The sequence below is a fragment of the Xyrauchen texanus genome, chromosome 11 (genome assembly GCF_025860055.1).
Source record: "Xyrauchen texanus isolate HMW12.3.18 chromosome 11, RBS_HiC_50CHRs, whole genome shotgun sequence".
Lineage (NCBI taxonomy): Eukaryota > Metazoa > Chordata > Actinopteri > Cypriniformes > Catostomidae > Xyrauchen > Xyrauchen texanus.
The window spans coordinates 31,323,805-31,428,783 of record NC_068286.1 but is presented as its reverse complement, the minus strand read 5'-3'; the positions used below and the strand labels follow the sequence as shown (position 1 = coordinate 31,428,783).

Here is a 104,979-nt window from a genome sequence, read left to right as displayed (position 1 = left end):
ATAAAAAGGAATTAATTAGTTGTTAAAATAATAACCTATTCAGAAATGGGTGAAAAGTGTAGGAAAAAATATAAAATCAAAAAGAAATGCATGTCAGTGTGATGATTGACATTTTATTGATTTGTCCAATTACGAGAGGTATATGTTTAAGTCCCGCCCCACCACGTTAGTTGCTGTATGGGGAAAGCCATTTTGTTTCTCTGCGTGACTGAGAGGAGCAGCAGCATAACTTTGTGTAAAAGTTAATATCGTCAGAGAGAATTGGATAAGAGACATTTATATGATTTATTTTCTTTGGATTTGGTGAGTACACATTTTGGAATGTGTAAACTTTCATAAATGTGATTAATTGTGTATTGATGTGTTAAATTGAGTGTGTGAAAACATATTTTCTTTGTCAGTATGAAATACTGATAAGATCCGATGTTTAACGAGCAAAAAGTGATGTAATGGTTTAAATGTGTATATGAGTTTGCGATGTTCATATTTTGTTTTGATCATATTGAACGAGTGATTTTATGACGTTTAAGTTGCATAATGTTATCTAAGCTGTTGAATTTCGATGGATATGTAGCTGTTATATGCTGAACAGGATAACAAGAGTTACTATTTACTGTGTGTTAAACTAAAAGCTGTGAATTTAATGTGCTGAAACTAAATGCTGCCTGTTACACACGCAGGTCAGGTTTTTGTCCTACGCTGAAACAGCATTCATTTCAGCGTTATGATCTAAGATGGCGAGCCTTCCCAGCGAGATGAACGATGATTGATGCCTGATTTAAGTTGAACCAATACCTGTGGAAATGGGTAGGAAAGTTCTGATTGCCTGCCTGTTAGTTTTTTTCCTAAACGGGACTGAGCTTTATTTTGTAAAGACTGCTTCCAGTGTTTTGTTTCCTGCGCAAACAGATATTCTTTGGAACTGCAGAATCATATTTTTTTCGATTCTGAGGAACTTTGAACTGAATCTGTGAATCAAGTCTTTTGAATCAAATTCTTCCAAACGAGTTTGAAGTGAACTTTTCAAACTCAACCTTTTGAACTGAACAGCTCAAACGATTCTTTTGAACTGACTATGTGAATTGTTTCTTCTGAACAGTTTTATTCATTTTGTACTTTTCTTTATGTTTTTAATGTGATTTAGTGAACCGTCCAAAAATACAATTGTGAAAATTTATCAATGTTATGGGGTTGTATTTTATATTGAAGGTGTAGTATTCTAGGAATCTTTATAGCCTAGAGGGTGTACCCAACTGATTGAACAAACAGCAGAGTCAGGTAAAATTGTTCATTTATTGTGAATTTAAGTGAATCCCTATAACTGTGGGTTGATATTGAACAAAAAGAACTGACAATTTGTTTATTTTAATTTTTTTCCCTTTTGAATATCAACGATTACTCAAATCATTCATTTAAATATAAAGATTTACTTTATTATTTAACAGTGCTGTCTTTATTACACCTTCATAGTCGAACCTACTGGCCTATGGTTAATATTAGTGACAAGTGCAATATTATTGACATGTGCGCTACATAAATAGTGGCGAGCCAGCCAGGAGGTGTAATTAATAGCTTTATTTATACTTTACATCCAAAAAGAAGAATCGACAAAAGAGACATTCAAATCAGTTTATTAGTGTAGCAAGTAAATTGACTTTGAAAACATGGAACTAGTACAGAAGGAAAATGTCAAAATTTTAAACGCTCTTCTAGTTAGTGGGCCAATTAACATTCTTGAGGATGAAGAGGTCCTTGATCTTTTAAAACGTCATGGTTCCATCGCAAGAGTCCTTCCCATTAATGATCCTGAGTCCAAGTATCATGACCACACCATTGTAGAGTACAACTTTGGATCAGCTATAGAATCAATAAGTCCCTTGCTACCCCTTAGCTACACAGATAAAGATGACCCAAGTTTAACTTACCAGATGAGAGCCATGAGCAGTGTCTACTCTTGTGAGGAGAGTCTTGGTGCCACAACCTCTTACTTATCCACCCTGAAAACCATTGCTAAGCAAAGTGGAAAATCCTTCAACGCTCTGCTACGAGAAGAACTCTCGCAGATCTCAAGCTCCTTAATTCCAGATGAGGTGGATGCAGATGAACCTGCGCTTGATGAGCCCAGTTCCATTAAAGAGCAAAATGCATCCAAGAGGATTGTCCAGAGTCCTTGTTCCATTCTCAATGAGCCAACACTTGATCAGGATGACTTACCAAGGTCTGAAAAACGGTTGTCAGGCACCATGAGTCACATTCAGCTCAATCCTGCTGAGGTGCAGAAAGTTATTGTTGAGCATATAGTTAAGAGCGAAGTCGCTGCAGCAATTCCATCTAATGTTGTAGTTAGGCTCCGCCCTTTCTCAGGAAGAATTCCACAGCCCAATAATGAATCTGATTATGACACTTGGCGTTGTAATGTTGAATTACTCTTTGATGACCCTTCTGTGTCTGATTTACAAAGAGTAAGGAGAATTATGGAGAGTCTCTTACCTCCTGCCACTGATATTGTCAAGTCTCTAGGGCCTCGTGCTTCTCCCAGAGCTTACCTTAATGTACTTGATGCAGCTTATGGTGCAATCAATGATGGTGATGAGTTGTTCTCAAAATTCATGAACACTTTTCAGAATGATGGAGAGAAAGCATCTAGCTATCTCCAAAGGCTTCAAGTTGCTCTGAGCAAGGCAGTCAGGGGAGGTGGAATGAAATCATCTGAGGCCAACCATCATCTTCTGCGGCAGTTTTGCAGAGGCTGCTGGGATGACATCCTTATCTCTGAGCTTCGTCTCGAAACTAGTAGAGATGACCCAATTGATTTCCAAGACTTACTGAGTTCTCTTAGAACCAGAGAAGACAAGAGTGCACAGAAATGGTTGCGCATGAGAAGCCACATCAGTGCTTCTAAGCAGAAACCACAGCAATCACTTAGATCTGCTCATGCTTATAGCCAAGATACTGTCATTTTAAGCAAATCCCCTCATGAGTCAGAGTTGTTATCTGAGACCGCTGAACTGAAGAAGCAAATTGCGGAGCTAAAGGAACAGTTAACTTCACTGACCCTCCCAAAGTCCAGAAAGACTGTCAAACCCAAGCATAAGACATCACTTTCCCCCACCGCTCCTGAGTTTATTGCTAAACAACCGTTTAAGTCGACCGGTGATCCTGTCACAAAATGCAGGCCGCGCCCTGGTTACTGCTTCAGATGTGGTGAAGATGGCCACATATCTGTAACCTGCGAAAATTCTCTGAACCCCAGGCTAGTTGAAAAGAAAAGAAACAAACTGATAGAGAGAACAGTCATGCTGGTGCCGCTTTAAACGGCTAACAGTTCCAGTTGCGGGACAAACTGGAACTAGTGAACCTAAAGGTAGTCCCCCCAGAATAAGCCCCCACCACAAATCTCTCTCACGTCACAAATTCCGTATTCAGCGTCTGGTCGGATCCAAGTGTACAGCGCAAGTCAAAATCTCAGGGACTGAATGTCATTGCTTACTTGACACAGGGTCGCAGGTGACCACAGTTCCTTGGTCCTTTTACCAAGCTTGCTTGATTAATCATCCCATCAAGCCCCTGAATCTTCTGCTTGAGGTCAGTGGAGCAAATGGTCAGCCAGTTCCATACAAAGGATATGTCGAAATTCCAATAACTTTTCCAGAAGACATGGTTGGATCTGAGGTTGAAATTTCCACACTGGCACTAGTCGTTCCTGACTTTAAACCAGAAAAACAATCTCAAGTCTTAATCGGGATGAATACGCTTGATTCTTTGTATGCTGAATGTTCTAACTTGAATATCCTTGAACACCATTCTCCACGATACGGGTACAGTGCTGTGCTCAAAACTCTGCAATTACGGCATAAACAGAATGCCAATGGATGCCTTGGATTGGTGAGACTACAAAGCAAGGAGCCCGTAGTGATTCCAGCACAGCAGACAGTTGCTCTCTGTGGAAAAGCAAATGTGAATTGCTTATCCACTAAAGAATATGTTCTGCTGGAGCCCCCATCAAACTCCTCCCTCCCTGGAGGTGTTCTTCTTCCAAGAGGTGTAGTTCAAGTGCCATCGTTTCCAACGCAAAAGTTGACTGTCCAGCTACGAAATGAGTCGCATCGGGATGTAGTACTGCAGCCAAATGCTGTAGTTGCTGAAGTGCATGCCTTCGAGAGTATCATCCCACAAGAACGCGAGGTGGGATCTGTACCTGCTGGTCAGAGCTGCTCTGAAGGAGCAATTACTTTTGACTTTGGCGACTCGCCGTTGCCCAAAGAGTGGAGGGATAGGGTCAGTAAGAAGCTCAGTGATATGTCTGATGTGTTTGCGCAACATGACCTTGATTTTGGTCGAACATCCAAAGTCAAGCATCACATCAAGCTTTCTGACGAAACTCCATTTAAACAAAGAGCCCGTCCTATCCACCCTCATGATCTGGCTGCTGTCAGACGGCACTTGCAAGAGTTAAAAGAGTCAGGAGTGATCAGGGAATCTGAGTCTCCGTTTGTGTCCCCAATCGTAGTCGTACGAAAGAAGAATGGTGATGTGAGACTATGTGTGGATTACAGGAAGCTAAATTCACAAACTGTGAAAGATTCCTATGCTTTGCCTAACCTCGAAGAGTCTTTTTCGGCCTTAACGGGTTCTCGATGGTTCTCAGTTCTAGACTTGAAGTCTTGTTATTACCAGATAGAAATGGAGGAGTCTGACAAGTACAAAACCGCTTTCTCTTGTCCCTTAGGATTTTGGGAATTCAATCGGATGCCTCAAGGAATTACTAATGCACCAAGTACATTCCAACGCTTAATGGAAAAGTGCATGGAGGATCTACATCTCACTGAAGTCTTGGTGTTCCTTGATGATTTAATAGTGTTTTCACAGACCCCTGAGGAGCACGAAGAACGGCTTCTAAAAGTACTTAGAAGATTAAGAGAGTATGGGTTGAAATTATCTGCAGAAAAATGCAAGTTCTTCCAAACTTCAGTCCGGTACCTAGGCCATATCATATCGGAGACAGGAGTCAGGACGGATCCTGAGAAGATAAGTGCTCTTAAGACCTGGCCAAAACCAAAGAACCTAAAAGAGCTAAGATCATTCTTGGGATTTTCGGGATACTATCGACGGTTCATCCGCGATTATTCCAAGATAGTGAAACCCTTAAATGACTTAACTGCTGGTTATGCCCCACTGAATCGTAAGACCATGAACAGTGGGTTGAAAGGAAGTTATTTTAACCCAAAAGAGTCATTTGGGAGCCGATGGACAACTGCATGTGATAAAGCATTCGACACCATTATCTCCAAACTTACCAGTGCTCCTGTGCTTGGTTTTGCAGACCCGACCTTACCGTACATCCTCCACACAGACGCAAGCACCATAGGTCTCGGCGCCGCGTTATATCAGGAGCAAGATGGAGAAAAAAAGGCCATAGCTTTCGCCAGTAGAGGTCTTTCTAGAAGTGAGTCTTGATACCCCGCCCATAAGTTGGAGTTTCTTGCCTTAAAGTGGGCAGTGACCGAGAAATTCTCCGACTACTTGTATGGCAATCACTTCTCTGTCATAACTGACAGTAATCCTCTCACTTACATTCTAACTTCCGCGAAGCTTGATGCCATAAGTTATCGTTGGCTATCAGCATTAGCCACATTCTCTTTCGATCTGACCTATAGGGCAGGAAAGCAAAACCAAGATGCTGATGGGTTATCAAGACGTCCCCATGGTGAGCTGATCAATGACATGGTATCACAAAAGGAACTGGAACGGATTCAGCAATTCGCCGACAAGCATTTGGGTGGAGATAAATGTGTTGTCATGAACTGTGCTGTTGTACAAGCTGTATGGGACAAGCATCTGGTTCAGCAAGGATGTGGCACTTCTGTTGCTCTAGTTGAGTCTTTGGCAATGGAACAGGAGGTTATTCCTTGTTGTTTTGCTCAAGATCTGACTGAAAATGAGTCTGCAGTACCAGGTTTAACAGGTATAGACCTGCAACGTGAACAAATGGAAGATGCTGTCCTGAACCAAGTCATCAGCCACTTAGAAGAAGGCCAGATGCCATGCCGGACGGTGAGGTATGAATGTCCAGACATTTCCTTGTTGTTGAGGGAGTGGAACTGCTTAGAATTGAGGGATGGAGTTCTGTACAGACGATGACAGTTGGGCGATCAAACAACTTACCAGTTAGTGTTACCTGTTAAGTTCCGTGCAATGGTGCTGGAGAGCCTGCACGATCAGATGGGCCACATGGGATTAGATCGCACCCTCAACCTTGTCCGTTCTCGTTTTTATTGGCCAAAGATGAGTGCTGATGTTGAGAGGAAGATTAAGACCTGTGAATGGTGCGTGAAGCGGAAAGCTTTGCCAGAGAAATCTGCCCCCTTGGTCAACATCCAGGTTACACGGGCCCTTGCAACACATTCTCACCCCGACTCGTCACGTACGGACGCTTCGGGCAGTTTCGTCGCATATTGAAGCGCCGGGTACACCTTTGGCGTCATTTTTCGACGCGCAGGGCAGTCCCATAGACTTCCATGCATCTCCGCGAACCGGAACGTGCAGCGTTCAAATGTCACGTCTCGGGTAAGCTCACGCCGCGAACGGGTGGACAGTCGAGACCGCGATCAATAACAATCAAAAGGAACAGGCTGCAATGGCCCTCCAACTGTTTTGTGACGTTTAAAACCCCGGACACGTCACGTTCTACATATCTCCGAACCGGAGCGCGCAGCGTTGAAATGTCACGTCTCGGGTAAGCTCACGCCGCGAAAGGGTCGAAAGTCGAGACCGCGATCAATAAAAATCAAAAGGAATACGCCGCAATGGCCCTCCAACCGGTTTTTTATGTTTCCAAACCGGACGCGTCGTAAAACGACGCCAAAGGTACACCCGGCGCGTCAATAAGCAACGCCAAGGGGTCCTGCCCGAGCGTCCGTATGTGACGAGTTGGGGTGTGAGAATGTGTTGGCCCTTGAGTTGCTCTGTATAGACTTTCTTTCCATTGAGCCAGACCGAAGTAATGTCCAGAATGTACTTGTCATGACGGATCATTACACCAAGTATGCCGTTGCCATACCCACAAACAACCAGAAAGCCAGGACTGTGGCTAAGTGCCTCTGGGATGGATTCATTGTCCACTATGGTTTCCCGGAGAGGATACTAAGCGATCAAGGAGCCGACTTTGAATCTAAACTTATCAAAGAGCTTTGCGAGATGGCAAAAATTCACAAAGTACGGACAACTCCCTATCATCCTCGCGGTAAGCCCATAGAGCGCTTCAAAAGGACGCTTCTAAACATGTTGGGTACCTTGAAGGAGCCGGATAAGTTGCGTTGGCACGACTTTGTGAAACCGTTAGTGCATGCCTACAATTGCACAAAAAATGAGACCACTGGATTCACGCCTTATGAGCTCATGTTTGGGAGGCAACCTAGACTACCGGTGGATTTAGCCTTTGGGCTACCTGTAGAAAAACCTGTTCATGAGTCGCATTCCAAATATGTCCAAAGTCTCAAAGCACGACTTGAGGAAAGTTACCGAATTGCCACTCAAAATGCTTCAAAATCTGCAATGAGGAATAAGGACAGATTTGACAAACGAGTGAAAGAGTCAACTCTTGAAGTGGGAGATAAAGTCCTAGTGAGAAACGTCCGAATCAGGGGAAAACACAAACTCGCAGACAAATGGGAGCCTACTATCCATATAGTAGCGGAACGGGTAGGAGACCTGCCGGTTTATAAGGTTCATCAACATGATAAGGATGTTCCACTGCGAGTATTGCACAGGGATCTATTATTACCTTGTGGTTTCCTTGCTTCCCTGGAGGAAAGCGTTCCAGCGTTCCAAAACGTCTCCAAGCCTAAGACACGAAGCCAAAGACAGAGAGAACTGTTAAATGAGGAACAATCGGATTCAGAGGATGAAATTTGCATATTCAGTAGAATTCCTACTGGAGAAACAAAGATTACCTATGCATATGACACCACCAAGTCGAAAGTGGCTGATGGAAAAGAAAAAGACTTACCTCAGGAACCAGACTTACCTCATGAAACCGAATTACCTCAGACTGTGAACAGTCCAGCTAACATTCTTCCACTGGATGAAAGTTTAGGAGAGGTGACCGAGATGTATAGACCTACAGATCTTGAAGTACAAGAAACTGTATGGGCTGAAATATGTGCCACCAGAAACTGAATTTGAACCATTTATATTTGAATTTGAATGGCTAAACTTGAATAATTGCATTGAAAAACTGAATTTGAATCACATCATTTGAAATTTTATTGTTTAATTAAAATTGAATTTATTCAAAAACTGAATCTGAATTGTATCATTTGAAATTGAATTTATTTGTTTGGAACTGAAGTCCAATAAAATTTGATCCTCACTGAAAATTAAACTCTTTATATATCTTCACATTCACTTCTCACAATTCAGATTCAGTTCTCAAATTCAATTTCAAGTTACTGAGACAGACATCCGGGTAGTTGGAGGATGAAGGAAGAGCAATCGAGCGCAGATCGATAGATAGCGTTCATTGGCGACAGGACTCCTCTTGGGCCAATCAGCACCAATGTTTTGGAGCACAGTACGTTACCCGCCATGAAACTATGGAATTACGATTGTGTCAATAATAATGAATGTAACTTTATAAAACTGAACGTAACTTTTTCAGAAACTATCAAAAATATTCCATTACAAAAGAAGAAAAACACAATTAAAATGAAAAAAATGAACTCAGTCGCACGAATTTAACAGGCTCTTCAAATATGCTTCATTTTTTGTTAATGTTTTTCAAAGATTCGTTTCGCAAATCGTGGATTCTGAATACATTGCCACAGATTTCGCTTACGCTTCAGTTTTTCGTTTGCTGTTTTGAGACAAACCTCTCGTGGGGGTGGGCTTAACAGTGATCTACTCTGATTGGATAGTGAGCTTTTGATGGACAGGCTCTCTGACCCGGATGTACAGACGTCACTCAGTGGCGCGCATATTGGAAAGCTCTCGCGGTGATTTGTAGTTATGCAATACGTCAGTGCTTTGTTGTATTACTTACTAACAATATGTAAATAATATTTGACCTATAATTATATAATTTAATATTATATGAGACCTTCGATCGTCTAATAATCGCTCTTCGATCAGTCTGTAAAGATGAGCTCTCAGGAGAGACACGGAGCGGCATCATCTTCCTCCTCTTGTCCTTCAAGGCAGCTTGAAGTAAGTTCGTGTTACTGAAGTAACCAATAACATCGATAAAAGTTTTATTCATGTAACGTTACAGTGTGCAACAGTTCTGGCTTTATTTTGCAAATTTATTGTTGTATTGTAAATGCATGCTAAATAAAATGTTGCTGTTTTGTCATGACTGCAAAACTGAAACCTGGCCATATCTTGGTCCACTATTTGACTCTGCCCCGACTGCTGAACGGACTGCTGCTGACCCTGCCTTGTGCTGGTATTCCTGAGCGACTGGTTAAGAATTTCAAGGTTGTTATGTACAGATGCAGCATCTGCACCAAGATTTCTGCCTTGCTGTAGAATAAAGACCAGTTTGATATCTGCACTGTCTACATTGACACGTCCTTGAATATAATAACTGTGCAAAAGAGCAAACAATCAAACTACATAACATCATGACATGACATCAGTGCATTGCAAACTTGTGAATGACAATAAAAAATTATTAAAAAATATATAAAAATATGATATTTTATATGTGTTTATCAAAACATTGTGAATAAATATAATAAAATATATGCAATATTCCACCACTGTGTTGAAATTTAGAGTGTTTTCTGTAAAATTAGAAAATGTTATCGATGTTATTGGTTACTTCAGTAACACGAACTTACTTCAAGCTGCCTTGAAGGACAAGAGGAGGAGGAGTGGAGCATTTGTTTAATAAGCAAGGTCTTTTATTCAGATATTCAGAATTTCTTTCTGAATACCAAATACCAGTAACCCCAAAAGAATTTGCTACAGTAATGGGTGCTATTCCCTCTGGTTTATGTATGCTTTTTAAAAACTGTAATTACTTCACCCCAGTATCTACTGCATCCTTTCCTAAACCTTGTGATACTTCTGTTGGTCAAATCTCGAGTCGAAAGCTAAAAACTATAAGATCTTTATTTCTTAAGGATTTGATTTCTGTTCCACCTGTTATTTCCTTTTGGAATAATTTGTTTGGTAACCTTAATTGGAAAAAATCTGGTCTTTACAGCAGAAATTCATTCTCAAAAATAAAGTGAAAGAAATTTCCTTTAAGTTGATACACAGGTTCTATCCTGTTAAGAAATTTATACAAAGATTTAAATCTGACATTGAGCTAACATGCTCTTTTTGTGTGAATTCTGATGAAACAGTGGTTCATTTATTTTGGTCGTGTCATTACACTCAGAAGCTCTGGAATGAAATTGATGTTTTTATCAAGTGCAAGATTTTGCCAGGCTTCTCAATACATATGAGAAACATTATATTTGGGTATTTTGATTCAGACCCCACAAACGAAAATGTCTGTTTTGTTATTAATTTAATTATTTTCTTAAGCAAATTCTATATTCACAAATGCAAATTTTTAAACTGTAAACCTATCTTCTCTGTCTTCTTAAAAGAAATAGAAAATTATCTAAATTTGATTTCAGTATCTACTAATAAGAAAGCCATAAGGACTGTTAGAATCTGCACTGCATTTGATCTCTTCATGTGAACATTTTTGTGTGATGTAATGCCCTACCTCTTCTTTTATTGTTATATACATTATTATTATTATCTTTTTTTAATTATTATTATTTTTTCTATTTATTTTTGTCTTCTTTATTGTTTTGGTTGATATTATGTGATGTACGTATGCTTTCTCTTTTGTATGTTCCTGTTCTTTGCATTAAAAAACATATATATATATATATATATATATATTTTTTAAATAAATAAGAGGAAGATGATGCCGCTCCATGTCTCTCCTGAAAGCTCATCTTTACAGACTGATCGAAGACGATTATTAGACGATCGAAGGTCTCATATAATATTAAATTATATAATTATAGGTCAAATATTATTTACATATTGTTAGTAAGTAATACAACAAAGCACGACGTATTGCATAACTACAAATCACTGCGAGAGCTTTCCAATATGCGCGCCACTGAGTGACGTCTGTACATCCGGGTCAGAGAGCACCTGTCCATCAAAAGCTCACTATCCAATCAGAATAGATCACTGTTAAGCCCACCCCCACGAGAGGTTTGTCTCAAAACAGCAAACGAAAAACTGCGAAGCGTAAGCGAAATCTGTGGCAATGTATTCAGAATCCACGATTTGCGAAAACGAATCTTTGAAAAACATTAACAAAAATGAAGCATATTTGAAAAGCCTGTTAAATTCGTGCGACTGAGTTCATTTTTTTCATTTTAATTGTGTTTTTCTTCTTTTGTAATGGAATATTTTTGATAGTTTCTGAAAAAGTTACGTTCAGTTTTATAAAGTTACATTCATTATTATTGACACAATCGTAATTCCATAGTTTCATGGCGGGTAACGTACTGTGCTCCAAAACATCGGTGCTGATTGGCCCAAGAGGAGTCCTGTGCGCCAATGAACGCTATCTATCGATCTGCGCTCGATTGCTCTTCCTTCATCCTCCAACTACCCGGATGTCTGTCTCAGTAACTTGAAATTGAATTTGAGAACTGAATCTGAATTGTGAGAAGTGAATGTGAAGATATATAGAGAGTTTAATTTTCAGTGAGGATCAAATTTTATTGGACTTCAGTTCCAAACGAATAAATTCAATTTCAAATGATACAATTCAGATTCAGTTTTTGAATAAATTCAATTTTAATTAAACAATACAATTTCAAATGATGTGATTCAAATTCAGTTTTTCAATGCAATTATTCAAGTTTAGCCATTCAAATTCAAATATAAATGGTTCAAATTCAGTTTCTGGTGGCACATATTTCAGCCCATAAAACTGTAACAACAGGTTTTGAAATTGATACTTGATACTTACCATCATCTGATCCAACTGGTGATGAGCAGGGAAAGAATATGTCCATGGATGCTCAGGATCTGCAAGAAGAAACAGAACAAGTTAATGCATATGCAAGATCAAGTGCAGATCAATATTTAAGATGTTCAAACAGGGTCCCAAAACCTCCAAAGAAATTCCATTACCCACAGTTGGGCAATCCCCTTACCTCAGTAGTCCAAAACTTGTTCCAGTCATTGAGTGAGGCAGTGGTTAATTCAATGAGTCTTGCTGATTTATCTACAACTGACTTGGTGCTGCCCAAGAGTACTGAAGGGTCAAGTAAAGGACAAAACGCAAAGAGACTTCCTTGCCTTTAAGAGGGGAGAATGTAACCCTGTATAATTTGAAGAATTAATTATAAAAAGGAATTAATTAGTTGTTAAAATAATAACCTATTCAGAAATGGGTGAAAAGTGTAGGAAAAAATATAAAATCAAAAAGAAATGCATGTCAGTGTGATGATTGACATTTTATTGATTTGTCCAATTACGAGAGGTATATGTTTAAGTCCCGCCCCACCACGTTAGTTGCTGTATGGGGAAAGCCATTTTGTTTCTCTTTGTGACTGAGACGAGCAGCAGCATAACTTTGTGTAAAAGTTAATGTCGTCAGAGAGAATTGGATAAGAGACATTTATATGATTTATTTTCTTTGGATTTAGTGAGTACACATTTTGGAATGTGTAAACTTTCATAAATGTGATTAATTGTGTACTGATGTGTTAAACTGAGTGTGTGAAAACGTATTTTCTTTGTCAGTATGAAATACTGATAAGATCCGATGTTTAACGAGCAAAAAGTGATGTAATGGTTTAAATGTGTATATGAGTTTGCGATGTTCATATTTTGTTTTGATCATATTGAACGAGTGATTTTATGATGTTTAAGTTGCATAATGTTATCTAAGCTGTCGAATTTCAATGGATATGTAGCTGTTATATGCTGAACAGGATAACAAGAGTTACTATTTACTGTGTGTTAAACTAAAAGCTGTGAATTTAATGTGCTGAAACTAAATGCTGCCTGTTACACATGCAGGTCAGGTTCATTTCAGCGTTATGATCTAAGATGGCGAGCCTTCCCAGCGAGATGAACGATGATTGATGCCTGATTTAAGTTGAACCAACACCTGTGGAATTGGGTAGGAAAGTTCTGATTGCCTGCCTGTTAGTTTTTTTCCTAAACGGGACTGAGCTTTATTTTGTAAAGACTGCTTCCAGTGTTTTGTTTCCTGCGCAAACAGATATTCTTTGGAACTGCAGAATCATATTTTTTTCGATTCTGAGGAACTTTGAACTGAATCTGTGAATCAAGTCTTTTGAATCAAATTCTTCCAAACGAGTTTGAAGTGAACTTTTCAAACTCAACCTTTTGAACTGAACAGCTCAAACGATTCTTTTGAACTGACTATGTGAATTATTTCTTCTGAACAGTTTTTTTCATTTTGTTCTTTTCTTTATGTTTTGAATGTGATTTAGTGAACCGTCCAAAAATACAACTGTGAACATTTATCAATGTTATGGGGTTGTATTTTATATTGAAGGTGTAGTATTCTAGGAATCTTTATAGCCTAGAGGGTGCACCCAACTGATTGAACAAACAGCAGAGTCAGGTGAAATTGTTTATTTATTGTGAATTTAAGTGAATCCCTATAACTGTGGGTTGATATTGAACAAAAAGAACTGACAATTTGTTTATTTTATTTTTTTATCCCTTTTGAATATCAACGATTACTCCAATCATTCATTTAAATATAAAGATTTACTTTATTATTTAACAGTGTTGTCTTTATTACACCTCCATAGTCGAACCTACTGACCTATGGTTAATATTAGTGACAAGTGCAATATTATTGACACGTGTGCTACATAAATAGTGGCGAGCCAGCCAGGAGGTGTAATTAATAGCTTTATTTATACTTTACATCCAAAAAGAAGAATCGACAAAAGAGACATTCAAATCAGTTTATTAGTGTAGCAAGTAAATTGACTTTGAAAACATGGAACTAGTACAGAAGGAAAATGTCAAAATTTTAAACGCTCTTCTAGTTAGTGGGCCAATTAACATTCTTGAGGATGAAGAGGTCCTTGATCTTTGTAACATTCTTGAGGATGAAGAGGTCCTTGATCTTTTAAAACGTCATGGTTCCATCGCAAGAGTCCTTCCCATTAACGATCCTGAGTCCAAGTATCATGACCACACCATTGTAGAGCTCTTGCAGGTGAAAATGTTTCTCAAATGTGTCCACAAATATGTTCTCCGTGTCCAGACGGAACCTCATGGCCCATAAGATCACAGTGTCTTCAGAGAAAAGGTGCATGAAGGTGTCCATGTGTTCACTGAGGTAAGGATGTGCATACACAACATCCCCTGCCATGATGTAATCCTACTGACAGGATGCAGGGGGGTAACGTTCCTCCAGCTGTTTCCCCCAGCTGAGCTCAGTCACATGGGGCTCATGGCGACAGCACCCCCTGGTGTTACGGTTCACGTTGTGTCTCAGGTTAATCAGAACATCTGGCAGGTATGTGAATGTCACCTTTGCACCTGTAGATGGAGAGGAGTACCAACAGTACCATAACTGTTAGCAGTTTGAACACTACAATGATGGAAATAACATGATATTCTTAGACGTTCCTTTAAGTACTATATAAATTTGGTTGTTTGGAAGTCACTTTGATGGTAATACCATGAGATTGTTTGATGGCATAAGCTTTCTGTACATCACCAGTGAAACTACTGATAATTAAACATGAATATTTCATGGATTACTCATGTAATTATGGTATTCAACTAGTGATTCAATGAGTATTACAATCATATACACTCTCACTGTACCATGGTACCATCATAGTACTTTTTTGTATGAGTTTTACTAAGACAGCATTTTTTGAACTCAGTGTGAATGCAACCAATGTTGGGATTAATCTGTTTAAAGAGTAATTACTGTAATCTATTTACATTTTTTGTAATTCGTGCAATCAGATTACAGTTTCTGACTTTCAATTAAAGCAATTACTTTTAAGTACATTACTTGGGTTACACATTTCTAAAATAGCATTATGTATAATACGTTTAAAATATGTAGGCTCTTCATAGGTTCATATGTTTGTGATTCTGTGACAGCTGATGAGTGTGCGAAACTGAACATGGAGGAAACATAGATATTATTTTTAATTCGTTGAGCAGAAAAAAGTTTCATGCTTTAGAAAGTAACTGAAAAGTATTAGTAGCCTAATGTTTGACATTATTGATGATGCAATAAGTGAAGTAATCTGATTACTATTCCAGAGAAATAATTTGTAGTGGATTACTTTTGAGAATCTTGCCCAACACTGAACAACACAAGGGCAACAAGAACACTATAACACTCTTCAATCATGAACAATGAGCACCTTAATAGAGCAATGTTTTGACAATTTTCAATAGACATCTGTGTGGAGGCACCGTGAGGGTGGCTTTAATATACTATGGATTATGAAACTGCAGTAATACACTAACTAAAAGGAGTAATTTACACAAAGTAAGATGAGTGAAAATTACTAGTCTGTAACCTAACAAGTATGGTGAGCTGCAAGTGTTGCGGCTCACAATACTTGATGATGGTGTGCTCTTTCTCTCAATGACAGCTGGACGGAACACAATAGAATGCATGGATTTTGAGACACATTTTTTGTAGGCCAATAATAGGGTTATGTTCAATTAAATGAAAATAAACAAACAATATATACAATTTTAAATGCACTTTTTGTATTGTCTAACTGCGTTACTTGTCTGTTGCCACATAAATGTAGTATATGAACATTGATATGAAATATGAAAACTGAATTGAATTGTGTGAATGACATTATTTGTTATATATGCTTTTTTACTCTCCCATTTTTCTCCGCAATTTGGAATGCCCAATTCCCACTACTTAGTAGGTCCTCATGGTGGCGCGGTTACTCAATTCAATCCGGGTGGCAGAGGACAAGTCTCAGTTGCCTCTGCTTCTGAGACTGTCAATCCGCGCATCTTATCACATGGCTCGTTGTGCATGACACCATGGAGATTCCCAGCATGTGGAGGCTCATGCTACTCTCCGAGATCCACGCACAATTTACCACGCCCCCCTTTGAGAGTGAGAACACTAATCGCAACCACAAGGAGGCATACCTGTCAACACTCCCGTTTTTCCCGGAAGTCTCCCGTATTTAACTCGCACCCCCTCCAGTTTTGTTATTTCTCCCAGGAAACTCCTATAATGTAACGTACACTCAGGCTGGTTGGGATCCATAAGCGGTTTTATTGAAGAATGCAGACTCAGATTAATACAGGCTAGGTTCAATGGCCAAGCAAACAGGGATATCACAGGTAGGCAGTATCGTGGTCAGACAGGCAGAAGATCAGGGCAGGCAGCAGACAGCAAACAGTACAAGAAGGGAAGGCGGCAAACAGACGTAAACGAAGGTACAAGGCAAGGTCAATACACAGTAGGTCAGTAATCATAGAGGTAAGCGCTCAGTAATGTAGCCAGGGCAAACAAGACTTTGCAATGAATGAACAAGCAGACGTGGTTTAAATAGAGTGACAGTGATCTGAAACAGCTGTGGTGTAATCGGGCCAGGTATGCGGGCTTATGGGAAATGTAGTCTAAAAGTCAATACTCGGGTGAGTCAGATCTCCAATGGCCGATTGAGAAGGCGCCTTCACCGGCGTTCGTGACAAATACTTTGTATGACCCAAACCTGGTTATATGAATAATCACATCAATATATTATTCCAAGGTTCTCCAGTTGCCAGATCTTGTAGGAAATGCATCCTACTCACACAATCGACACATCATACAAAAACAAAATACAGGCTACATGTAAATTTAACAACAGCTGAACGGAATAATTTAATTTCATATCTCGAAGCCAAATTGACAATGCCCACGCATTTTGCAGTGTGTCGCGCTGATTTTAATATCGGACACGACGTTACTCTACCCGGATTTTGGTACCCAAACGTTGACAGGTATGCAAGGAGGTTACCCCATGTTACTTTACCCTCCCAAGTAACCAGGCCAATTTGGTTTCTTAGGAGACCTGGCTGGAGTCACTCTGGATTCGAACTCGCGACTCCAGGTGATTGGCAGCATCAATACTCGCTGAGCTACCCAGGTCCCCCCGTTATATATTCTGAATCTTTTTAATTATTATATAATCTAAATTACCGAAGACTGAAAGTGTACAATAACAGGGCAGTCACTTAGATTAAGAAAGTAGTATTGAACTGGTCACACGATCTTAACATGGCTGCCCCCATGAAGGGAACATCTCCATTAAGATTTAAACGGCTTTTATCAGGCTAATGATATGACCTGGATTCCTCATATCATGCGAGTGCTCATGATTTGATTATATATATATATATATATATATATATATATATATATATATATATATATATATATATATATATATATATATATATATATATATATATTATTATTATTTATATATTATTATTTATATATTTCAAAATGATTATCTAATTCTTTAGGAGTAAAACATTTTTAATGAGAAAAACATTCCTGAGTGCACCTTCAAATTAAATACTAATTTAAATTTACTCTTCTCTAAGCCCTGCCTTTAAAGTGATTCTGACCAACTTCTGCAGAGATCTGTAAGATTTTTAGAAGAATATCTCAGCTCTGCTGGTCATCACAATGCAGGTGAATGGGGACCAGAACTTAAGGTCCAAAAATGACAAAGGAGGCATAAAAGTAATCCATACGACTCCATATCTTCTGAATTGATATGATAGGTTTGGGTGAAAAACAGATAAATATTTAAGTCCATTTTTACTATCAATCTCCACATTTGACCACCCCCAACCGGTAGGCTGAATGTGGAAGAGAAAGTCAAAGTTTAGATTAACAGATAAAAAAGGAATTAAATATTGATCGGTTTATAATCAATTCCAATCATATCACTTCAGAAGTTATGGATTTAAACACTGGGTCTTATGGCTGACTTTTATACTCCTTTTGGACCTTCAAAATTCTGGTCACCATTCAAATGAATTGTATGGACCTACAGAGCTGTAATGTTTTTTCATTTATGTTTTGCAAAAGAAAGTCAGTCGTTTACATCTGGGATGGCATGAGCATGAGTAAATGATGAGAATTTTCTGTAACGAGTAATTGCTGAGATGAAGCTGGATCTAAGTGCAGGTTTTTAATGACGACGACGAAAATAAACATGAACTCAGGAAACAATAAACATGTACTGAACTCATGTAGCACAAACAAGAACTGACAAAGAGGGATTAAAACTAGAGGGTATTTATACAAGCAGGAGTAAATGAGGGAATGGAGAACAGGTAAGGATGATGGGGAACAGATGGCTGTGATGAGGTCAGTGCATCATGGGAAATGCAGTTCATGGAGAGGGCAGAACACAAAAAATATATCCAAAATAAAAGTGGACTATCCCTTTACTAGATGATGTTCACTGCATGCAGTATACTGTGCAGTATGCATTAGTATTCAAATGTAAACACAGGGCATCATTCATAAAACAGAAGCCACATTTATTTCTGTGTACTACTGATCAGAAGGTCAGGGGTTCAAGCCCCAACACCACCAAGACACCACTGTTGGGCCCTTGAGCAAGGCCCTTGAACCTATCTGCTCCAGGGGCGCCGTATCATGGCTGACCCTGCACTCTGACCCCAGCTTAGCTTAGCTTAGCTTAGCTGGGATATGTGAAAAATAAATAATTTCACCATGTATATGCAAAAAATGTATGTATAATGTGTGACAATTGATCAATTAAATTAAATTAAATTAAATTGTTCATAAAACCATTCTTACCTAAACTGTATTGAAATGAATGCAAAAATGTATGAAAGAATTGTTTTGAATGATTAAAACAAATTCGTATTCGATTTCATAAATCAGGTCCAAAAATTACAAATAACCTGGCCGATTTTAAAAATCAGAAATCTACATTCTGCAATATATAAACTCAGCAAAAAGAAACGTCCTCTCACTTTCAACATGAATTTATTTTCTTTTTTAAGATTCAACAACTAAGACATAAACTGAACAAGTTTCAAATATCTAACTAACAGAAATGGAATAATGTGTCAAAAGTATCAGTCAGTATCTGGTGTGGCCACCAGCTGCATTAAGTACTGCAGTGCATCTCCTCCTCATGGACTGCACCAGATTTGCCAGTTCTTGCTGTGAGATGTTACCCCACTCTTCCACCAAGGCAAGTTCCAAGACATTTCTGGGGGGAATGGCCCTAGCCCTCACCCTCCGATCCAACAGGTCCAAGACGTGCTCAATGGGATTAAAATCCGGGCTCTTCTCTGGCCATGGTAGAACACTGACATACCTGTCTTGCGGGAAATCACGCACAGAACAAGCAGTATGGCTGGTGGCATTGTCATGCTGGAAGGTCATGTCAGGATGAACCTGCAGGAAGGGTACCACATGAGGGTGGAGGATGTCTTCCCTATAGTGTCAACAAGCTCAGTCTGATGATGCTGTGACACACCTCCCCAGACCATGACGGACCACCAAAATCACCTCCAAATTGATCCCATTTCAGAGTACAGGCCTCGGTGTAATGTTCATTCCTTCGAAGATAAACGTGAGTCTGACCATCACCCCTGGTGAGACAAAACCACAACTCGTCAGTGAAGAGCACTTTTTGCCAGTCCAGTCTAGTCCAGCAAAGGTGGGTTTGTCCCCATAGGCGACATTGTTGGTGGTGATGTCTGGTAAGGACCTGCCTTACAACAGGCCTACAAGCCCTCATTCCAGCCTCTCTTAGCCTATTGCAGACAGTCTGAGCACTGATGGAGGGATTGTGCGTTCCTGGTGTAAATCGGGCAGTTCTTATTGCCATCCTGTACCTGTCCTGTAATAGCAGCAAATGACAGCTGAGTGGAAACAATGCCCGAACGAAAGTGCAAATTTACAGAAGATTTGCACAAAAAATTCCCATGCTTTAGTCCAGGTCGAGATCCGTGGGAAGCAGAATGTATACCATGTAAAGCAAGCACTTATGTGTCAGTTGCTAATAAAGTTGCAAGTAATTTAGAAGCACACATTAGCTCTGTCAAGCATAAAAGGTCAGCAAAAGGTGAAAGTTCATCAGGTAAATGAACAGACTACTTTTTGTGACCAGGTAAAATTGTTATGGCATCAAATATTTTATTTTAGTACATGGACATTTTAAAGAATGTTGGACATTTTTATTTATTTAAATATATTTACAGTCAGGTCCATAAATATTGGGACATCGACACAATTCTAATCTTTTTGGCTCTATACACCCCCACAATGGATTTGAAATGAAACGAACAAGATGTGCAGACTGCAGACTTTCAGCTTTAATTTGAGGGTATTTACATCCAAATCAGGTGAACGGTGTAGGAATTACAACAGTTTGTATATGTGCCTCCCACTTTTTAAGGGACCAAAAGTAATGGGACAGATTAACAATCATAAATCAAACTTTCCCTTTTTAATACTTGGTGGCAAATCCTTTTCAGTCAATTACAGCCTGAAGTCTGGAACGCATAGACATCACCAGACGCTGGGTTTCATCCCTGGTGATGCTCTGCCAGGCCTCTACTGCAACTGTCTTCAGTTCCTGCTTGTTCTTGGGGCATTTTCCCTTCAGTTTTGTCTTCAGCAAGTGAAATGCATGCTCAATCGGATTCAGGTCAGGTGATTGACTTGGCCATTGCATAACATTCCACTTCTTTCCCATAAAAAACTCTTTGGTTGCTTTTGCAGTATGCTTCGGGTCATTGTCCATCTGTACTGTGAAGCGCCAGCCAATGAGTTCTGAAGCATTTGGCTGAATATGAGCAGAAAATATTGCCCGAAACACTTCAGAATTCATCCTGCTGCTTTTGTCAGCAGTCACATCATCAATAAATACAAGAGAACCAGTTCCATTGGCAGCCATACATGCCCACGCCATGACACTACCACCACCATCCTTCACTGATGAGGTGGTATGCTTTGGATCATGAGCAGTTCCTTTCCTTCTCCATACTCTTCTCTTCACATCACTCTGGTACAAGTTGATCTTTGTCTCATCTGTCCATAGGATGTTGTTCCAGAACTGTGAAGGCTTTTTTAGATGTTGTTTGGCAAACTCTAATCTGGCCTTCCTGTTTTTGAGGCTCACCAATGGCTTACATCTTGTGGTGAGCCCTCTGTATTCACTCTGGTGAAGTCTTCTCTTGATTGTTGACTGACACACATACATCTACCTCCTGGAGAGTGTTCTTGATCTGGCCAACTGTTGTGAAGGGGAAAGAATTTTCTTCACCAGAGAAAGAATTCTTCAGTCATCCACCACAGTTGTTTTCCGTGGTCTTCCGGGACTTTTGGTGTTGCTGAGCTCACCGGTGCGTTCTTTCTTTTTAAGAATGTTCCAAACAGTTGATTTGGCCACACCTAATGTTTTTGCTATCTCTCTGATGGGTTTGTTTTGATTTTTCAGCCTAATGATGGCTTGCTTCACTGATAGTTACAGCTCTTTGGATCTCATATTGAGAGTTGACAGCAACAGATTCCAAATGCAAATAGCACACCTGAAATGAACTCTGGACCTTTTATCTGCTCCTTGTAAATGGGATAATGAGGGAATAACACACATCTGGCCATGGAACAGCTGAGCAGCCAGTTGTCCCATTACTTTTGGTACCTTAACAAGTGGGAGGCACATATACAAACTGTTGTAATGCCTACACAGTTCACCTGATTTGGATGTAAATACCCTCAAATTAAAGCTGAAAGTCTGCAGGTAAAGCACATCTTGCTCGTTTCATTCTAAATCCATTGTGGTGGTGTATAGAGCCAAAAAGATTAGAATTGTGTCGATGTCCCAATATTTATGGACCTGACTGTATGTCTTTTTCACTGTATTAAAGTTTACATTCATAGTAACACTGTTTTGAACCCTATTATTCACAGCCATGGTCACTCTAATACCAACCTCACACGTCACACCCATAACAACCGGTGGCAGTGTGGTCGGACACGTAATGCCTCCCCTGGAAGAACATCCTTTTATATTAGAAACATTAAATCATTTTGGTTTTGGACAGAAATTCACAAATTTATTTAGCCTACTTTACAATGATTTTAACAGCTGTGTATATCTGGAGCACGGCACATGTTCACGATTCACAGTAAAGAGGGGCATTAAACAAGGCTGCAACAGTTCTCCTTTATTATTTATAATGGTCGCTGAACTACTCTATTATGATTAGAATTAATAAATCTGATGGCTTTCACATTATGGGAAAATACATAAGTTAGTTTGCGGACAATATGACTTTATTTCTAAAAGGCAAATTTCCACAGCGTTAGATTTAATAAGTCAATTCTCAAAAGCATCAGGTGTTAGATTGAACATTAATAAATGTGAAATTCTTGCTTTGCATGACCAACCAGCTCGCTTAATTGATAACATACAGGTTCAAATAGAAGTAAAATATTTGGGCATCACAGTGACCAGAAATAAAGAAGTGAAAAAGAAAACATTCTTAGAAATATTGATAAATGTAAAGTAATATTGAATTCCTGGCTACAAAGAGATATAACAATTGTCGGCAGGGTTTTACTATCCAAGATGGAGAGTATATCAAGAGCTGTTTACCCTGCCTTTTCATTTGAAATTTCAGACAGCATGATCAAATTGTTAAACAAGATACATTTCTACTTTATTTGGAAGGATAAATGCCATTACATCAGAAAAGCTGACATGATTAAGAGTACTGAAGAGGGGGGCATGAATGTCATAGATTTTTCTGTGATGAATGGTGTACTAAAACTGAAGTGGCTGAATTCCTTTGTTTGTCTCAAAGACACCTTTTGGTTTAGCATCCCAAATGCAATTTTTCCTAAATATTGGTGGAATTTATTTTCTATTGATTTATACAAACTACCAGTAAAATTATCTGATTTCCATCAGCAGGTTCTTCTGTACTGGAACCTAATGTTTAAACATCATTTTACACCACATAATACACCCCTGTGGAACAACAGGTATATTCTGAGTTATATAAATTCCTTGTTTTATGGAAAAAGGAATATGGGCAGTAACACATTTGACAGATAATTTTGGTAATTTGTGGTACTACGGAGATTTTTGTGATACATTTAATTTCCAGTGCCCATTCCAGCACCCCTGAAAACAATGATTCAACAGCTTGTAACGTAAACACTCTACCAGAAATGAGACCACATTGTACTGAAGGTATTAATTTAAATAGCAAACAGTTTACTATTAAATTTATTAGAAATGTGTTGTCCAAACACTATTCCCTAGTCAACTGAAAATAAAATATGTGCTTCAAGATTTCAGTGATGAAAAGGCAAAAGAAAAAAGAAGCAGTATTTATCTTACCCAATTTTTCCTAAGGCCAAAGAAGTGATATTTAAAATCTTGAATGACATTTATCCATCCAATTGCTTTTTACAAGAGATATTTAATTAGGAGAACAATTCATGTGGATTTTGTGAGAAAGAAATCGAAACAGATAGAACATATTTTCTTTCATTGCAAATTTGTACACAAATTTTGGCTTTCATTTCAAAGTTGGATTCAATCTAAGCTATATCGCTACATCCTTTGAATGTGATCTCAGTTAAAGTTGGAGTGTTTTTGAATGATAAGACCCTAGGATTTTTTGTAAATAACTTGATGGTTTTAGGTAAACACTTTATCCACAGATGTAAATATTTAAAGATTAAACCCCATTTCAACGGATGGAAGAATGATCTGAAGCTATTTGCAAAATCTCTTCAATGGATGACAGACAGAAATGCCCTGAAACGTTTTTCTGCCTTAAACTGGTTTATGTTACTAGAATAAAATAAGTCTTTCCTTTTTTTATTTATTTTTTTATAAAAACGTTGTATCAACACGAAAAACAAATGAATGATCGTTCAAATATGCCATAAATGTTTGTATTTGAAAAAAAAAAATAATTCCCTCCACTGGAAACATGAACCGAACACATCCGTTCCGTCCTCTTCAGCTGTTTCCGTTTTCAACATGGACACAGCTCGAGTGAGGCGGTGAGGTACGTGGCCAAATTCACCATCAAATATCATTAGTTTGCATTTAGTGACTTGTTTAATGTTTTCTTGATTTTTCTATTTCGTTTTATGTCTCTGTTTAACATAACATCACTCGACTACTATTGACCGATTGTTTTAATTAAGCAAACCGGCCACAAATTAACCAGATAAACAATCTACTCAGATAAACAAAGAGGAAAGGTCAACAAATGTGTTTATCATCTCTTGTTTATGTTGTGAAGAAATAATCTTAATATTTCTATGAGACATTCACTGTAGACGCTTATTCGCTTCACGGGTAAGTTGTCTAGTTTCGTTTTTAAACATTGTAAACAGCTAACTGGATATCAACGTGTATTACTGCATACTAGTTTGACCTGTTACATAAAAATGGATTAATTCATGATTTACTGTATACATACACGTCTCGCTAATTCTGATTATTTTTTAGAATAATATTGTGAATTAATGTAAACAAAGGTCAGTCTTTAATGGCATATTAGGCATAAAATATAAATCTGATTTGGCTAGACACAACATATCTGATTTTTTTTTATTTTTATTAACATGGATCTCTAAATTATTGTTATTATTTTGTACTAGTAGTTCCCTCATGAAACTATCAAATCCAAAATGAAAGTCTGATCTGGTTAGCTGTTTACACTAAATAACACTAATGTACATGTAATAGTTTTTGAAAATCATAGGTGTGCTTCAAAGTTTGAGACCAAGTCGAAGTGCTCGATTCATTTGACTGAGAAAAATACATACATTTGTAAAAAAAAAAATGTTGGCATATGTTTGGTTAAAACTTTTTTCCCCTTATAGGATATAAAGGAAGTGTGTAGACTGGGAGAGATTCAAAGGCAGACTGCTTGTAACATAACAATCCTCTGCAGTCATGTCTGTTGATGCCGCCATGAAAGGTAAAAAATATGCTGTTTACATTCCTGCTATTTAAACATCACCTAGTCTAAACAGCACCTGAGCTTCACAGGTATGCAAATGCAGCTTCACTCTCAGCTAGCTCTAAAGCAGATATCCGCTGTTTCAGGTTTAGCCGTTGTGGCAGTCCGCGGCCCCGGCGATGGCATGGAGACGGACAAACCGGTGATGGCCCCTGAGATCTCTGCAGAGTCCCCGCTCTTGAAGATCGCCACTCCAAAGCTCAGTCCTAGGGCTGCTGTCACATCACAGCAGTCACCGGGGGTTTTACACCTGGGGAAGGTGAGCAGAGATGCATGCATAGAGGTGGAGGCTGTGAGGATCATGGTTCCCCGGTCCGCTATCACCCGCAGCGCACGTACAGGGCTCCACACTGAGGGTAAGGGTGATGAGAAAGGGTCACCTCAGCATGGGGATGAGCGCCCACCTTCACCCTCTCCTGAACCCCTGGATTACAGGAATGTGCTGGAGAAATTGCAGAACTCGGAACGGCGTCTGCTGCAAGATAAAGAGGGACTCTCAAACCAGCTGCGCGTGCAGACAGAGGTGAGATACTCACGCAATCAATGCTTTATTAAACAGCATGTTGATCATCAGTGAAAAACTACACTGCGGAGGAGAGATTATTTTGTCAAACGGATTGGTGATTAGTAGTGTAATTAACTGCTGTTCCAGGCAACCAAAGTTTTATATAGCTGTGCTAGATTCAAGTATCTCATACACTATACACTATTAAATTATCAGTTACATTCAAATCTGTTTCTATTTTGATTTCTAAAGAACAATTTTCTTTTCTTATAAAATGTATAGTTCTCTTAAATCTGATTGGATGAGCCACATTTAAGGCTGTTATAAAATAGTCTATTTGACTGCGACCGCATATCATTTTGACACTAAATTAATTTGTCAAGTCTTGACTCTTCTATAAAATCCCATACAGTTAGTCTAAATAACTATTACATTGGCGGAAGCATTTTTTATTGTGATTATTTGCCATAGTGAAGGTTGGTATCAGGGTTTCCATGTTCACTGAAAGTCTTTAAATATCAGGGAATTTTACATGTGTGATTTCTTATCAAGGAAATTTTCATACATTTGTATAGTGACTTTTTTTAAGTAATGGTCAGTGTAGGGACGCAGATGGTTTTTAGAAGTCTGGTTTTGATGCGTGCTTTTGCCAATCCATTTATTGTCCATTTGGCATTGCAAACAACAAAACAAAGCAAAAAAATATATTCCAAAAGTTAGACTTTCCAATAACAAACAAAATATTTGTTCCCAATTTGGAATACCTAATTCCCAATGCGCTCTAAGTCCTCATGGTGGCACCTCAAAGTTGCCTCCACGTCTGAGACGTCAATCTGTGCATCTTATCACATGGCTTGTTGAGCGCGTTACTGCGGAGACATAGCACGTGTGGAGGCCCACCCTATTCTTCACGGCATCCACGCACAACTCGCCTCACACCCCACCGAGAACCACACATTATAGCGACCACAAGGAAGTTACCCCACCCCACTCAGCATTCCTTGGATTCAATCTCGTGACTCCAGGGGTGGTATTCAGTGTCAATACTTGCTGAGCTACCCAGGCCCCCAGTAATGCTCAACTTTAAAATATTTAGTAATATCTAAAATATGTGTCTTTCACTGTTCATTCGTCTCCTGTGTGTTTTGTGTGTGTGCATGTAGGTCAACAGAGAGCTGAAGAAGCTGCTGGTGGCATCAGTTGGTGATGATCTCCAGTATCACTTTGAGCGACTCGCACGAGAAAAAAACCAGCTGATCCTGGAAAACGAGGCTCTAGGACGAAACCTTGCGCACACCGCCGAGCAGCTGGAGCGCATGAGCATTCAGTGTGATGTCTGGAGGAGCAAATTCCTCGCCAGCAGGTGAGACACACGTTATGAGAAACATCTGCTGTGTTCACATGTTTTATTCTATTTTTTTTTTAATCTTTCATCTTTTCATGTTAATGATTTTTGTATCTGCCTGGAACTGAGAGGATTATGCATTTCATTACTTAATTGTTAATACAATTAAGTTAAAAAAAATATATATATATAAAAAAATACTGTACCCAAGACTCTCAGTGGAAATTTCTTTCTTTTTTTTTTGTATACTTCTTGGGTTTTGATAAGTAAAATCAGTCATTCATTATATGTAATTGTGTATTCAAGGCTCAACATTTAGATTTTTTTTATGCTGGCCTGGTAGTTTCCATTTTAAATTGCCCTGCCAACGTTTTACTGACCCCACTACAAACAATTTACATGTTATTATTTTAAATGTTCATTTTCAGATTTATCGCAATCTTCATTTGAACAGTCAAGATATGTACTGTCACATGTACATAAGTATTCACAGCCTTTGCCATGACACTCCAAAATTGAGCTCATGTGCATCCTGTTTCCACTGATCATCCTTGATGTTTCTACAACTTGATTGGAGTTCACCTGTGGTAAATTCATTTAATTGGACATGATTTGGTAAGGCACACACCTGTCTATATAAGGTCCCACAGTTAACAGCGCGTGTCAGAGCACAAATCAAGTCATGAAGTCCAAGGAATTGTCTGTAGACCTCCGAGACAGGATTGTATCGAGGCAGAGGGGAAGGGTTCAGAAAAATGTCTGCAGCATTGAAGGTCCCAATGAGCACAGTGGCCTCCATCTGTAAATGGAAGAAGTTTGGAACCACCAGGACTCTGAGCGATTGGGGGAGAAGGACCTTAGTCAGGGAGGTGACCAAGAATCCGATGGTCACTCTGACAGAGCTCCAGCGTTTCTCTGTGGAGACAGGAGAACCTTCCAGAGAACAACCATCTCTGCAGCACTGTATGGTAGAGTGGCCAGACGGAAGCCACTCCTCAGTAAAAGGCACATGACAGCCCTCCTGGAGTTTGCCAAAAGGCACCTGAAGGACTCTCAGACCATGAGAAACAAAATGTTCTGGTCTGATGAAACAAAGATTGAACTCTTTGGCCTGAATGGCAAGCATCATGTCTGGAGGAAACCAGGCACTGCTCATCACCTGGCCAATACCATCCCTACAGTGAAGCATGGTGGTGGCAGCATCATGCTGTGGGGATGTTTTTCAGCGGCAGGAACTGAGAGACTAGTCAGCATCGAGGGAAAGATGAATGCAGCAATGTACAGAGACATCCTGCACCAGAGCGCTCTGGACCTCAGACTGGGGTGAAGATTCAGCTTCCAACAGGACAACAACCCTAAGCACACAGCCAAGATAACAAAGGAGTGGCTACTGGACAACTCTGTGAATGTCCTTGAGTAGCCCAGCCAGAGCCCAGACTTGAACCCGATTGAACATCTCTGGAGAGATCTGAAAATAGCTGTGCACAGACGCTCCCCATCCAACCTGATGGAGCTTGAGAGGTCCTGCAAAGAAGAATGGGAGAAACTGCCCAAACATATATGTGCCAATCTTGTAGCATCATACACAAAAAGACTTGAGGCTGTAATTGGTGCCAAAGGTGCTTCAACGAAGTATTGATCAAAGGCTGTGAATACTTATGTACATGTGATTTTTTTTTTTTTTTTTTATATAAATTTGCAAAGATTTCAAACAAACTTCTTTCACGTTGGCATTATGAGGTATTGTTTGTAGAATTTTGAGGAAAATAATAAATTTAATCCATTTTGGAATAAGGCTGTAACATAACAAAATGTGGAAAAAGTGAATCGCTGTGAATACTTTACGGATGCACTGTATATTTTCATTAAATATTACGTTTTCTTTAGAAAAACTACCTTTGCTGGAAAGTGATGGGACACAATGCAAACATTACTGATTTGTTTGTCATTTTCAAGCCATTTTACTCATGCTTCCAAGATTATCACAAGTCACATTCCCACAATATTAACAAAACCTAGCCAGCAACATCATATTACCTTGGTGAAAAGTGTAAATCAGCAGAATACATCACAGAAATGCCAATGTTTACATTTCTATGGCATAACAACACATTTACACAGTGAATGTATGATTTAGTGAAAAAGCTGGACTTCCGTCAACTGGCCCAAACCAGCCTTATTGTCGAACCCTCATATTATACATATACAGTACTTGATGTTGTCCTGTAGGGTGATGGCAGAGGAACTGACCAATGCTAGAGCAGCTCTACATCGTCAGACCAGAGACGCTCAATGTGCCATTCAAGATCTACTGAGAGAGAGAGATGAGTTCTCCAGAGATATGATGCACACACACAGGTAACACGCACTGACAAAGAGAAATTATATGAACAAAGCTGTATTTTTTACATTTTTTGTGGAAAATGTTTTTTCTGATCATGTATTGATGGATAAAGCTGTGATTGTTCTCTGTTCTGCAGGTCTCTGGAGCAGCTTCTGGTCTCGTTGCAGTGGGGCCGACAGCAGACGTATTATCCCAGTGCACAGCCGCTTAGCACTGGAGAACTCGCGGCAGCCAATCACAAACTCGCTGATGCCATCAACTCCCATCTTTTGGGCAATGTGAGCGGCACTAGTGTAAAGAAAACACAGAATTCAGAACTCTGCAACACACCAGCTGAGAAGATGGCAGAGAAGGTACCAGACTAAGAGCATTCTGTAATGAGCTCCATCATATTTCCTTTGGAACCGTGATATTTGTATTGGATCCAAAATTTACACCGACCAAAAATTGCCATTGGCGAGTAAATAAAACGCTTTATTTGGAACTGTAACGTTATACATGGATTAAATTTAATTGCAAGTATGATTAAGTGACATAAGTGAATCAAATCACGATTTAAGTCAAAGCGACTTACAGTGCATTCAAGCTGTATAAATTTATACATCAGTATGTGTGTTCCCTGGAAAATCAATGGCGCAAATATACAGTATTTTTAGCAAACTCGAAGAAAGAACAAATGTGAGTTTGTAGTGGAGGTTGCTCAAATCTTTCAAGCTTCTTTCTAGCGCTGAGTGAAGAACAAAGTGAATCAGAGCTTATACAAATCATCTACCAAAGAAAATGTCTTCCACTACTAGCATGTATTCAAATAGATTTTACATGATTAGAACATGATTTTAGTGTGACAATATCACTTAGTAATGTTTACATTCTGTGCAAAGTTTTTCAAAAGCTAATTTTACTACCTAAAAATAAAATGAAACGTCCCTTTTTCAGGACACTGTATTTTAAAGATAATTTTGTAAAAATCCAAATTACTTGACAGATCTTTATTGTAATGGGTTTAAACAATATTTTCCATGCTTGTTCAATGAACCATAAACATTTAAGGAACTTGCACCTGTGGAACGGCCGTTCAGACACAAACAGGTTACAGACGGTAGGCAATTAAGGTCACAGTTATAAAATCTTTGAACACTAAAGAGACCTTTCTACTGACTATAAAAAACACCAAAAGAAAGATGCCCAGGGTCCCTGCGCATCTGCGTGAACGTGCCTTAGGCGTGATGCATGGGGCCTGAGGACTGCAGATGTGGCCAGGGCAATAAATTGCAATGTCCATACTGTGAGACGCCTAAGACATCGCTACAGGGAGACAGGAAGGACAGCTGATCATGCTCGTAGTGGCAGATCACGTGTAATATCACCTGCACAGGATCGGTGCATCTGACTATCACACCTACGGGACAGGTACAAGATGGCAACAACAACTGCCTGAGTTACACCAGGAATTCACAATCCCTCCATCAGTGCTCAGACTGTCCGCAATGGGCTGAGAGAGGCTGGACTGAGGCCTGTTTATTTTTTTGTTGAGTTTAGTTACTGTGACAACATAACAATGTAAAACCTAAAACTACTGTAAAAATTACGATTTAAACAACTTTACAGCTCAAATGATGAGAATGTGTTTTAACAGAAGAATTGATGCAAGGACGAGTTGAAATAATTTGTGCTTCTCAAAATTATGCCACAAATGCTGTTGTTTAAGCTTAACTTGTATTGAACCCTGAATATTCCTTTTGACCACCAAAACTAAAATATGAGGAAAATCACAATAGTTTTTAGTTCTATAGATGGTTCCACTGAAGTCCTCTGGTGTGTGTTGACAGGTTAGTGAAGATTAATTGAAAGCCTTCATGATTCTTCATAATTTCTCTTCAGGTCCTCAGGAGTCTGGACCCTATATCCTGCTCTGAAAAGGAAGGTGACGCATCCACATCTGACCCGGTACCTTCTCCGTTCTTGCCCAATAAGAAAAGCATTGGCCGATTTCACCCGTACACCCGCTATGAGAACATCACCTTCAACTGCTGTGAACGCTGTAATGGAGAACTCATTGTGCTATAGATCAGATGTACTGCGGGTCAAATTATATTATAAATGGTCAGAACAACTCATAGATCAACATTATATTCTGTTTGACTGACACTCAAAGTTCATATTTTTACTTTTACATTCAGTCTGAGAATTTCTAAACTAAAGCATTTGTTTGTTTTATAGTTACTGATCAAAGGTATGATGGAAAATGGATTTTACAATATGCTCCATAATATTAGAGTACTGAAACCATTATCATTCAGTATTATTTGTTGCATTCTGAGTACTATCTGCTAATTATCTTTTCATTAGATCAAATCTTATGAACCACATGATGTCTTAGTTTTATGACCTATTTTCACCATAATACCAAAGAAAACACCCAGTAACACCTCATTCACACACCCGGTGCACCTGTGGAGCTTTGAATGACAAGAGATAATGTTTTATAAGTTACTGTCTCTTCAACTCATTTGATCCATTTACATGAATAATTTGCTCACCCTCATGGCATCCCAGATGTTTACAACTTTCTTTCCTCTGTAGAACACAAATTAAGATATTTAGAAGAATATTTCAGCTCTGCTAATCCATACAATGCAAGTGAATGGTGGCCAGAAATTTGAAGGTCTAAGATTCACATAAAGGCAGCATAAAAGTAATCCATATGTCTCTAGTGGTTAAGTCCTTGTCTTCTGAAGTGTTATAATAGGTGAGCGTGAGAAACAAATAAATATTTAAGTCATTTTTAACTGTAATTCTCCTCCCTGCCCAGTAGGTTGTGATATGCATGAATATAGTTGCTTCTGAAGACATGGATTTAACCACTGGAGTCGTATGGATTACTTTTATGTTGCCTTTATGTACTTTCTGGAGCTTCAAAGTTTTGGACACGTCCACTTGCATTGTATGGATCAACAGAGCTGAAACATTCTTCTAAAAATCTTAATTTGTCTTCTGCAGAAGAAAGTTGTAAACATCCGGGATGCCATGAGGGTGAGTAAATGAGAATGACAAGTGTTATAAATGGATGGCAACTCTTTTTATTAATGACACTGAAAAAAATATTTGAGAATTTTAGATCAGAGCAATTTAGCTGGAAAGATTTAGTTACCCCAAAATTAAATTTCTGTCATTTTCTCACCCTAATTTAGTTCCAAACCAGACTTCCTTTTTTTTCATGAAACACTAAAGGAGATGTTTAGCAGAATGTTCAAGTTGCTCTTTGCAATACAATGAAAGCAGACCATGTCTAGAGATTGCCAAGCTCATAAAAGGACATAATTTAAGTATCATTAAAGTAGTCCATATGATTTGTCTGTGGGGTTGACCTAAATTTGAGTCATTAAACACTGAAAGCCTTACTCTTGTTTGGAAAAAAGCAGCGTGAACATTCTGCTGAACATTTCCTTTTGTGTTCCACAGTAGCAATTACAGTCATACGAGTTTAAAACGACATGAATTGTAAGTGCTGTTGAATTACCTTGTGACTGCTGATTCAGTCTTGTAGAATTTAAAGCATGTAGATTTAATATTGGAAAGATGCGGAGACTGTTTATCTTCATATATCTGTTATGCTTATTGCTTTTGTTTTGTACAAATTTGACTTATGAGCTTGTTTATCTGACTATGCCATAGGAAGTATTTATTTTGTATTGTTTGGAAGCATTGTTTCGGGTTAATTATTCTCACTCATTGAGTGAACATGGATGATGCAGTGAATTCAATTGCACAGTGTTGTGGATGTGTGTATGTTCGCAGTTGCCCTGTAGTTGCAGTTTAACATGTTTGATACTTCAAGCATCTCATCAGCTGAACTTTTTCTTTCTGTATTTTATGAGGCAATAATTTTGTTTTTGTTTTTTTTTTCTGCAAATTAAAGTGTAAAATCTTTTTTTAAAGCATTAGTAATATTTTCTCTAAAATATTCTTTTCAAATGACCAAAATAAATTTTCCAGAGTCAAACGGATTTGTTTTTCATGTATTTTCCCTCTCATACTAATTAAATAAGATAATTAATAAATGTTGTCTGTCTAATTGTCAGAGCAAAGAATGAATGTTATACATCTGGTGATTCTGTTAGATGAAAAGCAAATGAAGGACCTGCTAGTTAGGGCCCAAGCACAAAGTGCGTAGGACCCTATTGTTTTCGTTAGGATTATTATTATTATTAGGGCCCAAGCACAAAGTGCGTAGGACCCTATTGTTTTCGTTAGGATTATTATTATTATTATTATTATTTTTTTTTTACGACTTACGGGGCACTTTTGGGGCTCTTAACATGCTCAAAAACTCTTGAAACTTTGCACACGGGTCAGAACCTGCGGTCATTAGGGCCGGGCTGAAGCTGGTACCCGGGCGTGGCAGGGGGGCTCGACAGCGCCCCCTGGAACAGGGTCCGAAAACTTGGTCTATAACTCAAACACGCTTGCATGTAATAATATGAAACTGGGTACACATATAGATCTCATCGTTTCATATATCCTTCATACTTTTACTTTTTACCCCAGACCAACAGGAAACCGTCTATTTAGGGTTGTTTGAAAAACGCACGCAATGGAATTTGGAATACTCCTCCCAGAGAATTCCACCAATCGCCACCAAACTCGGTCAGCATGAAGTCAAGACATTGAGCATGAAAAATTGCCGGCAGATTTTTGATATCTCTAACGGTTTGGCCGTGGCGAGGAAACGAAATGATGGCGAGAAACGAGAAACAGTCAGAGTGTTATAACTTCTGCATACATTAATAGATCTCGATGAAACTTCAGCGGTGTGTTCGCTGTAAGAGGCCGATCGCATGGATGTGACTATTGTGAGTCAAAGTTATAGCGCCACCAACTGGCAGAAGGAAGTGTGTCACTTTCAAAATGCTTTGAAATCACCCCCTTATGTCTCAATTGAACAAACAGTTGATAAAGAAATCGGGTATCAATATACTGAATTATGAATTATTGCAGTGATCAACTTTAATGTCCGGTTAAGATGAAAATAAACTATTGCTCTGTCTAAGCCATTATCTTTCTGAAACACGTCACAAAAACTTACAGAAACTGATAACACAAACATGATGTTGGAAATATACACTTATCAGAATAGTTATATTAAACTTTAGTCTATTTCAGTTAAAGCCATTTCAGTTATAAAGCTGTCTCATGTAATTTCTCCTTTAATTCTATAATATAACCACTAGGTGGAGTTCTAAGCCTATTTTCTGTATTCTCGTTGTTTTAACGTATGAAGAACACTTGTACATGTTGTTGAGAACGCAGTAAAGTGTGACGCATATTTCGTTCTGTGAGTTTTATGAGTACTCCGAGTCTTTATTAAAACCAACACATGAAACATATGTCTAAAGAAAGTAGGGATGGGCTGATCGATCCGAACGTATCAAAACGTCCGAGAATGATGATCAAATTTCAAAATGCTTTGAAATCACACTCTTATTTTTATTGTAAACCTGTGATAAAACATATATGCTTGTGTTTTACATTTTTAAGAAAACAAAAAAAATGGCAGCAAACAACCACTTTTATAATTATTGTTTTGCGATCTTTGCGATTGATTTTCTTTCTGATTAATTTTCTGATAAATCTACCATTTGTTGTTGAAATGACGTAGTTCCAACGGGAGTGCGAAATGGAGGGCGGGTCCACCTTCTTCATGTAGCCAATCAGATGAGCTAATCGCTAACTCTCGATTTACTCTTATCTGATTGGTTTAAAAACACGCCAGTCACCAGAACACATCTTTAACATAATTTGGCTCAGACCCGTTCTCGTTGCTGCAATGGTACTTTTAATAATGCACACATGCATATTAAATAATAAATAAATAAAAGAACAAATGAATAAATAAATGAATAAATAAACCATGATTACTTAAGGTTACAAATACACACACACACACACACACACACACACACTCCATCATTGCAATCTTGACATCGCAGCCTGTTCATTATATCCGCAATAAAATATAATAATAAAATAGTAAACCTAACATATAAAAATTACCCTGTTTAAATTAGGGCTGGGCGATAAAACGATCTCGATATGGCATCGCGATAATATTTATTTAGACTACGATGATAAACTTTTGACATGTTTACTCGATATGGATAGACCTAACAGCCTATTACAAAGCAGAAATAAACGGACAACAGCCAGTCAGAACGCAGATTTTGGCTTGTGCGTCTAAGTACACGCCCATTTGCTAGCAGAGCACTGTTTGAGCTACCGGCAGTGAAGAAAGTGAGTGTAAAGAAAAAATGAGTGGAAACGACGAACTCGAACTATCTTCCAAAGCTGAGGAAATTGTTGACAAAAAAGGTAACAAGACGTCAATTATATGGAAGTGGTTTGGATATCTGAAAAGCGACGACGCGCAAATAAAGACGGTCTGCGAAATATGCCGTCGGTCGGTGATAACCAAGACGGGAAACACAAATAAAACCTTTTCGGTCACCTGAAAAGGTACCATCCCAGCGACCACACCGAGAGTATGAAAATGCGGGCCCATGTTAATGTTACTCCGTCCAAAAGTTTTGCAGACTAGTCTTTCTGGCAAAAACCTATAATACTACCTAAAAGGTGTAGCATAGTGACTGGTTTACAATGTTTACATTTTGCACTTTTTACTCAGATTGCTACCTCTAAAACATTTGAGATATTTAAAACCAGTACACAATTAATATTTTATTTATCTGACAGTTAAGTACTTAAATCTGCCAGGGACTTTGTGGTTCACTTGTTTACATTTGTTGTCTTGGTTGTACCTCTGCAAACATTTTGAAATGTTTGCTGCCCTGCCAAAGAAATTTGATGTGATAGTACTGTAGTCACAGCTTTTAGTTTGATATTTTATAATCAGTTACAAGGCAAGCTAACTTGCATTGTTTTGTCAAGGCAGATAAAGCATGTTTGCTAAAAGTAAAATGTTAACATTTAGATTTAAAGTTTATCAATATTCTTTTATAACAAAATATATTCTCAACCAATCCATGTTTGCACAGTTAAATGTTTGCATTGTTATTTATTTATGTTAATAAACTATATAGTTCAACTATTGAACCTTCTGGTTTCTTCAGGCATCATTATCAGTATACTTTTCAATCGGGCAGCATTATTAAATTATATATCGTAACAAATATCGATATCGATCAATATGGAAAAAATATCGTGATAATATATTTTGCCATATCGCCCAGCCCTAGTTTAAATAGTCAGTAGTACAATTCAGTATCATTCACAGTAAGCACCGCTCCACTGTGATGTTTCCAAGCATATTTTTGCGCATGTAAAGCGGATGATTTTCTACGTCGGTATTGGAGCGTGAGTAAAGTACAAAGCCTATAATAAAGAATAGTTTAGCATCCAAATACATCGCAAATGTAAAAACATTTTGATTGTAAAGAGAGCGTTTTTTTATTCGTGTTCTGTTCTGAATATCATTCAATTTCAAGGATTTGTTGTGGAATGTTTTGAGAGTATCATCAAATAAGAATAATTCTCTCGTTTTAGTGATTCCCTAGTTATTTTTTTTATAATTCTAATCCGGTAAGGCAAGTAATATTCTCTGTGTCTTTATATAAATAAACCAAAACAAAAAAGTTTGAGAACCGCTGCTTTATGGCACGCTTTTGGATTGTGGTCAGCACAGAAAACAGCGCACGATTCTTAAATGGTTTGAAAGTTATATTGAAATGCTTACAAAGGAATGGATAAGAGGAATCGACATTTTTATTTAAAAACAAGTCATCTGAAACCTGACATCAAGTAAGGTGAGGAACAACAAATTTCACACACTTGGAAAATGCTTTTTATTTGAATGAGTGAATGTGGCTCTTAAAAGAGCCATTGTTGCTGCCCTTAAAAGGACATTTGTTGCTTCATCTTCTGAGTTCCACCTGCAGAGCTTCTCGGAGGTTGCTCGGCAGAAGCTGGTTTCCCTCTGGTCTCAGGTGGACTCCGTCTCTGCACAGATGGAACAAGCCGATGTTTCTGTGGTGAATGCAGCGCATCTGCCTCTCTGCCAAGAAGCCAGACATGGCGCCGTTGATCCACCGCCGGCTTCGTTCAATGCCATAGCCAGTCCTGCCAGTCTGTCCTCTCCAATTTAGACGGGTAAAATGCCAGAAAACAACCAGCCTGGTTCTGGGAAACATTTGTAAGACTTCGGTCAGGTCACTCTTTATTTCCCGAAGAAAATCGAGGCGGTTGCGGCCCACCCGACACAAACTGTTCCCTCCCAGGTGAATAATGAGAATATCTGGAGCTGTAGCTTTGGCCCTGAGAGAGCGCAGAGCTGGAAACAGCTGCTCCCAGAGTCTGCCTCCTCTGCCGTCCCAGGTGATCTCACACTGAAGACCGAGGTTTCCGTCCAGGCGCTGCTCACAGAAGCGAGTATGCAGTGTGCGGATGATGGAACTGCCGACGATCCAAACACGTGAAGCCATCTCAAAGACGAGTGAGGGAATGTGATTTACAACCGGTATTTATGAGTGTTGCACGTTTGGTTCCTAAAGGTGTTACAGGCCCCACCCATTTCCAGATTCAATAATCGGCTCGTTCTTACATAGTACAGCACGTTCGCACATGCGCAGTCTTCAAAAACGGTGCTTTATTTATTTATGTACCGTACAAAAACGGTACATAAATAACATTTGTTTGTGTTCTAAACAAAAGACACAGGTTGTACTGAATGTCAGCTTGTTTATTTGGCTCAAGATAAGGATTTATTAAGTCCACATGTCATGCAAACAAGAAATGCTTCTAACTAGGTCGAGAGCTGTCGTTGCGAATGTTCGTTGGAGCTCTACAGCACACATCTTCTTCTCGACAGTCAAAGCGAGGTTACGTTATTGCCCATCGTGCACAGCAACCCTAAAGGCATGGGGGTGGCGGTGCCACCGGCTTGGGCCCGTCATCGCTGCTCTCAGCTTTAATTTAAAATAGCAGCTGATTTGAACACAAAGAGCTGAATCTATAGTGTTCTTGAAATTTTGTGTTTGAACACTGAGTGAATCTCACAAAAACAGTCAAGAACATTTTCAGGTCACATTTTACTCAAAAATCAGAAGAAAGAAATAAGAATAATATTTTGCATTAAAAAAAAAAATCCTCTTCCAAGACCTTTTGAGTTTTTTTTGCATTGTGACATTATTTTTAAGACAAACACGTCTCTTCCCCCAAAATTATAATTACTGCAGCATAAATATTCATTTTTTTTGTATTAGATTTATGCTGATTTGTAAATCAATTAAATATTGTGTCCAGACAGGAAGATTTTCATCACTGTATTAAGAATTATTTTTGATTTGATTTTATATTACAATATTGAGGGGAGGGAGGGGGGTTGTTTAATTGTCATGAAAATAGTGTAACTATGCAAAAAAAAAAAAAAATCCCTTATTATCCTTAATTCAAAATATAGTTTATTTTTGTGCAGAATAAATTATTTTAATTACCATAGGTTGGGGTTTTCATGTATTATAACTATCGTTTCACTACATATAACATGGTTAAATATAGTTACTATTGAAAAACCACAGTAAATTCAGGGTTCCTACTCTTTCTTACAATTCATTTCCATACCCAAACATTTAGCTTTTCATTCTGAAAGTGACATCAAAATCACATAATCGCAAGTTTGTAAAAAAAAAAAAGCCACACCATGGTTTTATAAAAGTTGTAAACATTTCATTTTAAATTTAATGCATATGAACAAATTGCATGAATCCTAAAATGGGCGGGGATTAGCAGCACATTGTCGTCTCTCATTTTTCAGATATTCTAAATAAGATATATTTTGAACTTTGATATATGTGTTTTTAATCCAGTGTAACATAACACCCCGATTAAATGTTTTAGGTCAGAGCATAATAAATACAATTACATAAACTGTAAACAAAACGTCCATGATTTTTTCCATGACTTTGAAAGATTTAATTAATTTCCAAGACATTTCCAGGCCTGGAAATCACAATTTGAAAATTTCCGTGGAAACCCTGTAAATGTATTGTGAGGGAATGCAAAACTATTTCATAAAATCATTTCCTCCTGTCCTCTACAGACTCTACTGTTTTTACATACACTGGCATCTGTACACATTATTTATTTACACTGAACACAATACATTAACAATAATTGTTAAGAAAATCAATGATGTAAATCACAGAACTATTTGTCCTCCCACCAGTTCCTATGGTCTCTGCCTATTCTCTGTCTGTCTGATTTGATTTTCAAGGCAGTCTGTACACTGCTGGGCAAACGGACCTCACCAGGAAAAGCAGATTCCTGACTACTATAATGACTTTTTGGAGTTCTGCGTTTACTCACAAATATTCTGTCTCTTTCCCTCTTCCAGTTTTCCTCTCGGTCCATAAGCATTCTTGATTTGTTTTCGGTTCCATTGTCTCTCTGCTGGTGGAAGCTGCTGTGTTTCCACTTAGGTAGAAACTCGAGTGCTTTCTGCCAACTTCCGGTCTCTTTAACCATGGACAATATGCGGATCATCTGGTCTAGTGTAAGATTCTTCACACCCGAGTCCCAGTCCAGGTATTCGTCAAGAGGAAGGCGGGCCGTGGTGAGCCTGAGGCATTTCGCATTGGCCAATGAAACGCCTGAATGTATGAAGCGGTCCACCATCGCACCCACTACATACACTTTACTGTGATCAAACTTATGCAGGACGTTTGGTGAATCAGCCGTTAGGTAGACAAGGCTTTCAAGAGGAAACACGTCGGCGAGCGGTGGTCGGGATCAGCAGACGTTCCCAAGTCTCAGTCCCATAGCGTTTGAGGAGCTCAAGGAAATATGCCCCATTATGCTGCAGGTTACAGAAGTGCAGGTGAAATTGGTCAACGGAACGTCGGTTCCAGCCCTCGGTCTGCAGCAACTGCGAAACGGTGTTTTCGATCTCTCACTGCGACATGTGCTGCTCATAGCTCATGTCATATACCAGTGGTTGACCGTTGTGCCGCCCGCCAGTTCAGGAGCTTATCCATGGAACGACTCCGGAACTTCAACATGAAAGTGTTCTTCAGAGAATCTCCTTCATCTCTATCTGATTCCATGTCTGCTTCCAGATTCCACTCAGATTTCTTCTTTTCCTGCTTCTCCATCTTGGAAATCAATAAAAAAAATTGTGTCCTTCCTTGATGGCCAGACTTTGCAGTCAATCCGGAGAGAACTTCCAGCTGTTCATCCATGATGTTCTTTGGAACAATCTTCCCCGCTTGATGCCACATCTCAACCAGCTCACGATTGGCCTCCAGTAGAGATGGCTCCACTTCAGGGTTTGGAGTCAAATTCTCCTCACCTTTCCTCTCTGCATGCATGGCTTGAGATTTCATCACCACATTTTCCAAATGTCCAAGTCAAGATTTTCAGCAGAAATGCTTTCAGCTCCATCTTTTCTGGTTCTCCAACTGGTGCTGATGGGTCTGCCAATGAGGTTCAGTAACTTTAATTTGACATGATGCCTTTTGTATACAGTCTGTACTGGAGCGGAGGTGCTTTTCCATTGCACGGCCAGTGAACACAACCTTTGAAACCTCATGAATGACCTCTTTTGGAATTTAAGCCAAAAAACATAATATAGGTGTGTACCATAGTATCAGTACATCATGTCAAACGTCCCGGTTGCCTGAGGAAAAAAGCAGAAGTGTCTTTTAGATACTATATAATTATAATATATGGGAGACTGGGGTTAGTTGTCAAACTTAGACCGTTATTGTCCAGGATAAACGATAATGGCCAAATATTGGTCTATCACAAGGGAAAGATAACACTTCTGTTAATAGGCCAAGTGAACATGGTTATCGATCAATGCGACAATTGCAAAACGGCCAAATATCGGCCGATATATTGGTATATCTCAAGGGAAAGTAAACACTTATGTTACTCGGCCAAGCAAAGCGGTTATCATGGAATTGGAATCATGTTGCTGTTTTTCATTTTCAATCTTTGAATGGTATGGCTTGAATGTTTTTTTAATTTATTTTTTTTACAATTTTTATGTACTATTTGTTGTTTAAAATGTTTGTGTTTTTTATGTGAAATTGTTGGTGCAGCCATCCTGACCAGGACTCCCTGGAAGAAGAGATCTCCTATCTCAGTGGGACCTTCCTGGTTAAATAAATCGCAAAATGATATATTGATCTATAACAAAGGAAAGTTAGTACTTCTGTTAATCAGCCAAGCAAACATGGTTTTCGGCTGATGCGATAATCGCAAAATGGCCAAATATTGGCCAATATATCAGTCTATAACAAGGGAAAGTTAACACTTCTGTTAATTAGCCAAGCGAACACTGTTATTGACTGATGCAATAATTGAAAAATGGCCAAATATCAGCCAATAAATCAGCATGGTCGATATATCGTTCTATCACAATCGTTGAAAGATATCGGTGGCACAAGAGAAAGTTAATATTTCTGTTAATAGGCCAAGCGATCACAGTTGTTGGCCAATGCTAATAATTGCAAAACAGCCAAACATGGGCCGATTAATCGGCCTGGGCAGCATTTCCCAAAGGCATCGTAAGCCTAAGTAGATGGTAGAGACCATTGAAACCAATGGCTTCTACGATGTGCTTTTGGGAAACGCAGTACATACATGAGTCTAACAGTAATACATTTTATAAAATCACAACATGCCTCGACCTTATATTTATAAAACAAGTTACTCTTAGTTACTGCACAGAACACAAAACATTTCAGTAAAAATTATTCATTATATTGTCAACTTTGTATGCCAGTGTGCTTTAATTGAGTTTACAAAAATAAAATTATATTGGAATGTTTGTTTAAAGGACAAAAAAAAGATCCAATTCTAACTTAGAGTTTTGAAATAGATATTTGAAAGCAACATAATACACACTAGCAAAAATTAGCATTTATGATTCAAACCCGTCTAGTTACTGAGATGTGATAACTAGTCTTACCTATAACTAGATAAACATGAAGATAAATTATAAAATGAATCAATATACCATCAAATGTATTTCTGTATGTCCACTCAGAAGGACACACGCTGCATGCTGTCATGTGGATTGCCGGTGTGCAACAACAAACATGTACTATATGGAAATCTACTCGCCATCATTAGTGAAATACAATTAGATATTTAAGTCATACTTATTATCAGTAGTGTAAAATAAATTGAAAAATATATATATTATAATTATACAACAATGTGCATACATTATGAATTTCAATTGATGACATTTTGCTCATGTAAACATATATTGATATAGCAGTTTCATTTTTCATCTTTTAATAGCTATTATATAAAATTATTATATTATATCAGAGCACAACTTTTATGTTAGTGATTATATTATAGATAATAAAATATTGCTGGTGATTGTCAGAGGGATTTTTGAAGAAAATAAATTGTTCTTTAAGATTTATGTGCCATTTTATCAGAATCAGAATCAGCTTTATTGCCAAGTATGCTTACACATACAAGGAATTTGTCTTGGTGACAGGAGCTTCCAGTCTACAACAATACAAACAATACCAAAAACAGCAGCAAGACATAGGTAATTAAAAACAAAAAAGAACACAAAATAAATAATTATACATACGTACATACACTCACCTTCATGCATACCCACATACACACACGTAGTGCAAATCTAATACAATCTGTATATAAAGAACAAAAAACAGTATATTATGTACAGAGCAATGTAAGTAATGGCAGAAGTGGATATGTTGGATAATATAAATTAAAATTAAACGGTGTATTGCACATCATTATTGCTCAATGGGGCAATTTAATTGTTCATTAGATGGATGGCCTGAGGGAAAAAACTGTTCCTGTGTCTGACGGTTCTGGTGTTCAGAGCTCTGAAGCGCAGGCCAGAAGGCAACAGTTCAAAAAGGTAATGGGCAGGGTGAGTGGTGAGGGGGGGCGGGGCAGGGGGCAACCAATAATCCTCTCAGCAGACCGAACTGTCCTTTGTAGTCTTCTGATGTCTGATTTCGTAGCTGCACCAAACCAGACAGTTACTGAAGTGCAGAGGACAGACTCAATGACTGCTGAGTAGAACTGTTTCAGCAGCACTGGTGGCAGGTTGAACTTCCTCAGCTGGCGAAGGAAGTACAACCTCTGCTGGGCCTTTTTCACAATGGAGTCGATGTGTATCTCCCACTTCAGGTCCTGTGAGATGGTAGTGCCCAGGAACCTGAATGACTCCACTGCTGCCACAGTGCTGTTTAGAATGGTGAGGGGGACAATGATGGGGTGTTCCTCCTAAAGTCCACAATCATCTCCACCGTTTTGAGCGTGTTCAGCTCCAGGTTGTTTTGACTGCACCAGAAAGCCAGCCGTTCAACCTCCTTTCTATATGCAGACTCATCATCATCTCGGATGAGGCCGATGACAGTGGTGTCGTCTGCAAACTTCAGGAGCTTGACAGAGGGGTCCTTGGTGGTGCAGTCATTGGTGTACAGGGAGAAGAGTAGTGGGGAGAGCACACATCCCTGGAGGGCACCAGTGGTGATGGTACAGGTGGTGGAAGTTAATTTTCCCTGCCTCACAAGCTGCTGCCTGTCCGTCAGAAAGCTGGTAATCCACTGACAGGTAGAGGTGGGAACAGGGAGTTGGTTTAACTTTGTCCGGAGTATCTGGTATGATTGTGTTGAAAGCCGAGCTGAAGTCCACAAAAAGGATCCTTACGTATGTCCCCCGGTCTGTCCAGATGTAGCAGGACGTGATGCAAACCCATGTTGACTGCATCATCCACAGACCTGTTTGCTCGATAAGCAGGGGGTCCAGAAAGGGTCCAGTGATGTACTTCAGGTGGGCCAACACCAGTCTCTCATATGACTTCATGACCACAGATGTCAGGGCGACAGGTCTGTAGTCATTAAGTCCTGTGATTTTAGGTTTCTTAGGGACGGGGATAATAACGGAGCGTTTGAAGCAGCATGGGACTTCACACTGCTCCAGTGATCTATTGAAGATCTGAGTGAAGATGTGGGCCAGTTGGTTAGCACAGGAACGAAGGCACGCTGGTGAGATGCCATCTGGGCCTGGAGCCTTCCTTGACCTTTGCTTCCGAAAGACACGGCACACATCGTCCTCACAGATCTTGAGTGCAGGTAGTGTAGCAGGAGGGGGTAGGAGGAGGGTTGCAGGAGGTGTTAATGGTTGTGTTAAATGAAGGTCTGAGTGCATGTGGGGTGTGAAATTGGGCCTTTCAAATCTGCAATATAACACATTCAGGTCGTCAGCCATTCGTTGGTCCACCACAGGGTTGGGGGTAGGAGTCCTGTAATTAGTAAGTTGTTTCAGGCCACTCCACACTGATGCAAGGTCGTTAGCTGAAAATTTGTTTTTCAGCTTCTCAGAGTAGCTTCTTTTAGCCACTCTGATTTCCCTATTCAGTGTGTTCCTGGCCTGATTATACAAGACTCTATCCCCAACCCTGTAAGCCTCCTCTTTGGCATGACGAAGCTGTCTGAGTTTTCCTGTGAACCATGGTTTATCATTGTTGAATGATAAAAATGTCCTAGTAGGGATGCACATATCCTCACAGAAACTGATGTATGATGTAACAGTATCTGTGAGCTCATCCAGGTCTGTAGCTGCAGCTTCAAAAACACTCCAATCAGCGCAGTCAAAGCAGGCTTGTAGTTCCAGCTCTGCTTCATTAGTCCATCTCCTTACAGTCCTTACAACTTTATGTGCAACTATGTACATTTACATCCAGAAAATGTACAATGAGATATTTTGCTAAACAAACAAACATTTGACAAAAGGCCTCTGGCAATTATCAACCACACATTTGACCACACAGTATGAAAAGTAAAGAATTCTCTTAACATGCATGTGTGTATGTTATTTGGCAGCTGTCGAAGACCGCTCATGATCTGAGTAACATGGCAAGTATTTATCTTGTGGACGTGGATTCATCACTGGTTTATACGTGATACTTTGACATCAGTTTAATTCCATCAACAGTGTTCTTCTTCAATGGACAGCACATGAAAGTTGATTATGGGTGTGTATTGAGACATATGGCTCTTTTTTTTTATTTACTTATCCATTGAAATCACATGATGGAATTATCAATTTCCCCTCCTTCTATCGATACTATAGGGGTTTAACACTTTTCTAAATATCATTCTATCAAAAATAGACAGAAACATGCACAAACAGGATGTAAAAGGTACAAACCACAGATGTGGTTAAACTGTTAAGAAACATTTCCTCAAACTAGAAAGAACTTCTGCAACTAATGTTTCCAAAGACGGCGTAACCACACAAGTGTTTCACTTTTTACAAAAGATAAGCATGCCTCTAATTTAAAATTTCACAGATTTTTTATATTTTATATTAACCCTGAGATTTCCTTGTTTTTCAGTATTTCACAATCATCTGTGAGCCCTAGTTGTCTCTTTTGAGTTTTCAACTCTTTTAGATAATGGTCACACATCTTGTCTTTAATTGACTTTTCCTCTATATCATTCAACATCAGCTGCTTGAGGGAAATTGTGATTATCAGTCCTTTCATTTTTTGATTTATTTCAACACATTCAGATCTCCAGATCACACCAAGTTTGTGGCAACTTTCAAAACCAAACAGGATTTCATGGATCTAATTGAGATGATCTATTGTGCTGCCATGAGCTAATTGTTCAAAGCTAATTGTTCAAAGCCCTATCGAATATAATCTGCTGTACCACAGCATCTAGCGCTGGATGAGATTTCACCGAAAGTGAACTTTTATACGGTTTTCTGTTGCAGTAAAACTGATGAAATGGATGTAGAGTTTCCATTGGAAACCAGTTTTATATACACAATCAGCCACAGCATTAAATCCACCTACATAATTTTGTGTACGTTCCGCACGTGGCGCCAAAACAGCACCAACCCACATCTCAGAATAGCATTCTGAGATTATATTCTTCTTACCACAATTGTAAAGAGAGGTTATCCGAGTTACCATAGACTTGAATCAGTCTGCCCATTCTCTGTTGACCTCTCACATCGACAAGTCATTCCCATAGAACTGCCACTCACTGGATGTTTTTTGTTTTTGGCACCATTCTGAGTAAATTCTAGAGACTGTGGTGTGTGAAAATCCCAGGAGATCAGAAATTACAGAAATACTCAAACCAGCCTGTCTGTTCTGTGGATGGAAGTGCCTTGTTGATGAGAGAGGTCAACAGAGAACGGCCAGACTGGTTTGAATGTATAAAGTCTACGGTAACTCAGATAATGCTCTGTACAATTGTGGTGAGAAGAATATCATCTTAGAATGCTATTCTGAGATGTGGATTGGTGCCATTTTGGTAGCAAGAGGGGGTCCAACACAATTTTAGGCAGGTGGTTTTAATATTGTGGATGATCTGTGTATTTACTATGCCATACTTGTAATATGTGAAGTTTTTTGTATGATGTTTTATAGAAATAAAAATAAATGTTCATTTTGGTTTTATATTGCACTTAACAAGTCTGTTTAATTACACTGAAGATAATTTAAAGTCATTACGCAACTGCATTCACACTGTAAGTAAATAGTTTCTTAATTAATATTTTTGTCTTGTTTTCGAGTAATAATATCTACAGTAAATATTCGTAAAAGAAGATACATTTACTTGAAAAGCAAAATGGCATAAAATCTTAAGAAAAATACCTTAAATTAAGTTTGTTTCTGAACCTAATGATAAATAGTTTTTTCTTCTTTTTATGCTTATTTAGATTTCTTTGAAAACAAGACAAAATATCTAATGTGATTTTGCTCGTCAAGTATATTTATCTTGTTTTAAGAATGTTTCGATATTTTACTGGAAAACCAGACAAAACTACTAAAACATTTTTTTTCTTTTTTGGAGTGATTCAAGTGTTGGGTTTAATAAAATAACTTAATTGATTGCTTTATTGAAAATTAATCACATAATTATTTACTTTTAAGTTACTTTCTTAAACAATATTCTGCTCAACTAGTTCAAAGTAGTGTCTGCATTTCCTCAAACAAGCCATACACGGGTTTCTCACTTACAATGATTAGTTACTTGGCGCAAACACTTTAGCTGTCAAAAAGACATACATATTAACATAATTAATGTTTTAAATGTGTTTAACATGAATTAATATATATATATATATATATATATATATATATATATATATATATATATATATATATATATATATATATATATATATATATATAAATCTGAAGCTTTGGCTCTGAAAGCATACTGCCCAGTAATGGCTTTCCAGCTGGGCACGATTCAGGATAGCATTAAGTATTTGAGAATTTTATTCCCAGCTAATTTAATTGATTGATTGATTTAATTGAGTTAATTTTGGCCCTTTAATAAAAAGTTTTTCGAGAGATGAGGGTAGATGGGGTTCATTACGTTTATCTGTGACTGGGAAGGTTAATGTTATTAAAATAAAATATATTCCAAAATTCAACTACCTGCTACAATCTCTCCCTATATATTTCCCCCTCTCACAATTCAAGCAATTTGAGTCCTTTATTTGGAATAGTAAGATTACATTCCTCAGATTACATTCCAGTAAATTACATAGGCCAATTGACAAAGGTGGACTAGGCCTACCCAAGATTTTGTTTTATTAGTATCTTTCAGGGCTCAGACATTTGGCTTATTGGTCGCTTCCATCTGAGAGAGCCCCTCTCTGGTTTTAAATTGAACAGGAAGTTCTTGCCCCTATTTCGCCATTGCAAAGCCTTTCTATCAAACTAACAGAAATTAAGTTACAACCCTTTATCTTGCATTTGCACTCTGTTTTGACAAAAGTGTCCAGAGTGTTTAATTCAGACATTACTTATATGTTGCTTCGAGCATATGGCTGAACCTAAAATTATGTCTTAATAAGTCCCCTTTCTGCTGGACAGAATGGATTGTGAGGGAGGTCATGAGAGTGGAATACTGAGGTCCTTTGAAAATATGTTTCATCATTTTGGGATTACCAGGTCTAACTTTTTTAGGTATTTACAGCTGCGCCACCTGCTCTGTAATATTTTTGGGAGTAGCATACACCCCCCTAAAACGGATACTTTGGGAGTGGTGATTACTGCTTTTGGAAAAGGTAATGAGGCATCAGCGTATTACTCCCTACTAATTCAGAGTCTGGGGGATGGAGTTTCAACTTCTCTCAAGAGATTTTGGGAGGAAGATTTAGACTTGGTATTGGAGGAGGGATTGTGGGCTAAGATTCTAAAAAAGTCTACATCTAGAGATGCAAGGGTGCAACTTATGCAATTTAAGATTTTATATCGATTCTATTGGCCCCCCTCTAGATTGTATAGGCTTGGTCTTAAAGATACACCCACTTGATGCTGATGTCATTCAGAAGATGGGGACACAAGTTGGTGGTGTATTAAGGTCCAAGAATTTTGGTTGAGGGTTCAGTTTTATGTGTGACGTATTGGCAGAGGCGGAGCCAGAGGGGTGTCCGGGGTGGCACTGGACACCCCAGCCATCTGATTGGCCACCCCAGGTGCCACCCCAACTTTTTATTCGCTACCGGCAGTTGCTGATGCTGATTGACATCTCATTTAGCCTCTCGTAAAAAGAAGAGTTGTTTTTTTTTTTTTTAAACGTTCGCCGCAGCGCGCGCAGTTTTCAAACGGACAACGAGTCGAAGACGAGAGAATATAGTTTCAAGATACAGAATAATATGAAAAGGTCATATTTGAAGTAAGTTAAGGTTTAACATCATGTTTGTTTGCTGAATTAATTTTATGAGACGCTGTGTGAGTTCAATAGGTTACAGATTAATAAGATTAGAGAAACCCTTTCGCAATTTAGCATAACAATCCTTACGATTACATCTGCACTAGTAATACCTGCATATATCGTGCAGTATGTAAGTTACAGTACACATGTTTAGCTAATGTGGGGAAGTAGGATACAGCTTCAGCGAGTAAACATTTAGCAGTTTGAAATCGATTAGCTAGTTCAGTTACTTCAGTTAAGAGGAGGGCTAGCAATGATCAAACTGGTAACTTAGACTGGTAGTTGATTTTAATGTACAGTTATGAAAATGAGGATTTGTAATTAAGATAAAAATGTTGGTAATTGGATGATTAGATGTAACCATAGGCTGTCATATTTTTGCACCGGATCAATTAAACATGAAAAGAAAGGGAGAGATATATTTTTAAAGAAGCACAAACAGGCAGATCAGGTACAAACAGACCCCAGCCCTTGCATCACCACTGACCCCAGAGCAGCTCCCTAGCTGAGGCTAGTCAGAGTCAGTCCGGTCAGACTTCAGGACCACCAACAGGTCAGAGCATCTACCAGACACAGGCAGTCAGTCACATGCCAAGTTCAGGAATTTACGTTGAGATGATTTTGTCAGATTAAAAGGATAGTTCACCCAAAAATAATATAATAATCATTTACTCACCCTCATGCCATTCCAAACCTGTATGACCTTCTTCTGCAGAACACAAAAGATATTTTGAAGCATGTTGGTAACCAAATAGTTTTGGGTTCCCGTCGACTTCCATTGTATTTTTTTTTCTATACTATGGAAGTGATTGGGAACCAAAACTGTTTGGTTACCAGCATCTTTTATGTTCTGCAGAAGAATGTCAGTCATACAGGTTTGGACGTTTAAAATGTTGGTTCATGTGTTGTTGATGGCTGTGGCATTTATACTGTGATTATACACTAATTGTTCTTGTGTTATAAAAAGATGTATCAAGGGATGACACAGAGACGTCTTGTTCTGAGAAAGACAGTAAGCCAGAGCTGCCAGGAGATGTTCAACACTTATAAACACAACAGTGTGACCAAATTCCTCTCTGTGAGTACTGTGTGAAATTCTTTTATGTATTTTTTTGTAAATGTGAGGTTTTTTGTAACTAAACTCAGCATTTAATGTAACAGACACATGTTACTGTATCTTGTCTCCTTGGTACTTAAGGCTTTATTTTCTGAAAATATTTAGGATGTTCAACACTTGTAGAAACAAACAGAGTGACCCAATACTTTCCTCAGTGTGAGTACTGTGTGAGTGTGTGTGTGTTATTACTATCAATACCAGAAAAACAGCTTGTAAATCATACATACCACATTTTTTTTACATTTATATATTTAAGTGATGGATAGGTTTAGGGGGTAGAAAATACAGTTTGTACAGTTTAAAAATCATTATGGAAATTCCCCATAAAACATGGAAAACCAACATTGTGCGCGCGTGTGTGCGGACCCCCGAAAGTAGCAGTGGCCACCCCCTGGCCACTCCAAATATAAAACTCTAGTTCCGCCACTGCGTATTGGTGTTATGTATACCTTGTCTTGTTTCACTGTTGCCCTTTTGTTTGCCATTTTTGTCACTTTTGCATTCCTTAGTTTTCACTTTTGTCCCTTGTGTAGCTCCATAGTCTCTTTGTTAGCTTTCGTGTTCACCGTTCATTGTTTGCACCTGCCCTCGTTAATTTGTCATTTTGCTTCTGTTTATCACCTTGTTATCTTGTTTGAGTTCTGTTTTGTTCATTGGCCCCTTTTTCCCTTGCTCATGTATTTATACCCCGGTTCTTTGTTCAGTCCTTGTCTATCGTTGTTTGTTGTTAGCCTGGTATGTGTTCCCTGCCTGAGTTCTCTGTTTTGTTGCCTGAGTTCTCTGTTTGGTTTCATCGTGTTTAGTTTTCAGTTTTATGTTTTATTTCCCCATTGAGGGTTGTTCCTTTGTGTTTACTTGCTCGTTTATTTAATAAAGTCTAACTGCATTTGGATCTGCATCTCCTCATCTGCCTCGCTGCTCAAGCGTTACAATTGGGCACTCATATTTTATTTTGCCCCAGACTCTGTATTTTTGGCAATGGGGCAGTCATTAATATAGGGGATAAATACATTAAAAAAATTAGGTCCTAGGCAGTGTTATTATCATTTACATTTATGCATTTGGCAGACGCTTTTATCCAAAGCAACTTACAGAGCCCTTCTTACAGGGACAATCCCCCTGGAGCAACCTGGAGTTAAGTGCCTTACTCAAGGAGACAATGGTGGTGGCTGTGGGGATCGAACCAGCGTCCTTCTGATTACCAGTTTACCAGTTATGTTGTTTAGACCACTACACCACCACTCCAATCGGCAGACAGATCATTCTTAGGGGATATAAGTCAGTTGGAGCACCCTTGTTTCAAGAGTGGCTCGCAGAGATGGGCAGGATAGTAGCATTTGTAGGAATGTCACATAGAAGGCTAGGTAACATGGGTTTAATAAAAACAAAAATGGGGCCACTATTTAGCCTTTTTAGAAGGTTCTCGGGGAGGGGCAGTGGAGGGAGATTTGTAGTTTTAAATGTATGTTTTTTTTTTTTTTGATTAACATTTTTACATCTCAAAAAGATATAAAATTATCTAACTATAGTTTTGGAAAGTCTAAATCTACTTTGTGCAAGACTCAAGTAATTTTTCCAACAATTGTTTACAGGCAGATAGTTTCACTTTTAATTGACTATTTCACAATTACAGTGGGTCAGAACTTAACATACACTAAGTTAACTGTGCCTTTAAGAAGCTTGGACAATTCCAGAAAATTATGTCAAGCTTTTAGACAATTAGCCAGTTAGCTTTTGATAGGAGGTGTACCTGTGGATGCATTTTAATGCCTACCTTCAAATTCAGTGCCTCTTTGCTTGACATCATGGGAAAATCAAAAGAAATCAGCCAAGACCTCAGAATTTGTTTTTTGGACCTTCACAAGTCAGGTTCATTCTTGGGAGCAATTTCAAATGCCAGAAGGTACCACATTCATCTGTACAAACAATAGTACGCAAGTATAAACACTATGGGAACATGCAGCCATCATACCGCTCAGGAAAGAGACGCAATCTGTCTCCTAGAAATGAGCGTAGTTTGATGCGAAAAGTCCTAATCAATCCCAGAACAACAACAAAGGACCTTGTGAAGGTGCTGGAGGAAACAGGTAGACAAGTATCTATATCTACAGTAAAATTAGTCCTCTATCGACATAACCTGAAAGGCTGCCCAGCATGGAAGAATCCACAGCTCCAAAAACACCATAAAAAAGCCAGACTACAGTTTGCAAGTGTACATGGGGTCTTACTTTTACAAAGATCTTACTTTTTGGAGAAATGTTCTCTGGTCTGATGAAACAAAAATGTTAATGTTAGGCCATTATGACCATAGTTTATGTTTGAAGGAAAAAGGGTGAGGCTTGCAAGCCTAAGAACACCATCCCAACCGAGAAGCATGGGAGTGGCAGCATCATGCTGTGGGGGTGCTTTGCTGCAGGAGGGACTGGTGCACATCACAAAATAGATGGCATTGTCACGAACACAGAGAGCGCATCCCCCTCCAGCCATCGGAGATCAGATTCTCCGGAGTAATGACCTTATAGACTACATTTCCCATAAGCCCACATACCTAGGTCTGATTACTCTACAGCTGTTCCCTGTTTGCCACGCTCTATTTAAACCACTCAGTTCATTCATTCATTGCGAAGTCTTGTTTGCTCCGGCTACATTTCCAAGCGTTCCCCTGTTTAGTCTCTCAGTCTTTCGTGTACCTACCTTGCTCTGTTTACTGTTTATCATTGTTTGCTGCCTGCCCCGAACTCCTGCCTGCTCTGACTCTGACTTTGATTGCCTCTCATCTATCTGTTTGCCTGCTACCTGACCATTGCCTGTACGACTTTGAATATTCTATTAAACACTTCTGATGGATCCCAACTTACCTGAGTCTTCATTACAGGCATCATGAGGAAGGAAAATTATGTGGACATATTGAAGCAACATCTTAAGACATCATCCATGAATTTTATGCTTGGTCGCAAATGGGTCTTCCAAATGGACAATGACACCAAGCATACCTCCAAAGTTGTGGCAAAATGGCTTAAGGACACCAAAGTCAAGGTATTGGAGTGGCCATCACAAAGTCTAAAATTCCATCATTTGTCAGTTCAGGTCTCAGAACTCAGAAAAGAACTCGGAGCTCCGACTTCCGAGACAAATGGAACGCACGACTAGAATTCTGAGTTTCCCACTTCAACTTCCAACTTCGCTGGGTCATTCATATTTCCAAGTCAACTTGAAGGGCACATTAGTTTACTCGCTACAGGAATATAATTTCAAGTTGTGTTCTGGAACATGTAACCAGCAACTCCCCACCACCGTAGCCAAGGAGGTTGTTTACCAGCTCAAACTAAAATGTTTGGATGGATTTATATTTGGGTGAATATTACTTGTATAACACTTTTGATCAGTCATATGTATAATAATAAAACAAAGTTTTACAAATTGACAAAGAAATGATTCTGATATATATATATATATATATATATATATATATATATATATATATATATATATATATATATATATATATATATATTTTCTTTTTAAGTTTTTGTTTTCAAACGAATATATAGATAATTCCTTAATTTTTGAAAGACACTCCTATTCCTCCATAAAATACACATCTAAATAAAAAATATTTTTTATAAAAAATACATAAAAAGAATGTCAACATCGTTTGTTTTTAATCTCTCAAACATGGAACTCATGATTCGCGCTGCATTTTTCTCGGCGGAATTTGAACGAGACACCGGATGTTAATCAAACATGGCAGCGACCTTGCGTAATGTGTAAGAGACAAATAGCGACCTATATGAATGAAAATTCTGGGCAAATAATTACTTATTAAACTTATATTTTCATTATATTAAAAAAATGTTATCAATGCTAAAGAACGTATTTTTGGCGTTTTCCCGGACATCAAGCCAGCCAGGTAGTGCCAAGACATTTCGTTCATTTTACATATAATTTCCTATAATTTATATTAGTACCACAAATGTAAAGGTATTTTGGTATTGCCATGTTTGTGTTTGGACATGAAAATGGCAATGCCATGCGTTACGGTAATGATATAGTAGTACCATGTTTCCCCCACATGTACCATGGTAAGTGTAACGTTTGCTTGGCTATTATTATTGACACCTGGCTGTTCTAAGGGACTGCAGCATCACTGATCATCAGATATAATTCATCAGTCTATCTGGATTCTAATCCTGTTTTAATTATTTTAGAGTATTTGGAGTGTCATAACTTGTAAATTTGGCCATTTATTATATTTTGCTCATGAAACCTGTGTTTCCCAGTTACATTAGTATGCATTTACAAAGATCACTTCTTATACCCCAGATGTCCTGCAAAGAAACTTGAAAGTTTTGTCAGCAGGATTGAGGACTTATGAAGTGCCACCAGACTTCAGTGGTAATTATATTATATACTATATCATCAGTATTTAACCATTATTATTTACTCACTCTCATACTATCCCAGATGCGTATGACCTTTATCTGTAAAACACAAATGAAGATTTTTAGAAGAATATCTTAGCTCTGTTGATCCATACAATGCAAGTGAATGGTGAACAGAACTTGAAAGCTCAAAAGTGCAAAGCAGCATAAAAGTAAAAATATTTAAGTCAGGTTTTTTTACTATAAATCTTCACTTTCAAATTCTTCTTTTGTTTTTGACGATTCAGATTTGACCTGTAGTATTTTATTAAAATTTTAATTATTTTCAGATGGCAAATGTTTAAAAGAAAGTACCAGTGTGGGAGTATTTTACTCAAGTGTCGCCAGGAAAAGCACAGTGCAATTGTAGTTAATGCAACCAAAATGTGGAGTCATCTCAAGCAAAACCATCCAGTAGTTCAGTTTTGATGTATATATATATATTTTTTGCTTTAATATTTATTAATATAGTTCTTTATATTTAATATTTAAAATTTGAGCAGATTGAGAAGTAAGTCTGATCTAAGTTTGGAGAAGTAATAAAAATAAACCTTGTGTAATTTGTCAGCTTTACGCTAAGCTAAAATGCTATTTCTAGCCATTTTACATGCACATGTTACCAGGCAGGATCCTAATTTGTATCAAGACGTTGGATTATAATTTCTTTTTTTTCTAGTATGACCTTTGCTATTAGAGCAAAAATCAAATTCTTGATGATAATTTTTGTATTGTTTTCATGTAAAAATATCTAAAAATCCTTAAAACAAGATCAATTAGATTTCTTTTGTTTTAGAAACAATACTGCTTAAGATATTTAGGTTTTAACATAAGAGTCTTACTGTACTGGCAGTTTTTATAGTCAAAACAAGTGAAAAAAATCTAGAAGTAATCCAAAGTATTTAGAATGTTACTGACCTTGAGTAATCTAACGGAATGCATTACAAATTACTTTTTACAACATGTAATCTGTAGTGGAATACTTTTCAAAAGTAACCCTCCCAACCTTGTTTGCTTTTTGGAGCATCAAAGTTCTTACCACCATTCACTTGCACTGTTCTTTTAAAAATCTTAATTTGTGTTGTGTAGAATAAATAGTCAAACACATCTGGGATGGTATGAGTGTGAGTAAACACTGAGACAATTTAAATTTTTTGGTGAATGATTTCTTTAAACTTATTTACTGTTGTCAAGGGCTGCCATGTTAAGAGTATTCTCATTTGTAATGTTTACTCTTACTAATTATGTGTTTTCTCTTTCATGCAGATGTGGTTTTACCTGACAGGCCTAAACTGAAATTCCTCAATAAGGTCCCGAACTTCAAAAAAGCTAAGAAAGAGATGAAGAGGTTGCGTGACATTCAGGGACCAGCCAAAGCGGCAAACACCTTTAACAAGGGACAGTATGGTATTGTGGTCAGTGTTACAAATCTTTCTTCTGAGAGCCAATGGGAACATTTGCAGTTACATACAGTGGCCTCAAAAAGTATTACGACACTGAAGCCACAGTCTAGACACTAGTCTAAATGTCATTGCATTAGATACTGACGTGATATTAAGTTTATTTTATTTGGAAGATTGCACAAGCACACTTTTCAAGCCAGACATTTGGCAAAAAAGAAGTTTGTCAGGTTTAAAACGATAGCAATTAAGTCTATTGTTGGAAATAAAGACAAAGGTTTTGCCGGGTTGTGTTGCCAAATAAAGTCTATTTGCTATTTTAAAAAACAAACAAGCAAGCCCTTTGATATGGCCCAGATCAAATGTATGTTTCAATAAGAACTACATGAAATAAACTGCACTCTTCAAACCATTTCATGGGGTCTTTTTCAACAGTTGTCTTGTGTTTATTGACCTTTAGGCTCTGGGTGGCGGTTACCTGCACTGGGGTCACATGGAGATGATGCGGCTCACTATTAACCGGCGCATGGACCCGCAGCACAACGTTCGCTCGCTGGCGCATTAATGCACCTTACAAGCCGATCACACGTAAAGGACTCGGTCAGCGCATGGGTGGGGGCAAAGGTGCCATCGACCACTATGTGACTCCGGTGAAATGTGGTCGGCTGATAGTAGAGGTCGGAGGTCACGTTGAGCTTGGTGAGGTTGAGGCAGTGCTGACTGAGGTTGCCAAGAAGCTCCCCTTTCCTGCCAAGGTTTGTTCTGAGATACTTTAGTTTAACTTGCATAACTAACTTCTCGTTTTTGCTTTTTCATTATCATCTTTACCTCAGAACATATGAGGCAGTAACTTAAATGCGGAAAGTGTTGCGTAACGTTTACTTTTATGCTGTATGTATGCCAAAGTTCTATACGTGAAGTTTGTCTTCTGCAGGATTTTCTTGTTGTTTTGAAAAGTAATCTGTTAAACATGGAAGTAATTTATTTTCTGTATTGTCTTAAAAGTTAGTTTTGCAAGGTACATACAAAGTTACAACAACATTGAATTTCATAAAATCATCAGGTTCCATATTTTACCCCCAAACCAAAAGAAAAAAAGGAAGTCACGTTTTGCTTAAAGAAAATGAAGCCTTTTTAAGGACCTGCATTTTAAACTGTTATATACACTGTGTATATACAGTGTGTGTGTGTTTAAAATAGTTTTTAGATATTTTAAATAAATTATTTATATAATTGTATCTTGTTATTCTCATTCTTAATGGTGACTGTCATCAATGTAATACAGTAATTTAGTGTTTAACAATAACAAATACTGTAATATCATGATTTTTTTTTTTTTACATCAGCAAAGATTAAAAGACTTTACAACTGTCATACAATTTCCTCTTTTTGCATCACAGTGATGTGAAAATGAGAATTATTTAATCATGAAAATAATCTCTTTTCAAAAACTCATAATGACCCTAAAAACAGGCTCAATTTTTCTTATGCAAAATATCGTTTCTCATTTCTTATGCTTTTGGGGTGAAATATGAAGTTTCAAGACATGCCCTAATCTAGTTTAGAGAGGTTTACTCTCAAATATCTGTGGGCAGATTTAAAGCATAACAGGTAAAATCCTTTCCTACATAGAGCATCGATACGTTTAAGGGGGGTTTCACACTGAGCATGTTTGCTATTGTCCGATTCTAAGTGCGAATGTTCCTGGTAGCGTTGGTCTATTTCCACACTCACTTGATTCTATCAAAACCCGGTCCATTTGTGTTCATCTACGTCATCATAAATATGTATGGTGAACACAACGCGACTCTTCATACTTAGTTTTTTTTGTTATATTGGTGCCATTATGCACAGCAGAGTGAATGAAAACTGCATATATGTGCACTTAATGGCGTAACACACCAGATGTCCAGGGGAAGGCAGCTTGCTGCTGCTTGCAAACACCATTTTTTGAGGAGACAGCGGATTGCAAGGAATCCATTTGCATCTTTGTTTACACTGCACGCTTATTCACGCTCGTGTCCAAGGTGAAGTTATCGCCACTGCCATCTCCTATTATAACCTATATTTATAACCTATAATAGTATTTAAATATATAGTATTTATAAGGTGTATACATAGATTGATAGACAGACAGTATTTATAATGTTGATTGTACTTGTATGTCATTGTGGTGTCATACATTTTTTGGGACTTTCAGGAATGTGTGGATCCTTGTGTGTTGTCGAAACTAATGATGACATCATCGGCTAAAACGCATGCGCAGGTTACTTTACTTCCTGAACGAGTGCGCGTCTGAGTTGCTTTCACATTCACGTGAATCGCGCTACTACAATTCCATTGCAACCGAACTCAGACCACCTCCTACAGGTAGTCTCTGGTTCTGTACTGCGGTGCACACCCCGGTCTGCATAACAGTTTTAACATTACCAATTTTTCATGCAAACCGTGCTCTGTTTCAAACTAAACTGCCAGTGTGAAACCATGGGTAAACCATGATAGAAAACCAAAATTAGAATTGTTTGCAGAGGTTATGAGATGGATAACAATATATGAAATGGTCAGATAGATACTGTGGCAATTAACCACTCAATATGTAATTCACCTATTTGCTGTTTGCCATATTGGGGACCATTTTTGATTTGATCTGGATAATGACTTCAATTTCAGTCTTTTCCTCACTTAAGTTATCGTATGACAAAGGAATAGTTCACCCAAAAATGAAATATTCTGTCATAATTTACTCACTCTCAATTTGCTCCAAACCTGTATGAATTTCTTTCTACTGTAGAGCACAAAAGATTATATTTTGAAGAATGCCCAAAACAACATTGAACCCTACTGACTTTCATTGTATGGACAAAATAAACACGGAGACATTTTTACAAATATCTTACTTTGTTTTTAAGAGAAGAAAGAAATGTAAACCGGTTTGGAGCGACATGAGGGTGAGTAAATGGTGACAGAATGTTAATTTTTGGGTGAACGGTTCCTTTTATCAAGACTTTCGTACAAAATATTTTTACAGTCTTGTAGTCTTGACAGTACCACAGACACGGTAACATTGATATATTTACAAATACTAACAGTAATGTGCTATTACACATCCTGTAGGTTGTGAGCAGAGAGAGTTTGGCAGCATTGCAGCAGGAACAAGCCGAGAGAGAATCCAACAATCAAAACCCCTGGACCTTTCAGAGAATCGCCCAATCCAACATGCTTGGCATTCGCAAAGTCCTTAGTCCATTTGACCTACACAAACACGGACGATACACTGGGAAATTTTTCAACCCTGAGAGAGTGTAGATTTCTTTCAGAGATAACATCGCAGAACTTTATCTTGTAATGTCAAAGCGTAGCTGATGACAAACTCACTGGTGAGCTCTGAGACGGATGTGGTGAACTAATATTCAGAATGTTTATTATATGTGTGAGATTGATATCGCTTGCTTTTTGTGGTCATAACATGTTCTGGTAAGGGGTTTGCAGCCTTGATAATGGAGGTGTTAAACAGAGAGTTTACACACAAATGAAAATTCTCTTGTGATTTACTCATGCTATCCCAGATGTGTATCTTCTTCTGCAGAACACAAAGATTTTTAGAAGAACATCTCAGCTCTGTAGGGCCATATATTGCAAGTGAATGGTGACCAAAACTTTGAAGCTTTAAACAGCACGTAAAGGCTGCTTGACATTGCAGTCTCTAGACACAATCACAATTTCAAGCTCAATTACACTTCTTAGTGCTTGAGGCATGCACAGAGCACTAAATGGTGCTAGTAAGTGTAATCGAGCTTGATATCGTGATAGATAAGGAGACTGCTGATATCTGGATATATAGTGAAAAGGAGTTATATTTTGGTCTGTTCTCAACCACACCAATCATATCACTTCTGAAGACATGGATTAAACCACTGGAGTTTTATGGATTACTTTTATGCTGCCTTTAAGAGCTTTTTGGAGCTTCAAAGTTTTGGCCAGCATTCACTTGCATAGTGAGGAACTACATAGCTGAAATATCTACAACTCTGTGTTCTGCAGAAGAAAGTCTGTCATACACATCTGGGATTGCATTAGGATGAGTAAATGAGGGAATTTTCATATTTGGGTGAACTATTCCTTTAATGTCCTAATATTTTAACAGCAGGGCAGAAATTATAAATGCGATTTGTATATTTTCTGTTGCCATTGTTGCATTCAATTATCAAATTTCAAAATTCCCATGTATTTCATAAGAAGAATAAACCTTTTGCTTTTGAGTTCTTTGTCTTGTGCACATGGGCATTTATTTTATTTTTTTACAATATCTCACAATGCAATGTGCTTGACTAAACCTTCAATATCTTGTGTGATGAATGAATCAATAGTAGTCACTGTTATTTTTAACATCTTATGTCCATTTCATCGTATTGCTAAAGTCTTAAGATCTTTTTAGACAAATTTGAATTTAAAAAAAGGCGTGTGTGCTCACAAAATATACACAAAATACTATTTGCTGTATGTATGCCAAAGTTCTACGTGAAGTTTGTCTTCTGCAGGATTTTCTTGTTGTTTTGAAAAGTAATCTGTTAAACATGCAAGTAATTTATTTTCTGTATTGTCTTAAAAGGTAGTTTTGCAAGGTACTTACAAAGTTACAACAACATTGAATTTCATAAAATCATCAGGTTCCATATTTTACCCCCAAACCAAAAGAAAAAAAAGAAGTCACGTTTTGCTTAAAGAAAATGAAGCCTTTTTAAGGACCTGCATTATAAACTGTTATATACACTGTGTATATACAGTGTGTGTGTGTTTAAAATAGTTTTTAGATATTTTAAATAAATTATTTATATAATTTTATCTTGTTATTCTCATTCTTAATGGTGACTGTCATCAATGTAATACAGTAATTTAGTGTTTAACAATAACAAATACTGTAATATGATTATTTTTTTTTTTTTACATCAGCAAAGATTAAAAGACAGTGTGTTACAACTGTCATACAATTTTCTCTTTTTGCATCACAGTGATGTGAAAATGAGAATTATTTAATCATGAAAATAATCTCTTTTCAAAAACTCATAATGACCCTAAAAACAGGCTCAATTTTCCTTCTGCAAAATATCGTTTCTCATTTCTTATGTTTTTGGGGAGAAATATGAAGTTTCAAGACATGCCCTAATCTAGTTTAGAGAGGTTTACTCTCAAATATCTGTGGGCAGATTTAAAGCATAACAGGTAAAATCCTTTCCTACATAGAGCATCGATACGTTTAAGGGGGGTTTCACACTGAGCATGTTTGCTATTGTCCGATTTCAAGTGCGAATGTTCCTGGTAGCGTTGGTCTATTTCCACACTCACTTGAATCTATCGAAGCCCGGTCCATTTGTGTTCATCTTACGTCATCACAAACATGTATGGTGAACACAACGCGACTCTTCATACTTAGTTTTTTTGTTATATTGGTGCCATTATGCACAGCAGAGTGCATACACACAAAATACTTTTATATTTACAATTGATACGTAATTTGATCACATGACAAGATCACGTGACAAAATATAGCATACTATAATTTTTTGGAAATGCCTACTGTTTCGAATAGTTGGCAGTATACGGTGCATATTGTGCAGCATGCGTTCAAAGTAGTCTAGTATTCAAACATCTCCTCTTGACTCATTTGATAAGACTGACAATTAATTTGTTTTACAACTGAAATAAAAATAATAACTGGACGGCACTTGTAGCATTCTATGCAGTACGCAAGTGCTACCTCAATAACTGCTATGTGCATAGAACATTATCTCATAGTATGTTATGTTTACATTTTTAGAAACTGTCATCTTTTTGCACTACTGAGTACTGGTCGGCGCTGCACTGTCTATTGTCCTGTTCATTGTCAGTAATTTGTTGTACTGTCCTGTACTTTTTGCACATGTTTGCACGTGCACTTTATATAGGTATATATAGGTAGTTTATACAGGTATTTTATTTCGTTGTGTAGTCTCATGTGGTCCTATGTTGGTCCTTTGTTGTTTTTATGTAGCACCATGGTCCTGGAGGAACGTTGTCTCGTTTTGCTGTGTACTGTACTAACTGTATATGGTTGAAACGACAATAAAAACCACTTGACTTGACTTGACTTTTGTGTTCCATTCCCTTCTCAATATGGCGGTCACAAAGATGACGTTTCTTTCATAGCGCATGCGTAGAGCAGTTCCGCTTTGATTCGTGTGGCGCGAATCGGGTGAGTGTTGAATACGGACGTTTAAATACATTTGTGGTACATAGCTGATAAAATGAAAACTATTTAGTCATTTTGTCGTTCGTTTGCACTGCACTTATGCTGTTAAACTGTCGTATGTGTACTACAGTATTTACATGGTATCCATAGGTATTTTAAAGAATATCGTATTATAAATATGCATGCCACAAAACATGGTATTATCATGATGCCAAGATTCTTAAAAGGATTACTTTTAATGGAATGTTCCTTGTTCAATACAATTTAACCTCAGTTGACAACATTTGAGGCATAATATTGATTACAACAACAATTATTTTGTACTTGCCCCTCCTTTTCTTAAAAAAATAATACATAAGTAATATCAGTGTTATATTTTGGCACTTACAATGGAAGTTAATGGTGCCAATTGGTAATGTTAAACTGTTAAAAGTAAAAACTGTTAAAAACTCACTGTTTCAAAAGTATAACCACCAGACATAAATTTCCATGTTAACATGATTTTAGTGTGATACAATCACATGCTAAACTTTTCTGTGTAAAGTTAGATCCAATTTTGGTATGACCATGTAACGCTGTAAACCCTAAAACGACTGTAAAAACAATGTTTTAAACAGCTTTACAGCTCAAATAATAGACTAAGTTCAGCAGAACAATTAATGAAAATGCTTATATAAAATTATAAGCTTCACATTTTTGCCTTTAAAACCTTCAAAATTGGCCCCATTCACTTCCATTGTAAGTGCCTCACTGCAACCTTGATTTTTGCTTTGTTTAAATAAAAGGAGGTACGAGTCAATTTTTGTGGTAATCAATATTGTTCCACAAATGCTGTCGATTGAGCTTAACTTGTATTTAGCCTACAATATTACCAGGGTACATGTTCAAAATCACCTGGCATCTTTATGGTACCAAGGAACTTTCGAGAACACCATGGCGCTATATTACAATGTCCAAAAAAATTATTATCATGGCATCATGTAAAAAATAAATAAATTATGGTATTAAACATGGCAAACCAATGGTACTTAAGCGTAACTTAGGCTATTTGATTTTGACGCAATCTTGTCTTTGTTAAAAACGAGTTTTTAAATGTTAGGTTGAAATTGCCTCAGTGTATGTAATCTCAGTTTATGTATATTATGTATAACCTACAGCTTTGGCACATTGATCATCATTATGAAACCAGCTCGGGGGTCAGGAAGGAGCTCCACACGGGGCCCCAGAGGCGCTGCAGAGAGGAAGACTGATAAGAGATCTCAAGTGAGTTACACCTGCTCTAACCTGAACAAAACTACTTTTTATTGACAATTTTTTTGTCCGTACTATTGATAATCATATCCAATCAATAACATATATGACTTAACAGTAAGGATAGCCCAGGGGCCAATGTGGGAGAGTTTGGGGCCAGTTGATGGGGCTGTTACTTGCCCTATGGGGCCAGTACTGCGTTTTCACTACATTTTACGTTTGTTGATAATGTACGTGTTTTTGTGCTTTGCTAACTTAAATAATCAAAAAATATTTAGTGGTTGTTACTAATTGTGCTTATTTAAATATGTTACCGAGGTAAAACTGTTTAGCTGGCTGACATGGATGAGCTTTTGTGTAAACAGTGAAAATGATTTGTGAAAATTCTAAGCACATCAAAAATGTTCTGTAAATGTCATTTTTTTTTCTAGCAAAAGTGTATTTGCAGGGACTTTACTAGCAAATACAGGTGAAATGCTTGCCCTCATGATTTAGATTAATTAACATATTTTTAAAGAAAATGTAATTAATTAGCAGTATTATTTTTACACATATCAAAATGTTCCTAAATTAGCAGCAGGGAACTTAACACTGCTCCAGTGATTTGTTATAGATCTGTGTGAAGATGGGGGCCAGTTGGTCCACGCAGACTTTCATACAGGCAGTTGAAACACCATCTGGGCCTTAAGCTTTTCTACTCGTTTGTTTCCGAAAGACCCGGAACACATCCTCCTCACAGATCATAAGTGCAGATTGAGTAGGAGGTGGGGGTTCCAGGAGGTGTTGGTGTGTGTGTTGTAAAAAGGTAGGCAAACTGCTAAAAATAGATAGATTTGCCCCTTGAAGGTCCCTGAATGCCCTTTGCATGGTTCTGTCTTTTCTGACCACTGAAGTAAAGCAATTATTGTTAATAATTTGCACTTTACAAATTCATCCAATTATTAATTTTATCTTAATCCAATTTTAAATTGACCTGTAATTTAGATTAATGCTCTAATTACTTTCTGATCATTCTTTTATATTAATCATTTAAGTTATTTATTATTCTGAATCCTCTTCTATTCATTTTCCTCTTGGTCAGTTTCTAATGAAATTCAAACTGATAGTCTTTAAGTGGCTTCCTCCTACATTAAAGCTTCAGTTATGATATAAATTATTCTTAAAATGGTATTCTCCTGCTTGGTTCCTCCAGAGCGGTTTTTCCTATTTTAAAGACCCAGTATTGATAGAAATGATTTCAGAGGAATACAGAATAAATCAAAAAGTAACAACTTATTTGCCAGGTAGGATTTAAAACATAAGTTACAGAAACAAGTCAAAAAACATACCTGGCAGTTGAGAAAACTACATGTAATTGCAAAGCATGGGAAATCTGAATGCATATTTCTATTATTAAAGTTACACACATTGTTGTGTGGGTTCATCTGACTACAGAGAACCATGAACAATGTGTCACATCTTCTTAACCATAAACAAAGGGAATTTTGGGAGTGGTTAGATTTGGAAGTCCTGGGATCACACCTCATTAACATACAGGCAGAATTACCTCCAGAATTATACAGCATTTGGCAAAGACCTTATAACTTTGTTCCCATTAGTTTTATCAACATGGGAAAGGGACCATTATACCAGTCGCACTGAGACATTTTAAATGTTACATGCAGATCTTTAGGTGAGTTTGAAGTGATTCTGAGCTGAAGGAGGAGTAGAGGGGGGAGAATGGGACAGATGTGGAAGGACAACAATGAGGTGTGAATTTGCAATCTTCGCTCAGTGGGGTGTGGTGCCTCAGGAATAGATGCTAATTGTGAGAAAGTTCATATGTTGATTTTCTCAAAGATCATACGTTTGCTCTTTGCCTCCCTGGGGAGTATTGTCCTTTGAATGCAAACACATTGGCACCCCGCCTTACAGTGTGAAGTGAAGATCAGAGCGATGGATGGGTGTGAGACTGGGCTTTTCAAACCTGCAGTAAAACACATTCAGTTCATCAGCCATTAGTTGACTCTCTACAGAGTGAGGGGGAGGTGTCTTATACTTGGTGATGCTTTTCAGGCCTTTCCACACAGATGCAGGATCGTTGGCTGAAAACTGTTTTTTTTTTTTTTTTTTTCCCCCAGCTTTTCAGAGTAGCTTTTTTTTAGCCTCTCTGATTTCCTTAGTATCTTTCTGTATTTTATCCCCACTTAAGCATCCTTTTTGGCATGACGGAGCTGTCTTGAGTTTTCCTGTGAACCATGGTTTATCGTTATTGAATGATACATTTTTTTGCCTAAATTATCAGTGGTAAATCTTAGATAATTGATGTTTGACATTATTTCAAATGAAATATGTAATGTAAGAGTTTACATCTATGTGTGTTTTAGAAGTCTAAGACCAGTGTTGAAGGCTCACATCCGGAACAGTCTAAGAAAAACAGTGGTAAGTTGAGAAATATTTGGAGATGTCTGTACTTGTTGGGTATGTTGAGTTTCTTCTGAAAATGAATGGGAAGTTGATTTGTCAAACTTTCTTGTTAAAGGAAGTTTTCCCAATACATAAATGGGCTACTGAGAAAAGGTTTGTTTCCTTTTTTCCTTAATGCAGTGACTCTAAACCTTTTTTTGATGACCTCCCCCCTACTTCATTCCCTTACCCCAGCCAGTGACAATATGAAAGCGGAGACTTTCAAGAAATACAAAAAACATATTAGTTTTATTTGCTTATTTTGCTCGATGCAGCTTCGATGCATTGCGTAATTTTAAAGTTTTGCTAATAAATTCAGCTGGCTTGCGCGTCATGAATGTGAGAACAAACCTTGTATTTCTTACATTTTAGCAGATGGAGGGCTATATCTGGGGCCTATAAAATGAAAATACGAAGACAGAAACTAATAATAAACATTGTATTGTTATTATATTTCAAATGAGAAAAGACCAATAATATTAAATATTTTGTCCCACTGAAATGCCCATTGTACAATGCAGTATTGATTTTGAATTGGATACAAACCTACATTTACTGGTGTCAACAACAGTAAGGTTATCTATAAAAAGTAAAAAAGTTAAAACCTAATTTATGCAACTAAATTATTCTAACAGTGTGACTGAGTTGGAACTCCTTTCATCAGTTTCTTATTGATTCAAATGAGTCATCTCTTGGAATTTTTGAAGGCAAACAAAATCAATTATATTTCTTAAGCCGGGTGCACACTGTACGATTTATAATAGTCCTTTAAGATTGTTGCTTGTCAGACTGTACGAACGCATAGATATCGCCATGGCACATTGAGCGACATTATGTCAGACTGTATGATGCTCATCAGCTGACTGTGGTCCCGATCAGTGAACGTGACTCGCGTTACGGGAGTGTAGCGGAATAGAAGCGAAACAGCAAAATGTGCCCACAACAGAGGAACATTTTTTTTCTCTCTCTGAAAGTCGGGACATCAGCGTTTTCATTGCTCCAATACCACTCCACCACGAGCATAGGCTAACATTTACAAGAAAGATGGATTTTGTCAAATAGGCTTATAATAAGACTGATCACAAATACAGAAAATTACAGATGTTGAGAATGATCGTGAATGCGGGAGGTAGCCTACAGTAATAATGAGCTACCACAAGCAAATATTTATTGTAGAAATACAAATTACAAACTTCTTCGTGCACATTGGAGATAACAAAAAAGGTAGGTTATAGTATGTCTTTCTCCTCTTTTAGATTATTAAACTTTAGGCCACGGAACATTTTGAAAATTCATAAAGGCTGATAATATATCACGCTTGCAAATTCCCTATGGATGATGCACAAACATGGCATAGATTTCTATCATTTTATCCAACTGTATTTGCTGATTTGGATTAAAACTTCCAATAAATACTTACCAGTATATATTGTTAAATCTTTTTAATTTATTTATAAATAAAATTGGGGTGGTTTGAATCTTAACTAAAGAAGTTTACAGACATTTAAAGTAAATTTAGTTATTAAATAGTAATTAAAATAACGTTGTAATGAAAATGCATGATAAATGTAAAGGAAAAAAAATGATTGAAAATTCAATAAGTTATTTATTTTCATTTTGTAGCCTAAGCTCTGTATTTATTTAATTTGGAGAATAAATCTTTCATATTGCTGACGTGTTACACTTTTCTACAAGTATTTTCTGCTTATTTATTTATAAAAAAAAAATTATAACATGAAAAGAAGAAAAAACATTGAAAGTGCTTGAGTAGATTGAATACTGGGCACAAATGTTGCGATAGTGCAAACACGGGGCAGGTTTCTGAGAGAGGAGCGGAATATCTCATCTGACTATCGTAATAGCAGTCACACTATACGGCTACGATGCTAAATTTCAGACGCTGCCCAAACTTCGTCGGAGGCTGTAGATCATCGCAAAGGCTATTAATCGGCCGTCTGTGAACATGTCACACTGAATGTTGTAAGATTGCCGATTTTGCCCTGCAACTAGAGAAATCCTATAGGATTCCTGAAATTTGTCTCAGACGGCAGAATCGTGGCCAAAATCATTCATTGTGCACCCGCCTTTACACTCAAAATAAAATATTTTAGACTGTTGTTTTTTTAAGATTTACGCATTTCTATTTAATCTTTTTTTTTTTGTATTTTGCATTTGCCTGTATGAAAATGTTTTTTCAGTGAACATTTGTAGTTTTAACAGTGGTATTTGTAACAATACCATAGTAAGCATATGGAAGTCTGGATCTTACCGATGTAACATGATTTCTATAAAACAAATTATTTTCGTAATTACAAACAGTATCAGTGTTTAGGCCTACTCTAAACACATGTAAAAACAATACATGCAAAATATAAATATTTGAAAGTTGTAACAAAAATAAACGCCCCCCATTTGTAACCTAACGCCCTCTCTACTAATTTGCTCTCAGCACCCCTGGCATCCTTTGAACACCCACATGGGGGCAGTACCACCCCCATTGAGAACGCCTGCCTTAAAGGGGTCATGACATGAGAAACCAAATTTGCCTTGATCTTTTGGTATATAAGAGGTCTTTGTATCATTAAAACGTCCTGCAAGTTTAATATTTTAAGACGTCCTCCCCATTCTAAACGAATCATTTATTTAATCAAGCTCAAAATACAGCTCGTTCTGGATTCATGGTTAGAAGTGACGTGTCGGTTAGAAGTGACGTAACAGCGTTTGCATATGACCGCCTCCAGCACAAGATAACTACGATTTAAGCGCAAGACAACTACGCTCATTTCAGTATCGCCGTGCGCCTCACAAGTGTTCAGTCGATGGACAGCGAGCTCTGACAGAGACTACTTGTGCACAGGAAAATTACGATGCCACACAGATGTGCTGTTCCTGGCTGTGGTCAAACAAAACCTCTGAATAAGCTGCCGAAAGATCCAGACGTCAGGGAAAAATGGATGCAGTTTATTTTTTGCGGACGTTCCAGTCACGGCAGTGTTAACTTAAGCGTTTGTTCTGTACATTTTAAGGATGACTGTTTTGAGAACAAATCTCAATATGATGCTGGCTTTGCCAGAAAACTGTTGCTCAAAGATAAGTCCGTGCCGACTATTCTGGGAACAACGACGACGCAAACTGTAAGTAATCTATTTTAAACTTTAAACTACTTTTTAAAGCGCAATTTCATTCATTATGAATAATCACAGTGTTTTTACTTAGTTTACTTGCATATTGTTCTGGCTGGGGCGTCAATAATTGATACATAGGCACTGACGTTAGCCAATCATAACAGTGGGCGTTAACACTGAAGTCTTAAATGGAAAACGCCCCCAAAACAGACTGTTTGAATCAGAGGATGAGAAACAGGGTGGGAAAAGGTCATAAATCACTAGATTTTAAAAGTTTTTCTTAAAAAAAAATATATTAATACTATAATTGCACCCAAGGGAACATAATAATACAATAAAAAAAACCATGTCATGACCCCTTTAACCTGTTGATACGCACCCCCTTTTTGAGCACAAACCATGAAAATGACATACCTGAACTTAAATGGTTGTATTTACTGGACTCTTTGGAGCATGGACTCAGTTGTAGTATCTTTTGAAAGAAGACACTTTGGGCTTTATTAATTACAATATTGTTATTTTTTTAAAGTTAGAGAAGCTGAAGTTTATAGTAATGGAAATATTTTGTGCTGAACAAGTTTTTATAATAAAAAAACAACAATAAAATGCCAAAACAACCCAGAAATACAATGTTCTCAAAGCCACAAGTCTAAAGAAGTGACGTTCTGTGACTAAAGAGAGAAGTTGATCTAACAAGAAATGACGTTCCTGCAAAAAAGTTTCTCTGAAAATCGCTGCTGGTATACAGAGTAAAATTAAGGCTCTGCCTTTCAAGACGACACAAAATCTGACTGCACTGCTGAGCTATTATGAATAAAACTACGCCACATTTTTTAAAATAGACTTTGGAGACAAGCTCATTTTGTTTATGAGACTCTAATATATAAGATAATATACAGTTTTACAGCATGCTGCTCAGATTGCATAGTTTGTTGAAGAACGATGACGAAGGGTAATTATTTCAGGCGAGATCTCATGTAAACAATGGAGAATATATCAATATTTCTCAGATTTATCACTTTTATGGACAAAGTGCTATTGGATGTTTTTCAATGAACACTTGTCATGGACAATTGACCCAAGTGTGGTGAACTGGATTCATCTGGCGATCGTGTTTTCATAACAAATGTATGAATTCCAGTTTTGATATTACATGTTTTCATTTGTACTCCTGGCACAAATAACTAAATTGCTGTTTCTTGAGCATTGCTATCGTGAAACAGATCGGATATCAACTTAGACCTTTGAAAATATGTATAATTTGTTAACATTCATTACATTTATAGACTGTAAATTATATATTAAATGTAAGCAGAGTGACGTCACCACCGCATGTGGGGAAATGCGTATTAACAGGTTAATGGAATCGTTCCCACTAAAATAAAAAATAAGTAATAAAAAGTATGACATTCCTTCTTTTGTGGAATACATAAGGAGATGTTTAGCAGAATGTTCACACAGTTTTTTTCCCACACAATAGAATATAGCATACAGAAAGCACAAAAGCGGGGCCACTGCTGAATAACGTAACGTGCAAGTAATGTCAGCCAGTGGAGATTCTGGTGCCCCCCAGGGGGTTGGTGCCCTGCGCAGACTGCGTAATATGCATATAAAGCGGCGGTACTGCACATAAGTGACCACCAGGGAATGTCAAGTTCTAAAGAGTACCATTTTGTGCACTTTTTTTCCAAGTCTTCTTAAGTCAAATGAAAGCTTTGGGGGAACAGACTGAAATTTAAGTCATTATTCACTGAAAAATGTCCCCTTGGCAGTAGGGTTGAAAAACGAGCAAAAAAACCCCAAAACAACGCTTCTATTGTTGGTGTTGCACTGGTCCGCCGTGGACTCAAGCTTCATAATAACAGCCAAAGACCTCTGCCTAAGGGGCTGTTCACACCAAACACCTTTTTGCGTCATCCGCACACTTTTTCAATTGTTTTTCTATGTAAACATGCGCTAGATGAATGTCTTTGACTGCTGTGCCGTGTTTCTTGTGCAGAAACGCTGCACTTTTTCAACCTTCAACCTTAAAAGTGCTTCTCGAGACAAATGTGTTCCATTAAATTGTGTTATTTGGGGATTAAGATCACAAATCTAAGTCATCGTCAGTGCTTAGCATGCATCCAAAATTTGAATGCACTGTTTTAGCATTCGAATGTGCATTTTTATGTTAAATTTCAACCTTACTCGGAAGTAGCTCTCAAACCTAATTTGTGTGTGTGCAAATTTAATTTGTGCATCAGGTTTGACATCAATGACACCAAATGCCATTGGCTCTCACGTGTCTTGTTGTCGAATCTGAATATTTGCGAAAATAATTTGAGAGCTATGGGGGAGGGGAAGATTTTCAGTGAACAATTACTTTTTTGAAATTTTCTTTTTCATTTTCTTAGTTACTTTTACTGCTAGCTACACTACCAGTTGAAAATTTCAATACACATGACGGAATTAGCTTTTCATTATCTTAAGGACCTTTTGGTCTAAAACATTATGCTTAAATGCTTGACATTAGCTTTGTAGTCAAAGTTAAATTGTATCTATGGATGAAAGCTAATAATGTAATTTTGTTTAAAAAGCATCTCAGGATGAAGTTGCCTGAGAGAATCATTAGAACAAAACAAACAAACTCAAATAGAAAATAGTTTTGACATTTTCTTGATCGCTACATCATTCACATACATGCATTTGTGTGATTTCATGGTTTTGATGACTTTACTATTGTTCTAAAATGTGGAAAATAGTTATAATAAAGAATGAGTGTATGTTCAATAGTGTTATTCCATTAACGTGCTTGATTACAGCCGAATATACAATAAAACCCTGTTGGAACTATTTTTGTCTTTATTCCCCTCCACACACCTTCTTTTCTGATGCAACCTCAGTGATGGCTGGAAAAATTAAAAATCAGAGTAAGTGGAAGCCAATGACCAAGTCTTCCATACTGACCCTCGACAACATGCTTGACTTGTCAATTCTGTAAGTAATACAGTGTAATGTAATAATTATATTTGTGTACTGTGAGAAAATGGATTGTATCATTGTCTAAATTTGTACTGTTATTTCACGGTCTCATCTCAGGTCTGTTTTAACATTGAGACGCAAAGATAAAGAAGAATCGCAAAAGCATCTCAACCTCCTTAAAGATCAGTAAGAGACACTTCCAGAAATACTACTCTTCGTTTACCAAAAATACAATTCTTTTGAACCATTTACTGTTTGGCAATGTGTTTTCTTAGGTTTCTGGCAAAGTGTGCACAGCTCTCCGTTCCTCCAAGGAAACATGGAGACATTTTACAGGTGTCCAATCAGTTTAAAGCTGAGAGTAAGAAGGCTGAGCAAGGCAAGAAGACACTTAAGTCTCTAGAGGTATATGATGAGCAAAGAATGATTCTCTTCCAGAACCTTGTGAGTTTTGTCTGCTGTCTACACAGTCTGTCCACATCTGCACTAACCCATATCATTTTGAAAAGTCGTTAATTTGCTACATTTATGCCTCTCACCCACACTGGAATGGCATTTTCCTCCACCTCGAAAACACTCTCCATTACTGCATACTTTTGTAAACAATGACATTAGTAAACTGAAAACAGCTAGTGTGGATTTGTCCTAAGGCAGACAATTGATTCCAGTAGTAATGCTAAGCTAACAGGGTACTCCAATAACTATAAAAATACAAAGCATACACAAATTTTTAATTACACAACCATTTTTTATCAAGACTTCAGCATATTTTAAATCAGCATTTCTCTTGAGTTACCCGCAATCTTGGATTTATCTTTGAGCACATTGCAACTCAATCTTTTATTCTCTCTACATACCTAAAACGAGGTATCTTACAAGGCAGCTTAATTATGCTATCTACCTTTTGGAATAGCCTTCATTTTGTGAGCACACCTGTGATGTCTAGGTAGGCATCTCTTTAGGTTTTGGAACAGAGTGTGTGAATCAGTATGATTGTTTATTAATGAAATAACCAGTTGATCACCTTTTTGTGTGTACTGGCAATGTGTTTAGGAGAACTTGGCCCCTATGGTGAGCTCTCTTGAGGAGATGGAAGGGAAGATGGACAGTTTGGAAGAAAAATGCAGGATGATGAGGAGCAAACTAGAAGAGAACGAGGAGAATGCACCGGAGGTTCTAGAACATTAACACTTTCACATCTCAGTGATTTACTAGCACTCAATTGGTTTCAATTGAACTGTGACTGACGTCTTGTACCTGTCATTGTGATATTTAACTATGTTTCAGTTTCTTCAGCTGTCAGAGCAGACTGTCCTGCGGCTCCCTGCTTTACCATCTCGCCCAGCCAATGAGCCGACACTACAGGTACATCACAGTTCACTTCAAAATGACCCCTATGAACCGCAATCACAATTAGATTCCAGTGTTTCCTATTAATTACAGTTGAAGTCAGAAGTTTGCATACTCCTTATCCAAATACATTTAAACTCAGTTTTTCACAATTCCTGACATTTAATCGTAGAAAAAATTCCCTGTCTTAGGTCAGTTAGGATCACTATTTTAAGAATGTGAAATGTCAGAATAATAGTAGAGATAATGATTTATTTCAGCTTTTTTTTCTTTCATTACATTCCCAGTGGGCCAGAAGTTTACATACACTTTGGTAGTATTTGGTAGTATTTGGTAGTATTGCATTAAAATTGTTTAACTTGGGTCAAACATTTTGGGTAGCCTTCCACAATCTTCTCACAATAAGTTGCTGGAACTTTGGCCCATTTCTCCAGACAGAACTGGTGTAACTGGGTCAGGTTTGTAGGCCTCCATTTGGAAGACCCATTTGCGACTGATCAAGACATCAGCCAGGAAGTTAAAGCGATGTTGCTTCAATATATCCTCATAATTTTCGTTCCTCATGATGTCATCTATTTTGTGAAGTGCACCAGTACCTCCTGCAGCAAAGCACTCCCACAACATGATGCTGCCACTCCCATGCTTCACGGTTGGGATGGTGTTCTTCAGCTTGCAAGCCTCACCCTTTTCCCTCCAAACATAATGATGGCCATTATGGCCAAACAGTAAAAGTTTTGTTTCATCAGACCAGAGGACATTTCTCCAAAAAGTAAGATCTTTGTCCCCATGTGCACTTTTTATGGCAGTTTTGGAGCCGCATTTCAGGTTATTTCAATATAGGCGCGTGTAACAACCCTCACGGGAAAGAGGACAGGAAACGAGGCTTCAACAAAAAGGTAAGGCTTTAATTGCCATCTCTCTCACAACAGTCTACCAAAAATAAAATACAACACAACACAAGTACACTAGGTTGGCTTGTCGGGTTCTCTCGACTGGAGGCTCTGTGTCTGCTTTTATGCCGCTCTCCTCGTGCTCACTGGAATTAGAGACAGGTGTTAGGCATAAATTAGCTCAGGTGTACCGCTTTCCTCTCCCGGACGGGCGCTTGACCACGCCCCCACTGCCACAGCGCGTTTTACTGTGGATATATGTCATTATCCACCTGTTTTCCCCAGCATCTTCACAAGGTCCTTTGCCATTGTTGTAGCAAATCTCTAGGAGACAGAATGCGTCTCCTTCCTGAGCGGTATAATGGCTGCATGGTCCCATGGTGTTTATATTTGCGTACTATTGTTTGTACAGATGAACATGGTACCTTCAGGCATTTGGAAATTGCTCCCAAGGATGAACCTGACTTGTGAAGGTCCACAATTGTTGTCCAGTTCTTTATTAAGCAACCTGCTATAGCTCAATAAACTCCCCACTGGAAGGGTTTCAGGACAAGTACGGCGGATACAACTCGTGTCACTTTATGAGCTTTTATTGCGCACATACACAATACTCATCCACAAACAAGGTAGCCAGAATGCTACAGCAATGCTGGCCTGTCAGTTGGACATTTGTGACGTTAGTTAGATTAGTTAGGTTAGGTTGTAAACCTGCAATGAAACACAAACATCAGAATTAACTAATAAAATTACACAATCATGTGATATTAATTTTTTGACATGAATTACTAGCAGTGCTATTTTATAGTCTCTCACCGGCAAGGCATACCAGTCCTGAACATCAACTAAATGAAAATGAATTATAAAGGCGGGATGCCTGCTCACTGTAACTAATCAAGCTGTAATGATTACCCTGTCTTGTCTTCGTGCTTTTATTTTGAAGTTCAGTTTAGTCCTTGTTTCACTTGTGTTCATTTGTGTTCCCTTATTTAACTCCTTAGTCCACCCTGTCTTGTTTCACGTTGCCCTCTTGTTTTCCATTCTCTCTCTTTTAGTTGTCACTTTAGTCCTGTATTTGACTCCACAACCCTTGTTAGCGTTCGCGTTCACTGTCCATTGTTCACACCTGCCCTTGTTAATTTGCGTTAATCACCTTGTCATCTTGTTTGAGTTCAGTTCTTTCATTGGCCACCTTCCCCATGTCTGTGTATTTATACCCCGTGTCTTTGTTCAGTGTTTGTCGATCGTTGTTGATGTTTACGTGGTGTGATATCCTCCCTTCAATGCCCTCGTTGTTTGTTTCGCCTTTAGTTCTTTCTTTAATGTTTCATTTCCCCATCGTGGGTCTTTGCTTTGTGTTTTGCCCTGCCAGTTTCATTCAATAAAGCATACGCTGCATTTGGATCCCATTTCCTCGTCTGCCTCATTTCATCAATCATTACAGAACGATCGACCCACACAATGGATCCAGCAGTTTTCCGGGCGAATTACGAACTACTCTGCCTAAAGCAAGGGGATCGTCCGATAGAAGACCACATCCACGACTTTCTCGTCCTGGCAAGCGTCTCAGACTTCCCTGATTCCTCCCTTGTGGTCTTCTTCCGAGGCAACCTGCGTGACGAGCTAAAGGAGCAGTTGCCACCGCCAACGCGTGACTGGACGCTCTCGCGTTCGTAGAGGAGACCCTACAGGCCTGCGGCTCCTCTCTAACCGTGGACATCGTTGAGGAGAACCCCGTAGCGCCTCCCACAGTGTTGACCCCCATCCGCCCGTGGTTCGCCCCTTCACGCCTGTCAGCGAGCCAGCGCGACCCTCTTCGTCTGCCCGGAGGAGGAGGAGAAGACGGGTCTCCGCCTCTCGGTCCACGCATGTCACGGCAAGCGTCTATGAGCCAGTGCCGCAAGCCTCAAACGTCTATGAGCCAGTGCCGCAAGCCTCAAACGTCTATGAGCCAGTGCCGCGAGCCCCAAACGTCTATGAGCCAGTGCCGCGAGCCTCAAACGTCCCTGAGCCAGCGCCTGTAGCCTCGACCGTCCCTGAGCCAGCGCCTGTAGCCTCGACCGTCCCTGAGCCAGCGCCTGTAGCCTCGACCGTCCCTGAGCCAGCGCCTGTAGCCTCGACCGTCCCTGAGCCAGCGCCTGTAGCCTCGACCGTCCCTGAGCCAGCGCCTGTAGCCTCGACCGTCCCTGAGCCAGCGCCTGTAGCCTCGACCGTCCCTGAGCCAGCGCCTGTAGCCTCGACCGTCCCTGAGCCAGCGCCTGTAGCCTCGACCGTCCCTGAGCCAGCGCCTGTAGCCTCGACCGTCCCTGAGCCAGAGCCAGTAGCCATGACCGTCCAAGAGCCAGAGCCAGTGCCTATGGCCGTGACCGTCCAAGAGCCAGCGCATCTCGAGCCCCCTAGGGCTCCACCCCCCAAGTCTCTCAAGTCTCTCGAGCCTTCCAGGGCTCCTCCTCCCGAGCTTTCCAGAGCTCCGCCTTCCGAGCCTCCCGAGCTTCCCAGAGCTCCGCCTTCCGAGCCTCCCGAGCTTCCCAGAGCTCCGCATTCCGAGCCTCTCGAGCCTTCCAGGGCTCCGCCTCTCAAGCCTCTCGAGCCTTCCAGGGCTCCGCCCCTCAAGCCTCTCGAGCCTACCAGGGCTCCGCCCCTCAAGCCTCTCGAGCCTTCTAGGGCTCCGCCCCTCAAGCCTCTCGAGCCTTCCAGGGCTCCGCCTCTCGAGCCTCCCAGGGCTCCGCCTCTCAAGCCTCTCGAGCCTCCCAGGGCTCCGCCCCTCAAGCCTCTCGAGCCTCCCAGGGCTCCGCCCCTCAAGCCTCTCGAGCCTTCCAGGGCTCCGCCCCCCAAGCCTCTCGAGCCTTCCAGGGCTCCGCCCCCCAAGCCTCTCGAGCCTTTCAGGGCTCCGCCCCTCAAGCCTCTCGAGCCTTCCAGGGCTCCGCCCCTCCAGCCTCTCGAGCCTTCCAGGGCTCCGCCCCTCCAGCCTCTCGAGCCTTCCAGGGCTCCGCCTCTCGAGCCTTCCAGGGCTCCGCCTCTCGAGCCTTCCAGGGCTCCGCCTCTCGAGCCTTCCAGGGCTCCGCCCCTCGAGCCTCTCGAGCCTTCCAGGGCTCCGCCTCTCGAGCCTCTCGAGCCTTCCAGGGCTCCGCCCCTCGAGCCTTCCCGGGCTCCGCCCCTCAAGCCTCTCGAGCCTTCCCGGGCTCCGCCCCTCAAGCCTCTCGAGCCTTCCCGGGCTCCGCCCCTCAAGCCTCTCGAGCCTTCCAGGGCTCCGCCCCCTCAGCCTCTCGAGCCTTCCAGGACTCCGCCTCTCAGGCCTCTCGAGCCTTCTAGGGCTCCGCCCCCCAAGCCTCTCGAGCCTTTCAGGGCTCCGCCCCTCAAGCCTCTCGAGCCTTCCAGGGCTCCGCCCCTTCAGCCTCTCGAGCCTTCCAGGGCTCCGTCTCTCAGGCCTCTCGAGCCTCTCGAGCCTTCTAGGGCCCCGCCCCTCAAGCCTCTCAAGCCTTTCAGGGCTCCGCCCCTCAAGCCTCTGAAGCCTTTCAGGGCTCCGCCCCTCAAGCCTCTCGAGCCTACCAGGGCTCCGCGCCTCGAGCCTCTCGAACCTTCCAGGGCTCCGCCCCTCAAGTCTCTCGAGCCTCCCAGGGCTCCACCCTACAAGCCTCTCGAGCCATCCATGGCTCTGCCTACCGAGCCTCCTCCAGAGCCACCTACGGCTCTGCCTCCGGAGCCTCCTGCGGCTCCACCTTCTGCGCCTTCCTCAGCCCCGCCTCCTGAGCCTCCCTCTGCGCCGCCTCCCGAGCCTCCTGCGGCTCCGCCTCCCGGGCCTTCCTTGGCTCCGTCTCCTGTGTCTTCCTCAGCTCCGTCCCCGGAGCCTCCCAGGCCTCCGCCTCAAGAACTGCCTACGGCGCCACACCCCTCAGCTCCGCCTCCGGAGCTTTCCATGGCACCGCCTCCCAAGCCTTCTATGGCTCCGCCCATGGGGTACCCCATGGCCCTGCCTGCCCCTGCTTCGCCCCCAGGGTCTCCTACGGCCCTGCCTATGCCTCCTGCGGCGCCGCCACCTAAGTCTTCGACTGCCCCGCCTCAGAGGTCCTCCTTGGCTCCGCCTCACGCGGCTCCGCCAGCCGCCCCAGTGGCCACAGCTCCCAGGTTCCCCGAACCAGCCCTTGCCCTGTGGTCATCTCCCAGGACCCCTGAACCGGCCCTTGGCCCACGACCACCTCCAAAGGCTACTGACCCTGCTCCCGACCGGCGGCCACTTCCCAGGCCCCCTGACCCAGTCCCTGCCCTGTGGCGTCCCCCCAGACCTCCTGACCCAGCCCCAGTCCCGTGGCCGCTTCCCAGGCCCCCTGATCCAGTCCCTGTCCTGTGGCCTCCACCCAGGCCTCCTAGACCTCTCCCTGTCCTGAGGTCGCCTCCTGGACCTGTCCCTGTCCGATGGCCACCTCCTAGACCTATCCCTTGCTTCTGGCCGTCTCCTAGGCTTCCTGAACCTATCCCTACCCGATGGATGACCACCAGATCATCCGACCCTGGTCCCCAGACACACCCCCATAGACTGCTTCCCTGCCCTCTCGGCCCCCATGTTCTGCCTGTCTTGCCCTCTGTGCCCCCGGACTTCCTGCCTGCCCAGTGTACCCCCGGTCTACCTGTCTACCCTCTCCACCTCCCAGGACTTTCTCAGTGCCCCTTGTACCCCGTGAGCTGTCTCTGTCTGTTTGCCCCTGGTGCCCTCATTTTGTCTTCTGTTTGTGGGTCTTTTTGTCTTTTTTTAGTTGTTTTGGATCGTCTGGAATCCGATCTTTAAAGGGGGCTCTGTAATGATTACCCTGTCTTGTCTTTGTGCTTTTATTTTGAAGTTCAGTTTAGTCCTTGTTTCACTTGTGTTCATTTGTGTTCCCTTATTTAACTCCTTAGTCCACCCTGTCTTGTTTCACGTTGCCCTCTTGTTTTCCATTCTCTCTCTTTTAGTTGTCACTTTAGTCCTGTATTTGACTCCACAACCCTTGTTAGCGTTCGCGTTCACTGTCCATTGTTCACACCTGCCCTTGTTAATTTGCGTTAATCACCTTGTCATCTTGTTTGAGTTCAGTTCTTTCATTGGCCACCTTCCCCATGTCTGTGTATTTATACCCCGTGTCTTTGTTCAGTGTTTGTCGATCGTTGTTGATGTTTACGTGGTGTGATATCCTCCCTTCAATGCCCTCGTTGTTTGTTTCGCCTTTAGTTCTTTCTTTAATGTTTCATTTCCCCATCGTGGGTCTTTGCTTTGTGTTTTGCCCTGCCAGTTTCATTCAATAAAGCATACGCTGCATTTGGATCCCATTTCCTCGTCTGCCTCATTTCATCAATCATTACACAAGCATACACAGACACATAGTCTGGGGACCAGGAATAAATAATAAACAAACCTTTAACCTAGTCAGAATATAACATATAACATGAAATATAACATAAATATGCCTTCATTTGGAATAAGTCGGTAAATGTACACACTTATTTTCTCAAATACCCCAGAACAAAATAATAACATCCATCACTTGTAATATATATTTATATATATATATATATATATATATATATATATATTTATAAACACTAGTTATACCTGCTGGAAAGTTCTACAATTGTGTTTCTTAGGTCTTGGCTGATTTCTTTAGATTTTTCCATGATGTCAAGCAAAGAGGCACTGAGTTTGAAGGTAGTTCGAAGGTGCAGTGAGGGGAAAAAAGTATTTGATTCTACATTTGCTCACTGACAAACAAATAAACAGTCTATAATTTTAAAGGAAGGTTAATTTGAACAGTGAGAGACAGAATAACAACAACAAAAATCCAGAAAAAGGCATGTCAAAAATTTTATAAATTGAATTGCATTTTAATGAGGGAAATAAGTATTCGACCCCCTCTCAATCAGAGATTTCTGGCTCCCAGGTTTCTTTTATACAGGTAACGAGCTGAGATTAGGAGCACACTCTTAAAGGGATCTAATCTCTGCTTGTTACCTGTATAAAATCAATTAGATTCCAAACTTTGCACCATGGCCAAGACTAAAGAGCTGTCCAAGGATGTCAGGGACAAGATTGTAGATCTACACAAAGCTGGAATGGGCCTGTACCGAACTGTAATGGGCAACATAGCTCCTATGATGAGAAGAACCAGGTATGTTTGAGGTCAGTATTAGGCAAATTACTTCCTGTATTTGGTCTGTTTAGACGTGTTTGGTCTATGTTGCTTTCATATATCAGTCGAACCGCACCAGAGTTTGTTTGAAAGCAGACCAAGACCCACTATTCAGGTGTTCTCGGTCCACTTGTTTAGTGCACACCAAGGTTTGGATGGCAGCGTTCACACACTTACAGAGCAATCGCACCAGAGTTCGTTTTAAGCAAACCAAACCTGCCAAGTGTATGTAAACTTCTGACTTCAACTGTACCGAGACAGTGGCGGCCCGCCACAGTGAACCAAAAATATTTTTACACTTCTCATAATAACATAAAAGATCTCTAACGTTGCGTTTTGTGCCGCATCCCTCACTTCCAGTCAGGGTTGCAGCAGTATACCGGTTTCACGGTATGAAAATGTATGGTTATCATACCACGTACTTTTTCTTATCTACAGTATCGAGAAAAAAATGCAACCGGACGGAGAATCTCACATGCGCGTGCGCATCTCCTTTCCTCCTTGTCTGCCTGTCAGACTGATCAACTTGCGGCACACACACATGCAGTGGAGAAAATGTCAGAGAAGCAAGGCGAGGGGGTCTTGTGTGTGTGTGTGTGTGTGTGTGTGTCTGTCTGTCTGTCTGTCTGTGTGTCTGAGTGAGAGTTAAAGCAGTGTTTCTCAACTGGTCTATTCATACTGGGTCGCGGATAGCAGGGAAAGAACAATACCATGGTTCTCCCATTGAAGATATTTCGGCGGCCACCCAAGTGATAGACTATTTAGGACTGCCGAGGCAGATTTAATGATAATCTCGCAAGCAGCTAAAGGCTTCTCATCTGCACTTTCGCACGAGTGTAACGAGCTCGCGATCATGATCTGCTCTTCTCGCTGGCACACGCGTGCAACAACCGGGCTTCCCTCGTTATTGTGGAGCGTAGACATCAAAACTGATGTGACCAATTTCAATTTTTGTGAGACTTTTCTATTTTAAAGTATTACAGAGGAAGTCAAGTCGAACCTCTCAAACAGTAGGCAGCCCTGACATGCCAAACAGCACTGAGGATGAAGAGCAACACTGTGCTATGCAGCAAAAAAATTAATAAATGACACACCTTCGATTTTACATGAATAAAAGTAAATGTTATATTTTTACAAAATTGTATAGTTTCATATGAAATAATCTTAATGTAGAATCTGTTAGACCTAATATCAACACTGTTATATCAACAGTGGCAGTTGAAGTTAAAGTTTCAAGATGTGTTTCAGCTAGTATTTATTTTTTATAAATACTATATTTTGTTATTATTATTACTATTATTTAAGACTAGCTACACTGACCTAACCATTGTAATGAGGAGCCTTTCCTTCTGTGTAATATGTGTATAAATATTTAATATTAGGTAACAAATGGGATAATAATGGGCTCATACAAGTAAATATGCTCTTCAATTTTTAAAATGGGGAAGAAAACTTGTTGACATCAACAACAAAAATAATGTCACTTGATGCATGCCCTTGTACTTGAAAACCATAACAAAACTATGCAACATAAAAGGAAATGCGACCCAGGATACATTAAATACAGGTTACGTTTTTAATATGGTGTGTCGCCACTCGAAGTCCAATGTAAAATCTGTCCTGAAGCAAAATCAGTTGAGAACCACTGAGTTAAAGGTACAGACAGGAGCAGTCTGGCTGTGCGGTCGTGCACTTACCGTATATGTTAATTATTAATAATCATAGGACATTACTTTAAAAGCTCACACAGCTGATGTTATTTTTCATTTAGTAGTTAATTTAACATGCTATGCTAACATGTAAACTAACATGCTTTAGTTATATAACATGTTATAGTTACATGCTATTTTTATCATGTTTATTATTATAATTCTGTTAACTTTCTTATTTTTTCTATTTTATTTTCAAAAGGGAGACTTTTTATACACATACTTCAATAAAATAAATGGTTTCAATTATAATAATGTGTTTGCTCAAAAAATTACAATAAAATAACCCTTCTGCTTTCACTGATAATAGTAATTGTGTAATACCTTGATACCGTTAAACCGTGATATTTTCTTATATGGTTATCATACCTTAATCCATAATCTCTTGAAATACTGTTGCAAACCTACTCCCAGTCAGTTAGTCAGCCCCCCTCCCATAGGGGCAGCAGGGGAGACAGCCTTACCTGAGGGAGGAACAGCAGGTCTTTTTGACAGCAGAAAAAGAGTTAGTAGGTCAGAGTAGCTTCACTTCAGTTTTTTAACTGCATTAAACTGTATCGTTTACCATGCTTTTTGGGTGTGACTTTTTTGCTGTGTCATCACCAATTATATTTATACAACCAATGTGTTTATGATTAAATTACTACTAGAGCACAAAGTTCTTCATAGATCTAGCCTCTTAATTTTGCTCTTTAAATTTAAAACTTTAAATGTACAAGATTTTTTTATGGGGGAGCAATTGTAAAGCAATATATGGGTGTTTCTTTAACTTCTGGCACTTTTAGCACTGTGGACTTCTTGAGAGTCTCATTATCTTATTTCACACACAGTCATTTTTTTTATCTGTCTGCTAACAGTGTCCCAACAGTATGCATCACAGAAGTCATTTCGATGACCACCAGGGTCATTTCCAGCAAATCTCAAATTCTATATTGTGTTTAATAGAATTCTGTGCTGGAAATGATGCTGATGGAAATTACATTTTTAATGTTTTTGAAATAAAATGTTTTTTTTTTTTTGTCTTGCTCATAGCTAACATTTTATGCATCCTAAATAGACACAATTAAATAATATTTTCACACTTTTTGCATAATTTAAATTATAATAAAATGCAAAAATGACAAATATCTTAATTGATAAAATATGCTGCTCATAAGTGATATTTCCCTAGATTTTTGTCTCATATTTAATCTCAAGCATGCTTTTCACTGACACTTTTTGTCCACTTGGTTAACAACTTTGAAAAATGGATTATAATGTTAACTCTTTGTTTAGATAATCATAGTTTGAAACTTGTTATAGTGTGCATTTTTATAATGGATATTCACAGTTTAATATTGAAGTCTGGGTCTGGTACAAGGCTAAAACAGTCAAATCTTTACATAAAAAGCCTTTGAAAAAATTACCAGAAATAAATAATGAAGGCCTGGTAAAAAGTATCCTGGGACATGGAAGTGCCCGAACTTGAAAAAAACACACACATAATGTACAGATTTTGCTGTTTCGGAAGGAAATTTTTACTTTTAAATCCCCAAAGAGCCATTCAGCTGATCACAAAGTATAGTCAGGACATCACTGATGTAAAAAACAGCACCATCACTAATTGAAAAAAGTAGTTTTTGATCAAATCTAGACAGGTCCCATTTTCAGCAGCCATCACTCCAACACCTTATCTTTGAGTAATCAAATTGCTAATTTGGTACTAGAAAATCACTTGCCATTATATTAAACACTGCTGAAAGCTATTTGGTTACTTAAATGAAGCTTAACATTGTCTTTGTGTTTGTTTTTGAGTTGCCACAGTATGCAATATACTGGCATGTATTAAGGTCAATATTAGGTCAAAAAATGGCAAAAAAGAAACCGCTTTCTCTAGAAACTCATTAGTCAACCATTGTTTTGAGGAATGAAAACAATGCTTGAAATTGCCAAAAAGACTGAAAATGTCATACAAAGGTGTACACTACAGTCTTCAAAGACAAAGGGCAACTGGCTCTAACAAGGACAGAAAAAGATGTGGAATTAAACAAGAGGATAAGTACATCCGAGTCTCTAGTTTGAGAAATAGATGCCTCATGTCCTCAGCTGACAGCTTCATTGACTTCTACCTGTTCAACACCAGTTTCATGTACAACAGTAAACAGAAGACTCAGGTTGCAGGCTTTATGGGAAGAATTGCAAAGAAAAAGCCACTTTTGAAACAGAAAATCAAAAAGAAAAGGTTAGAGTTGGCAAAGAAACAGACATTGGACAACAGACAATTGGAAAAGAGTGATGGATTTTAACACCATTGAGCGTTTGTGGGATCAACTAGACTGTATGGTGTGTGAGAAGTGCCCGACAAGATAGCCACATCTATGGCGAGTGCAACAGGAAGCCTGTGGTGAAATGTCACCTGAGTATCTGGATAAACTGATAATAATGCAAAGGATCTGCAAAGCCGTCGTTGCAGCACATGGAGGATTTATTTTTTTATTTTTTTGAGAACTCTTTGAAGTAGTTTAAGTTCAGACCTTTTTTCAAATTGTATTAGTAACTCTTCACATTATTAATGTCCTGACTATACTTTGTGATCAGTTGAATGCCACGTTGGTGAAATAAAAGCACCAATTTCTGTAAAATCTGTACATAATTCCAAACTTTTGGCTCTCAGTGTATGTATATATATATAGATATAAATAAATAAAAATATATATGTATATGTGTGTGTGTTCAACATGAATAAAATAGTATTTTGTGGTTGTTAGTGGAACATGTCCATAGTTAATGTAATTAACTAGTTTTTACTATATTAGGACACTTGTGTGAACTTGAATTGAAGTATGTTCTGTGAAAAGCTCTAGCAGAATTTGCGCAGATGACGTGCTTTTTATATTTTGTTATCTGAATGTCACTGCATCAGATATTAAGTTTTAAGTGGCCAGTGTAGATATTGACTCATGCACATGGCATTTAACAAATGTCCACAGCTTTCTTTGCTTATAGTATCTCTGATAACTGATAAAAGAATTCTGAATAATACCTTTGAAAGCAGTCACAATAATGTTTTTGACAGCATTATATGGTCCAAAGGGCACACAGACACATAACATTAGGTTTTCACACCTTTGTCACCACATCTATATAGAACGATATATATTATTGTACATCAAAAGTATGTTGAGCTTGAGAAACTTGCCTTCTCCTTATAAGGAATTGTAACAAAGCTGCACAGGCAAGCCTGTCGCAACCTTTTCAAGAAATGCAGTTTCAACATTTAACAATGTACTTTTTGTAAGTGTTGTGTAAGTGCATTTATGTTACGCTCATATTTGAAACCAGGATCCACAATTAATATTCACTAAGTGGAAATGAGACTTTGGCAAGTAAATACATTTTTGGGGCAGTACATTTTGGGGGAATTAACAGCATAATAGTTTTAATTTCAATGTCAGGGCAATAAGCAAAACAAAGAGACTGACCTTTTTGTATATCTGACATAATAAAATCAAAGAAAATTAAGCGATGTTGAGGAAAAGATACAAATTTTGACTAGGCAAGCAAAGTTTGAGTTAATTTTGGACCCTGCATGCAACATGCTGAATTATTGCCAAACTTACACGTCATTGATTTTTCAGGAGCAGCTCATGAAGATGGTACCTAATCCCTCAGCAGTGGTCAAAGCCCTACAGATGTCTACAGTTGACGGAAATGTGAGGGCGTATCTGGAACTTGCACACAAACAGGTGGCTGCAGTACAGATGGCAAACAGTGACACAGCCGTGGACTGACACACCAAAACACTGGCTTTTCCGTCACATGAATAGACCTTAGACACTCTTTGTATGACTTAATTCAAATAAACTTTTTTTTTTTTTCATTACGACAACAGATGTTAGACAAAGTAGTTGCTTATTTCAAAATGACACATTCTGAAATGACACATTCAAAACAAAAGTTATATCAAGCAAAATTGAAAACAAGCACTGGAATTTAGTATATAGCTTTGTATAGCTTTATTTGGTAAGTTGATCAACAACTTGTTCTTGCAAGTCAGTCTTTAAGATGTATATTTGTCAAGTTTGCATCAGTACAGCATTTTACATTTTTGCTTCCATTTATGTCTGATCTGTTGTTTTAAACTTTGAAACTAAAAGTATCTTTTTTTGTTTTTAAATGTTTCTCCAATAAAAGGGTTCACCTCAAAACGTAAAGGACATGTTCTAAATTCATAGACAGAACATTTCTTTAGCTTTATTAATGGATCATTTATTCCCAGTAACCAGGCTACAAAGGACTTTTATCATGGTACTTAATTGTAAATGCCCATAAGAGAACCCATATCTTGATGTCATTATTTTGTTTGCTATTAGGTTCCTGAAATTCAAAGGCAGCATTATTGCATTACAACTAATTTAAAAGATAATAAAACCTATCAAGTACTTCAAAGACTCCCAAAAATATATATTTCCTTAAATGGTGTAAAATGTCCCAGTCTCTTGCAAAGAGTTTCCATTTTATGTAATGTAAAGTGGATTGCACGTCACCATATGTTCTGTACCAGCCTGTTGTCAATATGATCAACTAGAAAATTTCCATTAAATTTGTCCAAGATGCTGTGTCAACAAGCAGATCTTCTGGTCCAACTTTCAATACTCTTGACCTCAATGTATCTTAGAGCTGGTAGTAGATCGTTCATTTACAGTAAACCGCTTCAAGAGTCCCCTAAAACTGTGAGTCTCTTCTCCGTAAGGACTTCCTTCGTAAAGATTCTGACATTTCATCATTGAAGACTCGTTCAATTGTCGAGAGAAGTGAGGCGCGAACTGTGCGGCCTAGTCCACGAGCTGCAAACACGTATAGGATGGGGTTTAGAGCACTCTTAATGTAAACCAGGAACAGTGCAATGTAAGCACCTCCAATTGCCCCCTTGTTGAGCTTTTCCCAGTTTGGACGCTTATGCGACAGAGCCTTTAGGAAGCGGCAGGTGAAGTACGGCACCCAGCAGGTAAGAAAAAGGAGCATGGTGAGGAACAGTACCCGGTAGAGACGTGTTATCCGTTGGGATGTGTAACCTGGTCCAGATGAAGATGTAGGTGATGACACCGGGGATGTTGCCACTCCAGACTCAGCCTTTTTTGCGCAAAACAACACTGCGATGTTGCAGGACAAGAAGATCACCAGAGGTAGCAAGAAGCCTGCCATCGTCTCCACCACAACCAAGGCTTGTCCAGCTCCTAACTCACTTTCTATGCAGGCAGTGCGGTTCTCCCAGGAAAAGAGTTTAGCTGCATATATGTAGGGCAAAGCCAGGACTGCAGCTAACACCCAAATTACAGCACAGGCTAGTAACACGGCCCAGCGTGGCCGCCTCAGTCGAGCCCAGACAGGTCTGAGAAGACACAAGCAGCGCTCCACTGCCACTGCGCACAGCAAAAATGCGCTTGCATACAATCCAAGGCAGCGCAAGTACATGACCAGCTTGCATATGTGTTCCCCCAAAGTCCAGTTGAAGTTGTGCACCAAGTAGGATAGCATTAATGGTGTACGTAGCAACAGCACCAAATCAGCAAGCGCCAGGTTCACTACGTAGATCCGAAAGCTTCCAGCGCCCTGTGTCTCACCAGTTGCTCCCCTGTTCCGGCTGCCAGTTCGAACCCCCAGCACCCAGACTACAAGACTGTTTAGAAACACACCAATGAGGAAGATCATCACAGTCACAATCATCTGCAGGACACGCATCGCCTCACTCGGGTAGACAGAGGGCTCTGTGATATTGGAGGATGAGGTGGCGTTCATCAGGGCTTTGGAGGACATTGGTTCTCTGGAGAAATACAAAGTCATGTTTATATATATTCACATGTCCAAACTGCTTCAACCTGATGTGGTACGTTTGTAAGATAAGCCTTTAATTATGCACAAGAAACCCAGCCAGTCCAGCTCTGTTTATGTTCACTGGAAGTCTTTTTCATGTGGAGCATTTAGAAATGAGGTGGGGACGTGGTATGCTGTTTCTTCTTTTCTTTTCTAAAAAGTATTATGAAATGAGTGAAGATGCTTATTTCTATATGGTGAAGTATGTCCATGTCATTGCGATAACAATTTGTAGAAGTTTTTGTTTCAAAATCTATTCTAGATCTAGTGAATGTTTTAGTAGGTAGTAGGTTTAGGCTTTTAGTAGGTAGATTTTGGTTGTGGTGTTTGCTAAGGCAAGCATCACTGTTAGTATTGCTTATGCTCATTATATCATATTTGTAAGTATCCCAAAAATGAAACAACTTTTGCACTGTTTCCACCTGTTTCCATTTTATGGACATGAATGCCAAATTTTGCAGCTTACTGAGGAGAGGTGTGCTCTTATTTTGATGGATTATTTAGAACAACATCTGCTGATACAGGTAGTTTGGTGGTTCTGCTTTATTTTGCTAACTTGTTTCAAATTACTGACAATTAATTACACAACTTTGAAATATATTTTAATTATAACTCTGTCTCTACATGTCTTCCATGTTACATCGTAACTGGTCTCAGTTATAAAGAAAACCCTGAAACAGATAGCACATCATTAACTCACATTAAAGCTGATGTAACTTTTTCTGTTAAAATAATTTCTCCAATATCCTAGCTTAATATATTTATGTCATTCATTGATTCATTTTCTCAAAAACAAAACACTGTGGAGCTATAAAATACCTCTCAACCAATGGTGTGAATTAGGGGCGGGTCTATCTGTTTGAACAATGCCTGTTTGAAAACAATGTTACTTTTTGCTATTCCGTTCAGAGGTGCCGAAATTATAATCTGCCCTGATCATCAGCTGATTTTAAACTATGTATAGTGCTGATAATTGCTTTCACAGCCAATACCGATGTTTGACCAACCGATGCAATGTTGCATCTCTAGCTGACATTGACAGAGGACCCTCAGCCATATCTAGACTAGAGAGTGTCCATCCTCCAAAAGTACCTGCAGCTCCCTTGCAACCACTAAGAACCCAGTAGAAACCACAGAGATTGCCTTAGCAATGGATTGTCAGTCCAACTCCCGCATTTTGGTGGTGAGTTTTGCACAGACTTTATTCAGAAATAAAATAAATAAAAAAAAGTTCTGTGTTACTGTTAGACAAATGTTCCTCTGTTCTTACACCTGAAATAAAGGAATAAAACTGCCATGATGCTGTGCATGTCTTTCTGAATTGCAAGTCTTAGGAATGTTCACTCTTATCTCTTGAGGCCATAGCAACTGTTCATCAATAGCTGACCTAACATTCAGTCTGATTACACACATCCATAATGCATGTCTGGAATGTGAACACACCTTCTGCAACTTCATCTACAGTGTTCATTATGAAAGAGCTTCAACAAAAATGTTTTGACTTCAGTTCTTTAAGAAGCAGTTCATTTACATTATAGAGGTTTTTAAGGAGTTAATAGGAGTATGTCTTACCTATTTATGAAGCTCTGGTCAACCGCTGTGCATTGACTTTGATATCTGAGAGCTTTGGCAGTGGTGGGTGAAACAAAACCAAGAGGGAGTGTTTTATGTTTTCAGTGAAATCAGTATGGGAGTGTTTCAAGCTTGAGAATATGTGTGCCTCGTTTGGATTGCAACATAAATGAATAGTCACCATTCCGGGTTCAATACATGTTAAGCTCTATTGACAGCATTTGAGGCATGATTTTCCTTACCATATAAATTAGACACATTCCTCCTTTTAAAAAAAAGCAAAAATCAAGGTTACAGTGAGGCATTTACAATGGAGGTGAATGGGGCCAATTTTTGGAGGGTTTAAAGGCAGAAATTTGAAGCTTATAATTTTTATAAAAGCACTTTATTTCTTCTCTTAAAACTTTTTGAGCTGTAAAGTTGTTTAAATTGTTATTTTTACAGTCGTTTTATGGTTTGTTGAAATTACATAGTGATGGTAACAAAGTTGCAAATTTGGCTATAACTTTACACAGAAAAAGTTTTGTAAGTGATTTTATCACACTAAAAACATGTTTCAATGCCTATATTTTTTTGCAGTCTGATTTTATACAGTATTATAACATTTCTCTGAGAAAATGTGAATGGTGTATGTCTGTAAAACTAGCAGGCAAGATGCTAGGATGTTTTTAGTGTTTCTTAGCACATGATATGCATTTTCTAGGGTGTTTAGTGTGGTTGTGCACTGGCCAAAGTCAAAAGAGTCTATCACTGAGTCTCTCAGATATTCTGATCTCTAGATATGGCTTGATTCCCTCCTTTACTGTAAGTCTTTAAGATTTATCTGCCTATTTTATCATCCGTCAGGTGTAAATCATAATTCTGATCATTTAGGGGTAGTGCAGATAACTTCCCCAAAGCACGAACAGTAGTAATAGTGAAATTTGACTTAGCAAGCATCACAAATAAAGTAATTTAGGTCTGGAAATTGTTGTCCAAATGCAACTAAACTAGCATGGGCTTGTCTAAACATGTGCATTCTCCCGGTGTGCTAACAGTGTTGAAGTAAAATGTGTATTACATCAATGCACTGTTGAGATATTGTGAGCTAGACTACTGAGACCATAACACATAAGTCAGCAATTTGCTGATACCATCAAATTTCGGTGGTTTCTCACATTTTGTGGGAAATGTGTTTAAAACTGTTCTCATACATTTTGTGTTTGCTTCGTCTTGTTGGTGGATGGTTTCAAAGTTTGAACTCAAACTGTTTTTAGCATCTTTCGTGTTGTGTGTATGATGAAATATTTGAATGTTTACTGCCTGGGGTATCATGTGATTTTGGTAATTAGTGTTTGTAAAATTATAGAGCTTAAGGCTGAGCATTTTTGCTCATACATTTACATTTATATTCATTTGGCAGACACATTAATCCAAAGCAACATAAAAAAAAAGAGGAATAATACAACATAAGTGATTTATCTTAAGCTAATGTTTACCAGGATTTGCTAGTCCAATTCAACTGTATTACAATTAAAAAAAGAGAGTAAAATTCACATAACAAAATGTACATACTATGAATTAAGCATTCAAGCAAATAATTTATCTTAATTTTGATTATAATTTGTAATGCAATTGAAAATCAATTCTAAAAAAATTGGTTGAAATAGTTTGTTTTTTGTGTATCAAGTATTGAGCCATTACTGGCCAACAAAGATAGAAGCTTAGGCATACAAATCCACAAAATTTAATAAATCACTTATTTAAATATTTTTTTCTCACCTGACATATTTCTAATCAATTTGTAACAAACCACTCTACTCTGAACATCAGGACTATGTTAACCGGTTACTGACCAGAATGTCAGGGGTTCAGGCCCCAGCACCGTCAAGATGTCACTGTTGGGCCCTTGTGCATGGCCCTTGACCCTATTTCATCCAGTTGTGCTGTATCATGGCTCAACCTGCACTCTGACCCCAGCTTAGCTGGGATATGTGAAAACAAGTACATTTCACTGTATATATGCAAAAATGTATGTATAATGTGTGACCAAAATAATGGCTTCTAGTCTATTCTTCTATGATCCTAACTAAATGCTTCACATATGCCATTTCATTCATGGCCAATAGATGTAGCTGCTGTGCCACTTTTGAGCATTTCATTAACATTTATACATAAGGCATTAATATATTGAAATAGTATTTATAATAGCTTATAGATATTGCTAATAGTTTTAATAATAAAAACAGTTTGGAACTTTCATGGACCTTTTGCATGGTTTAGTTTTTGTAAGTATGCTTTTCATTTGTTGTGTGTTATTTTAGATGACAGATTGTCATGTGTGCCATGTAATGATGAGTGAATTGAAATGCAGTATTCTTCTGGCACACAGTCTGGACAAGTTGGTGCACAATGCCTTTGCTATCTCAAGTTTGACCTGTGTAGGCAGTTTTTGGTTGGAACATTGTGTCAGGCGCATGTGTTTTACGTCTGCAATTACAGTTTATGTGGATAATTCTACTGAATTGATTTAAACTCAGAGCTGAACTTGATTTGGAATGATTTCCCCCCCAAAACTTTGCCCATATATAGGTACAGTAAAAGTACATTCAGTTTTCATATTGTATTTTCAGACTTAATTGAAATTTTTTCTTCCCTCAAAATTTGTTTTTGCCATAGAGAATATTTTTGTTATGAATTTTCTTGAATATTTGCACAGCAAAATCAATTAATATGACAATAAAACATTTTTAAAAGTTAGATTAATAAGATCCATCAAAAATAATCTAAATGCCAATCTTCTCTTTAAAATCCATAATTATGATCATACTGATTTGAGAGTTAATGATTTATGAAATTGATCATTATCAATCATTATAATGTTTTTGTGTAGTGACATGAATATGTGGGACAGCATTTATTTTAAATACATTTGAATTATATAAACACTAACCCTTCAATAGAATCTAAATCACTTCCATTTTAAAGAAATCAAAAAGATATTTTAAAAACAACACTGGGAAAAAAAATGAATACAAAAATTATTAAGTATTACTTTCACAAGTTCACAGTTAGAGGTTAGGGTTTGGGACTGCCACTTCCTTATGATTGTGTATAGATATAGCTCAGTGCCATCTGGTGGACTTCTAAACTGAGGAGGTATAGGACCATCTCAAGGTTTGTTTGTTTTTTGGCAATGCAAATTCATTCAGTAGTTCAATTTAATTTGATGTTTAGTTTTAAAGTTAAGCCTGTACCGAAATCTGATATATAACAATGCACCGATCAGCCACAACATTAAACCACCTGCCTAATATTGTGTAGGTCCTCCTCGTGCCGCCAAAACAATGCCAACCCGCATCTCAGAGTAGCAGACTGTCAGCTTGAACCAGTTTGGCTATTCTCTGTTGACCTCTCTCATCAACAAGGTGTTTCCGTCCACAGAACTGCTGCTCACTGGATTTTTTAATATTTTTGGCACCATTCTGAGTAAACTCAGTGTCGTTGGGCAAGACACTGGCTAGCGCCTTGGATGGCAGCTCTGCCATCATTGGTGTGTGTGTGAATAGGTGAATGATTCACAATGTAAAGTGCTTTGAAAATATAGGGTTAAAAAAGCGTGATTTAAGTGCAGACCATTTACCAGTGCAGACCATGAAATTAACTGAAGCTCCTGACCGTATTTGCTTGATTTTATGCACTGCACTGCTGCACGATTTGTGCCACATGATTGGTTGATTAGATAAATGCATGGATGATTGTTGGTGCCAGAAGGGCTGTTTTGAGAATATCTGTAACTGCTGATCTCCTGGGATTTTCAAACACAACAGTCTCAAGAGTTTACTCAGAATGGTGGCAAAAATAAAAAAACATCCAATGAGTGGCAGTTCTGCGGATGTAAATGGCTTGTTGATGAGAGAGGTCAACAGAGAAGGGCCAGAATGGGTCAAACTGTCAAAGTCTACGGTAACTCACATAACCGCTTTTTACAATTGTGGTGAGAAGAATATCATCTCAGAATGCTATTCTGAGATTCAGGTTTGCGCTGTTTTGGCAGCACAAGGGGACCTACACAAAATAAGGCAGGTGGTTTTAATGTTGTGGCTGATATTAGATTTCTGCAGGGGAAGGCATATGAAATACATTTTATCTTATACTGTTAATAAGCATACAATACTACACTATAAAATGTGTCCATAATTTAGACCACACCTTCGCCCGGTGGAGGGCCGGGAGGAGAATCTTTGGTTTCCGTTTTTTTCATTTGCTGCACCCCCTTTGGGCTGCGGTACCCGCTTTTTCAATAAAAGAGCGATTTCCTCATTCCCTGGGCCACCTAGCCAGTGCCCTCAAACGCCGTCCTCACGGCGCCCCGGCAACAGAACCTTACAGGCGAAGTGACACTCTGGACGTAGAAACTTCACCTTCTCGTCCACATCTGTACAGCATTTACAACCCTGGCTGGCCGGTTCTGACGAGTCCAGAGGACCCCTCACTAGGACTGCTTCCTCAGTCACTAACCCACCCCCTACCAGGTAAGCGGAGCAAGGTAAATGCCTTGAGTTCTCTCTCAGCACACATGGCTAAGGTCGCAACTTTGCTTCCCGACGCAACACAACCTGCTCCCCACCGCAGCAAAACCCCACCATATATATATAAAAAACGATCATCCCTCACAATTGAGCGTGTGCAGTCGGTGCTGAATTGCCTCTTGTCATTGCCTCTCAAAATAGGAACTGCAGTCCCTCTAAAACAGTTCCAGAGGCTCCTGGGGCATATGGCATCCTTGGCCGCAGTCACGCCACTCGGGTTGATGCATATGAGACCGCTCCAGCACTGGCTTCAGACTCGAGTCGCGAGATGGGCATGGCGGCACGTTTCGTTTGATCTTCAACCCCCTCTGCCGTCAGTTAGTCAACCCCTGGACAGACCTCTGGGGAGTCCCCCTGCAGCAGGTGTCCAGGCGCATCATGGTCACCACAGATCATGGCGCATCGTGGTCACCAAAGATGCCTTCAAACAGGGTTGGGGCGCCATGTGCAATGGGCACGCAGCCGCCGGTTTCTGGTAGGGCCCACGGCTATGTTGGCACATCAACTGTCTAGAGTTGCTGGCTGTATTTCTTGCCCTGTGGAGGTTTCTCTCACTGATCCGAGGCAGCACCGACTGAAGTCGCTGCACGCCACTCATATCCCGGGTAGCCTCAACACGATAGCGGATGCTCAGCGGAGAGTGGAGGCCCCAGGTGGTTCAGCTGGTCTGGGACCGTTATGGCAAAGCACTGGTAGACCTGTTCGCTTTCCAAGAGAACTCCCATTGCCCGTTCTGGTACACCCTCAGGTCAGAGGCAAGTCCGCTCGGGACAGATGCGTTGGCATACAGCTGGCCCCAGGGGCTGCGTAAGTATGCATTTCCCCAGGTGCTGTGCAAGGTCAGAGAGGACGAGGAACAAGTCACTTTAGTGGTCCCTTACGGGCCCACCCGGACTTGCTTTTCAGATCTCATGCAAAAGCACCTCCCTGGCAAATTCCCCTGAGTCGGGTCATTGCTCTCATTCCTACAGGGAAAGCTGGAGGGGCGGCTGTCCCCCTCCACCTTAAAGGTTTTCTAAGAGGCACCTGGAGGTTGAACCCTCCCAGGCCATGCCTGTTCCCCTCATGGGATCTCTCCGTGGTCCTTGCGGAGGGACCAGGTAGAGAACCTGCAAGCGCTGCCCCGAGAGGAGGCAGACCCATTCTTATCATTGCTGTGTCTGGTATGTGCTTTGCGTACCTATTTGGACCGCACACGGAGCTTTAGACTCTCTGAGCAGCTCTTTGTTTGCTTTGGTGGACAGCAGAAAGGGAACGCTGTTTCCAAACAGAGGCTTGCCCACTGGATAGTCTGCTCACTAGGATGCTCACTAAAGCATACATTTCTGTAAAGCTGCTTTGTAATGATGTGTGTTGTGAAAAGTGCTATACAAATAAAAATTACTTGACTTTTTATAATATTTTTTTATGTTCATATTAACAGACTATTAATTAAATCAAGCCAACTCAAAGAGGCATCAAGTTTGTCTTGCATTATTATTTTTACATTGCTTCAAAAATAATACCTACATTAATACAGCAACAAGCATATTTCATGTATATTTTATCTGTTCGCCTATTATCATTAGTCATCAATTCCTTTGTAAACACAGCAGGTGTCTTGATAGTTTGGAGCAGTACCTTTAAGAATAAGTGCTCACTAAAAACCAGCTCATTCACAGATCATTTAATGTTTTAAGAACTTTTAAGGTAAATTTGATTTGATCAAACCTGACAGTGAATTGAATGTTCAATGCCTCCATTCACAAGACTTTTCTTTTTTTCATATATATATATTTGTTTTTATTGATTCACATATTGAACATGGAAAAACAAAACATATATACACAGAATCAACAATTAATCCCCACTATTACCCCTCCCAATCCCCAACCCCATCCTGGCCCCCAACAACATCCCAGTGGTAATACATGATTATAGACACACACAAATATATATAATAATAATAATCACACATATTGAAAACTACACCTCTCTCTTCACTGCCCCTCCCCGAGAGCCCTCCAGAAACGCCAGATATCTGCCCCATTTCCCCACAAACAAGTCCAATTTCCCAGTCTTCTAAATGACCCTTCTTCAAAGGCTGCCACCTTCCCCATCTCCGAGCACCACTCCTAAAATGAAGGTGTTCCAGCCCACCTCCATCCCCTTAAAACTATCTGTCTGGGGCAAAATTTATCCTGAGTGCCCAATACGTCACACACAAAACCTAAATTCTTAACACACCACAAAAAGACATGGATTATGTCTCTTCCTCTGATTGGCATCGCCAGCAGGTGGATGTGTCTTTAAGACTAAGCCTGTACAATCTAGAGGGGGTCCAATTAGTGTTGTCAAAAATACCGGTACTCCGGTACCAAGTCGGTACACAAACAAAACATTTTTTACGATACCAGAATTTCTGAAGGTATGCAGAGTCGGGACCTTTCGAACGCTCACAACAAGCAAAAGATGACGACAAGCAAAGTAGCTGCTGCTGCGGAGTCTCAACTTAATATTGTTGAAAAGAAAAGTGGAAAAAGCCAGGTTTGGAAATTCTTTGTATTTGAGGCTGATGAAAAGGGAAACATCATAGATCAGCAAAAACCTATTTGTAAACGGTGCTTTCACAATTTTCTGACGAAAGGAGGAAACACATCAAACTTAATAAAGCGCCTGAAAGACAGACACCCGGATTTATTCAAGCAAATAAAGCAGTTGAGTTTAAAATTATATTATCATTTGCATTAGGGCTGAAACGATTAGTCGACATTATCGACAACGTCGAAGAAAAAAAACATTGACGAGAAAAATCTTCGTTGTCGAATAGTCGTTTGATCTCATTTAACGTAAAATGAAATCATTTTACACTGTAATGATGAAGCGTGAGAGCAGCACTGCAGTTCACGCCTGATCGAGGAGAAGAATTACACAGATCAGTCCAGATGCACTCTAAACTTTCACAGCTTCATTTTATGTACATCCCAAAGTATTAGGGAATTATAAAAAAAAGTACATTTAGAAGCAGTCTCGTTGTGGAATAAGCGGAGCCGGAGCTCTTTAAAGGAAACATCCCAGCGTTACAAATGCAGTTATATTTAATGTGTTATAGCTTTATTAAAGTTAAAATAATACAGAAGCAGATCATGTTAATAACTATAAACTCAGAAACTGGCATTTCTCTGTGTGGTAAGCACCTCTTATATGAGTTGCGCAAATGTCCCGATCTAAGGGAGAGATTGAAACTGCACCCGGCTGAGAGAGACTCTGCCTCAGGGACGCTCATCCCTCGAGCGCTGATGCTAGATTAGAATGCGATGGCTCGCAACTTATTTAATCATAATATTTGTCACTGTGCATTTCTTATCGTGAAGAAAAATGGCAATATGCAGCTTTATTACTACGAGAGCCCTTTGCACATTAGTTTGGAAATTGTTTTTTATTCATTCTATTGTAAGCTTGTTTATTTCGTTTGTTTTTATTTTTGCTTTTTTTTGTAAAACTTGAAGTAAAAGTTGCAAAAGTTGAAGCAAATCTTATATAAGTGTTCAAAAATACATTAAGCATACTGTAAACACGTTCGTTAAGCAATGGAGGAGTCAGGAGACAGCGAAGCAGGTTTGAAATCAGCTGTTTAATTCTTAAGCTGAACATATGGCAGTCACCGCTCTAGAACGTAAATATACATAAACCATAACGCACTCCGTCTGTGGAGCTCTCTGGATCCACTCTCTCTCTCCCACTCGACACTTGGCGTCCCTTTTAAATGTCTCTCTCCATATCACGACAACAAGACACAGGTGTTAGAGATAATTACAAACCAGGTGACAAGCCTTACCGCTCTCTCTCTCTCCCGCAGACCGACATACAACCACGCCCCCCCATGCCACACATACATTGTACAGTTTTGTTATAATTAAAAAATTATATATTTAAATTAAAGTTTTGCTCAATGGCATATTTCTATTCTTAGTTCTGCTGCTAATGTTTTGTAGACTTTGTTATTAAAAGAGTGTTTAATAACCTGTTTTTGTGTTTTGCTTTGGTACCGAAAATGGTATCGAGTACCGTGAAATTTCAATGGTATTGGTACCGACTACTGAAATGTTGGTACCCTGACAACCCTAGGTCCAATAGAATCAATGTAAAATCTTAAATTGCATAAGGTTCATCCTTGTATCTCTAGATGCAGACTTGACGTTTCTTTTAATCCTAGCCCACTCACCCTCCTCCAATACCATCCAACTTCCTCTGCCAATCATAACACTTGTCAGAACCCAATTTTTTATAAATTTGTCACCAAAATTTATGACCGCACTATTGCCCAAAATACAAATTCTGGGGCAAAATAATACCAAATTCAGATCTTTCTCCCATAATCTCTTGATAGAAGTTAAAACTCCATCCCCCAGACTCTGAATTAGCAGGGAGTAATATACTAATGCCTATGACCTTTTCCAAAATCAGTATCACCTCTCCCAAAATATCTGCCACCTTAGGGGGGTGTGTGCTTCTCCCAAAATCCGTACAGAGCGTGTGGCGCTCTGGGAATCTGGTCACCAAAATTATGACCAAATCATACAGGTCGCTGAGTGTAGCAATCCCCCTCTCAATCCACTCTGACCAACAGAAAGGGGATTTATTAATACCATTAGAATTCCCTAAAATTACGACAGAGCAAAACAATTCTCTTGATTCTGAGATAACCTTGGAGGAGCTTGTCGAGGTAATTAAGGCCTTGCTCACATGCAAGGCTCTGGGGTTAGGATTAGTCAGGATTAGTTTTTTAGATCTTATGCTACAGAATTGTCTCCACTTTTGCTAGAAGTTTATACGGAATCATTAAAGAATGGAAAGCTTCCACCAGCCATTATGCATGCCCGGATCAGACCGATTCTTAAAAAGGATAAAGATTCAAGCGTGTGTAAGAGTTACCATCCAATTTCCCTGATCTAGCTAGATGTTAAAATATTGTCCAACATTTTTGCTAATTGATTAAGTAAAGTTATGACCTCTCTTATACATATAGGTCTGTGGGGTTTATTCGGGCCAAGTTATCCTTGACGCCGAAAAGGTGTTTGATATGGTAGAATGAGTTAAACATTTTAAGATTTTGTATTTCACCTTCCAGTGCCCCCAACAGGGCATTAAGTGTTTGGGCATTTTAGCCCCAGCAAATTTGTATGATTTCGTTCATTTTGACCCCTTAATAAAAAGGTTTTCGTGCGAAGTGAACAGGTGGGCTTCATAACATTTATCTATGATTGGGAAGGTTAATGTTATTAAAAATAAATTGTATTCCACCATTTAACTACCTCCTACAATCTCTCCCTATAGATGCCCCCCTCTCTTATTTCAAGCAATTTGATAGCATAGTGTAGTCCTTCATTTGGAATGGTAAGCGTCCCAGATTATATTTCAATAAGTTACATAGGCCGATTGACAATGGTGGGCTAGGCCTACCCAAGATTTTGTTTTATTATTATGCATTCGGTCTCAGACATTTGGCTCATTGGTTGCTTCCACCTGGGAGAGCCTCTCCCTGGCTTTGTAGTGAACAGGAAGTTCTGGCCCCTATTTTGCGTTACAAAGCCTTTCTATCAAACCAACCAACCAGAGAAGTTAAGTTACACCCTGTTATCTCGCATTTGCACTTGGTATGGACAAAAGTGTCCAGAGTGTTTAATTCAGACATTTATTTTTTATTTTGCCTCAAGCATAAGGCAGAACCAAAAATTATGTATTAATAAGTCCCCTTTCTTCTGGTCAGAGTGGATTGTGAGGGAGGTTAATAAGCTTGGTGGCCTATATGAGAGTGGAGTGTTGAGTTCTTTTGAAGATTTGGTTCAACATTTTGGGATTCCCAGATCTCAGTTTTATAGGTATTTACAGCTGCGCCACCTGCTCTTTACTATTTTTGGGAGTAGCATACACCCCCTGGTGGCGTAGTGGTTAAAGCACAGGGCTGTTAATCAGAAGGTCACAGGTTCTAACCCCATGGCCACCACCATTGTGTCCTTGAGCAAGGCACTTAACTCCAGGTTGCTCCGGGGGGGATTGTCCCTGTAATAAGTGCACTGTAAGTCGCTTTGGATAAAAGCGTCTGCCAAATGCATAAATGTAAATGTAAATGTGTATTACTACCTGCTAATTCAGAGCCTGGGGGATGGAGCTTTAACTTCTATCAAAAGATTATGGGAGAAAATATAAACTTGGTGTTGGAGTAGGGAGTGTGGGCTAGGATTAAATAAAATGTCAAGTCTGCATCTAGAGATGCAAGGGTGTGCCTTATGCAATTCAAGATTTCACATAGATTTTATTGGACCCCCTCTAGATTGTATAGGTTTGTTCTTAAAGACACACTCATCTGCTGCCGATGTCAATCGGAGGATGGAGACACAGCCCATGTGTTTTGGTGGTGTGTTGAGATCCAGGAATTCTGGTTGAAGGTTCAGAGTTTTGTGTGTAACGTGTTGGGCACTCGGGTTTCGTTTTGCCCCAGACTCTGTGTTTTGCGCGATGGGGCGGTCATCGATATGGGGAATAGACAGATAGAGAGTTGGGTTCTAACCAGAGTGATGATTGCCAGTCAGATTATTTTAAGGGGTTGGAGGTCAGCTGGTGCGCCCCAATTTCGGGAGTGGTGCACGGAGATTGGGATTGTGGGGGCTTTTGAGGAGGTGTCATTTGGAAGACTGTGTAACTTGGATTTTTTTGTTGGGAAATGCGGCATCTATTTGGAGTTTTTGGAGGACTCTCGTGGTGGGGTGGTGGAGAGATTAGTATCATTTTAAATGTGTATGATTATTATATATATATATATTTTTTTGTTTGTTTGTTTGCTTTATTTGTGTATATACTCATGTGTGACCATAGGGGTGTTTGTTGGGGGTCAGGGCAGGGTTGGGGATTTGGATGGCGAGGGCTGGTTGTGGGGTTTAAATGTTGATTCTATGTATCCAGTATATGTATTTCTTTTCTTAATTTATTGTAAAAATCAATTAAAAATGTTAATTAAAAAAAAAAAACACTCCGCTCTCATATAGGTCACCGAGTGTATTAAGCCCCCCTCACAATCCTCTCTGACCAGCCGAAAGGGCACTCATTAATAATTAATTATGAGTTCAACCCATAGACTGTAAAAAAAGATGGACGACGCCCCTTCGCTCTTTTCCATGGGTGAGAACTGAAGCCGCCAGTGTCCCGATATGGCGCAGACATCTTGGGACTTGAGTCTGCACAGTTGCGATTTCGGGACCAGACCTGCGCAGTAGTGAGCAAGAAGTAAAGCCGCGAAATCAAGGCCTCGCTGAATCAATCGCAAAAAGTTATTGAAATAATTAATTATAGAAATTTAGATATTAAATTTAAAGCTCCAATCTCCTCAGTCCTCCGAAGATCCCGAAAAAAAGTCAGTTGGTGCTTCAGTGAATACTTCGCTCAGAGAACCTATCAATCACAGCTGTCAATCATGATGTCACAGCACCGTTTTTATAGCATCAAATAACTAACTAAAAACAAACTTATTTTGAAAACAAACACTTGAAATTACATCAACGTGATAGAAACTACAGTAAATGACAGAAACTATCTTTGGAAAAAAGATATGTGAAGTGTAATTTAATTGTTTAGTTGGTCTGACATCCCGTTGAATAACATGGGGAGGCGGGGTTTATGACCTACACTAGGACCAGTCACCGGGGGGGTGATTGAGACGTTCTGGCTTCACTTTTGAGGGCTTGTGTCTAGGGGGCCTTTAAATAAATGTCCGAATTAAACACTCTGAACACTTTTGTCCATACCGAGTGCAAATGTGAGACAACGGGGTGTAATGTAACGTCTGTTAATTTGATAGAAAGGCTTTACAATGGTGAAATAGAGGCAAGAATTTCCTGTTCAGTACAAAACCAGGGAGTGGCTCTCTCAGGTGGAATCCACCAGTGAGCCAAATGTCTGAGACCAAACACATAATAGTAAAACAAAATCTTGGGTAGGCCCAGCCCACCTTTGTCAATTGGCCTATGCAGTTTACTGAAATGTAATCTGGGATGATTACCATTCCAAATGATGGACTTCGCTATGCTATCAAATTGCTTGAAATAAGAGAGGGGGACATCTATATGGAGAGACTGTAGCAGGTAGTTGAATTTTGGAATACAGTTAATTTTAATAATATTAATTAACATTAACCTTCCCAATCATCAATAAATGTAATGAAGCACACCTGCCCACATCACTTGAAAACCTTTTTTATTAAAGGGTCAAAATTAAATCACATAAATTTGGTGGGAATAAAATACACAAATACTTAATTACCTGTTTGGGCTACTGAAAGGCGTTCGGCTGAAAAGCCGTTATCGGGCAGTACTCTGTCAGAGCCAAAGCTTCAGATTTAAACAAATTTACTCCGTATCACGAGAATTTAGAAAAGGAATTCATAATTCTGTGGAGGCAAGGCATAGATCTAGTAGGGTCGAAGCCGAATAATACATTATTATCTGCGTAAAGCAAAAGCTTATGTGCCACACCTCCCGCCATCACCCCAGTAAAATCATCCTCCTTTCTTATCGTGGCTGCTAATGGTTCCAGAGCAAGACAGAACAATAATGGGGAAAGAGGGCAACCCTGCCAGGTGCCCCTATCCAGAGTAAAATAATCTGAAATTAATCCATTTGTTTGTACCGCCACTAACAAGTTTCTCTAAAGTAACTTAATCCATCCAATAAAAGTATTCCCTAACCTGTATATTTCCAAAATCTTAAAAAGATAATCCCCATTCTACCCTTTTCAGCATCAAGTGCAATGGCAGTGACCGGAGTCTGATCATTTGCCACTGACCACATGACATTGATGAAATGCCTAAGGTTATCAGAAGAGCTGCGGCCCCAAATAAACTCCACCTGATCTATATGTATAAGAGATGCCATAACTTTAGCCAAAAGGTTAGCCAAAATCTTTGACAATATTTGAATGTCTAGTTTGATCAGGGAAATTGGATGGTAACTCTTACTCAGTAACTCTTACTCTCACTTGGATCCACCCTTTTTAAGAATCAGACTGACCCAGACTTGTGTCATGATTGGCGGAAGCTTTCCATTCTTTAATGATTTCATATAAACTTCTAAGAAAATTGGAGCCAGTTCTGATGTGCGGACTCAATTGACCAACCAGAATAGAGTATTCCAGATAATTCAGGAATTACATATTATCAGTGAGCCTAAATACAAAACATATGTATTTATGCAAGGTCATTTCAATACATTTGGTGCTTTGAAAAGGCATTTGTAATGATTCTCCACAGATAGAGTGCCTGAAAGTTTTGGGATAAAGCTCAGATTATGGTTGTGGTTAGGCTGTGGGGCAACCATAGGCTGTAATGAATAGGTTCATCTTTCCCAAGTCTTGAAATTAAGTCACCCGTATCATCAGAGGGGTAGCTACATGGTTGCCAGGGGTGGCCAGTGCCCCTGATTAAAGCTAGGCCACCTCTGTAGTGCAAATTACCCTGACCTGACCTTTTTCCCCACTCAAAGTCCTATGACGCTGATACAAATACAGTCTGTGCTATAGGCCTTTTTCATGTAGGCTAATTCTGGTGCGCTCCATTGATGTTTGTTGTGTATAGAAAGTTCCAGTATAGCCTTTATCAATATCAGTGACCACAGGATGGAATTACTGTTGCTTTTAATGAACAATTCCTTAGAAATACTTTATCTAAACATCATTACATCAGATACTGATGATTTCCCATGGATGATAAAACAAAGTAAAGAGTTTTATGTCAATCGACTGTATGAAAGCATGCCTGTGAATTTGATCAAATCATTGTCATGTCAAAAACACTGAACTGCTGCTTATACTGTTATACAATCTTCCCCATGAAACCTCAAAGGCATGCTTTTATACAGTCGTATAACATAAAAATCTTTCTTACATCATCCCTGGGAAATCATTTGAACCTGAGGTTGGGTTGTTTAAATTAAGTATTTCTTATGAATTGTACATTAAAATCAACAGCAATTCCATACCGTGATCGCTACCATTGATAAAGGCTATACCTATAGGCTCTATACCCAACAAACGCTCAAAGGAGCGGACCGGAACTAGCCTGTGACCCTGTGTGAAAAAGGTCTATTAGGCCAGATTCATATATTCTCCATGAGGGAGACCTGAGCAGCACATTTTCGTTTTGTCATCCATATTAACAGATTACAGCAAACACACTACATGGGTGCGTCATGAGGCTGTGCATCATGAGGTTGTGCGTCATGAGGTGAAGCGGCTCATAAGCATCCCAGACGTGGCAGTGTGCGGACAGATCCAGGACACAAAACAGCCACCCCACCCAGGTGTTGCATAGACAATGACCATAACACCACAGTATATAAATGCATGACAACACACATGGACAGAGGGCACATTTGAGCATCAGGCAGTCTGGAGAATGTGGCTTAAAGAATAGTAATCTGTAGGAGAGGAGAACTGTTACTGCAGTGGGAAAGAACTTGTTTAACCAATGTCTGTTGAGGTGCAGTTACATGAAATTGGTTTGGCACAAGTGTAACACCAGTAAATGTATGCGCCTTAAGATACCTTATGTGTGAGGGTATTCCATGCAGGTTATTCACGGTTAGCCAAATTAGATTTGAAGAAGGCTGGGAATGTAATTATTTATGCATTGCGACCCCAATAAAATTACATGGCCACCCCTGAAAAAAGGTCCTGGCTTCACCCCTGCGTATCATACAATGTCAAGTGAAAAAGCGAAAGTAAGTTAGGGATAGATTTGACTTCTCAGTTTGACTAATAAACATTTCCACTTCAAACTCAATCATAGCAAAAGTAAAAACTAGCACACGTGTGTCCCTTTACAGTGAAAGTGACTGCTGCCTTATTCAAACCAGCGTTTTATGGTAAGTGAAT

General features: G+C 39.1%; 4 protein-coding genes across 4 annotated transcripts; 3 read left to right on the top strand and 1 right to left on the bottom strand.

Annotated features, from left to right (window-relative positions):
- The first annotated feature begins 24,062 nt into the window (after positions 1–24,062).
- On the top strand, positions 24,063–33,305 carry blzf1 (basic leucine zipper nuclear factor 1). The gene is made up of 7 exons (XM_052137453.1): positions 24,063–24,105; positions 24,932–25,029; positions 25,158–25,594; positions 26,740–26,939; positions 29,151–29,279; positions 29,402–29,618; positions 31,147–33,305. Exons 2-7 carry the CDS (start codon positions 25,005–25,007, stop codon positions 31,330–31,332), a joined length of 1,194 nt encoding a protein of 397 aa, XP_051993413.1. The 5' UTR covers positions 24,063–24,105; positions 24,932–25,004; the 3' UTR covers positions 31,333–33,305.
- A 2,168-nt stretch (positions 33,306–35,473) lies between these two features.
- Positions 35,474–60,714, top strand: mrpl16 (mitochondrial ribosomal protein L16). Its single transcript, XM_052138113.1, is given in 6 exon segments — positions 35,474–35,634; positions 54,475–54,546; positions 55,836–55,984; positions 56,430–56,507; positions 56,509–56,724; positions 59,084–60,714. Coding segments are annotated over 6 exon segments (768 nt in total). The 5' UTR covers positions 35,474–35,573; the 3' UTR covers positions 59,276–60,714.
- A 1,480-nt stretch (positions 60,715–62,194) lies between these two features.
- Positions 62,195–85,851, top strand: cenpq (centromere protein Q). Its single transcript, XM_052137598.1, has 9 exons — positions 62,195–62,198; positions 63,353–63,458; positions 65,813–65,867; positions 71,899–71,992; positions 72,095–72,163; positions 72,253–72,382; positions 73,031–73,150; positions 73,265–73,342; positions 85,699–85,851. The coding sequence occupies exons 2-9, from the start codon at positions 63,375–63,377 to the stop codon at positions 85,849–85,851; spliced, it is 783 nt and encodes a 260-aa protein (XP_051993558.1). The 5' UTR covers positions 62,195–62,198; positions 63,353–63,374.
- A 921-nt stretch (positions 85,852–86,772) lies between these two features.
- LOC127651652 (C3a anaphylatoxin chemotactic receptor) lies at positions 86,773–89,581 on the bottom strand. Its single transcript, XM_052137597.1, has 2 exons — positions 89,507–89,581; positions 86,773–87,884 (listed from the first exon to the last, which is right to left on the bottom strand). Exon 2 carries the CDS (start codon positions 87,875–87,877, stop codon positions 86,786–86,788), a length of 1,092 nt encoding a protein of 363 aa, XP_051993557.1. The 5' UTR covers positions 87,878–87,884; positions 89,507–89,581; the 3' UTR covers positions 86,773–86,785.
- Positions 89,582–104,979: the final 15,398 nt, after the last annotated feature.

Excerpts from the sequence above, each read along its gene's own strand:
- LOC127651652 (XM_052137597.1), bottom strand. The coding sequence starts at position 87,877 with ATGTCCTCCAAAGCCCTGATGAACGCCACCTCATCCTCCAATATCACA.
- cenpq (XM_052137598.1), top strand. The coding sequence starts at position 63,375 with ATGAAACCAGCTCGGGGGTCAGGAAGGAGCTCCACACGGGGCCCCAGA. Across the intron at positions 63,459-65,812 it reads AGACTGATAAGAGATCTCAA|AAGTCTAAGACCAGTGTTGA; the intron begins GTGAGTTACACC and ends TGTGTGTTTTAG. Across the intron at positions 72,164-72,252 it reads CTCAACCTCCTTAAAGATCA|GTTTCTGGCAAAGTGTGCAC; the intron begins GTAAGAGACACT and ends GTGTTTTCTTAG.
- blzf1 (XM_052137453.1), top strand. The coding sequence starts at position 25,005 with ATGTCTGTTGATGCCGCCATGAAAG. Across the intron at positions 25,595-26,739 it reads AGCTGCGCGTGCAGACAGAG|GTCAACAGAGAGCTGAAGAA; the intron begins GTGAGATACTCA and ends GTGTGCATGTAG. Across the intron at positions 29,619-31,146 it reads CTGAGAAGATGGCAGAGAAG|GTCCTCAGGAGTCTGGACCC; the intron begins GTACCAGACTAA and ends ATTTCTCTTCAG.